This window comes from Salminus brasiliensis, chromosome 9 (assembly GCF_030463535.1).
Source record: "Salminus brasiliensis chromosome 9, fSalBra1.hap2, whole genome shotgun sequence".
NCBI classification, from domain to species: domain Eukaryota; kingdom Metazoa; phylum Chordata; class Actinopteri; order Characiformes; family Bryconidae; genus Salminus; species Salminus brasiliensis.
The window spans coordinates 5,455,371-5,599,549 of record NC_132886.1 but is presented as its reverse complement, the minus strand read 5'-3'; the positions used below and the strand labels follow the sequence as shown (position 1 = coordinate 5,599,549).

Here is a 144,179-nt window from a genome sequence, read left to right as displayed (position 1 = left end):
GGTAGTTGCTCTGCATGGTACCTTTATAGTCTGGAGATTCAGTGATAAGTGCCTTGTGAATTCTCTGCATATCATGCCCCGGATAGTAAACCGGTGGGAGCTCCAGCTTCCCGGGTTTATCTACTTGCAGTCCATAAAAGTCTCTGCCATCAATTCCACATCCAACATCAGCAACAGTATGGAACACATAGAAAACCTGCCGTCCCATTCCCTGTGGCCTACCCCTGGTGAAAGTCCATCAACTTCCAGCCCAGTGAGTCCAGTACAAAGAGTATCAGAACTCAGAAGCGCTAACAAACCAACACTGCTAACCACAAAAACAGGCAGCAAACAGAGCAGACCACATTTTACCACCACCAGAAGTGTAGCAGCAACCGTCGGAAAGCTGAAGGGCTCGATTTTAGCACTATATAAGCAGCTGTGTATTCAGCTGTGAGCTTTCCACTCTGAGCTCCACGGTGCAGCTCTGCATGGGAATCAGAACATTTCAGAAGCCCTGCATGATGACGCATCATCAAGTAACCCCTGGAAGCAGTAATGTGGCATCCAGTCTTGCCCTGCATCGGTATCTGTGATAGGTATCAGCCCTAAAAACATTTACATGTATGGCATTTAGCTGACGCCCTTATCCGGAGTGACTTACATTGTTACTCATATTACACAGGTGGGCCAATGCAGTGTTAGGAGTCTTGCCCAAGGACTCTTATTGGTGTAGCGCACCCAGACTGGGAATCTAACCCCAGTCTCCAAAATAGTATAATAGTGCACTGGCAGCTAGTGGTTTTATCTATTGCGCCACACCAACCAACCACACCAACCAAAAACGATATCTGGCCCACGCTAATTGGCCTTACTATCCACTGAGCCTAAGTTTCCATGGTATTCTCCACAATTGAAGAAGTAAACTGGCCAGATACTGGACATGGTTAAGCTGCAACAAAGTCAAAGACCCACACATTGGTTTGTCACCAATTACTTTGCCAATTTGGCCCAAATTGAGCCACTTAAACCAGTGTTGCTCAAGCCAGCCCTCAGGGAACCTAAGACGGTCCACTTTTTCTCTATATCCCAGCACATAGCAATTGCACAAGACATTCTATGAGCCAAATGAATGGAATGGCAGTTTTGTTGCCTATCCCTTGTTTTCGAAGTCTTGTAAAGTCCAGTGCACAAACTTTCACCTTCCATATTTGAGTCAGTGGTTCTCAAACCGCTCGCAGTGTCCCCCAGATGGTCCAAATTTTTTGCTGCAAAGGAAGTCTTAAAACTCATGATTATAAAAGCACCGCAAGCTACTGGGATTTAGCTAATCTAGTAGTCCCATTACTTGTCTCTGAGTAGTTCCCCAGCAATAGAAGTAAGGGATCGGCCACATGAATAGAAGACCCACAGGAAAAAAAAAGAAACATCCCTTCAGTGGTGTGCGGTGGAGGAGGCTGAGCTTGTTTACAACAGAAATGGACCGAAAGGAGGCAGGGAATCTGGCCATAAAAACAACCCAAGCACACAGCCACCAGTCCAGCACTAGTTACTCATCAGAGTCTACAAATACCGCTCACACTCACATGCACATGGAGATGAGACATGAGGAGAGACCGAACAACTGTCCGCGAAAGGGACGCTATGCCTATGTTACGAACGTTAACAACCCTGTTCAGATGCATAATCGTTACTACACACAAGCAATCACAGACACACACACACACACATACAGACGCATACTTTGGGTATTGCATGACGCATACTCTGAGCCAAATACATGCCAAAAACCATATGCCAAACAACCACACAAGCACACACACCCTGTTCCATCAACAACTCATGGCCACAATTGACCGCATGTTGCCGCCCCATAGCAGGTCCGGTTATCACCACTTCGCCAAAGCGAAGTACAAGAAGACCAAGTCTAGTCATCACCGCAGGATCATCATCATCATCATCATCCCATGGCGATGTCTGATGAGAGCTTCGACATGCAAACACCCATCAAACTGGTATACGGATGTAGAGACAGCAGGAGATATTCCATGGCCAGCAAAGCTTTGAAACAAACCTGGACCATCCACAGGTGCTTTATAGAACCCAAAGATGGTTCTCCTCATGTTATCCTCCAAAGAACCCATTTATTTCTAAGAGAGCAGATGTCTTGGGAAGTCTAAGAGCGCTGAGAGCCACATAAAGCACATGGGCAAAAGTATTGGGACACCTGCCTCATTCATTGTACCTTGTTGGAGTCACTGTCTCTACTGTCCAGGGAAGAAGGCTTTCCACTAGATTGTGGAGAAGCACTGCTGTGAGGATTTGATTGCATTTATCGACATGAGCATTAGTGAGGTCAGGATGTTGGATGATCGCCAACCCACCTCACCTCATTTTTGGACTTTTCAGAAAGTCTAAAGGATGACTCCTTCAAACCTGCGACCTTCCAAATCCAAAAATTTCAAATGCTCTACTGAGCAGATTAGTCAATGACAGGAGTTCGTCATGCTAAGTGTCAGGCCCTCGTTATCGCGCTCTCCCCGGGCGATCCCGAGACGCCGCCCACATGGCCAAAATAAGGACTTCCACCTGGTTTACATTCATGTGTGTTTGGTTCAGTTCATTTGAGTTGATTCATGTTCATTTGTGTTCATGTGTGTTTGGTTCAGTTCATTTGAGTCGATTCATGTTCATTTGTGTTCATGTGTGTTTGGTTCTGTTCACTTCAGTTGATTCGTGTTCAGTTGTAATCGTTCATTGTTTGGCTCATGTGTTACACCTGGGACTGGGGGTACTTAAGGGGCCTCTACACCATCTAGGATGCCCTGAGGTTCCTCGCACATTTCCGGTGTGTTCAGGTCAGCTTCGGTGCGTTACCCACGTTCAGGAGTAGGTCCCCCTGCTACTCACATGACTAGCGAGGCTCGCTTGCTCGCTTCCTGTCCGGATTCTCAGGTTACCCACACCCAAGCTCGCGGTGGCACGCTGCAGTTTCAGGTTAGGTCGGCCTTGCCGTTTTGGTCAAGCAGCTGGTTCCCCAGCTCTCCTCGTTTGTATATTGAGCGCTGCTCTAGTTTCTGTTCACATTAACCCCCTATCGACCAGGCCCTTTTGGTTTCCCCCTCCGTTAGTATTCCTTTTACTCCTGCTTGGCTCCAGACTCCTCCCGGTCTCAGGTTTGTTGTGTTCACCATTTCATTTGTCATGTTTGAGTTTTGTTTACTACTTTTACCCACTAGTTGCTGCTCATTTCGCCTCACTTGCCCCTTTTTATATCCTGGTTTTGTCAATAAAATGGCTTGCTTTGATTCCATCTCTGCGAGTGTTCATCCATCTAACACACCATGACAATAAGATGGACATGTAGAGGCAAAGTTTGCCTCTTAACCCACCAAATACTGTGTGAAGTCATGTAATACATGAGCTTGTCAAAAAAAATTCCAAGGTTTTCAGTTGATTGTACCCAATATACTGTCCCCCACCCGATTGACAATGCAAGAGCACACCCTGATAGAGGAATGAGTCATGCATTGGAAAACACTGCGGAACAGAGAAGGACTTAAAAAAGACTCTCAAAGAGTGCAAAGCTCAGAGTGTGGCAACAGCACTACCACTGCCATCCACGACCATGCCTTTTGCACGGCTGGCTCTGAGAGTGTCAGCAATGTCGCTTCAGCTAGTGCTTAAAAATGGAGAAATCACATGTCACTGTCATACAAAAAACTCATATCTCCAAAACAGGAAGAATTCCTATACAATGTCAGAAAGTGAAAAACAGCACAGTAGAGAAACAAGGTTTTTGCGAGACAGCAGAGTGGTCTCTCTGAAATAGCTACAGCAATGAATGATAAAATGTAGTTAAATAAATGTAAATGTAAGTCTAAATTACTTTAAAGCTACAAAATGTAGCATTTCGGCGTCATAATTATAGTCCACTGACTGTCACAGGGGGAATAGTGTCTCTGTCGTTGCCGCTGTTCTGGGCTTGGCTTGTCGGTTAATGCAGTATGAAGCTCTGGAGGAGCAGCGGCGGCCTACCCAAGCGCCCCCAAAGCCATACTAAATGTACCCAAAAAGGAAATATCACGTAATGGATGAAATACTGTACAACTACACTGTACAACCAGCTTTATAAACTATTAATTTACATCCTTTTTATACATACAGCATCCGTCCCCCACTGGGAACTGGCTGTTTTCCGGCTGAAAGATCCAAACAAGTTGTACAGGGCTGGGATAGTAATGCCAGCTGAGGTAACTTAGCCTTAGCATTTGCCTGTTTACCAAAAGAATGGCTGCCTTTTTCAGTGTAAATTTCAAGTCAGATGTGATCCACTGGGGCTTTCTGTGTCTCCATATGTATATAAATATAAATTAATTTAATGCAGTACAGGCAAAATGCTGAGGAACTGATAACTGTGTTAAAATTTGTACTGGAAATGTATGTAGTGGAAACACTGCTGTTGGTACGTTATGTACTGTTCCTTTAAAAAACACACTATGGCATGTGTGGTCACGTGACTCCGCCCCACCCAGTCTATGAGGAGATTCCAAAAACCGAGCCAATTGAGCAACTCAGCAGCTCATTAATTACTAATCGCTCATTAATTATAATCGAGGTCAAATGTTCGATTTATCGTGATAGTGATTTGAGGTTGTATCGGTCAGCACTACCCCCACAGTCTGCATGCTTCTTTCACTTTGGGGACTTTTCTGTTTCTCTCAGCATGTAAAATGTCAAGTGTGCCGCAAGCAGGGAAGCTGAAATTACTGCAGTGAATTACACCCCCCACCTGTAGGGGGAGCCCGGAAGCAAAAATACCAGTTTTCGAATAGTCCTGCTTTAAAAGAAAGAAAATAGAAGCCAATATTTACACAATTTCCCCCTTACCCCAAATCTAGTCAGCCAAGATGGCACTCGAAATTGGGTTTGCACTTGAGCTATGAGTCCATAGCGGATAACAGCTGTGTGGCCTCCATTACTTGTTAGCTACATTGTGGACCCCACGCGTCTTGGCAGGGGGACTACCTTTGGGGTAAGGAGTTGTGAAATCGAGCGAATCTACTAAACAGATTCGGATTAGATGTACACCCCTCCCACAGAGCCCTCTGGTACTTACATACTCAGGCTCCTGCCTGGAGTCAAAGGAGAAGTTCTGCTTGTCAGAGGGGACCACAGCTGGAGGCTCCTCCTTTTTAAAGCTTTGTCCTCTCCTGGCCTCCTCGCGGTGAATCAGCTCAATCTTGGGGTGGTGGGGTGGTGGATAAGGTGGGGGTTGCTGCTCGTGGGGATCAAAGATGTGTGTGGACTGCTCATGCTCTGTTGGCACCGGGACACTCATGGTGTTGCTGCTGGGGTCTCCCTCAGGAATCCTGGCACCGTGAACTGCACACAGGAGCGAAGGAATGCTGAGAAGGAGTAAACTTGAGATTTGCGCCAACCTGCCTTAAGTCTAGGACGTTCTAGGAAATGAAAAGAACCACACAGTTATTGTTTATGAACATCAGTCTGTTCCAAATAGGACCCCGTGATGGTTCTTATTGTCTCAATTTTGGATCACTAATCAAAATAAAGGGAATGCAAAAGTGCTGCAGATGAGTTCTGCACGCAGAGCGAAAAGGAAAACTTGGACGACAAGACAGGGAAGGGTTGTTGCTCTGGAACACTCCCAAAAACAGGACAAACATGGAGACGTTATACTGCAAAACATTTCTGAGGTCCGTTTCCTCTCAGAGCAAGAGCTGCCTGGAGTTTCAACACGCGCAGTATATTCAAAGAGTCCTGATCAAACATGCCTTTATTTGTCTATTGCGTAGTTATTGGGGCCATCATTCAAAGCCCAGGCGATTTGGAACACTCATGGAAATTCCATACATAAAGCAGAAGCTAAGATCCTAAGAGATCTAAAGGCAGGATCTAAGATCTAAAAGACCTTAAAGGCAGGATCTAAGATCCTAAGAGATCCCAAGGGCAGGAGCTATGGTCTAAGAGACCCTAAAGACATGATCTAAGATCCTAAGAGATCCCAAGGGCAGAAGCTAAGATCTAAGAGACCCTAAATGCAGGGGTTAAGATCCTAAAGGCAGGATCTAAGTTCATAAGAGATCCTAAAGGCAGGAGCTAAGTTCATAATAGATCCTAAAGGCAGGAGCTAAAGTCTAGGATATCCCAAGGGCAGGACCTAAGATCTCATAAGATCCTAAAGGCAGGATCTAAGTTTGTAAGAGATTCTATATGCAGGACCTAAGATCTAAGAGACCCTAAAGGCAGGGCTTAAGATCCTAAAGGCAGGATCTAAGTTCATAAGAGATCCTAAAGGCAGGAGCTAAGTTCATAATAGATCCTAAAGGCAGGAGCTAAAGTCTAGGATATCCCAAGGGCAGGGGCTAAGATCTCATAAGATCCTAAAGGCAGGATCTAAGTTTGTAAGAGATTCTATATGCAGGACCTAAGATCTAAGAGACCCTAAAGGCAGGGCTTAAGATCCTAAAGGCAGGTTCTAAGTTCATAAGAGATCCTAAAGGCAGGAGCTAAGTTCATAATAGATCCTAAAGGCAGGAGCTAAAGTCTAAGAGATCCCAAGGGCAGGGGCTAAGATCTCATAAGACCCTAAAAGCAGGATCTACGTTTGTAAGAGATTCTATATGCAGGACCTAAGATCCTAAGAGATCCTAAAGGCAGAAGCTAAGATCTAAGAGATCCTAAAGGCAGGAGCTAAGATCCTAAGAGATCCCATGAGCAGTAGCTATGGTCTAAGAGACCCCAAAGACATGATCTAAGATCCTAAGAGATCCCAAGGGCAGAAGCTAAGATCTAAGAGACCCTAAATGCAGGAGTTAAGATCCTAAAAGATCCTAAAGGCAGGATCTAAGTTCATAAGGGATCCTAAATGCAGGAGCTAAGGTCTAATAGATCCCAAGGGCAGGGGCTAAGATCCTAAGAGATCCCAAAAGCAGAAACTAAGATCTAAGAGACCCTAAAGGCAGGAGTTAAGATCCTAAAAGATCCTAAATAAAGGATCTAAGTTCATAAGTGATCCTAAAGGCAGGAGCAAAGGTCTAAGAGATCCTAAAGGGTGGGGACTAAGATCTTATAAGATCCTAAAGGCAGGATATAAGTTTGTAAGAGATCCTATAGGCAGGAGATAAGATCCTAAGAGATCCTAAAGGCAGGATCTAAGATCTAAAAGACCCTAAAGGCAGGATCTAAGATCCTAAGAGATCCCAAGAGCAGTAGCCATGATCTAAGAGACCCTAAAGGCAGGAGCTAAGATCCTAAGACATCCCAAGGGCAGAAGCTAAGATCTAAGAGACCCTAAATGCAGGAGTTACGATCCTTAAAGATCCTAAAGACAGGATCTAAGTTCATAAGAAATCCTGAAGGTAACGGGTATCGGCTGATACGCAAAAATGTTCATGTAATGGTATCTGTATCAGAACAGAAAAAGACTCCCTCCAGGTGTGCTAGGTGTGCTAGTCCGCCCTCACTGGTGACAATGGGGGTGAGGGGATTTACGTACAGGTTGGGTAACTGGTAGTTGAAATTCGGGAGAAAGTAATCTGCTCATTTAGCGAGGCTCGCATGGAAAGCACACATGCTCATGCTGTAGTTTGTAAAAATGCACAAAACTACTGTGGAAAAGAAGCGCTCATGTGCTACGTTTAGTGACGCAGGCCTGTGTGGTCCCCCAGAGGCGTCTGACAGCTAGTTGAAGGTCTCTGCATGCTGTTAGTAGTCGTGCCAAAACGTCTGCAAAAGTTGGATACCAAAGTTAATTGATCTTCGCTCGCAGCCAGCGGGTTTCTCTTGATAGGCCTTTAGAGCTGCTTCTCAGTTAGATGCAGTCTTGCTTGTTGTACTGCCAATAGGACTCTCTGGAGCAGATAAGCATGAACCTATTGGCACCATGCTGTCTAATGCCAGGCATGGGCTAGTAGAGGGGTATAAAGCCTCCCAGCATTGAGCTGTGGGGCTCTGGAATGATGGATGGTGGTGCTCCGTCTAGTACTTTCGGGATGAGTTGGGGTGGCGATCATCCAACCTCACTAACGCTCTTGTTGCTGAAAAGTACACTATGTGGACAAAAGTATTGGGACACCTGCTCATTCATTGTTTTTTCTGAAATCAAGGGTCTTAAAAAAAGTCCATTCTGCTTTTGCTGGAGTGACTGTCTCTACTGTCCAGCAAAGGAGGCTTTCTACAAGATTTTGGAGGAGCATTGCTGTGAGGATTTGATTGCATTCAGTGACAGAAATAGAGTTATGAGTTAGTGAGGTCAGGATGGTGGATGATGATTACCACCTCATCAACCCCAACTCCTCAACTCATCCCAAAAGTGTTGGATGGAGCACCAACCTCCATCATTCCAGAGAACACAGTTCCTCCATTGCTCCACAGCTCAATGCTGGGGGGCTTTATACCCCTCTAGCCCACGCCTGGTATTAGGCAGAATGGTGGTGATAGGTTCATGTTTATCTGTTCTATAAAGTCTATTCTATTCGAGTTGATATCTTTTAGTTCTAGATCTTCTTGTTGAAGCACAGACTTGTTCCACTCCAGAATTACATCTGATTGAACTTAATGAAGCCTTGACTAACCAAACTTGGTACTAGATGGTAAGTCTAGAATAAGCCTAGAACAGAGTCCACCACCAAAAATTCACTAATGCATCAAAACTCTTCAGATGAACAGTGTAACGTGATGTCACATATGTTTGTATATTCAGACTAATGCTGTCATTTAGCCCCGCCCATTCACTTTAAATTTAAACAAGCCTAAAGCTAAAGTTTAGCTCCGCCCATTCACTTAAATTAAAATAAGCCTAAATCAGTCATTTAGCTCCACCTATTTTATTCAAATTTGAACAAACACAAAGTGAAGTTTAGCTCCACCCATTCACTTTCAATTTAAACAAGCCTAAAGCTAAAGTTTAGCCCCATCCATTCACTTAAATTTAAATAAGCCTAAATCAGTCGTTTAGCTCCGCCCATTTAATTCAAATTTGAACAAACATAAAGCTGAAGTTTAGCTCTGCCTATTTACTTTACATTTCAAATAGCCTAAAGCAGTTCTTTAGCCCCGCCCATTTATTTAAAATTTGAAAAAGCCTAAAGCAGTTGTTTAACTCCGCCCATTTACTTTAAATTTAAACAACCCTAAAGTAGAAGTTTAGCCCCGCCTATTCACTTTAAATTTAAAGGAGCTTAAACAGTTCTTTAGCTCCGCCCATTTACTTTACATTTAAACACGCCTAGAGCAGAAGCTTAGCTCTGCCCAATTATTTAAAATTTGAAAGAGCCCAAAGCAGTCATTTAGCCCCGCCTATTTACCTTCAATTTAAACAAGCCTAAAGCATAAGTTTAGCCCCGCCCATTCACTATAAATTGAAACAAGCCTAAAGCATAAGTTTAGCCCCGCCCATTCACTTTAAATTTAAAAGAGCACTAAAGCATAAGTTTAGCCCCGCCCATTCACTTTAAATTTAAACAAGCCTAAAGCATAAGTTTAGCCCCGCCCATTCACTTTAAATTTAAACAAGCCTAAAGCATAAGTTTAGCCCCGCCCATTCACTATAAATTTAAAAGAGCACTAAAGCATTTGTTTAGCTCCGCCCATTTACTTTCAATTTAAACAAGCCTAAAGCATAAGTTTAGCCCCGCCCATTCACTATAAATTGAAACAAGCCTAAAGCATAAGTTTAGCCCCGCCCATTCACTTTAAATTTAAAAGAGCACTAAAGCATAAGTTTAGCCCCGCCCATTCACTTTAAATTTAAAAGAGCACTAAAGCATTTGTTTAGCTCCGCCCATTTACTTTAAATTTAAAAGAGCACTAAAGCATAAGTTTAGCCCCGCCCATTCACTTTAAATTTAAAAGAGCACTAAAGCATAAGTTTAGCCCCGCCCATTCACTTTAAATTTAAAAGAGCACTAAAGCATTTGTTTAGCTCCGCCCATTTACTTTCATTTTAAACAAGCCTAAAGCAGAAGTTTAGCTCCGCCCATTCTGTTTAAACATAGAAGAGCCTAAATGAGTTGTTAAGCCCCGCCCATTCACTTTTAATTTATAGGAAGTTTTTAAGTATAGACTGCTTTTTAACTAAGGCACAATTCAGGGGGTCCAATCAGAACAGAGGTCATTAACATACATCAGTCCTAAAAGTGGAGCTCAGTGGAGTAAATATACCATCAGCCACCCTCTAATAACGAACATATTAGTGTAATCAATTAATTAATCAAATTAATCATTAGTAGTTCAATATTAAATATTAATGTAATTATTAAATATTATTAGGGTCTTAGGGGACCGTCAGACCACCCCTTCACTCTGTACTGTTTACACTGTTTACATGAACACCTCATAGTGTCCCTCCTTTGATCGCAAACCCCGCGCGCGCCCTACCTTCCTGGTTGGTTCCCGTGGCCCTCGCGCCTCCTGCGCCCTTGGCCCTCGCCTTCGTTCCGTTCACGCAGACCCCGCGACCCTCCAGCAGCGCGAGCAGGGGTCTCGGCTCGCCCGACTCGTGACGGCACGCGAGCCCCGCGCCGCAGCGGCCCGTGTACACGCCGCAGCGCGCGCCCGCGAGCAGCGCGCACGTGAGGCAGCAGCCGCAGCCGGGCTCGCGCACGCGCTCCGCGCAGTCCAGCGGCACGGGCTTGCAGAGGGTGCGCGCGCCAGCGTCGCACGGCTCGCAGCGGATCACGGGTCCTGCGGCGCGAGACCATGACAAAGACGGAGATGATGACGATGATGATGATGCTGATGAAGATGACGACGACGAGGATAATGATGCTGAGGCGGAGGGAGAGGAAGAAGAGGAAGCCCGCGCGAGCCACGCCAACGCCGTGGCGGCCACGAGGAGGGCGCTGGGCGCGGTTACCATGGAGACGATGGACGACAACAACAACAACAACAACAACAACAACAACAACAAGGAGGAGAAGAACCGAGAGGAGCTGGAGATGAAGAGGTGGTGAAGAAGCTCAGCGCTGTGTGTTTAGAGCCAGTTTAGTGTCAGAGCAGAGCTGAGAGTGTTATATAGTGAGGGACGGGACAGAGGGGGGTGGAGTTACACCCCTTCCAGGGAAAAGTGTCACCAGAGGGGGGTAGAAGCTCCAGTCCTTCAGTTCAGTTGTTCTGTACATTGTGTCAGAAGTTCTTGAAGAATGGACCAATAGAAATGCTCCAAAATGACCTGGAATAAAATCCATTTTGGAGATACACTATATGTCCAAATGTTTGTGGACACCCCTTCTAAGGAATGCACTCAGTCCCTTACAACCCCCCACCCCCCGGACTCTCTGGAGCAGATCTACACCATGAAGCTATTGGCACCATGCTGCCTGATGCCAGGCGTGGGCTAGAGAGGGGTGTAAAGCCCCCCAGCAGCATTGAGCAGTGGAGCAGTGGCAGAGCTGTGTTCTCTGGAGTGATGGATGGTGCTGCTCCATCCAGTACTTTTGGGATGAGTTGGAAAGTTGGGGATGATGAGTTGGGGTGGTGATCATCATCCAACATCCTGACCTTTACTAACGCTCCTCGACGCTCCTCCAAAATCTAGTAGAAAGTCTTCTTCAGTTCTTCAGACAGTTACTCCAACAGCAGGTGTCCCAATACTTTTGTCCATTTAGTGTAGTCCATATTGAGTCTCTTTGGTACTCCTTTTGCCATCTTGCATTCTAAAAATGTATACTATACACACGGATATATACTATATCTGGAACTACACACACTATATGGACAAAAGTATTGGGACACCTGCTCCTTCATTGTTTGTGCTGAAATCAAGGCTATTAAAAAAGAATGTACCCTGCTTTTGTTGGAGTGACTGTCTCTGTACAAGGGGTTCTACTAGATTTTGGAGGAAGACTGCTGTAAAGATTTGATGTGGGAGGATTTGAGGTCAGGATGTTGGATGATGATCACCACCCCACCTCATCATCCCCAACTTATCCTAAAAGTACTGGAGGGAGCACCACCACATCATTCCAGAGAGCACAGTTAGTTCCACTGCTCCACAGCTCAATGCTGGGGGCTTTGTAACCCTCTAGGCCAGGCCCAGCATTAGGCACAGTACCAGAGAGTCCTGTTCTACTCGTGCATCTTAAAGTAGCTGGATGCAATCACTGTTTAAGTTTTAGTTCCCTGGAGTATGTATGTATTGGTGTGGTCTATAGTAGGTGGTCTTGGTTGGTGTGTTGGTCCATCTGGTCCAATCAGTCTGGGCTAACAACCACGCTATGACAGCTATACGCAGTCAGCTTATACATGCATGAACTCTGAGGTGAACCATATGTATACAGTAAGCAAGTATCCTGATAGGTGTGCAAGTGGGCACATGGTGGGAGCATCAATCAGTCAGTCCTTATGTGTTGAGAAGTCTGATGGCTTAGGGGTAGAAGCTGTTGCAAAATCTGGCAGCGATGGCTCGGATGCTCCTTTGCATGATGATCTTCTCAGCTGTCCTCACTATTCGCTGTAGGGTCTTACGGTCAGAGACGTCGCAATTCCCAAGCCAGACAGTGATGCAGCTGCTCAGGATGCTCTCCACAGTCCCTCTGTAGAACATGGTGAGGATTGAAGGAGGACGATGAGCTTTCCTTAGTCTCTTCTGAAGGTAGAGGCACTGCTGGGCTCTCTTGGATATGGAGCTGGTGTTGAGGGACCAGCAGAGGACACAGAGAAATCCATGGACGTCCAGTCATAAGTCTGAGTGAATAGCAGTGGACTGAGCACACAGCCTTGGGGATGAACCAGCGGCAAGGTCATGGGCACCTAAGCCTCACTGATGGAGGCCATGGAGGTCCCACCTCATGACTTACCAGACACCGCAGGACGCCTTCAGAGATCTTGTAGAGTCCATGTCTCGAATGGTCACAAGAGAGGCCTACTCAGTATTAGGCAGGCGGTGCTAATGTTAAGGCTAATCGGTGCCTTTATAAAAGAACCACTAAGGAACCTCTTTTGAAAGGGTGAGCTTCTCAATCTTCTGGGACCGGAAAGTAAGAAGAGACGTCCTGTCTTACAGAAATCACACCCTCAGTTCATCTGAACCAGGAGCATCATATCATTAATCCAGGCCTGTTTTTGCTTCTCAAACACAGACAAAATGATACATCATAAAATAGCAATTATGCATCACGAGTCCAGTTATTATACAAGTCCAGGCATCCATACCTCATACTTGTATATTGCCTCACATTCAGAGACGCGCTCTGACTCTGAGGAACGTCCTCCTTTGAAGCTGAAAGAGTGACCTCTAATAGTGACCTCTGGGAGATCTCAATGGGAGAAGGGAGACCGTGTCGCTGTCTGCTCTGGCTCTTCAGATAATTAGCTCTTCATAAGTGGAATCAGATGTTTCGGGAGAGGGAAAGTGCACACGGCAGGCTTCACGGCAAGTGATGGTACGCTAGTGACGTCTGAATGGGATCTGGAGGTTTTACTACAGGACGCTCATGTGGTTTATCATGACTGGCTATTATCATTATCGTTTCTATGTATTCTGCTCTGTCAGATACACCGAGGATTGAGCTGAGCTAAAGACTGAGCTGAGCTGTTTGACTAGCGACAAATCAAGCGACTTTTTCTGGTGTTACTGGAGAGGTGAACCCACATGTTCTTCAGGTACCGTCCTCAGCAGCGGGTGCTGCCGCTGAGCCCCGTCCCACAACACTCTAAAAACACAGTGCTCGGTCTCACAGTCCGAGCAGACCCTCACCGCTCCACGTCCACCCTGCAAATGAACTGCGCATGCCCAAACTGTCACTGACCCCGCCCACTATTTACAGTAGTGTAAATAGAAATGCGTCTTCGGAGAGACACAAAAATAAATCACTGAATTTAACTAAGTCACGCTGTCTCAGTCACTCACTCACCTCAAAATAAAAAGGGTCTTTTAAGGTCACTTTGTCGGTCCCAAGCCCGGATAAGGGAGGAGGGGCTAAGCGTAGAGGAGCAGTTCCAGCCCACATAACAGTCCTGATTAAATTTAATATGCTAACCCTTAACAACACAGGACAAAATTGATTTATGTAATTAACGTAAAAATGATTTATGTAGTGTGGGTCTAGACAAGGCATTAAAGTCATGATGTTATTTTTTAGGAAGTGACGGCCTGTTTCAAAGGCAAAGAAAAAAGAATCTTTGTAGTTCTGAAATATTCAGGATGTTGTTACTGCCTTTTCTTTATCTCCCACAACGTTATTCCTTTATTCTATATCTTTAAATACATGCAAATTATGGACAATTATGCAAATGACGTCATTTAGCGACTTCTACCGACTTTTAGGACAGCCAATAGTTACTGTCCTTCCCGAGGAGTTGGCAACACTGTTAATAAGCATTAATATTGCCAGTCAGTTCAGCGGTGTCAGTGGTTAGTTATGTGAGGTAGGATGACTTGGGGGGTCTCAGGGGTCTGAGAAGCAGATCTCTAAATCTGAGCATTTTACCAGTTTTCTGGATAAACTGTAGACACTGTACACACACACTGTACACACACACAGTGACAGTAGCTACCTTACAGTCAGCTAGGCTGATCATCCAGCAGTCAGCTAGGCTTCAGGGCCCAACAGTGGCCCACAGTCCTGTCATCAACAGCCCGGCGCTCTAACCGCTGAGCCACCACTGCCTCAGCGCGCACTGTTAAAAAGGAGAGGTGGGGTTCGTGGATTCAGACGGGTGGTCTAAGTGAAAAGACAGGGACAGACTATTGGTGTCGGTCACATGGTCAGGATAGCAGAGCTGAGAACCATATACTACCTTTATTATTTACCTTGTTTACATGATTTAGTGGATTTACTGTACGTACATTAAGGAGGGGGTACTTTTGTACTTGTACCTGAGTAAAAATGGACTGTAAATCATACCTCAGCTTTTATTAAAGGATTTTCTGACTGAAGTATTTGGACATTTACTTAAGGATTTGTGTACTTGCCACCTCTGCTCATTGAAAACAGATCCCTTGTCTACTAAATCATATAGACCACTGCTGCTGTAACAAACCTCATCTCCAAAAACGTCACACGGAAAGGAAACGCTCATATTTTCAAAGTAAAAATGGTGTTTTGGATGTCTCATGTTGGCCCGTTGATCAGGAAAGCTTCAGACATCCGGCTGAAACGAGCAGCTTAGACCAGCATGAATTCCATCTTCATGTAAAATGGTCTAAACTGGTTCTGCTGCTGGGCTGCTGCTGGGCTGCTGCTGGGCTGGTTTGCTGGGCTGCTGCTGGGCTGCTGCTGGGCTGGTTTGCTGGGGTTTGCTGTTTTTTTCTAGCAGGGCCGTATGAAGGGCTGCTGGCTTTTTTAGATTATGTAAGAAAGTAAGAAAGGTCAAAATGGAGGATTTGAGGAAGTTTGATTCTGTCAGTGAGGATTTATCAGATTTAGCTTCCAGGTTATTGTGATTAATGAACTGTTCTTACGAAAACATCACAGAAACAGACCTGCACAGTCGATTAGCACCAGACAGAAAGATTTAGATAACACAGAGTCCTTAGCTAACCGTCCAGTGGTCAGCTAATCGTCCATGGTCAGCTAATTGTCCATGGTCAGCTAGTCGTCCAGTGGTCAGGTAGACTAATCATCCAACAGTCAGATAATAATCCAGCAGTCAGCTAGGCTAATCATCCAGCAGTCAGCTAGGCTAATCATCCAGCAGTCAGCTAGGCTAATCATTCAACAGTCAGCTAGGCTGATCATCCAACAGTCAGCTAGGCTAATCATTCAACAGTCAGCTAGGCTGATCATCCAACAGTCAGCTAGGCTAATCATTCAACAGTCAGCTAGGCTGATCATCCAGCAGTCAGCTAGGCTAATCATCCAGCAGTCAGCTAGGCTAACCATCCAGCAGGCATCTAATAATCCAGCAATCAACTAATAATCTAGTAGTCAGCTAGGCTAATCATTCAACAGTCAGCTAGGCTGATCATCCAACAGTCAGCTAGGCTAATCATTCAACAGTCAGCCAGGCTGATCATCCAACAGTCAGCTAGGCTAATCATTCAACAGTCAGCTAGGCTAATCATTCAACAGTTAGCTAGGCTAATCATCCAGCAGTCAGCTAGGCTGATCATCCAGCAGTCAGCTGGGCTAATCATTCAACAGTCAGCTGGGCTGATCATCCAGCAGTCAGCTGGGCTGATCATCCAGCAGTGCTAGCTTGTCTACATGGATCCAGTGGTGATTTTTTTATAATTGCCTTCAAAGGTTTTTGAAGCTGAGAAAATATTTACTGCTTAAAATGAGGGGAATCTTGAGCCTGCCTTAACGGGCATGATGTAAAGTGCACTTACTAAAGAAAATAACTTTTTAAAAAGGAAAATAATATCTAAAATAATCTAATAAATAAGTTTCAGTTAAAAACTGTATGTCCAGATGTTTGTGGAAACCTTCAGAAAACCTGCCAGAGCTGATGCTTAAGATTTTGTACACTATATGTCCAGCTGTTCCCCTTTCCCCTTAAAGAAGTACTGCCCATAGAATAGGACTCTCTGGAGGAGGTCAACATGAACCTACATGCCTAATGCCAGGTGTGGGCTAGAGGGGGGTTTAAAGCCCCACATCATTGAGCTGTGGAGCAGTGGAAGAACTGTGTTCTCTGGAATGATGGTGATGGTGCTCCGTCCAATACTTTTAGGATGAGTTGGAGAGATGGGGATGATGAGGTGGGGTGGTAATCATCATCCAATCTCTTGTCACTGAATGCAATCAAATCCTCACAGCAATGTACCAAAAGCTAGTAGAAAGGACAGTAGACACAGTTACTCCACCCGAAGCAGGATCCACCCTTTTTAGTCCCCTTGATTGAGCAGGTGCCCCACTGCTTTGGTCCATATAATGCATGTAGGCTAATACTGGTCAGCTGCTGCTGCTGCTGCTGCTAACACAGGTAGTGACTGATCCACTCATGGGAGCTCATTACAAGGAACCATAGGACAGCGAATACGCTCGACTGCTCGAATTTCTTATGCTCACTTCAACTAGCCTACTTCTCGCTGCGCTTCACTTCTTAATAAGGCCTAATCATGGGATCGGGCAGTAATCGGCTAACCGTCGCAGTTCAGGAGGTGTTCTGACGCATCGCCGCCTGAGTCACCACACTTGAATGCTAAAGTTGAGCAGCGAGAGCACATGTGACCAAATTACAGTGCCCATCCGTCCCTGACCGTGTCTTTCTAGCGGCCAGGCTGTGTGTGTGGGCACTGTAGTGGGGGGTCTCTCTCTCTCTCGGTCTGTTTTGCAGAGGCAGCAGAGAAAATAGCCGGCGCATTCCGCACCTAGACGCAGAAGATTCCAAGACATAATTACAAGTACACCTACAGGTCCGCAAGACCACATCTGTAGCGAGCGTCACACAAAAAACAACACCGAGGAGGAAGCAGGCGTACAACTGCAAACACTGGGCCGCCGAAAAAGGGCCAACGCGCGTCTATTATAACACAGGTCCAGTGTTTTCACTGCTTTCACTGACCACCCTGTGCGGTAGGTGAGCTCCCAGTCGAAACCCCCTGCAGCAGTTGGCTCTAATCCACTGCCTTTCATCCAGCAAGAGCGCAGCTCCGTAACCTGGAATCTGAAGAATTCCCTCGTGTGATGAAGCGTCCAACACACTGGTTCCTGCACTGTCACTGTCACTGTTGTGTTTTATAAAGCCTCCAGTAAAGGGACAGTGAGAACTGACTGTCTCTCGCTCTCACTTTCTCTCTCTCTCTCTGACACTTAATTACAGTTGTGTTTTGTAAAGCAATCTGATTTCTATTATTATCTGATTTTATTATGATCTGATTTATATGGTTATTAGATGTTTATTATTAGCCGATTATCCAATATATATTATCAGATTTTTATTATGATCAGATTTTTAATATGATCTGATGATCAGTTTTATATTGTTTCTTGATTTTTATTATCAGATATTTTTTACCCACTTTTTTTGATGATCAGATTCTTATTATGAACCTTTTTCTTTATTATTAGTTGATTTAGATGATTATCAGAAATGTATAATTGTCCGATTTTTATGATTATGAAATATTATTGTATTATTTTCTGGTTATCCAATTTATATGATCAGAGTTTTATTATTATTAGATTTTTATTATTAGCCAATTTTATGATTATCAGATTTGTATTATTATCAGGGTTTTTTTAGTATCCAATTTATATTATTATCCAATTTATATTATTATCAGATTTGTATTATTATTTGATTAACTCAATTTATATAATTCCTCCTTTTTTTTTCTTTTTATTAATATTTTTGGGTCTGACTTTTGCCATGAGATCCTCGTTTTTGCGATATCAACATCATTCCAACTCCAGATTGTTTGGTCTGATTGTGTTACGGGGCTTCTATACATATACATCCACATAGAAATGTATTTGTTTTTTTTCCATAGGAAAATTTCACACAAATACATGGGGTACACCTCACCAACTACATGGGGTACCACAGCAACCACTTGGCAACACCTGAGCATCCATCTGGGGCACCATAGCAACTGCCTAGCAACACCTAGCAACATCCTAGCCACCACTAGACAATATCATGGCTACCTACCTGAAATACTATACCATACCAATCACCTGGGATACAGTAGCAACTAGATAGCAACCCCTTAGCAACTTTATAACAACCACATGGGATACCATATCAGCCACTTAGGAGCAATACAGCAACTTACTTGGATAGCATAGCAAGCACTCAGCAACTTTATAACAACCACCTGGGACACCATAGCAGCCACTTAGCATCACCATAGCAACCATCTAGGAAGCACTTAGCAACAAATGCTTGGAAGAGCATAGCAACCACGCAGCAACAGCCTAGCAACTGCCTTCAAGGTAATGCCTTAGATCTAATAAAACATACACTAAACGGACAAAAGTATTGGGACACCTGCTCATGTGTTGTTTCTTCTGAAATCAAGGATATTAAAAAGAGCTGATCCTGCTTTTGTTGGAGTAATTCTCTCTACTGTCCAGGGAAGAAGCTACCTTTCTACTAAATTTTAGAGGATCACTGTTTGATTGCATTCTGCCACGAGCTTTAGTGTGGCCACCTCACCTCATCCTCAACTCCAGCTCCCCAACTCAAGTATTAGATGGAACAGCATTCATCATTCCAGAGAACAAGAGTTCCACTGCTGCACAGCTCAATGCTGGGGGGCTTTGTAACCCTATACACAGGCTGTGTGTGTGCATTTGCATATCTCTGTCAGCAATGGGTGCAGCTTAAAGTAGCTGAATGCATTCATGACCAGGGGTGTCCATAAACTTTTGGTTTTTAAGGGTACTAACATAAGGCACCGTATCGAGTACTCTTTGTTTTTGCTGTATCCAATATGTACACACACACACACCCACACACACACACACACACACACATGCAAAGGGTTTGTGTTTGGTGTTTGCTCTCTCTCTCTCTCTCTCTCGCTCTCTCGCTCTCTCGCTCTCGCTCCCTCCCTCCACTGTGTTACAGTTCATGAGCCATTAGCCCCCACATACCTTCCTGACAGGACCAACAGCAGCCTGTCAAATTCACATCCAAAGCCATTTCATTACACAGAGTCTTTATTATTGTTCCCTTTTCTCCGTGGTAAAGTCTGCGTGAGCTTCTTCTGCTGTGCTTCACAGAGTGCAGAGACTCCAAAGCTGCAGCCTGGACCTCTATAACACACACTAAACTGGACGATGCACGATGGACATAAGCCTAGCACTAGCAATGCTCCTGACACTCGGAGGGTAAGGACTCTACACACACCTCCTTCCATACACTCACAGCGGCATCGCCAGGCAGCCAACACACTCAGAGGAAAGCGGCGGGACAGAGCGCCATCTACCCCCTCCAGAGAAAATTGCAGCCAGTTGTGCTCTCTCTGACTCCAGCTGCTGATGGCGAAGCGACATGACTCAGGCCATAGTGGAAGCACATTTCCGCTGCCAGGAATTTTGGTTTATAGACTTACACTGGACCCCACAACTCTAATCAAACCACTGCCAAAATACTCAATGCCCCCCTAGATTTTCTCCCCATTCACCCTCAATATAGCGCCCCCGCTGTGCAGTGTTGTGTATTTTTTAATAATTAAACAAATTCAATCAATCAGTCAAAGTAGAGCTTCTCTTAATTACAGAGCTACTAAACAGTAATAGTGCCTAATATCATATTGTCAGCCCCTCGGTATCGTGCCCTCCCCCAGGGCGATTCCGAGCCGCCCACAGACCCAAAAAAATAAGGACTTCCGCCTTGTTTACGTTCATGTGTTTGGTATCGGCTCATGATTCATGTTCATTTGGTTCATGCGTTTGACCTGGGATTGGGGCGTATTTAAGAAGCCTCGGCACCAAATGGGATCGTTTGGGACCTCGAGGTTTCACGAGAGGTTCCTCATACTGTAGAAGTGTGTTGAGAACAGAACAGAACTTCTGCTCAGGGTTCACGTTCAGGATCAGGTCACCCTGCCAATCAAGTCTTCAGCGAGGCGAGGCTCGCTCACGGCCAGGAGTTGCTGGCAACCCACGTCTCAGCTAGGTGACCCTTGCTCACGGCAGCACGCTGCGGTTCCAGGTTTGGTCGGCCTAGCCTTTCTTGCTCAGTAGCTGGTCCCCCTGCTCAACCCCCCCAGTCCCAGGTTTGTTTTTGTTCATGTCTTGCTGTTGTTTGTTTAATAAGATTTAAAACCCCTCAACACTCTAAGGCTTATCACACATCTCCATTTCTTAATACTGTTAAAATCAAGACCACATATCTATACATTCTCACAGCAGTGGTTTCCTCCTCGCTCACCTTCATCAAAATCAGCCCTATTCGTTAGTCTCTTTCTGATGGTAGAAGCTGTACTTTGGCCTCAACTGTAGAAAGAGCCACCTGCTACCATGATGACCTTTTAGGATTGTTGAAAAAGTGTCTTCTTCACTCATCTTGAGGTTCTGCTCTGCTCTTGGGCTGAACTTGCTGGGATGTCCAGACCCTGGTCATGTTGGTCAGCTGTTCCACTTGTAACTGATTTAGTGGTCAGTGGAACAGCGGCTGATTTCTAACTGTTCTGAGATCTTTCTAAACCCCTTCCCAGACTCCTCTGCATCTACAGCCTCGTTTCTGAAGGCCTCAGAGAGCTCTCTGGATCTGGCCATGGTGATCTGATCTGATCTTCACCTCTCACTTCAACTTCAATCAGGAGCAGACCAGACTAAACGTCTGAGGTTTAAATAAGACTCCAGACTCCTCCAGAATAATCCTCTCCAACCATGTTCTGATCATCTGCAGCTGATGTTCTGCTCCTGGCTTTGATTCTACACTTTTGAAATAGTAAGGAAAGGAAAATTAAATTTCTGTTAATTCCATTTTTTTAAATGATGATTGAAGACTGATTGATTTCTTCAGTGGTGTGAGTTTAGTTAGATGACCTTCATCTCTTAGTGTTGATCACATGAAGATCAGCCCTCCAGATGTTTAATTATGTTCAAAAAGACAAAGTTTTTTTCGTGGGGTGTCCTCAGTTTTTCATGCAGTGTGTGTTATGGCTGGAATCATGAACTGTAGTGTTGGAGAGAGAGAGAGAGAGAGAGAGAGAGAGAGAGAGAGAGAGAATGTGGCTGATTGCTATGACAGTATGAAAAAAGCCCAAGAATCCGAAGAGACTGCCAAAGCTCACAATGGGGCCAAAGCCCGGTTTAATCAGATGGGTTACTGCAGAACATGCCTGAGTTTACCTGGAAAGGACACACACACATACACACATACGTACATACACTAGACCTCCAAAGCTCAGACTCTCTCAGACAGGCATTAAATGTGACTACATAAATTATGCCTACACTAGCAATGTCTCTCTCTCTCTGTCTCTCCTTCTCTCTTATGGGCTCTCATTCGTACTAACTCATTTTTCCTGCATTCCTGTTTTATGGCTCAGTGCTCGCTGGCGTACGCCTTTCTGCTGTTGTAACTTACTCCAGCGCAGATGAGTCTGCGGTATGTAGGCTAACGGTTACACCAATATTTAGCAGGTACTGCAGAATGAAGCCCTGTAATGGCCTACATTTAGCTAACATGCTAAAACGTCCTTTTAACATAGTACAGGATGAGCATTTTGCTCAAATGTGACGTTGACATTTGTAAGACATCGTCAAAAACACAAGACTATGCACCCTGGGCTAGGCATCCTCTCAAAACTAACTCTCTCTCTTTTTACCTTCTCAGAGTAAATGGCCACCCAGTCCGACCTGCTGGAAGATTGCCCGCTGAGGTCCCCCCTACCTGCGTCAGACCAGCTGCCACCTACCAATCTGACCATCAGGCCCCCCATCCACCACCACCACCCATACCAGACCAGCTGCACACCCTCCTACCACTGCTACCTGTTTAATGACCATGTTCAAACCTAAATGCACTCGTAACTATCTGCCACTATTAATATCACCACTATTAACTATCTGTTGTATCTGGTTTGGTCATTTTTTTGGCAATAATTTATAAATAGTTCTGATCAGAGGAGGACGGGTCGGGTCTCCCTTGTGAGTCTTGGTTCCTCCCAAGGTTTCTTCCTCCAGCTCTGAGGGAGGTTCTCCTTGCCACTGTCACCATTGGCTGCTCACTGGGGGTAAAGCTGCTTTGTGACGACAACAGTTGTAAAAAGCTATACAAATAAATCTGACTTGACTTGACTTGACCCTGAGCTTTGCTGAACCACTATCTAATACATGCCATTCATCCCAGAAGAGGCTTTGGTACAGCATACATCACCACGGTCACCTTGTGTCAATGTACGCCCTACGATGTTCGACTGGGTTTTGTTTTTTTTGCTGTAGGAACTTGTGCTGGACTACTGGTCGAAGCTTTTCCCTGCAATAGCTGAATAATGAGAGTTCAGTAGACCCTCAATCGCCGCCGTTCCTCTCTTCCTCCTCCCAAACAGAGCTGTAAAACAGGTTAATTCCAAAACCCCCAAACTGTTACATCACAGTCTTGAACTGCTATATTTACACCCTAAAATTTGTAGCAAATGCACGTGTGGCAAGGGCCTTTTTGGCCGTTCCCAAATAGGATTAACATCAGGCCCTGACTGGGGCCTGTATGAGTAGCCCAACTGAAAGCCAGCAAGTCCACATATGAATGCCCATGAGGATCAATAATGGCACCAGGAGGATGTAAACATAGGCCCTCTCTGGGTTGTACACTGCATATGGGGTCTAGGTGGGACCCATGTGAGATTAGGGTGGTCTTTAACGATGGGGCCCATTTGGGAAGCCCAGTAACAACACATGTACAAATCCACTCAGATGCCATGCCTAGCCATGGTTCCACTCACGTGAGCCTCACATGAGCATGTTGGCTGGGATATTTATTGTGGTGCTGTCCGGTGTCGACCAGAGGAGAGCGGGTTCCTCTCGAGGTTTCTTCCTCTCGATATGAGGGAGGTGTTCCTGCCACTGTCGCCATTGGCTTGCTCAAAATAGGGCTCCGGCCCGGTTTGCTGGAAACCGCTTTGTGACAGTTTGTTGTGTTTGTGTGTGGATGGGTGGGTGGGGGTGGGATCAGGAGCTGTTTTGGTAGAGGGCCCCAGATTCTCAGTAACCTCTAGTGGAGTGTCCAGAGTAATGACGCACTGTTGAGGTCAGGCCATTAGTGGGCGAAACTGCACTCATTCCAGGCTTAATTAGAGGGGAGATCACCCATCCCAATCAGGACACAATAGGAGAAGAGAACATGTAAATAGAAAGTTCAGCACGGTTGAAAGAACAACACAGGCTAGCGATTATTTCAGCGCCCCCAACTCTGATACAGAATGCAGTTAGGTCATGTAGTCATATAGGGACACCGGTTCACTTCAGGGGCTGAGTTCCAGGGGCCTGCGGGTGGAGTCCTGCCGCTATGAAGGTAGGAAAGAATCATCATTGGGAAATTTGGCTCCAAACAAACAAGGCAGAGATTAAAAGTAGGACACAATGTCAGCGGTTTGTTGAAAGTTCCAAATGACTGACTTTGAAACTGTAATCCAGAACCTGACCCAGCTTGTTAACCGGACTTTTCTGTCGCCGCATTGTGTAACCCGCCAACACCCTTCATAATCGTAAACTGAACATGCATAGCTAATGTTATATAATCAGGATTCAGTGCGGGATTGCCGTTATCGACCGTAGTGATGTTATTAAATAACTGAATGATGGGAGAAGGAATGTGTCTGAAGCCCCTCCTCCTCCCTCCTCCTCCCAATGTAACATCCTAAAACTCTTCCATATCTCTCAGTCCAAGCTCCACTTATCAGAGGGGGTTTCCTACAGCCGCCTCCCATATAATCGTAAATTCCCATATTACTCACAAATTTGTTTTTTGGAGTCCTCTCAAGTCTTTTTGCATCAATTTTTGCATATCTTTAGACATACGAACCCACCAGTTAGACACGATGAGAACCTCGTAACTCTGGATGCCCATGAGGGTCAATAATGGCACCAGGAGGATATAAACATGGGCCTTCTCTGGGTTGTACACTGCATATGGGGTCTAGGTGGGACCCATGTGATATTAGGGTGGGCTGTAATGATGGGGCCCATTTGGGAAGCCCAGTAACAACACATGTACAAATCCACTCAGATCCCATGCCTAGCCATGGTTCCACTCACGTGAGCCTCACATGAGCATGTTGGCTGGGATATTTATTGTGGTGCTGTCCGGTGTCGACCAGAGGAGTCTTTTTGAGTCACAAATTTGTTTTTTTGGAGTCCTCTGGAGTCTTTTTGCATCAATTTTTGCATATCTTTAGACATACGAATCCACCATGACGAGAACCTCGTAACTCAGGATGTGAATCTTGTACAATCTGGCAATGAGATGCAATGGAAAAGGCGGAGTCTACAGATTCAAAACATTGAGAAACATATAAATACATATAATATTTTGTTACATGACATTACAAAATAGTCTAAGTTGGTGAAGTGAAAGAGAAAAATTATCTGTCAGTATATATATATATATACCTTTTCTGAAAGGCCCCTGAGGCTGCAACGCCTTTAAGCAAGAAGCACCACTAACCTGTCAGCCCCTCGGTATCGCCCCCGGGGCAATTCCGTGCCGACGCCCACAGGCCCAAATAAGGACTTCCGTCTTGTTTTCGTTCATGTGTTTTGTTTATCGTATCGGTTTATGTTCATTTGTGTTCATATGTTTGATTCAGTGTCTCGTTTCATGTTCATTTAGTTCATGAGTTACACCTGGGATTGGGGATATTTCGGTACCCCGAGAGGTTCCCTGTACTGTTAGAGGTGTGTTGAGGCCAGCTTCTGCTCAGTGTTCTCATTCAGGAGCAGGTCACCCTGCTATCCACGTTTTCTGCGAGGCTTGCCCGCTCACGGTCTGGATTCTCTGGCTACCCACGTTCCAGCTAGGCGACCCTCGCTCACGGCAGCTCGCTGTGGTTCCAGGTTTGGTCGGCCTAGCCGTTCTTGCTCAGTAGCTGGTCTCCCAGCTCAACCCCCAGTCCCAGGTTCGTTTTTTGGTTCACCCTCTTGTTTGCCACGTTTGTGTTGTGGTTGTGTTTATACTCCTTAGTTGCTGCATCATTTGCCTCGTTTTACCCTTTTATGTATCCTGGGTTTTTGTTAATAAATCTGCTTGCTTTGAAACCATCTCTGCAAGTGTTCGTCCCATCTTGGTCTGGCCTAGCACGCCATGACATAACCAAACAAACCATGGACCAAGGAGCTCTCCAAACAAGTCAGGGACAAAGTTGTAAAGAAGTACAAGTCAGGGTTGGGTTATAAAAAATATCCAACTTAAGAGGGCATTAGTCAGAGAGGCAGCTCAAAGGTAACCCTAAAGAAGCTGCAGAGTTCCCAAGCAGAGACTGGAGTATCTGTCCATGTGACCACAGTAGGCCGTACTCTACTCCATAGAGCTGGGCTTTGTGGAAGAGTGGCCAGAAAAAAGCCTTTACTTACAGACAAAAATAGGAAGCCTCATTGTGAGTTTGCCAAAAGACATGTGGGACACTGCCCAAATTTACAGAGAAAGGTGCTCTGCTCAAATGAGCCCAAAATTTAACTTTCCGGCCAACAAGGAAAACACGATGTCTGGCGAAAAAATCAACACATCTCATGACCACCGTCCCCACAGTGAAACATGGTGGTGGCAGCATCGTGCTGTGAGGACGTTTTTCAGCAGCTGGGACTGGGAATCGGGTCCGATCTGGTGCTAAATACCCAAAGCATAGTGCTAAGGCAACACTTGAGTGGTTTAACGGGAAATGACAGACTGAAAGCCCAGACCTTAAACCAATTGAGAATCCGTGTTCAAATGGATTGCTGTGTGCTGTTCACCAGCTCTTCACCAGTGGAAACCATCTAACTTGAAGGAGCTGAAGCAGTTTTGCCTTGAGGACTGGGCAAAAATCCCAGTGGCAAGATGTGGCAAGCTCATAGAGACTCCTCCAAAGCGACTTGCAACTGTAATTGCCGCAAAGGTGGCTCTACGAAGTACTGACTTTAGGGGGGTGAATAGTTATGCACCCAGAGGTTTTCTGTTACTTTGTCCTTTTTGTTGTTTAATTCACAATAAAAAAAAATATGAAATGTTCAAAGTCATGTAAATGAAATGATGATGCAAATACTCAAATAATCAGTTTTAATTCCTGGTTGTGAGGTAAGAAAACAGGACAAATGCCAAGAGGGGTGAATACTTTTGCAAGGCACTGTAGCTGTTATGATGAATGATAGCTTAGCGGTCTGAGCTCCAGGCTGTTGATAACAGGGTTGTGGGTTTGATACCCGGGCTCGGCAAGCTGCCACTGTTGGGCCCTTGAGCAAGGCACCCTCTCTGTTGCCAGGGCACTGGAGTTGGCTGCCCACCGCTGTGGGTATGTGTGTGTGCTCACTGCCCCTAGTTCACTAGTGAATGATGGCTAATGGTAATAATAATAATGGTAATAATAATAATAATAATAATAATAATAGCAAATAGTTAAAGTCCATGTAAACTTCAACATAGTGGGCAGCTGGTCTGACGCGGGTAACAGGGGAGCCCAGCGCTCAATCTCCCAACATTTACTCGGAGAAGGTAAAGAGACAGAGTTAGATCTAAATGGATTGATGGAGGGCAGAGAATGTTGAGCAGTATCAGAGTGTGTCTGACCACTCCGGGAGATCTGACTATAACAGCCTAGTTAAAAGGAGAGAGCCAGAAGGTAACACAGACATGGGATCACCTTGAAACACTGACATCCATCCACTGCAACGTCCAAAAACCTGAGTGATTGCATGCAATTGGAGGGATGACAGCACCAGCATCTCAGTTTACCACAATTCTCTGTGTCCATGAACCCCTGGACCTGCAACTTTTATCTGAAGGGAAACATTATTTACCAAAAGCTAAACTAACAGATGAGTTTTCAGCTTAGACTTGAAGATGAAACTGCAGATTTTGGATTTAAGTTGTGTTAACTATGATTATAGTTAAATGATCAAAATATAAAGTATATATATATATATATATATATATATATATATATATGTGTGTGTGTGTGTGTGTGTACATATATATTAATATTTAAAAACAGTAGACAGGGGCTTTATCTAGACAAGAGCCTGCTGTGCAAAGTCTTTAAGATACTTTAAAATACTAAAAAAAAACAATAAACCCTCCCCCCAACATTCTCCCTAATGTAGTCATTCCCAATTTGCCCCCCCACTAGCAAGGACTTCCCCCCTCACACAGTCCTACCAAGCTAGGAAAGTGAAGCCAAACCAGCACTGAAGACACAGTGCTCCCTTTCTCACTCGCTCAGCAGTGCACATCTATAGTAGCTCACTGGGAATGACCCAGTCCTTCCGATGGCCAGTCCATTTCTGTGCTATATATACTGTAAGTAAACAGTATGGGCCAGATTCACAGAATGTGCAGCCTGGTATTTAAGTTCTATTCAAAATGGCACATATAGGCCAGGAGGACCAAACATCTCAGAATTAGAGCCACAGATTCTTATAAAAGAAATGCTGTTTGATTTAATACAGCAACAAATAAGCAAAGGGACAAATTATAATACACTATATGGACAAAAGTATTGGGACACCTGCTTATTATGTTTCTTCTGAAAGCATTAAAAAGGCTATTAAAAATGTTGATCCTGCTTTTGTTGGAATAACTATCTCTACTGTCCAGGGAAGAAGGATTTCTACTAGATTTTGGAGCAGCATTGCTGTGAGGATTTGATTGCATTCAGTGACCAGAGCAGCATTAGTGAGGTCAGGATGTTGAATGATCACCACCCCACCTCATCATCCCCAACTCATCCCAATCCATCATTCCAGAGAACACATTTCTTCTACTGCTCCACAGCTCAATGCTGGGGGACTAATACCCCTCTAGCCCACGCCTGGCATTAGGCAGTGTGCCAATAGGTTCATGTTTATCTGCCCCAGGGGGTCCTATTCTATCGACATCTGGCCCAGTGTGCCAGATATGCATGTAAATGTGTGTGTCCATCAAGCGCTGCTTCTGGCTGTAAGAGAGACCACCAGGAGACCTTCAGGCCTGAATTAATTTCATTGAGAAAGTATAATTTGAACAGTTGACTTGAATGGAGTTTAATTAAGGTATAACTAATTAAATAGGCGTGCTGATCAGGGATCATATTCCTGCCCTCTTCATTCAGATTTTGGCCACAGATTAGGTCCTAGATCAGCACTTCGGCTGTGGGCAGCTTTGTGAGTACTGGCCCAGGTCACAGCCATTCATGCTAGCCACAGACATACAGAGTAGTGGCCAGAGTGAGTGTGGGTGGCTGGTGGCCTCACATACTGAGCCGCTACACCTCACATAAAGTCAAATAAACTGAAATCAGCCATTTTTCTTGAGCTTTAACCTTTAAAACAGGTGGCTGGTGGAAACTGTTTTGACCAGTAATTCAAGCCAATGACTCGTAGCCAAAGTTATTACAAGTAAAGCTCATAAAACATTATGGATATCAACTCTAAAACTGTTATTAGTAATAATCTAGTAACAGATCTATAAAGCCAGACTGACTGGTCAAATTATAAGTCATAATCTCCCCAGATGTAAATTAGTGACCTTGTATGTTTAATTAAGGTGGTAGTAACTTCCGGCTCCTGCAGAGGGTGCTGCATGAGGCTGATCAGGCTATAAATACCTGTGGGGTGAGTGACATTACTAAGACATTGAGAATAGTTCAGTACAGTGCAGTAGGGGTCTTGTGGGATGTGTGAAAATGGGTCACAAAGCAGATGCAGTTAATGATTGGCTAAAAAGAATGACTGCACTTGGGCGTGGCCCAAAACCACAGTGTGAAGGAAGGAGCTGAATCTGCAGGAGTATGGAAGCTTACGGTCATACGGGTCTACCAGCAGTGGCAGAAATCCCAGCCTACAGGAGATTCTCCTCATTCCCGTCATTCTTGAGCAGAAGTGAGCGAAGGCCTCTTGTGTTCCACTCTGCTCTATATGTTGATGGTCTGCAGCTCCCTGAGGAAGGTTCTTTCAGAGGTTGGTGGTGAAGGAACATCTAGGCTTCTAGAAGCAGTTCCTGCCTGGAAGCGAAGTGATTTTTATTTGCAAGCTGTGAAATATGCTTGGACAGTCCCTGTCCCTATTTTTTGTAGGCTGGGATTTCTGCCACTGCTGGTAGACCCGTATGACCGTATGCTTCCATACACCTGCAGATTCAGCTACTTCCTTCACACTGTGGCATTAGGCTTGGTGATCTGTAGCTAACAGAGTTTCCCAGTCTGTTGACAGTGAGTTTCTATAATGGTTATGCACACTGTGTCTGATTCAATGTGTGTCAGAAGCTGAATTATTCATTCATTAGAAGGGCTGTGTGGATACTTTTGGACCCTTTTGCATGTTAGACTTCTTATTAGTGTAACAATTGCTCAGTTCTGTAGACTGTAGGCTGGGATTTCTGCAACTGCTGGTAGACCTGTATGACCGTATGCCTCTATACACCTGCAGATTCAGCTCCTTCCTTCACACTGTGGTCTTTAGCCACGCCCAAATGCAGTCACTTCTTTTAGCCAGTTATTAACTGCATCTGCTTTACAACCCATTTTCCACACATCTAAGAAGATATATGCATATCTGGCCAACAAGGTTTCCTCTGGCCTTCATTTCTTCTACTTCTTCCCTTCCTTACGTTTCAGACCTTCAGCCAGTCCTTCCTCCCTTACATTCTCAATTTTCCTTCTTCGTCTAGTCGTCACCTTTCTTGTTTCTCTTCTTCCCTTTCTTTATTTCATTTGAATTCTGTGACAATGGTGATTATATACGACATCATAATCAATAATCTGTGTTTTTAGTTTGGTCATTTTGTTAATTTCCATCACAGCCTAAATTTTCTCCTCCTGTTGGACTCAAACTCCAGTCCGTCCCTCATTACAGTGACTCGCTGTGCTATTAAACATGTATTTACATTAGAAAGGTTCATGCTTTGGAGCGGTTCTTACTCGAGTACTCTAAACTGTTACTCTGTGGTCAGTCTTGGGTTAATGCCGTCTGTAATTTCCTCTACCTACTATCTGTCTTTGGTCACTCAGCATTATGGGCTGCTATAGAATGCGGGCCGGTTAGTCAGAGAACTTTGTACGTCTTTGCTAAATACCTTCAGCGATGCTTTATGGGCTGTTCTGAAATATACGCCGGTGATTTAGAGCTGGCCTGCACTCGCAGGACTTCTGCCTACTGCCTTTTATGGGGTCCAGAGGAGGGATGATATCACTGAAAGGTGCTCGTGCCTGGCTTTTGGGAAGGACTTTGTTTGAAGAGATAGTATAGAATTAGTGCTATTAGGAATGCAGATCGTAAACAAAACAAAGACTGCGAACGGGGCAGCCGCCCAAACGTGCTGGGCCCGTCCTCAGGCGACCGGATCACGGCCCTTTCTATAAATGGTGGCATATTCACACCACTATGAATCCATTGAGGATGCACTCGGCCAGTCAGCTGACCGACAAAAACTGGAGGCCTCTGCAACAGTGATAGCAGCTCTCTGCCAGAGCAGCATAGCATTCTCTCTCTCTCTCTCTCTCTCTCTCTCTCTCTGTTTCTCTCTCCTTATGCTTTTCCTGCTCATTTCATTCCCAGATTTTTCCACGTAGGCAACAGGCTGCAGTCCACTGGCGCTGTGACAGCGAGTGCAGCGATAGTGATATCTGGTTAAGGCCATTACTCTGGACACCTATGATTAAGCTCAGCACACCTCATCATGCTCAATTTGTGGACCCGCAAAGATTTTGGACCGGACCCTTAATTCCAGACATGTAATTTTCTTGTTTTGACACACAAACAATCCCAAAGTAAGTCCCACAAGCTGACCTGATATAATAATGCAACTCACATCTGATATAATAAAAACTCACATCTTCAGCTGTTTGACCTTATTCCCCTTATTGAATAGAGCGTGTAATGCCGATTATAGCCAGCAGGTGGCAGGTATAAAGGGATTGTAAAGGGATATCATTAACTAAAAGCTGAGCAGGGAAATGTGTATTGGCGTGATGCAGCTCTTCAGATATTTACTTTAAGCTAGGGCAGGGCGATGATAAAAAATACTATGTCACGAAATTTTAACGATACATGATATGTATCAGGATACATGTAACCACAGATGAAATATATCAGTAGTGACAGATTCACTGTTAACACTGTTATGAAACCTGTAGCTGATCAGTGTTCCTAAAGCATTAACAGTCTCCTCCATATGTTTAGAAAAGCATATTGTATATCACAACAACATTTATCACGATACAATAAAATATTGTCATATTGCCCAGCTTTAAGCTTTAAGCTACACATAAGATAGAAAATGGTCAAACTTCATGTTCTACACCCTCACTTCTACAATTATATATTCGATTACTGGCAGAACCATGACAATAAAATATATATCTATATTTCCCAAAAAGTTTGTGACCACTCGGTTGAGTTGCCCAGTTAGGGTATACATAGGGTGTGCTCAGCATGAACACTGCACAGGATCATATAGCCATTTTTTTCAGTCTCGTTTTAGCCTTAGCTTCAGATTGGCAGATATTTAAAGCTGTTTACTTTACATAATAACTTTACATCATAAAAATGAGCTAGTAGTTCTACTATTTCTGCAGTAGCCATCATAGCTGAGCCTCACTAAAGAACACTGCATTAAATAGTTATAGCTAGAGCCTGGGAAGTGGCTGTAAGCATTACATTTTACATGTATATGAGGCTGTAACAAAAGGGAAGGGCATCCACTACTTGTAGAAAAGTATTGGGACACCACTCAGGTGTTTAATTCAGTCTCATTGCCACAGGTGTATGAAATCAAGCCCCTAGCCCTGTAGTCTGCCTCTCTTACACACACTAGTGAAAGAATGGAAGGTTCTGAAGAGCTCACTGAAGTCCAGCATGGTTCTGTATGTAATAGGAGACAGCTCTGCACCAACAACAACAAGTCAGCTGGTGAAATTTTATAATTTCCTCCCTCCTAGATCTTCCTCCAACAGCTGTGAGTGATCAGGGCCGAGTGGGGTCAGGGCCGAGTGCTGAGCTCAGAGCAGAGTGCAGGAAAGCCTCCAAAGCTCTGCTGCCTCAATAACTGTATTGAGCTTAAGTTGATATGTCACTTATATTCTGACACAGGTCTTGTCCAGGTGTGATGAGGTCAGGTGGATGGTGGAGGATGTGGCCTCCTCAGTACAGCAGTTCTGCTTGTAGACATATTGGTGGGTTGATCCAGTCCAAGCTTGGGACCAGTGCAACAGGGTGGTAGTCACTAAAGCATGTAATAGCTCACGTGTGGGATGGCAGCTTTGCCTGGGTTCACCCCTTGCAAGGTTCTCCTCACAGAAAGCACTTTTCTGTGTCACCTGGAGAAGGTGTGATCCTCACTGCTGTGTCACTGTGGTGGAAGAAGTTGTTGAGGGCGTCTGGACCGATGGTTCTACCACTGATGGTTCCTGTAACACAGGAGATCTTGCCGTTACTTATGCTGATGTTGCAGTTGCAGGTTCTGCCCGCCCCGACTGCAGCTTTATCCCCCTGTTCTGATCGTGACCTTGCAGGGACTGGACCTCAGGATTTGCCCAGGTCCTCTTCTGGTTTGGTTGTGAAGACTGACCAAGTCATCGTCCGCACTCCTGCTTATGTAGCCAGCAGCATCCTTGATCAGGCTCCAGTATGGTGGACTGAAGCAGTCCAGAAGAGCCAAACTGCTGCTGGTATGTGGAGATCAGAAGCACTGTGGTATCCCAGGTGATTTGCTAGGATGTTGCTAGGCGTTTGCTTTGGGATTCCACATAGCTGGAAGAGTGTTGCATGTATACTAGCTTCATGAAGGCATATGAGAGGCGCACAAACTTGTAGGCTGAGATAGACGTGTGCTCTCAGAGACCCCTGTGATCTAACACACACTCTCACCTGCATACCACACACACACACACACACAATTTCCTTAGCCAACACAGCTAATACACACTAATATACACCTCCACCAGAACAAACTCTGGAACTCACTCTCACTCTGTTTGAAACACACACACACACACACACACACACACACACACTTTACCTTTCCACTTCTGTGTTCTGTAGCTTGTACAGGCCTGCGGAGGGATTTACGCCATTATTGAACAGGCGTCAGTGTGTAATAACGAAGGCAGGCGTGTGTGTTTGCTCACCTGTCTGTCTCTGTGCTGTGTGTACGTGCTGATGCGCTGGTGTGTGTGTGTGTGTGTGTGTTCAGAAACATACTCACAGTCCCGCACCATTAGTTCACAGAGGTTATTTAGCATTTCCAGTGTTGTGATGATGATCCACGGGAGCATTGCATTTATGACTACATCATTTATAGAGTTACCACATTATGAACCCTTTATAAAGTCTTTATAAACACTTTATTAAGCCTTTATAGGACTTTTATAAAGCCTTTATTAACACATCATAGGGCTTTTATAAACCTTTTTCACAGCCTTTATGATCACTTTATAAAGCCTTTATAAACACTTTATAAAGCTTGTCTAGGGATTGTTTATACCTTTTATTAATCCTTTATGAACAATTTATAGAGCATTTATGAAGCTTTTATAACCCTTTTATAGAGAAATTATAAAGCTTTTATAAACCTTTTATACAGCCGTTACAGGGCTTTTATAAATCTTTTACAAAGCCTTTATAAACACTTTATAAAACCATTATAGGGTTTTTAGTTTCTCTTTTGAATTCTTTATAAACACTATATAGAGCATTTATAAAGTTTTTATAACCATTTTATAAAGCTTTTATATGGCTTTTTTTGTACCTTTTACCTTTTTATAGGCTTTTATAAACACTTTATAGAGCCTTTGTAAACACTTTGTAAAGCCTTTATAGGGCTTGTATATACCTTTTACAAAGCCTTTATAAACACTACATAAAGACTTTATAAGGCTTTTATAAATATTTTAAAGCCTTTATAAAGCCTTTATAGAAACCTTTTGCAGAGCATTTATGGACACTTTATAAAGCCTTTATAAACACTTTATCAAGCCTTTGTAGAGCTTTTATATGTTTTTTTAAATCCTTTCTAAACATTTTACAGAGCCTTTATGAACATTTTATAATGCTTTTATAATCATTCTGAACTGTTAGTAAAGCCTGGTTTCAGCTCTTTTAATTTTTCTATGAGGCACTTTTGAGATACACTGCACATTTATTACTTATAAACTCTGCGGGATTCAACCCTGTCTCTGGGAGGAGGCCACCCAGGTGCTCCTGTCATGTCGAGGCTTGAGAACTCCAGCTCTCTCCAGGCTGGTGTTCCTCTGCATGCCATCGGGCCTTCATCTGATCCAGAATGAGGCAGCACAACTCCTCCTCAGCCTTCACAAGTTCAGCCTCTGCACTCCCTTCTGCTTCTTTGAGTGATGCCATAGAAGAATCTTTTTTTTTTTTACTTCCATAAAGAAGAATGTCTGTAATAGAGATGAAGAATGAAGAACTTTTCCATGCCTGGCTCAGTAGTAATCATGGCCCAGTTCTTGCCCTCACTTACACTGGGCGCCGGAACACAGCCACCCGTCAGATGCATGTGGTCCAGATTTGTAGCATCCTTGGCTGCTACAGCTGGGCCAGTTTTGGCCCAGGGTACACTTGCCAGTACACATTGCCAAACCCTCAGCCAACATGCTCATGTGGAGCTCACATGGGTGGAATGTGGGCTAGGTGGGTTCCAGGTGGGTTCCAGGTGGACATGAGCTCCTAGTGGGTTTGTACAAATGTTCTTACTGGGACCCAGTTAGGATTCCCAAATGGGCCCATCGTTACAGCCCACCTTAATCTCACATGGGTCCCATCTAGGCCTCATATGCAGTGTACAACCCAGATGGGGCCCATGTTTAACCCCTCCTGGTTCCATCATTGTCCCTGGTGGGCATCCATTTGTGGGGCCAATGTAGAACCCAAAGACAAAGGATTGTGGTTCCCAGTTAGGCTACCCATACAGGCCCCACACGGACATGTTAGCTGGGTGTATCTCCAAAATAGTAGCTTTACAGGGGCAGGAAATTAGGAAATCAGCTTCATTCCCGGATATTCTGGAGCATTTCTACTGGTCCATTCATCATGAAATGCAAAACAAATGGAGATACAAGGTTTTTGTGTGACAGTGACGATAACTCTAGATGTTAGAGACTCTAGCCTATTTGTGTTTGCCAAAGATGCCTTCTCTGAATGGACAACAAAGCCGGGTAAGTTGCTCTGGAGAAGAGCCGTGAATGTAAGAGAGCTCTAGCGCCCTCTGCTGCTCACTCTGCTTTAGCACAGTTAGATCAGCACTGAGGTGCAGGTAGCGCAGCCTTGTAGTTTGTGTTGTGAGAGGAATTTAAACCTGAAAAGTCGTATATCTATATGGCCAAAAGTTTGTGGACACCCGCTCACCCAATGTTTCTTATGTTTCTTCCAAAAATAAAGAGTACTAAGAAGGAGTTCACTGTCTCCACTCTTGAATAAATGCCTTTCACTGGATTGTGAAACACAGAGACCACCTTAGCTCATATTGAAAGTTTTGGATGGAGCTCCATCACTCCAGAGAACATGGTTCCACTGCTCCACATCCCAGGCATATGAACATATAGAAAATATGAAAGCTAGTCTCAGCAATGGCAGCACATTGATGCAGCTGAATTCGTGAATAGAGGGTATGAATGGGAGTCACTGTGGCCACGCCCACTGAGTGGCAGAATCAGTGTTCAGTGGGAACGCCGCTGTTCGAGCGACTGTACAAACAGAATCAGCAGAAATTCAGTTTACAGAAGAGCAGCTAACATGCTCATGTGGGCCTCACATGGGTGGAATAGGGCTAGGTGGGTTCCAGCTGGGTTCCAGGTGGGCATGAGCTCTTAGTGGGTTTGCACAAAAAACTATTAGGCAGGAGAAACTAATGTATCGCTGGAGTTCACAGAACCGACTGAATTCCAGGCTCTGAAACGTGTTAGAGCTCCCGGAGTGGTGAAGTCATGCTCTGAAAACAGGTGGGGAAAATAACAAGCCCACTGTAGTTGTGAGTTTAGCGACATGCTAAGTTCAAGTAAAAGGGAAAGCAAGCAAACCTGGATGAGCCAGTCTACTAACTGAGCCTGAAAACAGTGGAAAACACTCCCTCAGAGCATTCCCTCAGATATGAGGCCTTATCCTCTAAACAGGGGTGATCTGAGCCTCAGTTAGACGTTCCTGGCAACACGTTGTTGTCCCGGGACTATTAGTTCTTTAGTAATGTGGCTGGATCGCTGTCGAGTCCAGCTGCCTTTACCTAAGCAGATATTCGATCGTGTTCCCTAATAAACGCTGCAAAAAGAATGTTTTGCCACTCAGTCTGACTAAAGGGAGCATGTCCATCCACCTTATTTTCCATTAAACAATGTGGGAGACTGAGCTACTGAGCAAGAACGGCTAGGCCTACCAAACCTGGAACCGGAGCGAGGGTCGCCCACGTCCCTAGCTGGCGAGCCTCTCTGGATAGCAGGGTGACCTGCTCCTGAATGAGAACACCGAGCAGAAGCTGGCCTCAACACACCTCTAACAGTACAGGCAACCTCAAGGTCCCGAACGATACAATTCCCGGTCTCAAATGGTGGTGTCAAGGCTCCTTAAATATCCCCAGTCCCAGGTGTAACTCATAAACCAAAAAAAGAATACGAACAACCGAACCAAAACACACGTGAACACAAAAGAACTGAACCAAACACACATGGACGTAAATGAACCGGAAGTCCTTATTTGGGCCTGTGGGCAGCGGCTTGAGGTCGCCCTGGGGGAGGTCGCGATAACGAGGGTCTGAAAGTTCTTTGTTTAATGTTGTTTGTCTATGCTGTGCGTATCGACCTAAGGCAGATGGGTTCCTCAGACTGAGTCTTTTCTGAGTCTAAGTCTTTTTCCTTGTCTTTGTCGCTACCACCTCCATTGTGATGCTCCCTCATAAGAGGCGTGGACCTGGTTCTCTGTAAAGCGCTTTGTTACAACATTTGTTGTGAAATAAAAATATTAATAAACTTTGAATTTTATGAAATATTTTAATTTTAATTTTTCTGAAAGGTGCTATATAAATAAGGTTTGATTAATTGATTGATTGATTGATTTGTGTGTTGTGTTTGGAAAGCTGGTTATCTCTGCTCTCAATAGCTTTTTTAGGGTTGCTGCCCATCCCCTAAAATACAGAATCGTCCTTTATCTGGCACCTAAATGTTGCGTCCCGTATTGAACCAGTTTTGTTCCATATTTCCATAAATGTCCAGTACAGATGTGAGTGAGCAGAGACACATCCTTGGCTAGATAGCATCAGTGAAGATGATTACATGGCAAATTATAAACTGGGCAAAGCTTATTTTAGTAGGCTGTTGTGGCTTGATTGATTGTTTAGGATGATGATCATTTATGTAATATTTAGTAGGATCCAATAGGAGCCAATATAAATATTATATACAGCTATTTAAAGAAGAAATCATATTCATCGAATAATAGTTAATACATAAATACATTAGTTAAGAGAAAATGATTATTCTTATATATATATATATATATTTCCTACATTAAAAATGTCTGTAGTCAGGTCCGTGGTGGACGTCCCTTACTTTCATTTCCTGAAAGGTGGCAACCCTGATTAGGCCGCTGGTTGGAATGTTGGGTTAGGTTATGGTCAGTGTCCACAGCAGTAGCCTCCTTCAGACTGCATTCACTTTATATAAGACCACAAACCGTCTGCGCGGACATTTTAACTCAAAGACCACATAAGATGCATAAGAAGAGGTGTCTAAATACTTTTTTCAGAAACTGAGCGCCCCCTGCTGACTTATTATTGACCTCACTAAACTCGAACTAACCTGGACGTGAATCCACTTCATCCCCTCACCAGCTTCAGCTGATTGGAGGATTTCTGTGCAATTTCTGCTGCTGAAGTCGACTCTTCTGTTCACTCCATCCTTTACCCCTACGAGGACTCACGAGGACTCATACAACCAACTGCACTTCAGCTTATAAAGTAATGGAGTGGCCCTTTTCTAAGCCCTGAAATGTGTGAACATTAAGGATGTCCCGATCAGGTTATTTTGCCCCCCGATCAAATCCGAGTCTCTTAATGTTGAGTATCAGCAGATACCGATCCGATCCAACCTGATCTCTGTGTGTATAAATAATTCATGCCCACAGTTTAGATCAGACGAGCTGCTGATTAGTAAAATCCCTTTATTTTCAGTATCAGTTTCTATAATCAGAGATTCTGGACTGATTGATTTAGTTCAGTCGAGACTTTTTTTAAAATCACTGTTTTATAGTGTTTAATATCTGATAATCCAGTCTGATCTCCTGATCTCCAGTCTGACCAACACTGCAGTCTGATCACTTTCTGTGTGTGTGTAGTGGTACATACTCTGGATTGATATCTGTGGTTGGTGGTCTACTGGTATGTAATAACTGGTTTATAGTGAGTGAATGTGATTGGGGTTTCTATAGCGTGTGTGTGTGTTAGCATTAGCCTCCACTTGGTTCTGAATGGGATCTTCAGTGCTTGTTTAAGAACAGAGAAAGGTGAGTGAGTGTTTCTGCGGTTCTCCCGCTGGTAAAACAGAGCGCTTCAGAGAGAGTTTTAAAAAGGGTCAGATATTATGGTTTCTTTTCAGGTTCCACTGTAAAATAGCTCCACACTGCAGAACCTCCTTTATTTACCTTCTGAGAACATCCGCACTGCTGCTACCTTAGCCAGCTGGCCGGGGATAACGTCCGTTAATGGTGCCTTGAGGACAGCGGATGGTGCTCTGAACACTGTGGTTAAAGCAAAGACTCAGAACTGGATTAGGATTAAAATAGCCAATACCCGATCCATTAAAATAGGCCTGGATTGTATCAGGGACATCGCTAGTGGACATTATTGTCTGTCCCAGTTGTCTCCATGGTTTGTATTGGATATACAGCAGAACAAGCACATTTCCATTACAGCTGTGAAGGGCTGGACTGAGAAAGATCAGCTTCAGCATGGTTTTCGCACTACTATCACACACAGATATTAGAGTCAGAATACAAAAACATTCCGATATATTCCTTTATCAATAGTTTGGTTACAAAATAATTCCTAATACAGCATCAAGGTGTCGGACAGAGCAGACAGACGATGGACTCTAAAGCAGAGAAGAGAAATCCAGAGAAAAGGCACGTTTTCGTAATGGTCGGCTCAGTCTCCTCAAACATCTTCTGTGGCACTGTAGCATAAAGTCAGTGAACTGTGGAATATATTATGGTTTACATAGAAAAATACACATTTGACAAGGAAATCAGAAAGCTATAAAAAAGAGAAAGAGATAGTTGTAACAGTCTCTGGCCAAATAGCACAGATTCTTCCTAGGGGTTTCATTGGTCCAGGCCCGGCCTAACAAGAAGCCAGAGATCTTCTTATAAACCTGCACGTCTTAAATCACATTTCAGCATATTTAAGACCTGCGCTGTGCTCTTGACAGAGATCTTGCATAGACAGAACTAAAACCTGAACTAACCTGATACACTCTATATTCCTCATGATTTCTTAAAAAAAAAAAAATAGAAATCTGTAATCCAATCTCTAGACTACCAGCCGCCGCATATACAATACATACATCTATGTGGAGCTTTATCAGATTCACAAGGAGGATTTTTTTGGTGTGGTTGGAAGTTAAGGTATCTGTACAAACAGTCCTTAATAAACCCATAAACACGTACCTTTCTCTAAAAATACGCCTAATCTTAAATCGGCCCGGCTGGGAGTTTGCACGTGATTCATCTATAGGTAGTCAGTAGTAAGAAATCAAATGAAAGCTACAGAATAGCTCAATAGCAATAATAACAACCCCCCCCCCCATATCTCCATATTTAGACAAAGCCATCTGAATTTGACCAGGCCATGTGTTTCCATACTGAACACGTACAGTTTGGTTTACTCGGGGAAGAAAGACTCATCTGGAAAAACAATAATAAATACAGTTTGGTTATACAGAAGTTCACACATTTACAATATACATGACCGCTCCCACTCCCACGCTCCCGTACAGCTCCACTGTGAAGCTGAGAGCGTCCTCCAACACACAGTCCTTCCTTTCTTTCACTGAAGTCTTTTATAGTAGTGGCAGCTCCCAGTCTTTCATATGACATACATTATGATGTCACGGTTTGCGAATCAGAGGAATATTCGGGGGGTATATACACTGTGATGTCATCAGTTCATGGGACGTCGATTGTGATGGCATCACCCAGGTCAAATGAGTAGGACCGTAGCATCGTGATGTCATCTTTTGGGAGTGAGATTTGAATGACATATGCTGTCATGATGTCATTGTGAGTCCAATGAGGGTTCGTAGGACATGCACCGTGATGTCATCTTTTGGGAAGTCGAATCAGAGTTCATGAGACGGATTGTGATGACATTGTTTGAGCATTTGCGTGACGTGTTGTGAGTGCTCATGGGGCAAGCATTCTGAGGTCATGACTAAAGTCAGATAGGTTTGTGGGACATGAATTATGAGGTCATCCTTCGGGAGTCAGAGGAGTGTTCGTAGGACATACATTGTGATGCCATCACCTGGGAGTTCATGGGAAACGTGTATAGTGATGTCATCACCTAGAAGTCAGATGAGGGTTCCTGTATTGTGACGTCATCACTTAGAAGTCAAACGAGAGTTCCTGTTTTGTGATGTCATCACATGAGATTCATCTGGGAGAGTTCATGGGACATGTATTGTGATGTCATCATCTAAGAGTTTGCGGGACATCCATTGTGACGTCATCACCTGGAAGTCATACGAGATTTTCTGTATTGTGATGTCATCACATGAGATTCGTCTGGGACGTGTATTGTGATGTCATCACTTAGACGTCAAATGAGTCGTTCGTGTGATGTCATCCTTTGTTGAGCAGCAGCGGCATGGCTGTTCCGTGGCAGGGCACGCACCAGTCCGTTCGCCTGTGGACTTCATGTGAGAAAAATCAGACGTTTTTCTGGGAGCCAATCATCACCTTGGAGACGAAGTTGACGATGGCGCTGGCCGGCTGCTCGGGGTCGTGCTCAGCAAACAAGTGGCACACATTGTCCATGGCAGTGCCCGTCTTCCTGGCCACGAAGCCGAAGACCCTGCGGAGCAGAGGAACAGGTCAGTAAGCGTGCAGCGCAGTGAGAGCGTGCAGCGGAGCGTTCTCTAAAGGAGCTGACTTACTTGGCTGAAGGATATCCGTCCCTCTTCCATCTGTAAATAAACACAAAATGAATCATTAAATATCCTCTTCCATTACTTCATTGCTTTAAACTAAAAAAAGGAACAAGGTTTGAGGCGCCAGAGAATTTGCATCGCCTGGTCCTTCCCCAGCTAGCCAGCACACTCATGCGTGGCTCATGTGAGTGGAACGTGGCCTAGGTGGGTTCCAGATGGGCTCCAGGTGGGCATGCCTCTGAGTATGTTTGTACATGTGTTGTTACTGGGGCCCAGTTGGGCTTCCTTAATAGACCCCATTGTTACATCCTATCTGTACCACCCAGATGGGGCTCATGTAGGGCTGAACGATATGGTAAAAATACTATATCACGATATTTAAAGACTTAAACACACGATATTCATCACAATACATATAAATCACAGACTATAAACATCAGTAGCAGCAGATTCTTATAAACTACTATTCCGATCCTCTCTGTACTGAATACAGTGATTTATACTCAACATCTGCTGCTTTACATCTAATTAACCCTTCAGTCTAATTACACTGTTAGTAATGAAACCTGCAGCTGATCAGTGTTTATTAAGCACTAACAGTCTCCTCCATATGATTAGAGCCTGACCCTGGTGGGCATCCATCTGTGTGTCCAATTTGGAACCCGTGGCAGAATCTTTCTAGTTTCCTAGTTGGGCTACCCATACAGGCCTCACATGGGTATGCTATCCAGGTCCCTTACAAGCTAATTAAGCTGTCAGGCTTTGGTAAATGTTATCTGAGAGCTCAAGAGTTATCTCTTGGGGTGCCCAAATTTGTTATTACTTTCTTTCAGCTTACACTAGTCTGCCTTTCTGAGATCAGGGGACTAGGGGTGCCAAGAATTTCGCATCCCACTGTACACTTCAGTGAGACTGTCCTAAAGATGTGAATTCTGTTTGCTGGGACTGCTGTAACTGCCGCTGTATCAGTCAGGCATAGTTTAACCACTTACTTCCTGTCCTGAGGGTCCAGAGCGCAGAAGATCACAGTGTTGACAGCATAGTGTCGTCTGAAGAAGAGCCTGTGAGGAAAACATGAGTGAGAGGTGAGGAACAGGATGAAGAACAGTGCTTTATTTTTTTTTTGGGGGGGGGGGGGTTTCGGTGTGCATGTCATAAAGGAGGAGAACCACAACCCAATGTGTGCTACTCTCTGTAGGTTCAGTGTAGGTTCTTCATTTGGGAGAACATCTGGTGTTAATGACAGTGCTATGTCATACTGTCCCAAAGTTTAAGCAGATGTCTGCTGTCTACAGCCGTCCTGCAGTGGTGTGGGTTGTCTCCTCCCTCTCAAATGACGCCTGGATTTCACACAATGAACATCTACCATCGTCTCGTTGGAATATCTATCATTTGTTGTGGTTTTCCTTTGACATGTAGGGTTGCTTTCCCAGACAGGGACGTTCTGGGCTAGACAGCAAGCTGGAGAAGATTCCCCATTGGAAAGGACAAGGTAGTCCAGGACTAGGCTTAATCCCTGTCTGAGAAACGGACCCTTAGTGTATATATGGAGAAAGAATGAGCCCCTCACTTCCTCTGGTTGTCCGTGAGCGTGATGCCCTGCGAGGACACTTTAAAGTGGACAACGGTGGAGGTAGGCGGAGCCTCCAGGCTCAGGATGTCTGAGGTGGCTTTCTGCACGGCCTGGAAACCCGTCAGAGACTCCATCTCCACTGAGCCCAGAAACCACACGTTACACGCTGCAGAGAGAGAGAGAGAGAGAGAGAGAGAGAGAATGACTACAGATACCCTTGGCTGGGTGAAAACGCAGTTCTAGTATTATCCAAATGTACAAGTGTCCAAATATAGACTCTTTCGAAAGAAAGAAAGAATAAGCGGGTGTCCCAAAACTTTTGTCAATTAAGTGTATATTAAGCTAAAAGGCCCTATGTAAATCTATGTATCTGTCTGTCTGTCTGTCTGTCTGTCCATATGTCACCCATAGAACTGCACAGGTAGTTCCTTTACAGATGCTTGGTGCACAGGTACCTGCTCCCTGCTTCAGAAGCTCGGCTGCAGAGTTGGTGATGGACTGCGAGGGCGTCTCCACAGCGTCCTCCAGAGGATCTGCGGGAAGAAGCAGACAGGTGATGAGAGTTCAGCGTGCAGATCTGATAAAGGCCAACAGCTTATTTACTCACCAAGTGTAATTATACTGAACTGAAGCTCCTGTAAGAGCTGTACGGTTTACAGTAGAGGTTATATGAAGCCCCCCCCCTCCATTTATATACCTATAAAATTCTCTCATTCTGAACCCCCCCTCCTCTGGGGGTGGGGGAAGTCTGCGGTGTTGTAAATCCGCATGCGCTGTAATACGCTTTAGTGAGTGTTGAGACAGTGAAAGAGTCGAAATGCTCACCTCTGTCTGGAATGATGAGTTTGCATGGCAGAGCCAGTGGTGTGATGGAGTGCTGGTAGACCAGTGCTGTTAGGCTGCCTGTAGCACACACACACATTCAAAAGTTTGGGTTATATAGGTTTACACACAGCGTAAATATATATTTAATGATGCTTAATGATGGTAAATCAGGTGAGCTGCTGCTGCTGCTGCTGCTGCTGATGGAGTTGAACACATCCTCCACGCTGTGCTGGCTGGAGTGGGGGGCGTCCAGGAGAACCCTGGAGGAACTGAGCTCTGTTCTTCAGACTAGCTCACCGAATGAGAATCTCTTGTTTCTCCTTTTTACTGGATTTATGTTCACCTGCTATATCTGATCTGATGAGATCTGGAGCTTTTTCTGAGAGACATGATATAGAATAATGGGATTTGGTGCTAAAAACATCTGCACAGTACTACACAGCAGCACATGCCCTTTATAATGTGTGAAGATTGTAGGACACGTAGACTAATAAAAATGGTCCAAGATGGAGCTTGAAATAAAACCCTTTATAATGAACTTCATGTATATAATAGTGTTTTTCCTTCTGTAAAAAGATCTTCTGAGAGATAAATGGTTTTGTTCCGACAGCATCGAGAGCAACATAAATATGCACAGCTTTAAATGACCAGAAGAGGGCACTCTTCTTAAGGCGTCCAGTGGTATTTTGTTGTTATGTCCTGAACCTGATCACTGCTAGTACCATGGGATTACTGTAATGGACTAAGCTGTGCTGTGTTATCAAATAGCAAGGCAAAACAGCAAATATGATCCATATGGATGAATGGATGAGGTATCGTACCGAAGTAAGGCTCATTGGGACATCCCTTCAGGCGAACTCCTTTGGATGTACACTCAATGAGGAAATGGCGCACCAGCTCATTGGAGAGGTCCCCTCCTAACAGAGAGACAGACAGATAGATAAAAAAGATAGTTAGACAGGCAGAGAGACAGACAGACAGATATATAGACAGACAGACAGGCAGAGAGACAGACAGACAGACAGAGAGGCAGATAGATAGATAGATAGATAGATAGATAGATAGATAGATAGATAGATAGATAGACAGACAGACAGACAGACAGACAGATAGGCAGGCAGGCAGGCAGACAGACAGACAGACAAACAGACAGACAGATAGATAGATAGATAGATAGGCAGACAGACAGACAGACAGACAGATAGATAGATAGATAGATAGATAGATAGATAGATAGGCAGGCAGACAGACAGACAGATAGATAGATAGATAGAGAGACAGACAGACAGACAGACAGACAGACAGCGGGAGAGAGAAATGTCATTAAAAATGTAAACAATTGGAGATACGTTAAAGATAAAAAAGCTTTTCTTTTTTCCCGCCTTTTTCGTGGCTGTTTTGTTCAGGCAGTGGGTGTAAAGTGTAAAGAGAGAGGAGGGAATTCTCCACAGGGCAGGAGGCAGCGTTCCCGCACTCTTCTCCTCTGAGGCGACTCCAGGAGCACAAAGGCAGCAGCGTTGTGTTTCACTCTCTCAACCTGCCACAAAAGCTCGACTTAGGGGGCTATAGCGCGATGATGTCATCACAGGTGGTCACAAATACTCAAGGCTTGATGGACAGCAGAAGAGTTGCTGTGTGTGTGTGTGCTGTGAGGTGTGTGTGAAGTGTGATTTTCACACACCTGGAGCAACGTCTTGGAACACAGTGTTCACTGTACTCTTATTGGCTGAGCCTGCTCACTGCGAGCCAATGGCAAGAGCTGGATAAGACACCAGTACATATGTGTTCTCCCAACTGTTCGAGGCTAAAGTAGCTGATTTGCTGATACCCCACTGATTTGCATGGTGCTAACAGCGTGCCTACACATCATAACACACGTCCTGGAACTGTGTGGAGGCGTCCGTAGTCTCTGATATGTCACTGTATGACACTGCATACTGGAAGATAATCATACAGCTGGCAGATTACAGAGTGTCATACTGCATCATAAACCACATCAGCGAGTCCGTTAGAGCTCACTTAACCACTCAGTGGGATTTGAGGCAAGCGTGTGATGGTCTATGCACTGAACCCCCTTTAACACACACACATACACACATCAGAACCAGGAGCCAGTGACACGACACTGCAACCCTTCAAAATCTTTTCAAGAAGCCCAGAAGATAGAAAAGCTACTTCTAGTTCAACTGGCGATGTTTCCATCCGATGAAAATAGCCAGGCCAGCTCATCCTGGCTAAGCTGGTTGACCAGCATAGAGTATTTTACCTTTGAGTTTGATGGTTTAGCTGGTCTACCAGTGTGACTAACCTGACCCAAATAGTCAACCACTATGTCGACCAGCATTCCCACACTAGTTGAGCAGCCAGTCCAAACTAGTTAACGAGTATGACCAAGCTTGATGACCAGCTAGTCAATCAAACTCAATGAAAATTGACACTATGCTGGTCAAGGGCTAAGCTGGTCAATCAGTTACCAGTATAGGCCATGCTTTCGCCTGGAGGACCAGCTTTTTTTAACCACTGTGACCATCATAGATTGGCTTAGACCATCTTAAACCAGTTAGCAGCCAATAAACAGCTGGGCTTGAGCCGGATTTTTCAGCAAAGACAGTGACGGTTAGTTAATGGAGGCTTTGAAAAAACGGGCAATTAAAAATGAGGAAAATGGCAAAGTCAAGGAAGTTGCATCATAAATAAAATTAGAGAAACATATGGAACACAATTTCATTTTTGGGCTAAATGGCTTGGAAATAAGCCATATGATGCTAATTGGGTAGAAAGTAGCTACATTAGTCTCGTAGCTCTTGTTAAAAACCTAAGTAAAAGCAAAATCCAGATGAAATCCAGATGTCTTCGCTAATTAACCACATTTAGAGAAGCAGAAAAAACTGTGAATTGGATTTTCTGGCCTAAATACTTCATGTAACACTGTAGTCCACAGATGTGTAGATGTAGGTCCTGCTTGAGCTGACAGTAAACAGTACACGGTTCAGTGCAGGTGAGCCTCCAGGACTGAGGTTTGGAAACACTGCCTTAACATATGATGTTGTGGTGGGCCATAATATATATCTGTGTGACAAATGCTTGTCAAACAAAGGATCTAACCTTCTCCAACACAAACCAAGAGCCAGTGACTCAGCGCTGCAGCCCAACAATAGCTTCTACACAAGCCAGGAAGCTAGAAAAGCAGGAGCGTCGCAAAAAAAAACAAAAAACACACACACAGGAGAAACTGTTGGAAACGACACCTATCAGATTCCCTCTCGGAGCTGTGGCTCAGCCATCCTCGACGCTCAGTGTAACAAAAGGCCTCTTATGTGTTCAGGGGAAGCCTGCCAGGTTCTGGGGTTTGTCCACTACAAGGACACTGAATGGAGATCCTTCACTTCACACACTCACGTCACTCAAACTCCGCCCACCTGCCTGACTAACTGAGCTAACACTCACCCTTCTTACTCTGCTGCAGGACTGAGGGAGGAGGTGTGGCCACCTTCATGGCCAGGCCGTAAGCGCCTCTGAAGGAGTGGCTGTCCCGCACAATGAAGCAGCCAGGTATTTTGTCCTTCAGCACGGCGATGGCTGTGTGGAAACAGGTGGGACAATAAGTACAGGTCAGGTGTGCTTATTATTTTTTACTATGCGTTGAGCCGGGCATCCAAACTCCAAACTAGTGGAGATATGCTTAAGGCGAAGGTTCTAGGTCTAAGTTCATTCATACCTTGATCCCTTGAGATGTCCGGTTTGTACCAGTACTTGGAGGTGTCCTGGACAAACTTCACTGTGACCTGCTTACTTGCAAGTACATCTAAAAAAAAGAGTAAAATCAGACACATGCAGAGTGGATAGGATTCTAGAGAAACTTGCTGAGTCAGAACTGTTCACAGTGGTGGTGAATGGACCCAGACATCTAAAGAACTTATTACACCAATAGGTTTCAAATACACTGCCTGAGAGACGTTCTGGACCCCCTCACTAGTTTCTTCACTGTCAGTTCCCACCCACTAGCCAGGATTGCCATCTCACACAGTGCCACCAGCAACACCCTGTACTCTATTCAATTCACTGATGGTAGAGAAGGCCGGCGGCAGGTTCACTGGTGGGTTCTAAAGGGTAAGTAAAATGGCTATTATTGGTGCTGTAGTAATGGTGACCACTCTGAATGACTTTGTTCACATTTTATTCATTAAATTATGCAGAATTATGGGATAAATAGTAGATTTTTAAAAAAGTATTTAATCATGGCAGGTGTTCCCAGTCTTAAGTCTTTCATTTATTTATTAATTGGCTTGTTAATGAGCCGATTTGCTGGATCAGGTGTGTTGGGAAACACTAAAATGTGCAGGCCAGGGGTCATTCCAGGACCAGGTGTTTGGCCGGTCACAATACTTACCGTACAATAGACATGACCTCAATTATTTTTGCTGATCTTGTTATTTCTAGTTGTGCTTACTGACTGAGGAGAGTCAATTAAGGTGAATAAGCTGGTATGTCGACTTTGTTTAATTAATTTATGTTTTTTCATTCATTTTTATATTCCAATTCCAATGTCTGAATTTTCTTAATAATTAAAAGTGTGTTGCTCTTTGAAAGGGTGTAATTGCATTATTATTCTATAATATTATCATTATATCAGTGGCATTAAATGGTCTAAAAATGGCAAGAGTGGCATTTATTGCAATTATTTGAGGGGGGCAGTCACAGTATTGTAACAGGCCTAATTGTGAACATGGAAAATCTGTAGTTCACCTGGCAGTGGGGATGGAGGGCCAGCACTGGTCCTCCCCTGAAGTTCAGGCAGCACGTTGGGGAACGGTATGCTCAGGGAGCTTCCACTGTGGGGACTGGAGAAGCCGCTGGGTGCGGGGGAGGTAGAGCCTAGTGAGCGCTCGCAGTCTGACGTCCTTCGCTTCTCGGGCAGCGGGGGCTGCTGGAATTGGTAGTTCAGGCCATCGACCTCTGGGGCGAAACCCGAAGGACCTGACGGGGGTGAGAAACCTTCTGGCTCGCTCAGGACTGGGCTGCGGCTCAGGGAGTACTGGGCCGCCCTGGTCCTCTGGCTGCCCCGAGGGGAACTGTGAGCATTGGGGGCCGGGTGTGGGTGTGAGTGGGGATGGTGGGAGGGAGGCGAGTTCTGGCTGAAGTCCACTGTGCCTGTGCGCTGGGTGTTGATGGAGAAGTGACGACTTAATAGCACCCCCTCGGAGCAGGAAGACTGAGATGGGCTGGGGAGATAAATGGGGTTTAATGAACATTCAGGCAGTTTTTAACTCCTCAGCTACTCGCACAAGACAAATTTTAACTACACTTGATACAAAGAGGTCTTCTAGAACCACTAGAACCACTATTGGTTCTAAAAAGAACATCTCTGAAACCAATAGTACCTCCCAATAACGTACTAACTAGTAAGACTAAGTAGTGAAGGTGACACAATGGGCACTATAGTCCCACACTGCAATGCGAAACAGAAAGGGAGGAGCTACTTGTGAGAACTTGCAGTGATGCTTGTTGGCATAGCAACACTTCATCACTTCATCGCCGTAACGTTAGTACGGAAAAGGCTACATTTCTGTGCACTAACCTGCCAAACTCACACTATTAAGGTTAATATATAGTCTATACCTTATGGTATAGTGTGTAGTATGCAACTGGGACGCAGCCCTAAACTAGTTCTTTTAGGGCTTCACTCAAACAAGCCTTTGTAGCCACTACTACTTTCTTATATAATCAACAATGGCTTTTAATCCATGGTTTCTCAAATTCTATGCAACCTGGGACCCTTTTCTGTGTAGAAAATCTATGTTAATAATACCACAGATACCACAGAACTTCTTTAGAGGTCTTGTGGAGTCCATGCCTCGATGGGTCAGATCTATTGTGGTGGCACAAGCGGTACATGCTTAATATTAGGCACTAATGCTACGACAGTGGCCCCAATTTATTTGAGCCATGTATGGTAATGCAGGGTATTATTATATATATTTTTCTTCTGTTTTGGTCCTCTAACTCATGCTGCAATGTTTTGAGATATGGAAACCTAACGACAATCTCTTTTGAAAGGTTGTGCATATATACAGCTTTTGATTTGACACATGGTTTCTGCATAGCGACTCTTTTTTATTTGCTTTTCTCTCATTAAGATGAATGGGGTGGTGGCACCCCTGCTTATAATACCACAGCAAACATCAAGCAACCTCATAGCAACAACCCATTATATTATAGGACCTGCTTAGCAACAACACTTGTTTCCTATGGCTTCAGTCAAAGTTAATATTGGATCCGAAAAACAATCTTGGACCCCTGGTGGGCCCCCCAGATGCCTGGTGGTAACCCAGCAATTTTTTAAGTAGCCTGTTGACTCAGGTGTGAACATGTCGGTAATTTCCCTGCTCAGGCACGCCTACCGAACCTGGTCATTTGAGCTGAGTCAGGTGTCTTTGAGCAGGGAAACCACTGAACAGTGCTGGGGCGTTGCGGATTGGATACATGTGCTTTAACTACTGTAAAAGCAGAGGTACAAATCCGAACAGAGGGGTCATTTTACCTGTCTGTGACGGTGATCATTCCTCCTGTAGTGACGGAGCGGGCGTATGGTCTGTGGGAGCTGTTTGCCATGCTTTCCTCGTGGGCCATGATATCAGCAAAAGCTCTCATATCTGAAACCAGGAACACACACAAACTCTGTATCACAAAAGAAGGATTTCTCATAATAGAGGAAGCAATTAATCAAGCTGTATCCATCAGAAATACACTGCAGGTACGATATACACAGTATATATATGTATATATATATATATATATATATATATATATATATATATATATGTATATATATATATATATATATATATATATATATATATATATATGAATCGTACCTACCTATCTATATATATATATATATATATATATATATATATATGAATCGTACCTATATATATATATATATATATATATATATATACAGTGAGTCCAAGAAGTATTTGATCCCTTGCTGATTTTCTTCGTTGGCCCACTAATAAAGACATGATCATTCTATACTTTTAATGGTAGATGTATTCTTACATGGAGAGACAGAATATTAAAAAGAAAATCCAGAAAATAAATCTAAGGAATATATATTAATTGATTTGTATTTCATGGAGTGAAATAAGTATTTGATCCCTTAGTATTCATTAGCAGTTCTGGCTTTTACAGACCAGTTAGACACTCCCAATCAACTTGTTACCTGACCTGAAGCCACCTGTTCTCACTAATCACTTGTGTGAAAAACACCTGTCCACAGAATCAGACAGATCACACAGATTTCAAGTCTCCAACATGGGTAAAACCAAAGAGCTGTCACAGGACCTCAGAGTCAGAATTGTTGACCTTCACAAAGCTGGAATGGGCTACAAAAAGATTAGTAAGGTGTTGGATGTGAAAGTAACAACTATTGGTGCAATTATCAGAAAGTTTAAAGAGTATAACATGACAATCAACAGACCTCGGCCCGGTGCTCCAAAGAAGATTTCGCCTCGTGGGGTGGCAATGATGCTGAGAACAGTCAGAAATCGTCCTGCAACCACTCGGCAGGAGTTAGCAAATGACCTGAAGGCAGCTGGGACCACAGTTTGCAAGGAAACAATTGGCAACACTTTGCGCAACAATGGATTCACATCCTGCAGTGCCCGAAAGGTACCCCTGCTGAAGAGAGCACATGTGGAGGCGCGCCTCAAGTATGCCAATGATCATTTGAAAGATGAACCAAGTTATTGGGAGAAGGTTTTGTGGTCAGACGAGACCAAAATTGAACTTTTTGGCCTCAACTCCACCCGCCATGTGTGGAGGAAGAAAAATGCTGCCTATGACCCCAAGAACACTGTGCCCACCGTCAAGCATGGAGGTGGAAGCATAATGTTTTGGGGGTGTTTCTCTGCCAAGGGTACAGGGCTACTTCACCGCATCACTGGGAAGATGGATGGAGCCATGTACCGCACAATCCTGAGGGACAACCTCCTCCCCTCTGCCAGGGATCTGAAAATGGGCCGTGGTTGGGTCTTCCAACATGATAACGACCCTAAACATACAGCAAAGGCAACAAAGGATTGGCTCAAGAAAAATCACATTAAGGTCATGGAGTGGCCCAGCCAGTCGCCAGACCTCAATCCGATCGAAAATCTATGGAGGGAGCTGAAGGTCAGAGTTGCCAAGCGACAGCCCACCAACCTTCATGATTTAGAGAGGATCTGCAAAGAAGAGTGGGCCAAAATTCCCCCTGGTGTGTGTGCTAAACTTGTGGTTAACTACAACAAACGTCTCACCGCTGTGCTTGCAAACAAAGGCTTTGCCACTAAGTATTGAGTGTGTTTGGCAAGAGGGATCAAATACTTATTTTCCTCATTGAAATACAAATTAATTAAAATATATTCTTTAAAATTATATTCTGGATTTTTGTCTTGATATTCTGTCTCTCCATGTTAGAATATATCTACCATTAAAAGTGCAGAAGGATAGTGTCTTTATTAGTGGGCAAACAAAGAAAATCAGCAAGGGATCAAATACTTCTTGGACTCACTGTATATATATATTTGGCATGGTAGTTTTGGATTTAATCACTCTGAATATATATAAAATTCACAAATGATTCCTAACTTTTGAACTAACCCAATCCAAAGATCAAAAACCACAAGACGAATGCTCACCCTTTCCTCACCCTCCCTGTGCTACCAGATAATATCTGTCTGGTTGCTCCAGCGCAACTTAGGAGGTCTCCTGCCTTCACTTCACGTGGTAAAACTAGTCACCATGACAACTGAGACTATGGCAACAAAATGCGAGATCACAGCCAAGTGTGGACAGACTAGAAGGTCACTTGCAAACTTTGACTGAAAGAAGGTATTCATTTTGCAGAGCTAGCTCATAAGATACTGAAATATCTTTATGTCCTGAGTAAAGGAAGCTTCCCAAAAAGAGACAAGTGACCTAAAAGAAAAAACTGCAGGTATAATAGAAAACTGCAGGTAAACTACAAGAGACAAAAGTTACAAGTAAATTATTAACCTGAAGGAAAGACACAACTTCTGGGTATTTAAGACAAAAGAGACAACTGCAAGTGAATGGAAAGGATGGCAACGGACAAGGCAAACGAGAGACAACTGAAAGTAACACACAACTGCAAGAAAGTCAAACAAAAGAGACAATCACAAGTTACCCAAGAAAGTAGCACAAATACAAGAAAAAACCCAAGTAAATGTAACAAATGAAAGAAACTGCAAATAAGCCAAATGAAAAAAACAGCCGCTAGTGAGCAAAATGAAGGATACAACCGGGCATAAGTCAAACTAAAGAAACAGCCACAAGTAAGCAAAATGAAAGAACAACTGCAAGGAAGTCAAACGAAAGAAACAGCCAAAAATAAGTCAAACGAAAGAAGCAAACGGACGTAAGTCACACAAAAGACCGCTAAAAGTAAGTCAAATAAAAGAAACAACCGCAAGGACGTCAAACAAAAGAAACAACCGCAAGGAAGTCAAATGAAAGAAACAACCGCAAGGAAGTCAAACGAAAGAAACAACCACAAGGAAGTCAAACGAAAGAAACAACCGCAAGGAAGACAAACGAAAGAAACAACCGCAAGGAAGTCAAACGAAAGAAACAACCGCAAGGAAGTCAAATAAAAGAAACAACCGCAAGGAAGTCAAACAAAAGAAACAACCGCAAGGAAGTCAAACGAAAGAAACAACCGCAAGGAAGTCAAACGAAAGAAACAACCGCAAGGAAGACAAACGAAAGAAACAACCGCAAGGAAGACAAACAACCGCAAGGAAACAACCGCAAGGAAGTCAAACGAAAGAAACAACCGCAAGGAAGTCAAACGAAAGAAACAACCGCAAGGAAGTCAAACGAAAGAAACAACCGCAAGGAAGTCAAATGAAAGAAACAACCGCAAGGAAGTCAAATGAAAGAAACAACCGCAAGGAAGACAAATGAAAGAAACAACCGCAAGGAAGACAAATGAAAGAAACAACCGCAAGGAAGTCAAATGAAAGAAACAACCGCAAGGAAGTCAAATGAAAGAAACAACCACAAGGAAGTCAAATGAAAGAAACAACCGCAAGGAAGTCAAATGAAAGAAACAACCGCAAGGACGACAAATAAAAGAAACAACCGCAAGGAAGTCAAATGAAAGAAACAACCACAAGGAAGTCAAACGAAAGAAACAACCGCAAGGAAGACAAATGAAAGAAACAACCGCAAGGAAGTCAAACAAAAGAAACAACCGCAAGGAAGTCAAACGAAAGAAACAACCGCAAGGAAGTCAAACGAAAGAAACAACCGCAAGGAAGTCAAACGAAAGAAACAACCGCAAGGAAGTCAAACGAAAGAAACAACTGCAAGGAAGTCAAATGAAAGAAACAACCGCAAGGAAGACAAATGAAAGAAACAACCGCAAGGACGTCAAACGAAAGAAACAACCGCAAGGAAGACAAACAACCGCAAGGAAACAACCGCAAGGAAGTCAAACGAAAGAAACAACCGCAAGGAAGACAAACAACCGCAAGGAAACAACCGCAAGGAAGTCAAACGAAAGAAACAACCGCAAGGAAGTCAAACGAAAGAAACAACCGCAAGGAAGTCAAATAAAAGAAACAACCACAAGGAAGTCAAACAAAAGAAACAACCGCAAGGAAGTCAAACGAAAGAAACAACCGCAAGGAAGTCAAACGAAAGAAACAACCGCAAGGAAGTCAAATGAAAGAAACAACTGCAAGGAAGTCAAATGAAAGAAACAACCGCAAGGAAGACAAATGAAAGAAACAACCGCAAGGAAGTCAAACGAAAGAAACAACCGCAAGGAAGTCAAATGAAAGAAACAACTGCAAGGAAGACAAATGAAAGAAACAACCGCAAGGAAGTCAAACGAAAGAAACAACCGCAAGGAAGTCAAACGAAAGAAACAACCGCAAGGAAGTCAAACGAAAGAAACAACCGCAAGGAAGTCAAATGAAAGAAACAACCGCAAGGAAGACAAATGAAAGAAACAACCGCAAGGAAGTCAAATGAAAGAAACAACCGCAAGGAAGTCAAATGAAAGAAACAACCGCAAGGAAGTCAAACGAAAGAAACAACCGCAAGGAAGTCAAACGAAAGAAACAACCGCAAGGAAGTCAAACGAAAGAAACAACCGCAAGGAAGTCAAACGAAAGAAACAACTGCAAGGAAGTCAAATGAAAGAAACAACCGCAAGAGTCAAACGAAAGAAACAGCTAAAAGTAAGTCAAACAAAAGAAACAACCGCAAGAGTCAAACGAAAGAAACAACCGCAAGGAAGACAAATGAAAGAAACAACCGCAAGGAAGTCAAACGAAAGAAACAACCGCAAGGAAGTCAAACGAAAGAAACAACCGCAAGGAAGACAAATGAAAGAAACAACCGCAAGGAAGTCAAACGAAAGAAACAACCGCAAGGAAGTCAAACGAAAGAAACAACCGCAAGAGTCAAACGAAAGAAACAGCTAAAAGTAAGTCAAACAAAAGAAACAACCGCAAGAGTCAAACGAAAGAAACAACCGCAAGAGTCAAACGAAAGAAACAGCTAAAAGTAAGTCAAACAAAAGAAACAACCGCAAGAGTCAAACGAAAGAAACAACCGCAAGAGTCAAACGAAAGAAACAACCGCAAGTAAGTCAAACGAAATAAATAACCGCAAGGAAGCAAAACTAAAGAAACAACCAAAAGAAACCCAGATAAACAAATACAAGAAACCGCAAGCCCAAACAAAAGAAACACCTGATATTTAAACACAATAAAAGCAAAAAACTCAAACGAAAGAATCATCTGCAAGTAACAAAACAAAAACAACTAAAAGAAACCTAAACAAAAGAGACAACCGAAAGTAACCCAAATAAACAAATACAAGAAACCGCAAGTAGCCCAAACAAAATAACCACAATAAACACAAACAAAAGAAACAACCGCAACCCAAAGAAAAGCTGGGAAATTGAAAGAGATAGAGAAATGAAGGCACTTTCCAGGTTAAGTTGCATTCTCACATTTCCCATTAGTTTACTGATCAGTTCTACCGTGTTAAATATCCTCCAACTCATTACTGTCAGTCCTGCTATCGGAACTTGCTGTCGGAAATCTCATATTTCACATCCTCAAGACTGCTGTTGAAAGATGGAGAACAGGTGTCTCCATCCAAACACCTGGACACTTTTAACTGCACAACATACACCTGGTCCAGATGCTTCCAAAGGGGGACTGGCTGTGCTGGAGTAGGTCTGGAATCATGAAAACACACACATTTGCTGCTCCTCAGGGATTTAGGTCTCCAGGAGCAGGGGAGGGTCTACCAGCTTTAGAGCATTCTCACGGCTGAGCAAACACAACAACACAGCCCATATCAAAGCAGCATGGACGAGCCATGTGTGAGTGCAGGTCTTCTGCTGTTCAGGCCCCTGGTCTATTGTTGCGTGAGGCTGTTTCCTCCCATTTCGAGGCCTTTTGTCAGAGGTCAGCACCCATGTTCAGCGCTCTGTGTACAAAGGCTTGACATTTCAATACAGCCACTCCTCCACAGACTGCTGCTGTCTGGACTGCAGAAAGGAAAAGCCATGTTCTTGCCCTTAAGAGTCGGCCTAATCGTGTCGTTAAGGTTTTACTGAGCTATTTAAAGACAGAAATGAACAACGGACTGAAAGTAGCTCGGATTAGTCAAGGTTATATATTTATTTGAGGTTTATCTCAGTCCTTATTCCTACACACGTACTGAGAATGCTCTATACTACTCACCATGCTCTGTCCTATAGGTCCCGAACACTGGCATGCTGGGAGTTGGAGTTTGCGCGAAATGCGACAACTCTGGCATGTTCTTCACTGTGGAGAGAGGGATGAAGAGGAGCATGGTTGGTATCTCGAACACACAAACTGAGCTGTACTTGTGAAACTGGGTGGAAGGAGCTTATATAATACGAAGAGGGGAGGCTACGAACATGTCGGTGCGAGTGTGTAACAACCGAACCACAACACTGCCTACACGTTACAGCTCTGCATTGGGCACGGCATTCACTTTTGGGAAAGGGCGAGGCTGTTTTGATCTCATCACTATCATAACAGTAAATCATGTGGTCATGTTAATGATATAGGGGTTGCTTCAGCTTCTGGGCTTATTCTGGGATAATAATATTTATTTATCTATAATAATCATAATTAATGTTAAGTTGTGCTAAATATGATGCATGGCATTTCTCAGCATACAGACCAATCAGTGAATCCCAACCTGTCACAGTTGCACAACTGAGTATTCTTCATATTACGGTGAACTGTCATCACGCGTTGGCAGTTACGGACAGTGCTGAGTTAAACAGCTCGTCTAGCTGACTTCCGTCTGAGCTGGTACACAAACACCTAATGCGAGAATCTCCGCCCACGAGTTTATATCTTACCATAAGGCGTGGGGGGCGAGATGGGGAAGGCAGGTGTTTGGGGAGCAACCTCGCTGCCCGTGTCCATTCCAGCGTCCAGCCCAGCACCAGGGCCTCGGTACTCCACACTGTCCGCTCTGTACAGAGGAGGACGCTACAACACAAAACAACAAAAAGATGGAAAAGCGCTGATTAATGTGAGTGCTTAGGAAATCATCTTACTTATGGTTTCTACAATTAATTCAAGAAAAATATTCAATAATAATTTATAATTAATAATTAATATAATTAATATATAATATAATTAATAATACATGGTGGCAAAATACCAGAAAGCTGCTCTTTAGAAACCGAGAAACCCGGCCGTCAAGCTTTGATTATAAAATCTGAAGTACGAAACCTGGGTGTAGTTTTAGACTCTAGACTCTCACATATCATCACTGTCACACAAACACCTTGTATCTCCATTTTTGCCGTTTTGTCATAATATAAATATATGTCATAATATAAATCTGGCAGTTTCTGATTGAAATGCTCCACTGACATTCTCTTCTCCAGATACAACCCAGATACAATGCCCATATGGGACATGCACAACTGGAAACCAACAGGTTCCACACTGGCTACACATATGGATGCCCACCAGGCTCAGTGATGGAACCATGAGGGGTTTAACATGGGCCCTATCTGGACTGTGCACTCCAGTGAAAGTTATGAAGTTTTTTTTTTTCATTTTCCTGTACAGTTGATATTTTTAGAGACATGAGGTTTTTTAGTGACAGTTACGATATATATCCCACATATCAGCACAATCACTAAAGTAGCTTTTTATTATTTGAGAAATCTTAAAAAATCAAATCCTTTTTGTCCCAGAGCTCTTTTAAAGCAACGTTACGTAACAGTTCTATTTTAAATCAGCAGCTTCAGGATCATGCCGATGCTCCACCGACTGGAACAGGGAGAACGGCGTCTCCGTCATTCCCACTCCGGGCCGGAACACAGCTGCAGCACTATGGAGCTTTGGTGGTGGAGCTGCAGGAGGGGAACCTCTCTCCAGAACTGTGTAACATTTATTTCTATATATTCCTCATCTCTTATTGCCTTATTTCTTTATTTTTTTATTTTTTTATTTATTTTTTGTCATTGTCATATTTTATGTCTATATGTGGGTTTTGGGTAAATGGACTAGCTGTACTGTGTATGATTATGTAAATGTATGCAAATTTGATTAGATTTCATAGTTAGGGGGCTAATATCTCCTTTCTGGTCTAGGTGTGTGTGTGTGTGTGTTACCTGTGTTGGAGTCATGCTGTGAGTATACGTCAGTCTTTCCCCAAACTCCTGCTCCACCTCCCAGGCTGGTCGTCCGCTCAGTGCCAGGTGGTCAATCGGTTCACTGCCCTGTTGGTTCAGAGAGCGCAAACTCTCCCCTGTAGGTTTTACAGCTGATCAAAACACACACACACACACACACACACACACACACAGAGGACATTAATACACTGTAATTAACATTATTCATTTAAACTTAGTTATACTGTACCTGAAATTAGAAAATACACAATATCACACCTGATGCTGATAACACAGTACTTCAATATGTGACATTATTTTATTATTAATCATTTATTTATTATTTATTATTTATTTATTAACTTTTAATAGAAGATCAAAAATAAATGTCATGTTGGAGCATTTCTATTGGTCCATTCATCATGAAATTCTGACACAATGTCAAAAAAACAGCAAAAAATGGAGATATAAGTTATTTACGCAACAATAAACTGGATATGCTCGTCAATTTATAAACTAAAAGAAAAACCATTTCAATTTTAATAGATATTCTTTAAATAAAGGGGCTACAGACGGCTCTTTGAGCAATGCTATGGTAGAACCACTTTGTAGACTAGTGTGAGCGTGAAGAACCGGATCTTAACCGGTTCTAAAGGGTTCTTACCAGTTTAAAGACTCTTCACACTCAAATTTTGTACAAAAATATCTCTTAATGGGACCACAAGTGTTTCTTCTGTGGTATTACTTAAAGAACCCATTGTAGCACCGTGATTTTTACAGTGTGTCGTTAGTCATTGGAAATTAGGTACTAATGATATTTTGAGGAATTCAAGAAGCACAAATATTAATAATATATATGTAAAAGTTCTTGGCTGGACTGAACCGTAGCTGTTCAGCTCTCATGCGGTAAAGATGGAGCACACTGAGGAAGGAGGAAAAGAAACCAAGAGAACCAAACTGTAACAAACTGTGATTAGAGAACAGCTTGGTGGTGGGATACGTTCATGATCAGCTGAGGTGAAAAAGTGAAGAGCCAAAAGCATGTGAAGAAACCATGCAGGCCATGCAAACTCATGCAAAACATGAAAAACCAGGACTTTGTCATCATTTGTTCACCAATTCTCCTCTGAACATCACCATGAAAATGATCTACACTGATCAGCCATAACATTAAAACTACTGACAGGTGAAGGGAATAGCACTGCAATCTGTCAAGGGGTGGGCTCTTCAATTAGGCAGCAGGTAAACAGTCAGTTCTTGAAAGTAAATGGTCAATCAGACGACATCAGAACATCTCCAAAACATCAGACAGGTATCGTGGGGTGCTCCTGGTATGGAGTGGTCAGTGAAGCAGCGGTGAAGCAGCTTGCTGATGCTCCTGGACCTATGGACCCCACCTCCCAACTTACTGGACTTAAAGGATCTGCTGCTGACGTTAGTCTTGGTGCCAGAGACCACAGCAGGACGCCTTCAGAGGTCTTGCGGAGTCCATGCCTTTTAACGGTCTGAGCTATTTTGATGGCCACGGGGGAGCTACACAATACATTAGACATGTGGTTTTAATGTTATGGCTGATTAGTGTATCCAATTTGCAATTAATGTCAACCTCGCCTAACATACTTTCTTCAGCTTCTTGCGATTTCCGCTTTCATTTTGCACGTGGATGATAATTCCACATCACACGAATGTGTCAGGAAAGGAAGCCACTGCTCTGCTGCCAGAAAAGCTAATCCCGCCTCCAGAGACTGAGCAAACAGTGGCCGTCTGACCTGAGTGTGAAGTGTCGGTTAGTGTGGACGTGTTAATCTGAGCTGTTCACAGAAGAGTCCTGCTATTTCTGCCTCTGGAATGTTAATATGGGGGGGAGTTGGGGGGAGTTGTGATGTGGGGCAAGATGGGGCAATCATCAACATCTCAGGACTTAACTGTGTGTGTGGATTAGAGAACAGCTCATTGAAAGCAATTTGAATGGCTCGCCCCATTATCATCTCATAGAAGAAAGGTAATGAGTCTCACCTCCTAACGCCCCTTTCTCTCAGCACAGAGCTCCACTGAGGCCCCAAGTGCTTTCTATTCAGTTTTAAACCACAGGGCATCAGGAGAAGCAGGACATCACTGATGAACTGAGCCAATACAAGCTCTTACTGAGTGTTTTCAGAAAGAAAAAAAACTGTGTATAACAGAATAAAGTAATAAATGTAATAAAATGTGTAATTATATAAACCTCAAATTCTTGGGGAACTTTATTACATCCTAAAATCTAATATTCAGTAATGACATGGAAAACGCTACAAATTAAGATATTTAACCATAAGAAGTTACATTGCTATTAATAATATACCATAATTATTATTAGGACCACATATTTACAAGATAAACTAACTGCTTCACAACACACTCATCTTACAACTATAAAGCATTTAGAAGGCCACTAATTAAAAACAGGAGAAATGAAAAAGGCCATTATATAGTCATTTTTATTGACGTTATAGAATGTATTTAATGCATTAGATTTGATTTAGAAGTAACTATTTTAGATTACAATTTCTAAAAAAAAAATTGTAAAAAAAAACAACTGTATTTTTTTACAACTGTACATTTTATAAGTAAAACGTAAAAGCAAACTCTACTTTTTGATTTAAATGATATTTTACTTCAAAAAAGTATCATCATAATAGGTTGCATTACTTTTCAGATACTAAACTATAATATATTAAATCTGCATATAAGATAAACAAACTGCTTTATGACAAATATCTATAATGCATTTTAAACACCATTAAATTACTTTCATTTCAACATAAAAAAATGTCTATGTAGTATCATTAGCCATTCTGGCTAATCAAATTCACCTAATCAAATATATTAGTAATTCTTTTAGTATTCTACTAAAACAATATAAGTTTTCTGAAAAGTTAATCATAATGAGTTTCCTTATTATTAATACATTACATTATAATATATTAAACCATTGTATTGTCAAGATAAACCAACTGCTTTACAATGCACATTCATACAGCAGCTAGAAGGTCATTAATTAATGTGACTTTATGTGGCAACAAAGCAAATTAACCAGTTTTATCCATCTGAAATATTTCTGAGCAAATTAGTGGTAATTAAACGTATCACAGAGTAAATGCTTATAATAATACAACAAAGTTTTCTTAGTTTACATTTTGAAACTTCAACAATACAAAGAAATGTAGCAAATTTTTAGAACTAATTGGTGAATATATTCAGAAAAGGTGATGCTATCATTTCTCAGCATTTAAAATTGAAAGTTTACAGTGTAGAAAGAGGGGAGATGACTTGAATTATTATACATAATTCTAAGAGCTGTATATGGACAGTTATGTAATGAAAAGTCAGTGAGGTTTACTGGATTCAATCCTCAGTTCATTCGGTTGTGTAATGTACTGAATCGACTGCGCTCTGAATCATATTAACCAATAAAAGGGAGTAGTCTGACTCAATCATGATGACGACTCATTTCACAAACCTCCAAAGAGACCACTTTGTGAATCAGACTTGGTTTATATAATGCTGTTGTGGTCTAGCTCCTACACAGCTGCCCCCCCATAGACAAACCTGGATCATCCTGTGATTTGAGACAGTTCGTCCTGCCGACTTTAAAAGTGTTGGAAATTTGCTGGCATGTTTGGGCTGCACATGGTGGGTGTGTATTTTCTGTGTCCTCCGGGCATTTTGCTGTCTGTTGGCAGGTGAAGAATGCTAAGCCCAAGGCTACTTCTGTTCCTCTCCTGGAAATTCCAGTCTTCCACTGCTGCCTTCCCTCCCAACCAGCCATTCAGGCTCCACCGTCAGAATCCCGCCATTATACCGAGAATGAGTCAACACTTGTTTGACTAAATGTGTAAGCCATAAATCATCCAGCGCTGGCTTCAATTTCAATCCCCTGCCACTGGAATCACCCTACAGCTTCATTCATGCAGTCAGATCTGATTTACTGTCTGATCTTTTAGCCGGAGTCTAAACTGCAGTCTGACCAGACCTGTTCCATCAGGATTTGAGTCCGACTGCTGATGAAATGATGTCAGCCATTGGTCACGTACTGGTAGTGCACATATATCCATGAGTCGGTTCAGACAGAGACTCAATCCAAATCTTAATCTTTCGTGCAGTTGTGGCACTTTGTTTATATAAGACAAATGTGTAGCTTTGACTCTGTTCGTACAAGGAAGGATTGAACTAATGCTAAATGCTAGTCTGGCTTATTATATAAATGCATTTATAGAGTGAACTCTTCCTGCAGACAGTCATGGACTCAAATCAAGCAAGATACACAATATATACAAATATATATATACACACACACACACACACACACACACATATATATATATATATATATATATATACACACATACATACATGTATGTATCTTGCTTAATTTGGGTGTCCATGACTGTCTGCAGGAAGAGTTCACTCTATAAATGCATTTATATAATAAAGCATTGTTTTTAAATGTGCAGTTTTGACACTTTGTTTATATATGAAAGCTTTTACTCTTAATTAGCACAAGATCTACGGGTTTGACTGATTGTTTATTAAAAAATATATATCTTTATCTCAACTACCATTAGCACCAAAATGAACAGTTTTGACTCACTTTCTGTGTATATAAGAAATAATTTGACTATAATGCTGAAATGTCCATTCTTGCCTTAGCCTTACATAATACCAATATTTTTGTCTTAGCAAAATAGTTCTTGTCTAGCATTACTGCTATTATATGCAGTCGTAATTCAGTCTTTCAACTAGGGCTAAAACATTTAGCCTTGCTTTATATAAAAACAGATTTTGCTAAGATGTGCATTCTTGATATAGCCTTGTGTAATAACTGCCACCAAAATGCCTCAGTGTCTTAGTATCTTAATTAGCATTATTACTAATATGTGCAGCCTTGATTTAGTCTAAAAAAGTTTTTTTAAGGTCTGAGCTTTGTTTATATAAGAAAGCATTTTCTTTCTACTAACATATTCTGCCTGGCTTTAGATAAAACAGAATTTCCTATTAACCGGCACTAAAAAGTACAGTTTTGATTCTCTATTTATATAAAAAAGCTTTTACTCTACACAACATGTACAGTCTTGGCTCATTTTTTGCTTCTACAAAAATTTAATTAAATTTAGGACTTAATTATAGTGCTAAATGTGCATTCTTGCCTTGGCCTTACATAATAAAACCAGCACTAACATTCCTCAGTGTCCTTTCTATTCATTTATGTCTTTATATCTGCAGTATTTTTCTTTCAAGTATGGCTAAATATTAAAACTTGCTTTATATAAAAAGAGATTTTCCTCTTAACTAGCTCTAAAATGTGCAGCTGATGCATTGTTTGTATAAAAAAAGTAATAAAATGTGCAGTTCTGACTCATTTTTTCTGTAAAAAAGCATTTTATCTTAACTAGCGTGAGCACCAAAATGCACAGTTTTGACTTATTTTTTGCTTATACAAGAAAGGATTTAATATGTGCTAAAATGTGCAGTCTTGTCTTAGTCTTACATAAGAAAACAAGCTAACTAGTCTTTTAAAAAATTTTTTTTTTGTCGAGATTAGCATTAGTGGTAACATGTGCAGTCTTTCTTCAATCTTTGTTTATATAAGAAATCATTTTTCTAGGCCTAAAATGCAGCCTTGCTTTAGATAAAAACAGAGTTTTATATAACTTGTTTAACTTTGTTTATATAAGAAAGCCTTTTGATCTTAACTAGCACTGGGGCTAAAATGTGTAGCTTTACCTCACTCAGTTTATACAAGAAATTATTTAACTAATGCTAATTGCTAGCAAAGTGCTAGAATTTTGCTCTAATTCTAAGTCTTGTTTGGTCTTACATGAGTAAACTAACACAAAAATATGTGCAGTCTTGTCTCAGTCTTACATAAGAAAAAACTAGCGCTGTAATGTAATGCCCCAGTGCTAGTCTTTATACTTATATTTTTGTGATTAGCATTAGTGCTGATGTGTGCAGTCTTGATTCAGTCTATATTTATACAATAAAGCATTTTTTTCAGCTAGGCCTAAAAGATAAATATAATATAAAAACACAACAGATTTTCCAGTCTCTCTTCGCACTATTTGCTTCAAGTTACACCACATTTAGCTAATATGTGATCAGATACACCCACCAGGGACTAGCTGTCCTTTGCATGGACTACTGCCTTCATCTACTTGGTCTGGCTCCTTCAAACCCAGCCCTGTTCCTCACAATCACTTGAGAATCAGGCTAAGCTGGAACAGCCAAGGATGGGGTGAAAGGTCAAAAGATGAAAGCTTCTTCAGCCTGGAAGCATGAAAAGTGTGAGATATGAGATTAATCTTTATTAGTTAGGGCCGTATTTGTCCCAGACTGGCTGCGTCGTTTATGGGTGGACAATCCGATTAGAGTACCCCCCCCCGTCTCTTACTGTCCAAGGACAAGAACATTCCTCAGATTCCAAGACAAGACTAGCTGTAAGGCATATCGGCAGCCCTAGAGAAGAGTCACGCGGTGCTTTAGGTCCCAGCCAGCTGTATAAACAGGTAGTATTCAAAGAATCCATTTGGTAAACACACTACCTGATAATCGACTGACCAGCATGGTGTGCTAATACAAAGGGAGCGTTTAGCGTTTTATCAGTATCACCAGACCCCCTCCTTAAAAGTTCCCTCTGGATTCTCTTCTACCTCGTTTTTCTTTGTTTCTTGTTGTCTCTCTCTCTTTCTCTCTCTCTCTCTTTCTCTCTAAAGGCCTTTGGTGTACAAAAGAATCTCATCTTTTCCCTTCAAAAGAATTCCCAGGACATTTGCTCTGCCATGTCGTCTCCTGTATGATCTCCCCGAATCTCCCCAAGAGATTAGATCTGACTCGTTGCTCTGAATTTGATCCAAGCAACAAAGCGCCTCCATAGCGTTTCTGCATAACGTGTCTGCTCACGGGACGCTGACTGGCTTTACACTCTTACAGACTTTCATGAAAGGCCTCAAGTTCTGTGTTTAATCGATCCCAAATAAATCCGGGATTAAGCTGTTTCCCACAGCTGTCAAGCTCAAACTCATATACAAGGCGAGGGATACACCCTCAAGTTAAAATGCAGTGCTGTTTTGGGCCTGGCGTGAACACCAGTACGGAGTACGGAGTAAAGAGGACGTGGGCTCTTGAAGATTACCCTGCATAAGATGTGCTGCACTGATCTGAGAAGCAAATACCTGAGCAAGTACAAGCCTGAACGCCTCCCAAACCCCGCTAAAATACCTGAGGTCCTGGCAGAAGCTCTGCCTCTCCATTCGTGTGTACCCAGGTGAAAACACTGCCGGCCTCAAATCCTGAAATTCCTTTGCTAACTTAGCAACACTGTTTGTCAGGCATTGCACAATGGTGTCAAACCTCATCTGTCAAGCTGGAATCCATGGCTACAGAGGTCCTTTACGCTTCTCAGTGTCTTCATTCCATGTCCCGCCTTGCTTTTCAGCGAAGGTTCACATTTTTAATGGCATTAAACCCCCACCAGGAATCACGTCTTACCGACAGGCAAGCTGGTGCAGCATTCAGGGTTTTTTAAATGTCTGAATGGCTTCTTTCAAGCCTGCGTTTTCTTTTCAGGAAGAATTCACATGCTTGTATATGTTTGAGGTAACGTACAAAACCAAGAAATTATCTACGACAGTAGGTGTACCTGTGGCCACGCAACCAGCGATGACATACTCAAGGGTCATCGCATAGTTCCTGGGCAATCTCAGACCTTCTCCTACTATTTACAAAAGGTAAAAAGTTCCAGGTAATCTTCTTCCCACCTTTAGAACCAGTAGTGAACCATTAGAACCATCACCAAACCCACCACCAGAAAGAGCGAACCACCTGGGGCATCCTCTCCAGAAGCTGTCTTACAGAATTTGGACTTTTAGGTCATGCTGTGATGTTCAACCTACTTCCTACCCACTTTGGGGAGCGAGGGCATACCTTCAGAAGTCAAAATCTTATCAGACAGCTTTTGCAAATTTGCCCCCAAAGGCTCTTCCCCATCTTACCTGGCTGCTGGTTCCTGCTGTTTTCATTGAGCCTGAGGGTCAAGCCATTGTTGTTACGGGCTGTGGTTGCTGGGCCTCCATTTTTCTTGACCGAGCTTGTCCGGGTTGGGATGGGCACGAAAGTAGGGTCCAGGTCCAGGATGAGCTGGTTGAGCTGGTCAATGGAGTTGTCAATGTCCACTGTGAGCAGGTTAAACTCCTCATCACGACTTTTCTCGCTGTCTTGATCGGGAGATGCCTTCAGATCCGAAGTGCCGCTGCTAGTCACTGCCTGATCGTTGTTGGTCATTTTGGGCAGGATCTCCTGCTTGTCCCCATTGAAGCTCTCTTCTTCCACCCCAACTTCCTCAGGCAGGTAGGAGTAATGAGGGGCTGCTACCATCTGCTGCTGACGGACCCAGGTCTGGGTCGAGTAGCTTCCTTGCCGGAACTGCTGACCCCTGGATCCTGAGTTCGAGGTAGCGGTGACTGGAAGGGACACGGTTCTCTTGGCAAGGCAGTTCCTCCGTGCCTCAGCGTAGGCTCGCTCGTATTCTTCCATGGCCACCGGGGCATGATTTGGGGTGTCCTCAACGGCCCCGGGGCTGTAGAAACCATCTGACAGGAGCGAGTTTTGGCTGCTCTTGTGATACGATGACGAAAGAGTCCCCAGACTGTCCACACTGCGCAAGTCGTGACCCGATATCAGGACTTCATCGTCTAGAATGTCTGTTTCCCGATCTTTGGGCCTGACATTGCCGTTTGCATGCGCTACCGGGTGGTGAAGCACTCCCTGAGAGGTCGAGCTCGGCTCCATACCATTGTCCGTTGGTGGCTCATCTAGCCCGAAGCCGCTGAGCAGACGATTCAACTCGGCCTTCTCCTGCCGGCTCGGCCCTGCGGACCTGCCACCGGACGCTGGGCCGCGTTCCGTCCACAGGGAGGCACTGGAAAGGCCTGAGTCGCTGCTGGCCGACAGGCCGTGGTCACTGTGCTCGGGACTGGAAGTGACAGAGGTGGTGCGGGCGGATCTGCCGAGGGTGACACTGCCGCCCTGGCTGCGTTTAGGGGAGAATTTGTCCAGGGTTGTTACCTGGGGCTGCAAGGGTGGAGCTGAGGGAGAAAAGAGATGGAGTGCTTCAAGAGGTCAGTTGGATCACACTTACACATACTCAGAGACTTAGAGACAGACAAAACAAAGGAAGCCTTTCACCAATACAAGGCGGGTGTAGTAGTAGGACAACTAGTGATATGGACGTCTTCTTGAAGTTTAGAAGAATGCAAATTATTAGACACCGTACACACTACCTGCATTACTATGTTACATCTGCTACATGACCATTAAGGCAACTCCATTCACTCTCAGCCCTTAGACAAGCCTCAGAGTTCGGACACATGGTGTGTGCAAAGCAGTTGGTTAATCAAAGACCACAGCTTGTCCACATTTGACCTAAGCATTCCACAAAGTCTTGTGATTTACACAACGCCCCTGCCCCTCTGAATTACGCCTTCTTCGACTTCAGCAGCCACACAAAACACCAACAGGGTCAAGAGACATAACAAGATCAGCAAAAAACGCCCAGGTCAGCTACTAGGAAAGAGTCTGGGTACGTTACCCTTGGTGGTCCAGCCATTCAATCTGTGGGACAGAAGCATTGTTGAGTGCCTGTGTGCTGCTGGTTGATGTGAAGAAAGCCCAAATGAAGAGACGGGCACACTGCATGGTGCTCCAAATACCTGACACGCATGATAAAGACCGCCTGTTCACACTCCTGCTCGTTCACACTTTCACCACCAACCCCCACACAGAGATAGACATACTTACATACAATCACACACACACACACACACACACACACACACACACTTCCGTCCTTCTGTCCCGGGGTCAGGCCTAGCTCTCCTCAAACCACCACCTTAACCCCCGCACCTTTCACTTTTCCCCTATCTCTCTTTCTCACTCTCTCTCTCCCCTTCCTACCTACCCCTGCTCTGTTCCTCGGCCTCACCGCCCCCTAAAAAGGGGAAAAACCCCTTGTTCCTTACCTCCTCCTCCTCCTCCTCTTCCTCCTCCTTCCTCAGCTCAGCTTGTGGCTTCACAAAACTGCACTCCACTAATCTCTGAGAGCTACAGCACGGGTCATTCAGTACCTATGCAGGTAACGCTCTGTGAGCGCAGAGCTGCTGAACATGCTGACCCTCTTTTCTGCTTTAACTTGGGCAAGTGCTTGAGTGTGTAAGAGAGAGAGAGAGAGAGAGTGTTTGCACACAGCACAAGGACGAGGGGCATGGGGAGGTTGCCAAATATGGAGAGAGGAATGTAAACATGGGGGTGGGGCTTATGGAGAGGGGGTGGGAACTGTAAAAGTGTCATACAATACTTCAAATCTTCAGTCCCAGAGGAAAAGGTAAAAAGGTGAGCGAGAGAGAGAGGGATGGAGAGGGAGAGAGAGGGATGGAAGAAAGGGATGGATGGAAATACATACATGGATAACATGGACATCCATCTCTCCACAGATGAAACCAGCATTCCTCTCAGCAGCCAAACAGCTCTCACAGTTAACTGAGCTTTTTAATTAGAGCCACAGTGCCTTCTAGTTGGGCTCCTTTTATACGATACCAAGCCCTCAGCTCCAGCATTACCAAATTACACGCCTGCTGCTGTCAACACACTGAACACTGTCATGGAACCAGATGTGCTCTGGTCCTAAATTGCCGGGTTTCGTAATCGTCTCAGACATGTTTGACCCGATAAATACGACCAGGAGTCTTCAGGCAAATCTGACCAACGCCAGTGCGCCACCGTCCGGTCGGCCTCAAATTTACTTCGATAAAAAAATACATATCATAACTAAGAATGATTTCAGGTGACTGGATATGGTGCGATATTACTGTTCCTTTTTATTACTTTTCTTCTAACAGCGATATTAAAATCTGGAGTATCTGATACTGAAACAGATACAATAGTTTTTCTTTTTAACAAATAGTGACTTTTAAAATGGTAAAGATGTCATTTAAATATTAGTAATTTAATTAAATATAACGTTTCATTTAATTAAACATATGATTACTTATTTAAATTAAATTACTACTACTACTACTGCCACTACTACTGCTACCATTACTACTACCACTACTACTACTACTGCTACTACCACTACTACTACTACCACATCACTACTACTACAACCACCATCACTACTACTACCACTACTACTACTACTGCTACCACTACTGCTACCACTACTGCTACCACTACTACTACTACTACTACTACTACTACCACTACTGCTACTACCACTACTACTACTACTACTACTACTACCACTACTGCTACTACCACTACTGCTACCATCACTACTACTACTACTGCTACTACTACTACTACTACTAATGCTGCTACTACCACTACTGCTACTACTACTACTGCTACTACCACTACTACTACTACTACTACTGCTACCACAACCATCACTACTACCACTACTGCTACTACTACTACTACTACTGCTACTACCACTACTACTACTGCTACTACTACTGCTACTACTACTACTACTACTGCTACTACTACTACTGCTACTACCACTACTACTACTACCACAACCATCACTACTACCACTACTGCTACTACTACTACTACTACTGCTACTACTGCCACTACTACTGCTACTACCACTACTACTACTACTACTACTGCTACTACTACTAATGCTACTACCACTACTACTACTACCACAACCATCACTACTACCACTACTGCTACTACTACTACTACTGATACTACTACTACTACTGCTACTACTACTACTACTACTACTACTTCTACTACCACCATCACTACTACCACTACTACTTCTACCACCACCATCACTACTACTGCTACTACTACTACTACTACTGATACTACTACTGCAACACCACCATCACTACTATTATTACTACTACTACTACTACCACCACCACCATCATCACTACTATTATTACTACTACTACTACTACTACTACCACCACCACCACAGGGCAGTGGTGGCTCAGCGGTTAGAGCACCGGGATATTGATAACAGGGTTGTGGGTTCGATTCCCGGGCTCGGCAAGCTGCCACTGTTGGCCCTTGAGCAAGGCCCGTTACCCTCTCTGCTCCCCGGGCGCTGGAGTTGGCTGCCCACCGCTCTGGCTCTGCCTCTAACACATGTGTGTGTGTGTGTGAGTGTGTGTTCACTACCAGATGGGTTAAATGTGGAGGACACATTTCGCTGTACAGTGACAAATACGTGTACCTTTACCATCACTACTACTACTACTACTACCACCATCACTACAACTACTACTACTACCACCACCATCACTACTACTGCTACCACTACTGCTAGTACTACTACTGCTACTGCTAATACTACTACTACCACCACCATCACTACTACTACTACTTCTACCACCACCATCACTACTACTACCACTACTACTACCACTATCATACTACTACTACTACTATTACTACTGCTGCTACTACTGCTACTACTACTACTACTACCACCATCACTACTACTACTACTACTACTACTACTACCACCATCACTACTACTACTACTACTACCACCATCACTACTACTACTACTACTACTGCTACTATCACTACTACCACTACTACTACCACTATCATACTACTGCTACTACTACTATTACTACTGCTGCTGCTACTACTGCTGCTACTACTACTACTACCACCATCACTACTACTACTACTGCTACTATCACTACTATCACTACTACCACTACTACTACTACTACTACTACCACCATCACTACTACTACTACTACTGCTACTATCACTACTATCACTACTACTACTACTACTGCTACTATCACTACTACCACTACTGCTACCACTACTACTGCTACTACTACTACTGCTACTATTACTTACAACACATCAGTGCTACTACTAAAGTAACGGCAGGTGGCCAGCAGATTCTTGTGAACTGGAAAGTTCTGACTGAGGTTTATGGCTTTTCATGGTTGCAGAGGAGGATTGTGTGTGTGTGTGTGTGTGTGTGTGTGTGTGTCTGAGAGAGAGAGCGAGAAGGAGTGTGTGGTTTTTCCTGACATTGACGGGCAGCTGAAATTAGCCTGCATGGACTGTAATTATAATTCCAATCCCAGCCTCCTTCCACAGCTTGCGGAAACATCTCCATTTGGGAAGCAAACAGCTGCCCAGGAAAAGACATTCCACACTAATCCCAGTACAACTCACAACTACACACATGAGCTGAATGAGGCAGTGATCTCTGCAACCTGAACATTATTGGGCCCTCAAGAGCCAAAAAGAGATTCAAGCGCTCAGTTCAAGGAAAAATCAACGGACAGAATTTGATCCTTGATCCTAAATGTAGCTGATCAGTTCAGACATGCTTGGGTCTGAGGTCTGAAGCTGTTGTTCAGTTAGACTGTTGGAGTTACGAGTAGCTCAGGCGTAATGGAAGATTACAAGGTCATTCTCCATCAATTAGCATGATGCTAACTGCATGCCTATATCCCACACATACACACACCTCAAACTGTGTCAGGGTTTTGAGTTTGCTTATGGAGTTTCTGACACTGTAGACCTGACACCAGATTAGCTATATATACTTGATTATTTTCCATTAGCCTACTTGTTAGCTACAGCATTGTAGCTCCAGCACCAAATTAATCAAAAATCAAACATGTCCAGGTAGAAAAATAATATTTACAGACTTAAAATGTTTCCTTCATTTACAAAATCATTCCTTCAGATTACAAATCAACTCAACTCAATTAAAATATTTCCTCAGATTAAAAAACAACATTCTCAATTAATTAAATCATTATTATTATACACATTATACACAATTATTTGATGGGATTAAAAATCAACTCCCTCAATTAATAATTTTTTTAATTAAATTATTTTTTAGATTAAAAATAAACTCAAGTAATTAAACCATTCCATCAGATTAAAAATAAACTCCCTCAATTTTTATTAAATAATTTCTTCAGATACAAAAAATCAACTCCCTCAATTATTTAAAACATTCCCTCAGATTAAAAAACATTTTCAATTAATTAAATCATTCTCTTAGATAAAAAATTAACTATCTCAGATTAATTAAATCATCCAATCAACTCCCTCAATTAATCATTTTATTTATTTAATAATTTCTTTAGATTAAAAATCAACTCAATTAATTAAACCATTCCCTCAGATTAAAAATCAACTCCCTAAATTAATTAAACCATTCCCTCAGATTACAAATGAACTCCCTCAATTAATTAAACCATTCCTTCAGATAAAAAATCAACTCCCTCAATTTATTTAAGAATTTCTTCAGATGAAAAATCAACTCCCTCAATTATTTAAAACCTTCGTTCATACGAAAAATCAACTCCCTCAATTATTTAAAACCTTCGTTCATATGAAAAATCAACTCCCTCAATTATTTAAAACCTTCGTTCATATGAAAAATCAACTCCCTCAATTATTTAAAACCTTCGTTCATATGAAAAATCAACTCCCTCAATTATTTAAATAATTTCTTCAGAATAAAAATCAACTCCCTCGATTTAATCAATTGTTCTCTCAGTTTAAATAAAGTGTCCCTTTATTAAATTATTAAATATCTGTAGGGGGCTCTGTAGTTCGAGTTATGAGGCATATGTAGCTAAAACGCTATGTGTATTACCCTATGTGTTAGCCACATTAGCACTGTAGCTCCAGCGCCAAACTGAAAAGGCAAAGAGGGCTTGAGAAAAGGGCTGGAGAGAGAGACAGACAGTGCTAACAGTCCCGAGTGCCTGAATTCTCCCGGCATTCTCAAACCTTGTGTTTACGTGTGAAAACAGCAGCTCAGAAATGCCACAGGAATGCTTCTTCATCAAAGAGCCGCGGCAGAAGGCCCCAGCCCATGTTTATTTCCTCGCGTTTTATGAAACCCCCCGTTTTATTAACGGTGCCGCCCTTCTTTTACGGCCCAACTGAAATGAGTTTCACTTTCAGCGTGGTCCACGCTGCCTTCAGGGAGTCTGAGAGGAGGGCCGAGGGACGCCCACGGCACCATGTTTTGGAAGCCGCTCCGTATATATTTGTCTATTTTCGGTGGGTTGTGAATTCCATGGTTTGCTGGTGAGGTTTGCCGTAGCGGCCGCTGAAGGGAAAAAATACCCCGGAGTGTCGAGCTCCTGACCCCTGCGGTGTGGCGAGTGTGTGGGTGGGGGTATGTCTGGTAAGTGTGTGTAAGGGTGTGTTTAGCATACAGGCATGCACTGCAGAGAGAGTAATGGGTGAGGGAAGTAGGAGTGAGAGAGTCTGTGAGTTATGGGTTTGTTTTCTAAATGAGTTTTTAAATAAAAGCACAACAACACAACATCTCCAGAGAAGCAAGTGTTCGTCTCCCTCCCAGTGGTGAACCATAGCGCCTGGCTTCATTCTGTATCCAAGCCTGGCGTACACTGCCCAGCTCTACTCCAGCAGACCCCGATCTAACACGTTACTCCAGCTAGCACCTATCACTTTACTCTATCACTGTACACTCGCTAACACCGATCCTTACCACAGCTAACACTGATCTACTGTAACTAACACTGATCTACACTGATCTACTCCAGCTAACACTGATCTACTGTAACTAACACTGATCTACATTGATCTACTCCAGCTAACACTGATCTACTGTAACTAACACTGATCTACATTGATCTACTCCAGCTAACACTGATCTACTGTAACTAACACTGATCTACATTGATCTACTCCAGCTAACACTGATCTACTGTAACTAACACTGATCTACACTGATCTACTGCAACTAACACTGATCTACACTGATCTACTCCAGCTAACACTGATCTACTGTAACTAACACTGATCTACACTGATCTACTGCAACTAACACTGATCTACACTGATCTACTGCAACTAACACTGATCTACACTGATCTACTCCAGCTAACACTGATCTACTGTAACTAACACTGATCTACACTGATCTACTCCAGCTAACACTGATCTTTTCGAGCTAACACTGATCTACTGTAACTAAAACTGATCTACTGTAACCAATCTACACTGATCTATTCCAGCTAACACTGATCTACTGTAACTAAAACTGATCTACTGTAACCGATCTACACTGATCTATTCCAGCTAACACTGATCTACTGCAGCTAACACTGATCTACTCCAGCTAACACTGATCTACTGTAACTTAAACTGATCTACTGTAACCGATCTACACTGATCTACTGTAACTAACACTGATCTACTGTAACTAACACTGATCTACTGCAGCTAACACTGATCTACTGCAGCTAACACTAAACTACTCCAGCTAATATTGATCTACTCCAGCTAACACTGATCTACTGTAACTTAAAAACTGATCTACTGTAACCGATCTACACTGATCTACTCCAGCTAACACTGATCTACTGTAACTAACACTGATCTGCTCCAGCTAACACTGATCTACACTGATCTACTGCAGCTCACACTGGTCTACTCCAGCTAGCATCTAACACTTTACTCCAGCTAACAGTGATCCTTACCACAACTAACACTGATCTATTGCAGCTTACACTGATCTGCTCCAGCTAACACTGATCTGCTCCAGCTAACACTGATCTATTCCAGCTAACACTGATCTACTCCAGCTAACACTGATCTGCTCCAGCTAACACTGATCTACTCCAGCTAACACTGATCTGCTCCAGCTAACACTGATCTATTCCAGCTAACACTGATCTACTGTAACTAAAACTGATCTACTGTAACCGATATACACTGATCTATTCCAGCTAACACTGATCTACTGTAACTAAAACTGATCTACTGTAACCGATCTACACTGATCTATTCCAGCTAATACTGATCTACTGTAACTAACACTGATCTACTGTAACTTAAACTGATCTACTGTAACCGATCTACACTGATCTATTCCAGCTAACACTGATCTACTGTAACTAACACTGATCTACTGCAGCTAACACTAAACTACTCCAGCTAATATTGATCTACTCCAGCTAACACTGATCTACTGTAACTTAAAAACTGATCTACTGTAACCGATCTACACTGATCTACTCCAGCTAACACTGATCTACTCTAACTAACATTGATCTACTGCAACTAACACTGATCTGCTCCAGCTAACACTGATCTACTGCAGCTAACACTGATCTACTCCAGCTAACACTGATCTACTCCAGCTAACACTGATCTACTCTAACTAACACTGATCTACTCCAGCTAACACTGATCTACTCTAACTAACACTGATCTACTGCAGCTCACACTGATCTGCTCCAGCTAACACTGATCTACTGCAGCTCACACTGGTCTACTCCAGCTAACACTGATCTGCTCCAGCTAACACTGATCTATTCCAGCTAACACTGATCTACTCCAGCTAACACTGATCTGCTCCAGCTAACACTGATCTGCTCCAGCTAACACTGATCTATTCCAGCTAACACTGATCTACTGTAACTAACACTGATCTACTGTAACTAACACTGATCTACTGCAGCTAACACTGATCTACTGCAGCTAACACTGATCTACTCCAGCTAACACTGATCTACTCCAGCTAACACTGATCTGCTCCAGCTAACACTGATCTACTCGAGCTAACACTGATCTGCTCCAGCTAACACTGATCTACTGCAGCTAACATCTAACACTTTACTGTAGCTAACACTGATCTATTTCAGCTAACACTGATCTATTTCAGCTAACACTGATTTACTGTAACTAACACTGATCTACTGTAACTAACACTGATCTACACTGATCTATTCCAGCTAACACTGATCTACTCCAGCTAACACTGATCTGCTCCAGCTAACATCTAACACTTTATTGTAGCTAACACTGATATAACGCTTTACCCCAGCTAACCCTGCTGAAACATTCAGCTCAAGACCAGTTGGTTTTGGATGGTCTAAGCTGGTCTTTGATGGTCAAGGTGGTTGAAAAGCTGCTCATCCAGGCAAAAACATACCCTATGCCAGTAAGCTAGGTGGTAAAGTGGCTCTTGACCTGCGTACTGTATGTTTCGTTTGATTCTGGCAGAGCTGGTTGACCAGCTTGTTAATGTACATGTGGAATATACACACCCTGGGCTGTAGGGAGTCTGCAGCCCTGTGTCGGCAGTGTATAATCGTGTGTTATGAATGTTCATGTTCATAATGACTAATCCAGGCCATCTCTCCTGGTAGCCATCAGCTGCTGTCTCCACTTAAACTGCACTATGGGAAATGCCATATTTCACTCAACACTTAAGGGACACATTCCAACAGCGTGTGTGTGTGTGTGTGTGTGTGTGTGTTTTGGTGCATGAAGAGATGCTAATATCATCAAGTGGATTTCCCTTAGTGTGATGGGTAAGATTTATTAAAATGGCCCAGAGTCACATTTTTCTTTATATCCGCAGCATCTCTACCGTAACTCCTGAACTTCCAAAGCTTTAAGCAACTCACATCAGCACATCTCGATACAGCCAGAATAAGTGCAGATCAACCACATTACTCAAGCTAATGCTAATCTAACACTTTACTTCAGCTAACACTAACACTGATCTACTGCAGCTAACTCTGATCTACTGCAGCTAACACTGATCTACTGCAGCTAACTCTGATCTACTGCAGCTAACAATGATCTACTGCAGCTAACTCTGATCTACTGCAGCTAACTCTGATCTACTGCAGCTAACACTGATCTACTGCAGCTAACACTGATCTACTGCAGCTAACACTGATCTACTGCAGCTAACTCTGATCTACTGCAGCTAACACTGATCTACTGCAGCTAACACTGATCTACTGCAGCTAACACTGATCTACTGCAGCTAACTCTGATCTACTGCAGCTAACAATGATCTACTGCAGCTAACTCTGATCTACTGCAGCTAACACTGATCTCCTGCAGCTAACTCTGATCTACTGCAGCTAACACTGATCTACTCCAGCTAGCATCTAACACTTTACTCCAACTAATACCGATCTACTTCAGCTAACACCACCACTATGTGACTAGTATTTGATTGTATTTTAGCCACATGCATTTACACAGGGTAGTCTCAGACCCCCTCCTGAAGTGGTCTGAGTGATCAGACTTGTATCTGGTGTAAACGCGTCTTGGATGTGCTAGTCTACACATGAGCCCAGAGTTAACACAGCAACCTGTTTAATGCACTGTTCCATAGGTGAGCATAGCAAATCCTTCACACGAGGCCGTACCTCTCATTTCTGCCCACTGGCACAGAGGATCAGACAGGGTCAAGACACTCTCCTGCCATGCCAATCACGCGTCAGCATTTCCATGTATAGCAGGGTATATATGCTTACGAGCTTTCTGATGGCTTCATCTCACCTCCTCGGTTGGAAGCTCAGGCTGGTTGAAGCCGTGCTTTATCATGCGGTGCAACTTGTCAGTCAGAGAAAGGTGAGTGTATACAGGTTTTAAAAGCCTTCTTGAACGTTACCTTCACCATTGCACAGGTCCTGGTATGAATCCCATCTGGTGAGGGAGTCCGTGGAGCTGTAGTCTACAGAGACATCTGCACCGTTCTGCCAGTGTTCAGCCCCTGAGAGATAGAGAGCAAGAGAGGGAGATTAGGTGTATATATATATATACTAATTTAAGTTGCACCAATTGCTGACATAGATGTGCAAATGCACACACAGCTTGTCTAGTCCCTATTGAGAAGTACTGCCAATAGAATAGGACTCCCTGGAGCAGATAAACATTAACCTATTGGCACCATGCTGCCTAATGCCAGGCGTGGGTTTGAGGGGTATAAAGCCCCCCCTAGCATTGAGGAGCTGTGGAGCAGTGGAAGAATTGTGTTCTCTGGAATAAGATAAGATAAGATAGTCCTTTATTAGTCCCGCAGTGGGGACATTCTCAGTGTCACAGCAGAAAGGGATAGCAAGACACTCAGTTACAAAAATTTAGATAAATAATTTACACTATAAACACAATATAAATAAGAATTTAAAAAGCAATAACAATATTATTTACAGCAAATGACTCTTAATTGTATGATGGAATTGAATGATGGATGGTGGAGCTCCATCCAGTACTTTTGGGATGAGTTGGGGAGTTGAGGATGATGAGTTGTTGGGGTGGTGATCATCATCCAACATCCTGCTCTCACTAATGTTCTTGTCGCTAAATGCCATCAAATCCTCACAGCAATGCTCCAGCTCCAAAATCTAGTAGAAAGCTAGCTAGCTTCTTCTCTGGACAGTAGAGACAGTTACTCCAACAAAAGCAGGGGAAACTCGAAGAAACAACGAAAGCAGGTGTCCCAATACTTTTTGTCCGTACAGGTTGAGTTGAGTGTAAAAATGTGAGATCTCTCTCTCTCTCTCTCTCTCTCTCTCACACACACACTCACACACACACACACACACACACATACACACACACAGAAATTAATTACAAAAGACATTTTCAGCTCAGCAGACTCCCTGTGTAGACTTTCTACACACACACACACACACATTTTCCCTCTTATTTCTTTCTTTTTCTCTACTCTCTCTCTCTCTCTCTCTCTCTCTCTCTCTCTCTCTCTCTCCTGCTGGGTGTCTCTTGTTGGAGCAATTTTCTGTGAAGTGTGTGCTGACAGGGCAGCAAAAGAGCACAGCAGGTCCCAGCACAGCTAACACTAGGGCAGTGTGTGTGTGTGTGTGTGTGTGTGTGCATGGGGAAAAGCTGGAGGCAAGGAAGAAGGAAGTAGTGGCACAAAGAGGACTCACTATTTCCAGTGTTTATTCTTTGTTTATAACACTTTTATAACTGATGACACAATAATAATCTCATAGTGTCGATCCAATATAGTGTTTAATTGTCAATAGAAAGAGCGGATAGGGTAAGATAGAGTCATCTAATACAGCCTATAAGAAAGAAGGAGCAACAGAGGACAAGGAGGAAGGACAGTTGGATAAAGAATACCTTGTATCCGTTCTGGGCCCTCAGAGAAGACCAGCTCCACTTTCCCATAATCTGGAAATCTGGGATCTAAAAGACAAACAGACAGATTGTCAGTGAGAGTTCAGGACTACAGACAGATCCAGCTGTTCTCTATTGGCTCTCTATTTCACCGCTCAGCCATAACATTAACACCCACTGTCCATGATATCAGCTCCACTGACCCTATAGGAGCACTGTGTAGGTCTGTAACTCCAGCCGGTCTCCATCTGTTTCTCTGCAGACTGTTATCAGCCTCCTTTCACCCTGTTTATTCTTCAAGGGTCAGGACCCCACAGGACTGACCACCACGGAGCAGACTGTAGTATCTGGGTGGTGGGTCAATCATTCTCAGCACTGCAGTGACACTGACTGACAGGATGGTGGCGAGTGAGTGTGTTAGTAGTGTAAGTGTTGGGCTGGTGGTTCGAGTGGATCAGATGCAGCAGTGCTGCTGGAGTGCTTAAACACTGTGTCTGTCCACTCACTGTCCACTCTCTATTATTAGACACTCTTATCTAGTTGGTCCAGCTTGTAGATGTAAAGTCAGAGACAGAAGCTCTCAGATTGGTCAGTCTCTAGTCCTTCATCAGTGCCCACAGGGTGCTGTTGGCCGGATATTTCTGGTTGGTGGACGCCTGTCAGTCCAGCAGTGAGTCTCAGGTGTTTAAGCACTCCAGCAGCACTGCTGTGTCTGATCCACTCAAACCACCAGCACAACACTTACACCGCCATGTCACTCAGTGTCACTGCAGTGCTGAGAATGAGTGACCCACCACCCAAATACTACAGTCTGCTCTCTGGTGGTCAGTCCTGTGGAGGCCCTGAGCACTAAAGAATAAACAAGGTGAAAGGAGGCTGATAACAGAGTCTGCAGAGAAATAGATGGAGACAGTCTGGAGTTATAGACCTACACAGTGCTCCTGTGTGGTCAGTGGAGCTGATATTATGGACAGTGAGTGAAGAAAAACAAGGAGAGGGTGTTAATGTTATGGCTGCTTGGTACAATAATAAGACTTATACCATAAATACAATCAACAGTCATAACCCATTATAATATATGCAAATAATCTTAAAATCTTAGTTGTATTAAACACTACTATTCAGCCACTGCACTTATTCTTAACGTATAGAAGTGAGTAATAGATCTTTGGACCAGAGACATTCTTATTTATAGACTGGTCACTTCCTGTCCTTTTGAGGTGTTAGATGTGATGCCCACTTTAACCAATCAGTTTTGAGAAAAGGTTTAATTAACCTAGCCTGCTTGTAGGCCCATACTTCAATACCTCACCCTTAAACGACTATTAAATAATAATAACTAAAAAAGTTGACTAATGACTAAAAAGTTGATTTTTTTTTAGATCCTGCGGAAAAGGAGTTTCTGATTTTTACCCAGATACCCCAATTTAGATTGCCAAGTACCCAACCCTACATATTCTCCGACATGTGCCACACCTCTTTTTCTAACTGCCGCCCATGCAACATCTGTGATGTGGGGCAAGAGCGCCATCTACCCACCCTACAGAGAGCAAGGCCAATTGTGCTCTTTGGGGTTCCGGCTGCCGATGGCTAGCAGCGTGAACGGGATTCGAACCAGCGATCCTCTGATCACAGGGATTTTGCTTTTTTAGATATTTGCCTGGCACAGATACTTCGAGTGGTTTGAGTCTGTGGCAAACCTTGGCCAAATCCAGAGGCGTTGGGCTTCTGGTAGCTTTAGGCAAGTCATTGTGTAGCGAAGCTGTGTTATAAACACTGTAGCTGCTAATTGTTACGCTAAGATTTCATTATTACTATAAGTGGGTTATAAGATCTTGGGTTATCGTCACATCATACTTCAGGACCTTACGCTCAAACGACATTGTGTACTAGTTTTATAGCAGGTGTCGAATAAATTATAGTAGCAATTAAAAATGTTTAAATGACAATTTTTTTAAAGACTTTTTAAGTGGTGACTACCAGTGATTCCTTTTGAGGGATAGACTGGATCACCCCTGGACGTCTCTGAGCTCCAGCTTTAAAGGAATAACACTAATGCCGTAAACAAAGCGAGCAGATCTGAACTATTTTGAGAGAAATTGATTTGTTTAACTTTTGTTTTGCTAAAATACTGAAAGTGAAGCTCAGTTTCCGGGTTTTCACAGGCATCTTTCCTGAGAATGAGAACAGAGCTGACTAACGCGGTTAAGGGACCTGAGATATCATCTGTTTTGGACAGTGTGATTGTCTGTTTGTTTATAAATACCTTTGTTGGCGTGTTCCATGTCCTCCTTCTCGAACATGAGGCTGTAGTCCTGCACAGCGCCAGTGTGGAACTGCAGTCTGAAGACCGTCTCCCGCTGAGATGGGCTGCTTTTATGGAAACACTTCACCTGCAGACGAAGCACAAATGATCTCCCCTAAACTACTGTTCAGTTATTGGGCTCATTCTATTGGAAAATGAGGTTCAGAAGTGGAGCAGAGTTAGAGCTGGTGCTGAAAACGGCTTCTTACGTCTTCCTCCACGGCTTGAAGGTTTGGGTGTAACAGTAGAGATGCTATCAAAAACTACATCCAGACTTCTTGGGAAAGGAGGATTTCTTCATGTTAAACTGTCAGCATTGAAAATGAGGACTAAAGTACAGTACATAGATCTGGCTTTCTGAAATTCTTAGCCACATTAGGCTGAGGATTTAGGCCCAAGGATTTCGGTTTGTTAGGTATTTGCATGGCACGGAGACCTCAGGAGGTTTGAGTCTGTGACAAACCGTGGCCAAATCCAGAGGCGTAGGGCTTCTGGCAGCTTTAGGTAAGTAATTGTGTAGCGTAGCCCTGTTATGAACACTGTAGGTGCTAATTTCCAAGCCAAAATGTGATTATTAATTTAAGTGGGTTGTCATTTATGCCAATTTAGATGCCAATATTAATACCTAAAAGTGGTACAACCTAAACCCAAAACCTAAACCTAATCTTAACCTCAATCCAAAAATGTAATCCTAACCCTCATCCTGGCCCTACTTCTAACCCAAAACTCAACCCAAAACCTAAACCTAACCTTAACCTTAACCTCAATCCAAAACCTAAACCTAATCTTAACCTCAATCCAAAAATCTGATCCTAACCTTAACCTCAATCCAAAACTTAATTCTAACCCTCATCCTGGCCCTAATTCTAACCCAATACTCAACCCAAGACCTAATCCTAACCCTCATCTTGTCCCTAATCCTGACCCTAACCTCAATCCAAAAATCTAATCCTAACCTTAACCTCAATCCAAGACCTAATCCTAACCCTCATCCTGTCCATAATCCTGACCCTAACCTCAATCCAAAAATCTAATTCTAACCTTAACCTCAACCCAAAATCTAGTCCTAACCCTCATCCTGGCCCTAATTCTAACCCAGAACTCAACCCAAAATTTAATCCTAACCCTCATCCTGGCCCCAATTCTAACCCAGAACTCAACCAAAACCTAATCCTAACCCTCATCCTGGCCCTAACCCTAACCTCAAGCCAAAACCTATTCCTCACTCTGGCAGTGCTACTGAGAATCTGATGAGTGTTTATTCCATCTAAATAGTGTCCATATTCAAATGCATATTTATGTATCTATGTAAGACCACTGTCTTCACTAAAGAACCTGAAGAACCCCTGGTCTGCGAGTGTAGAGATGTGGAGGACAGATACCTCAGCTCTAGAAGAATAGCAAAAACACCAGAAACAAACCAAGCAGTTCTTAACCATTCTGACCAGTGATGTGAAATGGGCTGTTTCATTAAGACACTGATAAAAATCTCAGTTTCTGATGAAGTTTCCTAACACTGCATTCAGAGGAGTTTGAGAAGGAGATGATTAGCAGGGTCGAGAGACCAGGGATATCATCTGTTTTGGACTGTGCAGAATTGTTTGTTTACAAATACTTTCTAATCATGCTTTTCTAGCTGTGTTCTTCTAACTGTGCTCTTCTACCAGTGCTTTTCTCATTGGGTTCTTCTAACTGTGTTCTACATGTGCTCTTCTAACTTTTCTCATTGGGATCTTCTAATTAGGTTCTTCTAACTGTGTTCTATATGTGCTCTTCTAACTGGGTTCTAACTGGGTTCTGCATGTGCTCTTCTAACTTTTCTCATTGGGATCTTCTAATTAGGTTCTTCTAACTGTGTTCTAACTGTGTTCTATCTTTGTTCTAACTGTGGTCTAACTGTGGTCTAACTGCTCTTCTAACCATGCTCTTCTAACTGTGTTCTACTAACTGTGCTCTTCTAATTGTTTGGTGTTTTTTCTAACAGTGATGTTCTAACTGTGTTCTTCTAACTGTGCACTTCTACCTGTGCTTTTCTCATTGGGTTCTTCTAACTGTGTTCTAACTCTGTTCTTCTAACTGTTCTGTGGTCTTCTAACTGTGTTCTAACTCTGTTCTTCTAACTGTGCTCTTCTAACTGTTCTGTGGTCTTCGAACATTGATGTTCTAACTATGTTCTTCAAACTGTGCTTTTCTTATTGAATTCTTCTCACTGTGCTCTTCTAACTGTGTTGTTCTTGATAAATCAGTGTTTAGTGATGTTAAAATAGGTGAGCTGGTGATGGAATTGGACCCATTTTGGTGATGTATAGAACCATATTTAAAGGTTATTTAAAGCCCCATTCAACTTCAACTTTGCAATACTTATCAGAGTTTTATACAGGACCATTATCTTTACTAAAGAACTTTTGAAGACCCCCTTTTTAAGAGTGCAGAATTACGGCAGAAAAAAATCAGGCTGAAAAAGCCAGAGTGTCCCTTTAACATTTACTGAATTAGCTTAATAATTGTACCATTATATCTCCCTTCAGCAGCTGCGCCGGCTCCAAGACGAAGCAGACCTTGTGCCGGTGGCCAGGTCCGATTTGACTGCATACACACAAAGAGAAAAGCCAGTTAAGCACCTCCATCAAGCAACAGCAAAGGTCAGTTAAAGGTTTCAGGACTGTTCTCCAAAAATAGCACTGTACAAGTATTATAGATGTATATCAGCGCCAGGTCCAACAACGGCCCGACAGAGATGACATACAGAAGCAGTGAAGTCACTGGTTAATAATTCAGTGAAGGAAAGGAAAATAGAGAGAAACTCACTAGACTCCTGAATAATACACGGTCTGCATCGCCTGGTACACCTTTATGTAGGGTCGGCACACTGCAACACATGGAGAAACATCACATAATTACTGCTGATCTTAGACAAACCTTTTTAAAACCTTTTTAAAAGCAACATTGCTACAAATGAGAATCCAGCATCCTTCTAGCTGTGTTCTAACTGTGTTCTACATGTGCTCGTCATGTGTTCTTCTAACTGCTTTCTAACCATGCTCTTCTAGCTGTGTTCTTCTAACTGTGCTCTTCTACTAGTGCTTTTCTCATTGGGTTCTTCTAACTGTGTTGTAAGTGTGCTCTTCTAACTGTGTTCTACATGTGCTCTTCTAACTGCTTTCTAACCATGCTCTTCTAGCTGTGTTCTTCTAACTGTGCTCTTCTACTAGTGCTTTTCTCATTGGGTTCTTCTAACTGTGTTGTAAGTGTGCTCTTCTAACTGTGTTCTAACTGCTTTCTAACCATGCTCTTCTAGCTGTGTTCTTTTAGCTGTGTTCTTCTAACTAGGTCCATCAAACTGTGTTTTGCTAATTGTGCTCTTCTCAATGGGCTCTTCAAACTGTTCTCTTCTAATTGGGTTCTTCTAAATATACTCTTTTAATTGTGATGTAACTGTGCTTTTCTAACTGGGTTCATGTAACTGTGTGTTTTTCTAACTGTGCTTGTCTAACTGTTCTTCTAAATGTGCTCTTGGAACCAATGTCTTATAACTGTGTTAGTCTACATGTGTTCTTATAACCGTGATTTAACTGTGCTCTTCTAAATGTGCTCTTCTAACTGTGTACTAACTGGGTTCTTCTAACTGTGATCTTCTAACTCTGTCCTAACTGTGTCATTCTAACTGTTCTTTTAACTGTGTTCTTCAAACTGGGTCCATCAAACTGTGTTTTTCTAATTGTGCTTTTCTCAATGGGCTCTTCTCACGTTTTTCTTCAAACTGGGTTCTTCTAACTGGACCCTTCTAACTGTGTTCTTCTAAATATACTCTTCTAATTGTGATCTAACTGTGCTCTTTTAACTGTGCTGGCCTAACTGGGTTCTTCTAACTGTGATTTTCTAAATGATCTCTCCTGATTGTGTTCTAATAGCTGGATGGTTCTAACTGTGCTCTTGGAACCGAGCTCTTGTAACTGTGTTTGTTCACATGTGTTCTTATTACTGTGATTTAACTGTGCTCTTCTAATTGTGCTCTTTAATCTTGGTTCATTTAACGGTGTGTTATTCTAATTGTGCTTGTCTAACTGCTCTTCTAAATGTGCTCTTCTAACTGTGTACTAATTGGATACGTCTAACTACGGTCTTCTAACTGTGTTTTAACTGTGTCATTCTAATTGTTCTTCTAACTGTTTTCTTCTAATTGGGTTCTTCTAACTATACTCTTCTAAATATACTCTTCTACTCTTTTAAATAAACTCTTGTGATCTAACTGTGCTCTTTTAACTGTGCTGGCCTAACTGTGCTCTTTTAACATTTATCTTCTAATGGTGCTTTTCTAACTTTGTATTAACTATGCTCCTCTACCTGTTCTCTTCTAACTGGGTTCTTTTCACTATGCTCTTAACTGTGTTCTTCTTGGTAAATCAGGGCTTAATGATGGTAAATCAGGTGAGCTGCTGCTGTTGCTGCTGCTGATGGAGTTGAACACTTCCTCCACACTGTGCTGGCTGGACTGGGGGGCGTCCAGGAGAACCCTGGAAAACCTGGAGGAACCGAGCTCTGTTCTTCAGACTAGCTCACCAACAAGATCTCACTACTTTCTCATATTATCTCATATGTCTAATAGAAAGCCACATATACTGTAACCTCCTAATCGACTAGTGCTTCCTTTTTTCTTGGGACGAGTATTAGCACAGGCATTCAAACAGACCTTTCCACATGACTGCATTTCCACACTGCGTCCAATCAACACATGTACTGCAGAAAACACACTGCAGCCGTTCACAAGCACTTCAAATCATCAGCCTTTCACAACCCTGTGGGATTGTGGGAAACCCGATCTGTGGTCTTTTGTGATTTAGAGTACAAACTGTGTCAGTCTCACGTGAAAGAAGTGTGTATCATGTGTGTGTGTTTGTGTGTGTGTGTGTGCCCTAGTCTCATGTTACTGTGGTTAGTCACATGAACTTCTGTGGATCAGATACTGATTTACAGTAAATCTCACCTCCCACACTCTTCCAGTCCAAACCAGTGTGTGTGTGAGTGTGTGTGTGTGAGAGAGTGTGAGCTAGTACCTGCATGTACATCTTTTTCGGTACATCAATAATATCCTAATTTGCATCTGTCTATGTTCTGATTCCAGGCACCTTGCCTGAACGTCAAAATGTCATGATGAATGGACCAATAGAAATGCTGCAAAATGACTTCCATTGGCTTCCATTGAAAGAAGACATCATGCAATCTTTAATTTAATCATTCATTAAATGGAATTAATAGAAATGTAACTGTCCTGTGAGGAAAAGGTTCACCCCCCGCCCCCTCCACATTTATCACTACTTCAAATGTCCATAATCAGAACCAGGTGCAGAACATCAGCTGCAGATGATCAGAACATGGTTGGAGAGGATTATTCTGGAGAAGCCTGGAGTCTTATTTAAACCTCAGACGTTTAGTCTGGTCTGCTCTTGATTGATGGTTGAAGTAAGGGGTGAAGAAGATCACCATGGCAAGATCCAGAGAGCTCTCTGAGGCCTTCAGGAAGAAGGGTGGAGATGCAGAGGAGTCTGGGAAGGGGTTTAGAAAGATCTCAGAACAGTTAAAAATCAGCCGCTGTTCCACTGACCACTGAAATCAGTTACAAGTGGAACAGCTGACAAACATGACCAGGGTCAGGACATCCCAGCAAGTTCAGCCCAAGAGCAGAGCAGAACCTCAAGATGAGTGAAGAAGACTCCAACAATCCTAAAAGGTCATCATGGTAGCAGGTGGCTCTTTCTACAGTTGAGGCCAAAGTACAGCTTCTACCATCAGAAAGAGACTAACGAACAGGGCTGATTTTGATGGAGGTGAGCGAGGAGGAAACCACTGCTGTCAAAAACATTTCGTTTGAGAATTATAGCCAATATTTAATTACATTTTGACTTTAATTACATTTAATTACATAATTTAAAGGGTTGGTTTGGGGGTTTCTCCAGAATCCGAACTGAGGAACCTTTGATATATGCATATTTAATACCATTAAAGCTCACAGTAGTGAAATCAAGAGCAGGCACAAACCTCCAGAGTTGTCGAAGTTGGGAATTCCATGGAGGATGATGCAGTGGAGGAACAGCGGAGAAGCGTTCATCTTCATGGAGCCACTCAGGAGACTGTTCAGAATCCACACGTATCTGAGAAACATTGGCAGAGAGTTGAACAGAGCATGTCAGGCAGTCTGCTGTAACTTCATCAGCATCAGCATCAGATGACAGAATCCAACACGCAGTTCTCTTATTATACACTCCTAAAAATAAAGGCCCAACACAAGGCCAAAGCTATATAAAATGGGGTTAACTGATTCCGAAATCTGTTTACACTGTTCACTAAACACCTCAGACCACTACACACACGCTTTACGACACTGCACATCCATCAAACACTTCTGCCAACTTGTCTTGTAGGCAAAACCTAAACCAGGAAGACAGCAGAGAACAAACCAAAAGACACTATTCTCACAAACCGGGAAACAAAGGCAAGCATCACAATGAATCAATGGGAAGGTCTCTCACAGAACATGTAGAAATGTAAGAAATACCAGCATTAGGTAAACAAAACAAACTCATGAACACATCAAATGATGGACAGCACTTAACTACTGTTTACATCAGTGACTTCATCAGCTCCCATCAATAGAGTACCTACACACCACTAACACACCCAGCATAAAGCTAGAACCATTCTGCTTAGCTCACCTCTACCTGAATGCTCTTATACGCACACACACACACACACACACACACACACACCCCACACACACACACACCCACACACACACACACACACTTTCTTTTGAATATTATCATTTATTTATTTTCCCATTTAAAATCAAATGTACTTGTCGATTTATATATATATATATATACACTATACTATACTATATACTAACAGATACAATAATATATATATATATATATATATATATATATATATATATATATTTATATTTTATATATATATAATATATTTATATTTATATTTTTATTTTTTTTATTTTTTTGTGATCCTCCCTTTGCACTAAATAAATAAATAAATAAATAAATAAATAAAGGGCTCTTTTGACTATATCCTAGAAGAACCACTTGCAGATCCACAAATATCTATATTTGAGTCCTTCACACATCTCCAAGTTCTTCAATGGCACCACTCAAAGAACCTTTTGCAGCACCTTTACTATCTTTCCACATCTCTACCAATCACTACTTCTAATGTGTAGAATCAGAAGCAGGAGCAGAACATCAGCTGCAGATGATCAGAACATGGTTGGAGAGGATTATTCTGGAGGAGTCTGGAGTCTTATTTAAACCTCAGACGTTTAGTCTGGTCTGCTCCTGATTGATGGTTAAAGTGAGGGGTGAAGAAGATCACCATGGCCAGATCCAGAGAGCTCTCTGAGGCCTTCAGGAAGAAGGCTGTAGATGCAGAGGAGTCTGTGAATGGGTTTAGAAAGACCTCAGAACAGTTAGAAATCAGCCGCTGTTCCACTGTCCACTAAATCAGTTACAAGTGGAACAGCTGACCAACATGACCAGGGTCAGGACGTCTTAGCAAGTTCAGCCCACGAGCAGAGCAGAACCTCAAGATGAGTGGAGAAGACACTTCTTCAAGAATCCTAGGACCTTTTTATCCTAGCACCTTTATTATTAAGACCACCTAGCCACCACCACCAGCCATCCCTGTGGTGCTCAACCCATCCTGACTGCTGGCCTAGCCACTGATTTATAGACTATAGCGGGTCTATGGGAACCCCTGACAGACCTAGAGAGGTTTTCATGGTTCATGAAGAACCATATTACCAGACAAAGAACCACTTAGGAATCATTAAGTGTCTGTTGTCTCTCGGACTGTCTTTAGGACACAGTAATGAATCTACACAGTGACTTCAAGGCTAAACCGAACTGGTGTTGTCATTCTGTGGGTCTGTTTCCTGTATGCGATGCTATGTGTCACTGTGCCATAGACAGGACGCAGACACACCGGGGGTCTGCTGTGGACATCAGACGCTTGTGGAGAATGATTCTTCAGAGTAGGGGTGAGGGAGTGAGTCAGAACAACAAGAGGGTATTGGGTTACTTTTTTTTCCAGCTCTCCTGGAATCTCTCCTCTATCCTCAAGTCAGTCTGGAGACCCAATCCTCCACACACTCTACACTCGGCACACTAAGTGCTCTCAGAAGAGGAGGGTCTTCAGTCTGGGTTTGAGGACAGCGAGCGTTGGACTCTGCTGTTCGGACACCCAGGGGAAGTTCGTCCCACCACTTCGGTGCAGGACAGAAAAAAGTCTGGACGCTCGTCTTACGTGGATCTTAAAGGATGGCGGGTCGAGCCGAGCCGTACTTGAAGCTAGAAGGGCTCTTGTTGTGTCTCTTTCACTATGACTTTCCGGGAACCTCAGGTTTCTCCACACTCGGTGGCTTCAGCTGTTAGGCCCTGAGAGCCCGAAGAGCTCATACGTGGGCTTCCTGTCAATTTCTCAGCAGATTTCTCCTGTACAACATCCGGAGAATTCGACCCTTCCTCTCTAGAGAGTCGCCCAGGTGCTCGTTCAGTCTCTCGTCACTTCAAGACTTCTGGCTGGTCTCCCTCTGCGCACCATCAGACCCCCGCAACTTATCCAGAATGCAGCATCACGGGTCGTCTTCAAAGTTTCTAAGTTCAGCCATGTTCAGCTTCTCCTCGACTGGGTTCTCTCTTCACTGGCTTCCTGTAGACCTGTAACCCTGACGCTGGCCTACAAAGCCAAGACTGGACCAGCCAGCCCCTCCGTACTTGATCTCAATGGTCAAAAATGGTCCGATCTGCACCAAGAGCCCTTCCAGTTTCAAGTACAGCTCGGCTCGACCTGCCATCCCTCAAAATCCACGGAAGACGAGCATCCAGACTTTTTTCTGTCCTGCACCGAAGTGGTGGAACGAACTTCCCCTGGGTGTCCGAACAGCAGAGTCCAACACTCGCTGTCCTCAAACCCAGACTGAAGACCCTCCTCCTCTTCTGAGAGGAGAGTGTAGAGTGTAGAGTGTGTGGAGGACTGTGTCTCCAGACTGACGTCTGTATTTAGTAGAGTCTAAGATTAGAGGATCTTCTGGATTCTAGCCGAAACAAACTGCTGTTGATTAACTTACAAGGAACTTTCTGGCCCAGCATTCTGGCCCAGAGTGGCAATGACAGAGACGCCGTTCTCCCTGTTCCAGTCAGTGGAAGCTGCCCAGCCTGAAAGATCTAGCCATCCTCTCTTGAAGAGAACCCTCTTTCAGTAACATAGAACCCCTTATCGCTCAGAGTGTAACACTCTGCAGCAACAGGGGTTTTATATTATTGCAAACAGAGCAACATACTTCAACATGCACTATTTGGTCAAATGTTTGTGGACACCCCTTCTAATGAATGCATTCAGCTGCTTTAAGCTGCACTTTTTGCTGACATAGATGTGCAAATGCACTCACATTCACACACACACACACACACACAGCTTGTCTCGTCCCTGTAGAGAAGAGCTGCCAATAGAATAGGACTCCCTGGAGCAGAAAAATAAACATGAACCTATTGGTACCATGCTGCCTAATGCCAGATTTAGGCTAGAGGGGTATAAAGTGTGGGGTATAAGAGGGGGTATAAACCTGTGCTCTCTGGAATGATGGATTTTTAGTCAGGATGAGTTGAGGTGGTTATCATCCAACATCCTGATCTCACTAACACTCTTGTCGCTGAATGCAATCAAATCCTCACAGCAATGCTACTGCAAAATGTAGAAGAAAGCCTTTTTTCCTGGTCAGTAGAGACAGTTACTCCAACAAAAGCAGGAGAAACTCTTTTAATCCTCTTACTTTCAGAAGAAGCAATGAATGAGCAAGTGTCCAAATACTTTTATGAAATGATATTACTCTAAATACAGAGCTTAATTACATTTGAAAGGTGCAGCAAATGGACAGTGACTCTCTCTGCTTCTAAGGGTGAGAAGGTGATGGATTCGGCCTTGAGGTGCTTTTACCTTTTCTGAGAGGGGGTCATCAGAGCAGAGACTTTATCATCGTAGAACTTTCTCATGGCAAAGCGGTCCAGCGCCTGGTCCGCACTGTAACACACACAACACAACCAGACAAAGGAAGTGAATCACATGTAGGAACACACACACACACACACACACACACACACACACACACACACACACAGAATGTATCCAGTGAGAGCAGGGATTTCAGTGTGGAAGAGCACAATGCCCTGGTTAAGTAAACACTGGGGAAGGGGAGACAGCAGAGTGTGTGTGTGTGTGTGTATGTGTGTGTGTGTGTGTGTGTATACACAACCCTATCCCAACACCACTAAGCCAACACACACTGTACGCTTTTCAACACAGGCCTTTCTCTTTTCACTATAACACACACACACTCACACACACACACTCTCTCTCTCACACACACACACACACTGTATAATCGCCCAGTGTGTTGTGGATGAAGGAGGAAGTCACTCACACACCACAGCAGGAGTCTGTGTGCAGAGCAGATCAGCATAAATGCATGTGATAATCACCACTTCAACCAAATGAGTGACCACAGCTGCGGACTGCCCATCACCTGCTGCCTCAGCTGATCCAGCACATCTCTCTTAGTGCTGTTTGTGAGCAGTGTTTTTACACCCATCACTCTGAGTATCACAGTATTACAGTATTACAGTAATACAGTAAAGTAAGCCTCCTAAAGAAGAGATTACACACATGCACACTGTGACAGTTTCACTAATCCTGTAGTCTAGAAGATGATCTGTAACAAACACCAGCAGTCAACACAACAGAGACCCAGTGAAGAGATTAACCAATAGAATTACATGTATTTACACACACACACACAGTATATACACTGTATACACTACGGTAAGCTGTACGTTCTGTATTGAGTAAAAGGGAAAGTAAATTTGCAAACCTGTGTACATTTATATTTATACTGTCATACATTTTATAGTGTTACACACATTTATATTTATACACACTTATGCAGTTACATACTTCCTATACTGTTAGATACTCCTGGCCTGTTGCATAATTTAATACTGTTGCACACTTTTATACATTTACAAAAAGAACTACAGTTTTATTATTTTTATTACTAATTACTATTTTTACATGATTACATACTTTTGCATATTTTTACTGTTACACATATTTTTTACACTTTTATACTGGTTACATACATTTTTTTATGTTTACACTGTTGCACACATATTCTTTACACTTTTATACTGTTACACATATATATGTTTTAATTTTATACTGGTTACATACTTTTACATTTTTAAAACGTTTTATGTTTTCCACACTTTTATACTGTTACACACACACACACACACACACACATATATATAATTTATTAATGATATATTTAATTTTATACTGGTTACATACTTTTACATTTTTTATAGATTTATATATTTTTATATTTTTATACTGTTACAGATATTTTCTATACTTTTGCAATGTTACACACATTTTTTATACTTTCATACTGTTACATACCTTTACATTTTTATAGTTGAATTCTGTTACATCATTTCAATATTGTACCTGTTTCATGTTATACTGTGACAATTTTTTTATATAATTTTATCACATTTACTGTAACTGTACTTTTATACTATTGTACACTATTAGACTGCTATACTGTCACTCACTTTCATTTATGTACACAGCCTTTTATACAGCTTTACACATCTCATACAGCTGTGATACTATACATTAACCACTACTGTGATATTGCCCAAATTGGCACTGAAACGCACTCATACATCATTATAATGTAATGTAACAATTTTAAAAGTTTAAAATGATGTGTACTTCATTACATTTTTACATGTATATTAATATTCTTTTTTTACACTGCAAATTTTATTATTATTACTATTACTATATTATTAAAATTACTATTTTTACATAATTACATACTTTTACATATTTTTACAGTTACACATATTTTTAACACTAATACTTGTTACATACATATATAATGGAGTTTAAAATGATGTTTACTTCTATACGTTTTTACATGTATATTAATATTCTTTTCTTTTACACTGCAAATAATATACAAAGGCTTCTTTAAAGCTTTTTGCATTGAGATTTGTTCACTGTAGTAATATGAGTCATTGTGGATGCTATTTTATTATAATAAGGACAGGTACTGTCACTGCTGTCGTTATGTAACGCAGTACAGTTTAGAAAAGATTTCTAGCTCAAGGATAAATGTTTTAGTAATTATACAACAATTCACAAAACTGCAATGAGACCGGAGGTGGTGGTTAGTACCTGGCAGAGATATCCGTAAAATGGACAAATGAAGAGATGACCACACCGATCCTCCCCTTTCCTCCCTGGAAAAATCAGACAAGACATGTTTTGTAGGAGTATAGAGATCAGACTTAAGTCCAATATGATTTGTGGTTTTATGATTCTGTTCATATTTTAATATGGTAATATTTTTATTAGCATACAGAAAATTCAACAGCATAAAACAGCAAAGATTAAAAAAAGACTACATGCTAATATGTCAGGACCAAGCTCCAAAACACAGCATATACCAGCAGATCTGGTCCCAGTATAGACCAGTATAGACCAGCATTGAATTCATCCTAGTCTAACATGCTAACATGCTAACTTCCAAACACTGACTCTAAAAGTAATGAGGAGACTGACCCCAGTCAAGGATAGCTATGGTACCCTCCACTAACTGTCCACTGTGAGCTGTGTGTGGAGTCTCACCCTGCAGTGAATGACCACCACATGCAGCGGGTCAGCGTTGAGCCAGTTCTCCATGGCCTTGCAGATGGTGCAGATCTTGTCCAGCGGAGGAGCGTGTAGGTCTGGCCAGCCTGTGTCCAGCGTCTGAGAGAAGATCAAAGGCAAGCAAACAGATCAGTGAAATCCAACAACCCAATAACTCAGAGAACCTCAGAACTGACTCCCTCACAGTCCAGGATTTCCCTTTTTATTAAGAAGGTATTAAGTAAAAGTCAAATTATCAATGAAACGAATCGAATATAAATTCTAATCACATACTGAACATCAAATAAAACGCTGTAATGTTCAGTATGGTAATATTTTTAAATCAATGATCAATTACCTTATATTCTGTCTTATACACTACAACTAGCAGTGAAATGCGTAGACGACTGTCTAGACATGTGGAAGCTTGATTAAAAATATAGATACAAATATTAAGAAATATATAGAGATAAGAGATATAGATAAAAATAAAATACATAGAATATAGGATATAGATTTAGGAGGGGTGTAGTAGTGAGTTTAGCAGCTAAGCTAACTTATTAGATTACCTAATTAAATATGATTCGATATGGTTTTATATGATGATATATATTATATGTTCATATTATATTTATATGAGTTATATGATTAAAAAAAATAAGCTAATACTTCATGGCATGGGTTCATGGGTTCGCACTACAAACTTTTAGCCTCAATTTTAGTTTTATTTGAAAATTTGGTGAAAGGTTGCGAATTCGTGACCCCCGTGTCGCCGTTCAGGCTGTTCAGATTCCCGGTTATAAGACAATGGGTTGTGTAGCGTGAGGGTTCATAAACAACACTGTCGCGCAGAACAATACCACATGGGTGAATATTTGTAATATATTTATTAGCATACAGAACATTCAACAGCATAAAACAACAAGGCTTAAAAAGCTGCTCTTTAAATTGACGACATGCTAATGTGTCAGGACCAAGCTCCTCCTAAACACTGCATATACCAGCAGATCTGGTCCCAGCAAACCAGCACAAACCTATATAGACCAGTATATACCAGCACTGAATTCATTGTAACATGCTATCCACAAGCTAACATGCTAACATCCTTATGTCTTTCAAAGGTAATTCTGCTTAAACAACAGCTGAGATGTGTACATATAATATAATATAATATAATATAATATAAATATATATATATATATATATATATATATATATATATATATATATATATATATATATATATTATAATCAGGAATCTGAACAGTGACACAGGGGTCACAAATTACACGATCCTTTCCCAGGAGGAACCTGACTGTAAACTGCTTATGAGACACTAATAATAATAATTGATTTAATTATATTTTCTATAGTTTAAAAAGTTGATTGTACACACACTCAGCTGATGACTCAACACGTGTCTAAAAGCTCATTCTTTTCCCCCCAATTTGATACTGCCACTTCACCCGCTCGTTCATAGCTCCCCCTGGCACTGGCAGTGCTCCTGACACCAGGAGGGTAAGGACTTAACACATGTCTCCACGTCTGATACATGCCACGCCAGCCACCACCCCTTTTTTTTCAAACTGCTGCCGTTGCGGCATCACCGGTCAGAGGAAAGCACTGGGTCCCCAGCTCCACCACACCAGCTAACAGAGCACCATCTACCCATCCAGAGAGAGCTCGGACAGCTGTGCCCTCTCTGACTCCGGCTGCTGATGGCAAAGCGGCGCGGCTCGGGATTCGACCAGAGTAAAATCTGATTAGATTTGGATGCTTGTTAAAAATGAGCTCATTAACATGTGGACTATGATTGGCTGTTACTGAGGTCATATGTTAAAAAAAGGTAATATTTTTTTAAACAAATTTACATTTAAGATTCTACAGCTTTACCTTGGGGTTCATCTTGGTCAGGTCATGTCTCTTTTCTGACAGGTTGATCACCTGAAAGGAAAACACAGCACTGAGGAGTTTTCACAGGCTGGAACAGTAAAGCACGGCTGGCTGTGGTCTGATACTTAATACCAGCAATGCCTCAACAGAGCATCTTCAGGATCTTTAGCTCAACCTTAATCAACTACAAAGAACCACTCCAGATGACGTTTTACCAGAGATTTCTTTGGAAGGCCCACAAACACCTTAGAAAGTGTCCCCAGTTTTCCAACCCTGCTACCCACCCTCCCCCTACCATATGTAGTGATCCCGACACTGGGAGGGTGAGGAGTGATGCACACATGCACAACCAGCCACCACCTCTTTTCCAACTGCCGCCAATGCAACGAAAATCACCAGGCGACCAACGGGCTGCCAGCTAGCAGATGGCAGTGCCAGCCAGCATCCCCACTGGAGTGATGTGGGGGGAGAAAGAAAGAAAGAGAGAGAGGCCAATTGTGCTCTCTCAGGCTCTGGCTGCTGATGGCAGGCAGCATGACCCTGCGATCCTTAGTCTGCAGGACCACTCGGATCCCTTTGACAATGTAATGCTGACAGTGTTACTCCCACGCCTTCTACTACTAACAATTCCCAGAAGAGTGGAGGCTGTTATGTGGGGTCAGCTCCATACTAATACCCAGGGTCTTGGAATGGCCAGGCGTCCACATACATATTTCATAAAATCTATGACGCTGTAAACGCAAAACATCCGCACTACCACAACACCGCCCAAATGAGTAAATTACTGTTGTTTTTTACAAGCCAGACTGTGAAAAGACCGTTTTGCATAGAAGCCGTTGCGTAACGGCAACACGAGACAAGCCGAAACTCATTCCTTTAGGGCCTGTATTTCTGAGGAGCTTCTCTCCAGCAGACGGTGCGTAAACACACGGGCGTGTCTTACCAAATAGTTATCAGCGTGTTTGGACTTGAGCATGCGCGTGACATCCTTGAGGTTGTGCAGGTAGGTCTCCTCCGAGCAGCTCTGGGGGAAGGATACGGCGATGATGCGCTCCGTCACATAGGTCAGGTCAAGTTCGTATCCCTCCTCCATCTGAACACAAAGAGAACATGGACAGGTTTAGGCTGAGACTGTGAGAAGGTCCTGTCTTTCTTTAAATTTAGTAGTCAGTCCGATAAGACACTCTACTTGTCCAAATGTTTGCGGACACCCCTAGTAATGAATGCCTTCAGCTAATTTAAGTTGCACCCATTGCTGATGCAGATGTGCAAATGCACATACACAGATACACAGCTTGTCTAGTCCCTGTAGAGAAGTACTGCCAATAGAATAGGACTCCCAGGAGCAGATACACATGAACCCATTGGCACCATGCCAGCTAAGGCCAGACGTGGGCTAGAGGGGCTAGTATAAAGCTCCCCAGCATTGAGCTGTGGAGCAGTGGAAGAACTGTGTTCTCTGGAATGATGGATGGTGGAGCTCCATCCAATACATTTGGGATGAGTTGGGGATGATAGGGTGGGGTGGTGATCATCGTCCAACATCCGGACCTCACTAACATTTTAGCGGCGGGATGCAAACACATCCTCAGAACAAATCTAGCAGAAAGCTAGCTAGCTTCTTTCCTGGACAGTAGAGACAGTTACTCCAACAAAAGCAGGATCAACTCTTTTTAATACCCCTGATGTCATAACAGATAAAGAATGAGTGTCCCAATACTTTTGTGCATTCAGTGTATATCTCATGTCTCAGTTTGTTTCATTAGTTTTGCGCTGAAACTTTGAAGCTAATGTAGCAAACAAGCAATAGAAGCTCACAAAATTAGCCTGGCGCTAACAGCATGGAGTTGTTATCCAGAAACATGGACTGAATTCAGGATTAATTCAGGAGACATGGAAAAATAAAAATAATACCAAAACTATGCATATTTTTATTGTTTTACTTTACTGTGAATATGAGCTGCAACCTCGCCACAATTCAGTCAGGCTTTGGAAAACAGCGGCAGGAGCTTTGTGCCAGGGGTTTTTCATAATATTGTCATTATTAAACAGCAACATACAGCAACATATAATGGTTTTAGCTGGGTCCAAAACCGTGCCCTATTCACTATGTAGTGCACTACTTTAGGGTTCCGCCATTTTGTAGTGGTGTCAGATGTTTTAGTGCACAGTAACAATCTTATAATGCACTACTATACCCCATAATGCACTACCACAATATGTAGTGTGCAAGCGATGTATGCTAAAAGGACATGGATTACCCAGATTCCAATGCGTTGTTGGTTCGCAGATTTGCGCGAAGCTTCTCTGAAGAAGGCCGAAGTTCGGATTGCTTATGCGACGTGCCCTGCTGTTGCACATAGTGAGGTGTCCAGAATCGTTCAACACCTTGCCGAATTCCGCTCCCTATAATAGAGCTCTACATAGTTGTCAGCCCCTCGGTATTGCGCCCTCCACCCGGGGCGATTCCGAGCCGCCGGTTTTGATTCATGGATTCGGTTCTTGTTCATTTACGTTCATGTATGTTCGGTTGATTCATGTTCATGTGTTTGATTCAGGTTTATCATGTCTTGTTTAGTTGATGTGTTTCACCTGAGGGGGTACTTAAGGAGCTCAGCTACAGAGCTCCTCGCCGAGAATTGTAGGTTCAGAGCCTTGAGGTAGCCCAAGAGGTTCGATACACTGACCACGGTTTGTTTAGGCCAGTTTGGTTCACAGTTCAGATCCACTAGCGGACCTTGCTTCTAGCATTGAGTTTTGCAAGATATATCCAGGTTTTGCTCGCTCGCTCCAGCTAGGCGACCTTCTTCTACTTCGCATCTCCAGGTTTGGTCAGCCTAGCCATTTATGGTTCAGCGGCTGGTTCCCCAGCTCTCTCCCCACAGTTTGTGTAATCTCTGGTGGGAGGTTCATGCTTGTCCTTAGTTTCCCCTGTAATCTCCCCAGGCATGGCCTGGTAGGTTGTTTTGTGTTGTTACTAGTTCTCCCTCACCAGCTTACCCAGCTCAGCTCCGAATGCCCCCTGGGTCTCAGGTGTGCTTTTGTGTTCACCTGTTTTAGTTGTCAACTTTAGTTGCTGCATTGGTTGCTTTCGTTTACCCTCTGGCCTAACCAGCCATGACAATAGCGATCAGGGGATAGTGAATAGGGCACGGTTTTGGACACAGCTCACGTCTGTTGCAAGCTTCAAACTCAAAAATCTCATTTTTTGGCTCTTTATTTTTTACTTTTTGATACAATGCTAATCTGATAGCTGGTCTTTTTTATATTGTGTCAATTTCATGATGGATGGAAATGCTCCAAACACTTTTCACATTGACGTCCATTGAAGGTTAAGAAGGTTTATTTCCTTCTTCTGTAAAGTTGCCAGGTTTCTGCACCATAGCAATGACTACAAATGCTAAAAAAAAAAAAACGTCTGAAAAAATGCTCCAGTACATCGCCATGCTCCATTAGCTTTGTGCTAATACAGTACTAAAATCCAGTAGGAGGGCTAACAGAATTAGCAATTGTTTTTGTGAATTTTTGCGAAAGTGGACATTTGTGACCTGCATCTGTTAGCAAAGAATAGCCTCAAGTCCATTTAGCTACTGAGTGAAACACCTTAGTGTGTAATAAGCCTTTCTGTGTTAAGGGGTTAAAGGCCTAGCTCTACTAGTCTTAGTTCCTATTAAGGTTTAGGCATCAAACCACTCTTCACTACACCGTCGTCTGCATTTCAATGCGATGTCCAGCTAAGATTCATTATCTGTAGCAAAATATTGACCTTCCTCTGCATGTGCCTGCAAGTTCCTGGATCTGAGGGCTGAGCTAACTATCCTGTCTTTCATTCTCAATGTGTTTTCCATGCTAATTTAATGTGAGTCATGCTGGCTCGAGGTTTGCAGTCTAAACTAGACCGACCAAACAAATGTAATGATTAAGCCGTCCAACTCAAACCCATGATTTGACCGTTTCCAGTCGGAAAGGCTATAAACGCACTCAGACCCCCCATGTGGAAACAGTTGCTGTCTTTCAAAACAAGTCATTGTGCTTGCTGGCATATGGCTTCCATAACAAGGCCAGTCCTGTGACATGTGGAGTTTTGCGGTGAGCTGCAGAGAGCAAAGCACTTCCTGTGTTTCTAGAGCCAAGCTTCCCCTTACGTGGCTTATCTGGGGAGCATCTCAGATTCTCCTGCTTATCACAACACAGCAGTATCAACAGCCAGAGGAGATAATGCCCCGAGAAGGAGCTTTTAGACCCACAGAGCTGTGGTTCCTGATTTCAATCAGGGGGGCCTGCTGGCCTGAGCTGCTCCGTCAACTCTGATTCAGCTCATGAGGCCCCTGGGAAGCCAATCATGAGTTCAGTCAGTCGCAGTGGCGCAGCACTTAGCATTCTGTCGGCAGAGGCAACAAATAAAAGGACAGTAGAGACAGTCACTCCTACAAAAGCGGGACAGACTCTTTTTAATACTCCTGATTTCAGAAGAAACACGGGTATTGAAATTGCGGGTGTCCCAATACTTCTGTCTAAACATCTAGTGTAGAGTTGTTGACCAAGACAGAACACATATTCATTTGCATACTGCATTACACAAATACACCTTTATTTTAAAGAGTGTATAGAAACTTTGACCTTTTCTAAATTCAGTTTCTCTGATGTCACAAGAACCAATGTATTTGCATGGCTCCGCCCATTCAGCCAACCACAGTTTAGCCCTGCCTGTTCACACTGCAGTTTTTAGGAATGTTTCAGTGCACAATTCCTAAAACATGAATGTAGAGATTATTAACCCCCCAAAAAGCCTTGGTTTATTATCCTGTTATAAACTCTAATGCAGAAACTATTGCGAGTATTATTTGATAACTGTTTGGTTTGACATATCTTGTTGGAGTACCACAGGGTTCAGTTTTAGGGCCCATGAAATTTTGACAGTACTGTAGATATGAAAGTAAAGATGTATGGGCTTATGGACAGGGTTTAAGGGGTTAAAAGCTTTAATAGAGGTGATATTAGAGCTTTATCAAGTGTCCTTTAGAGAGGGTCTTGAGTTGACCTTTGAAGACAGCAAGTGATTCTGCTGTTCGGACCCTCAGGGGGAGTTCATTCCACCACAAGGACTGAGAAAAGTCTGAAAGCTTGTCTTACATGTGTCTTGAGAAATGGTGGGGCGAGATAGGCCATACTTGAAGCACAGTGGGCCATCAGGTAGGGAGGATATGGGCCATTTTTAGCTTTGTAGGCCGTAAAGGTAGGGAGCAACATGCCTGAACTTCGGAAGACTAATTTTATGGCATCATGTGTTTTTTTAAACCTCTGATCTCTTGTTCACACTGCAGTTTTTAGGAATGTTTCAGCAGTGACTGCTATTGGCATGAGGCACAGTACAGGAACATAGCTAATTTATCTTATACCAGCCCAGGCACAGTAACAGAAACAGCCTGTTTAATTTTAGGGAATAAGAGAAGGGGGGGGGGCTGTCATTAAAACCACTCAAACATCATAAATCACAAGGAAAACGTTTAGGATATGGATGAAATGAGACAGGCTTCAAACCATCAATTCTAAAATACTTTCAAACCTGACCCTTAAAACCACTTAAAAACTTGTAGTGTAAAAACCTTTTTCCTAACCACAGTCATCATTTATGCAGTGAACAGATACATGCACACCAACTGAGCACACATGCCCAGAGCAGTTGGCAAGGCAGCTTAGCAAACCCGAGTATTTAACCCACAACCCTGTAATCAATAACCCAGTGCTCTAACCACTGAGCCACCACTTCCCAAGTATTTGTTCAGTTATTTATAACTGATCAGCACAGTGATTTATCAGTCTTCTCAGGCTTTAGTAGAGCTCCTGAACTCCGAGATAAATAACTGATTAGCACAGTTATTTATCAGTCTTCTCAGGCTTTAGGAGAGCTCAGTAACACTGAGATAAATAACTGATCAGCACAGTGATCAGTTACTCAGGCTTTAGTAGAGCTCAGTAACACTGAGATAAATAAGTGATCAGCACAGTGATTTATCAGTCTACTCAGGCTTTAGTAGAGCTCCTGAACTCCAAGATAAATAACTGATCAGCACACTGATTTATCAGTCTACTCAGTAGATAGTTGGTAGGTGGCTTGTTCAAGGGCACCTCACTTCTCAAGCCTTTAGGTCATGGTTGCCCAGACAAGCACCGATAAGTCTGCAATATTCTTTCCAGGGATTTTACAAAGTATGGCAACCATCTTTGTAACCATCTAATCCTCTATGGTCTGCTAGTCATGTGAAATGTCTGCCACGAACAAAACACTGGGGAAAACACTAACGGAGGGGCTGCCGTGGTGGTGAAACCCGCCTGGGTCTCTGAGGGTCTTTTGAGGACTTGTTTGTTGTTGTAACAATTTACTGCTTGAATGTGTCACTTAATGAAGTCTGAATTGACTCCAAACCCCCAACACACACACACACACACACACACACACTCTGACAGACATACACACATTATGTGAAGTGAGTCGTAAATTGAAAAAGGTGGTCAGGGACTGTGTGTGTGTGTGTGGGGGGGGTTAAAACAGACCCTGTGGGCAAAATGATGAAAGAACGACTGTGTGAAGGAGGTCATCGCTAGGGGAACGAAGGGGAGAGGTCTATCGACCAAAGCACCGGTCAACAGCAGTCCCACATAGGTTCTCAGGAGAACTAGGGTCATAATCCACTACTTAATGAGATATTAATGGACCAATGCAAGGGCTAGCAAACTGTAGTGTGTGAGCCGGTGTTTGTGTGCTTCTGCTGTGGGAATGGGAAACATTAAGAGAGGGTAATACTGAACGGCTAATTTACGGAAATAATTAACGCTTCTAAAAAAAAGAACAAAGTCAAGGACATCTAGCAGCATTTTCTGTGACCCGGGCAGACTGACCATTACATTAACATTCATGGCATTTAGTAGATTGCAACTTACAAAAGTGCTGAGTCATTCATTCAGAATACCCAAAGCTGATGTTGATGGACCCTGAATTCAAAGTACTTTTGAGCTCAGTCACTGCCAGAAATGCTCCACACAATACCTACAAACAATTTACAAGCAATGCACAATTACTAAAACCTGAATGTAGAGATTATTAACCCCCAAAAAAGCCTGGGTTTATTATCCAGTCATAAATCCTAATGCAGAAACTATTGTGAGTATTATTTGATAACTGTTTGGTTTGGCATATCTTGTTGGAGTACCACAGGGTTCAGTTTTAGGGCCCATGAAATTTTGACAGTACTGTAGATCTGAAAGTGAAGATGTATGGGCTTACGGACCGGGTTTAAGGGGTTAACCTATGCAAATTCCTGTGGAGAAGAAATTCCTATTCAAGAAAGAATAAGTGCAATACGTGCAACAAGTGGTGTAAATGCAGTAAAAGCTTCAATAGGTGTGATATTAGAGCTTTATCAAGTGCTCTTTAGAGAGGGTTTTGAGTTGACCTTTGAAGACAGCAAGTGATTCTGATGTTCGGACCCTCAGGGGGAGTTCATTCCACCACAAGGACTGAGAAAAGTCTTAAAGCTTGTCTTACATGCGTCTTGAGAAATGGTGGGGCGAGATAGGCCATACTTGAAGCACAGTGGGCCATCAGGTAGGGAGGATATGGGCCATTTTTAGCTTTGTAGGCCATAAAGCTAGGGAGCAACATGCTGGACTGTCGGAAGAATGTAATTTTATGGCATCATGTGTTTTTTAACCCCCTAATATCTTGGTTTATCATTCATTAACTGCTAAAATAACAATACATAGTCATTAATATGTACCATAGTCAATATATAGTATATATATAGTCATTAATAGGTAGCATGAATCTAATATCTAAGTTCCAACTGGACCTATACACGGCTCAAACGCTGAAGGAAGAACCAACTTTCTACAGTGCTGGACCACCACAAGGCACTAGAACAGCTTCACATCAGTCCAAACTCTCATATAGTTGCTGTTGGATTGAATTTTGCTAATTGTAAAGGTCACTTGGTGACATTTACATTGGAGAACATGGTGAAGGACTAGGTCTCCTGTTGCTTCTACTCTGTAGAGCAATGCCTGTGGTTCTTACACCAATCAACTCCCAAATGGTCTTTCATCAAGGGGATTGATCATTAATTGGCTACTCATCCCTAAACTGTAACTCACTAGTGGATCGCGACCCACAGTGAAAAACACTGCTACAGAAGTCCCTCTGGACAAACTTACGGTCAAGGCTGCTCAAGGCTGCAATGGTAATGACCTTTGGCTGTAGTCAAGCATCTGTCCACCCCCCCCCACCCCCCACATAAAGTTCTGATTGGTCTCCTTAAAACCATTTATAATACAAAGTCTATTTTCTACACCTTTAAAATGGGTTCTTCAAGGGTTCTTTTGTAAACTGGCCCAACTCAGGCTCAAATTGCTCATCTATTTGATGGGAAATCTGTTGATTTCAAAAGCCTCTTAGGTCCAAAGAACCTAGATCCAGATCTGTAGTAAATCTGACCACTGGTCAATTTTGGAATGAGGTCGGTTCTCAAAAAACCTTTTAAGACTGGCTCTGCTCAGCAACCAAAAAGTGTCCCACTTTCGTTACAAAGCATGGAGAACCCTTCAGTCCTATAAAGAACCTGTTCTGCTAAGAGTGCACAACAGTGTTCTGTACAGTGTCCTGGATTGTCCACTGTCGGGAACAGTGATGAGGGCAGCCAGTTTTGAAATGTGTGAGCGCACTGACATGGCTGTTATTGCATCAGTGCGCTTTCGCGCCTTAGCGTACTATTACCATCACAGGCTCCATTAAGGCAAGTAGAACGTGCTGCCACAGGCCTGCCGAGGGGGACGCGTGCCTGGGACAGAGGTGTGTTTGCACCCCCACCCTTCCAGCCCGCTCTGCTGAGCCTGCTCCAGCCCCAGAGGCATGAGGCTGAGGCCTGCAGAATTGGGCCTGCTGCCACCGACACCAGGACTTGTTCTCACAGGCTCTTTCAAACGTAACTCCAACTCAAGGCTTCACCTAAGACGAGGCAGCAAAATGCTGGCCAGGACAGAGACACACCACTACAGTACTGAACAACGGCCTGCTTCCCCTGTTCTAGACTCTACCTTTAAAAATAAAGGTGGAGTTACAGTTCTCCAAGGTACCTTTGACATTTACATTTACATTTAAGGCATTTAGCAGACGCTCTCCTCCAGAGTGACTTACAAAAGTGCTTTGCTATTTACTCAAGAAAAACCTCAGCTAGTTAGAATAGACTAATAATTCAAAGATATCTCTAAGCTTTAGACATTACTAAGCACAAGTCAGTAAGGTGATCACTCTGCTATTCACCCAAGTATTCTCAGAAGAGGAGGGTCTTCAGTCTGGGTTTGAAGACAGTGAGTGTTGGACTCTGCCGTTCGGATACCCAGGGGAAGCTTCGGTGCAGGCCAGAAAAAAGCCTGGACGCTCGTCTTCCATGGATTTTGAGGGATGGCGGGTCGAGTCGAGCTGTACTTGAAGCTCAAAGGGCTTTAAGGCCTACACAGCTCATTTACAAGAATGGGGTTGTAAAGGGCATGACATTTTCTTGCATTTCCTTTTTCTTCCTTGACGTCCACTTATGACGTCCGAGTGGCTTCACAGGTTTCCGTTTCCATTTATACACGACTGTTTTTCAAAATCTCTTTATCCGTTACAATTAAAACAGACTGCTGTTGTTTACTGTTAAATAAAAAAAGGGCTGTTTGCCATTGCCATTGGGTTTGTTCTTGAGAAACGTCCTAACAGAGGATTTGTAATGTTTAAAACCTCAGGCTTGTTCACAGCTCTGCTCTTACAATCATGGATCCTATTGTCCTACTAAACTGAACAAATCCCAGATAATGTAAACACTGGAGAATGCCAGAGTCTTTGTGAAAACTGCATAGGTAGGTTTTAAGAAGAACAGTTACTGAATAAGGCCCCACGTTGGTAAAACTGTTAAAAGGACAAGATCCTTGACAGCCTTTTGGAGATTCATTCATTTGAAACTGTGGAGGAATGTCTTAAGGTGCTTAGGGAACCTTCAAGAAAAGCTTCTTGCAGGAACCCAATTCGGCAAAGACCTAAAAAAAGATCCTCCTAAAGATCCTCTAGGAACCCTAATTAAAATGGGTTCTTCAAGGGCCAGATTCTCCAAAAGCATTGTGCAATGTTTGGGTTCTTGGAGGAGCCTCTAGGTTCTTGATATACCCTAGAGCTTCTTCACGGAACTACTCTACCTCTTGCGATTCTTGTTGGACTTTTGAAGGTTCTTTCATTTGAACCTGTGGAGGAACCTCTTAGGGTGCTTTAAGGAACCTTCAAGAAATCATTTTCCTCTACAGTTTCAAATTAAAGAACCTCCAAAAGGTGTCTTCAAGGATCTTGTACTTTAATAGTGTAGACATGTATAGTGTAATAGTGTAGAGTGTGAAGAAGCTTTAAGAGGTTTGAAGAACTTCCATTCCCAGAGCTGGATTGAGACAGTCCTGGAAAGGTGGACGTCTAACCATATGATTTTATAAACAGGTTCAATGGTCAATGGCCTGCTGTGTATAGAACTGTTGCCTTTACTAAAGAACCCTTGAAGAACCCATTTTTGAGGACATTTGAGATGGATGCTTTGCTCTGTATTTCACTCTCAAAAATAAATGTGTCAGGAAAAGAGAATCTTAGAATACCAGCATGGGGTTCCTTAAAATACATTCAGTGGATGGTTCTGAAAGCGGTCCTCAGAGATCCACATTTGGACCACCTGGGGGTCCCTGCAGACTGGTTTGAGAACCACTGCTTTGGAGAAACATTCTTCTACATGGGATGTGTGAGCATGAAGATCCTTTCGAAAGTTAATAACATAACATGTTATTATGTAAAGAACCTTGTAATTGGAGGAGAACATTTGCATAGTTTTTTATGGGACCCAAAGTGATTCCTCTGTGGTAGTGATAGATGCACCATATTTTGGATGTATGTACTAAAATCTCTCTCTTTTTTTTTTTTTAGAAAATTTGGTTTCCTTTCAGGTGTGTTGAAGCAGGAAGCACATACAGCAGCATTCCTGTTGCCCTCCAGGGCTGGATTAGTGTGTCCTGGAAGGTGGAAATCAGACCACTTCATTTTTTATAACAAGCTCTTGAAGTTGTCATGGTTCTACTATACATAGAACCATTGCCTTTACCCTTGAGGGACCCTTGAAGAACCCATTTTTTAAGAAAGTATAAATATTTTGATCTCTACTTCACTTATAAAGGACCATCTGGGGTTCCCTCTAGACTGGTTTGAAAACCACTTCTTCTTCTTCTACATAGGATGTGTGAGTGTGGAGAACCTTTTAAAGTTTAAAGAACCTTTACATAATGTAAATATGTAGAAATTGGAAGAGAACATTTGTATTATTTGAAGGGTCTTTAAATCTTTAAAATGTTCTAGACAGTTTATTTTTCAAATATGGTTCAATGGGACCAAAAGTGGTTCTTCTATTGCATCACTCAAATACCTCGTTGGGGCACCCCTGAGGAATGCTTTTTTAAGGAAGTGTGTATATTTTTGCTTTGTACTCTAAAAATAAAGGTGCAGAGAAAAAGTAATTGGACGACCTGCAAGTGGTTCCTTAAAAAGCATTCAGTGAATGGTTCTGAAAGCGGTCCTCAGAGATCCAAATTTGGACCATCTGGGGTTCCCTGTAGACTGGTTTAAAAACCACTGCTTTTCAGAAGCATTCTTCAACATGGGATGTGTGAGTATGGAAAACCTTTTAAAGTTGAAATAACCTTCACATAATGGAAATATTTGAGAAAGAACCTTTAAGAGGTTGAAGGGAATCATCATATTATTTGAGGGTTCTTTAAATCTTTGAAAGGTTCTAGACGTTTTCTTTTTCAAATATGGTTCAATGGGACCAAAAGTGGTTCTTCTATTGTGTTGGGGAACCTGTGAGGAATGCTTTTTTAAGGAAGTATGGATATTTTTGCTTTGTACTCTCAAAAATGAAGGTTCCTTAAAAGACATTCAGTGGATGGTTCTGAAAGCGGTCCTCAGATGGTCCAGGGGTCCTTGTGGACTGGTCTGAGAACCACTGCTTTGGAGAAACATTCTTCGACATGCGATGTGTGAGTATGAAGAACCTTTTAAAGTTTAAAGAACCTTCCTATAAAATACATATTTTGAAAAGGGAAGAGAATATTTGTATTATTTTAAGGTTCTTTAAATCTTTAACATGTTCTAGACATTTTTAAAAAAATATATGTTTCAATGGGACTTTTATTGTGTGGGGAACCCGTGAGGAATGCTTTTTTAAGGAAGTATGGATATTTTTGCTTTGTACTCTCAAAAATGAAGGTTTCTTAAAAGACATTCAGTGGATGGTTCTGAAAGCGGTCCTCAGATTGTCCAGGGGTCCCTGTGGACTGGTCTGAGAACCAGTTTAAAGAACCTTGACTTAGTGTAAATGTTTGAGGAAGAAGCTTTGCATCAACACAAATGTATCTTGGGACTAAAAGTGGTTCTGCTATGACATAACTCAAGAACCTCAAGAGGCCTGATCTTGAGTCAGTGTGGCTCATTCAGCACACACCGATTCACTCAGAGAGAACCGTACTGACTCCAGATCGGTTATGGATCTGGGGGGCCGCACCTTTTACTTGCCGCGGCAGACAGGAATCTGCCACCCTGAGGGCAGAGAGGGAAAGCCCTGGGAGAAATCAGACAGCCTACTAATCTGCTAAACATCTGCTAATCCAGGGCGAGTCCTCAAAAGCGCTGCAGTCTTTTGAGGTGTAGGGGGTAGAGAGGCTCCTGAAGTAGCATGTAGAAGTTGGCAGGCATTTTTGCTTAGCCTGTTCGTGAAGATACGTCGGAAAATCCAGAAAAGAAAGGGAAGATATGGGTGGAAATCTGATTCTGTGACAGGGCTGATCTCAATCAGGGATTTTCTCAGTTGATGGAAAGACCTGGATTTGGGTAAATAGTTAAACACGTCCGATAGCAAGAGCAAGACGCTCATATTTGCTTGCCTTTCACAAATGAGAGATGAATTTTGATGCTGGATCACCAGGGCGAGACCCAGTTTTGACCCGAGCAGCCCTCTTCATTATTCCTGAAATGAATTGTGTGGATGTTTTTCAGGAAAGCTACTGGAAACGCAACACTACCACGATTTTGAGACCGGGTATGACGAGACATATGCCTACTTAGCATATCGCACAGGTCACCGGAGGCCTAAAAAAAACATGCATAGCTGCCAAGGCTCACAGTTTAGTTCAGAACTAACTATATGCAGCATATCGCATAGCTTTTTTAGACAACATGGCCACATTATGTTCCCATTAAAGCAACACTATGTAACAATTTCAGCTTCAGGATCATGCTGATGCTCCACTGACTGGAACAGGGAGAACGGCATCTCCGTCATTCCCACTCTGGAACGCTGCTACTGCTGAACTGTGGAACTTTGTTGGAGTTGCATAATGAGACCTCTCTCCAGAACTGCTGAGTAACGCTGCGTGACCCGAGTCATATTAGTGTAAAATCCTGTAGTATTACTCTACCGCCTCAGTCCACATGCTTCTGGAGTTCTTAGCTCATCCAGAAATGCATGTGTGCAGCATTCATGAGCAGCCACTCAATGCATGACTTGCATTTACAGCAGTGGAGTAAAAGTAAATTACACCCCACAGCAGTAGAGGGAGCCCAGGAGCAAAAATACAGATTCTCACATATTGCTGCTTTAATCAGGCCATGAAAAACAATTTGCCTGCATTGAGAACTTGCAGTGATAAGCAACTGCATGGGCTGCATAGCGATGGGCCTTCCAACTCTTTACAGCGGTGTAGATCAGTCAGCTCAGCTCACAGATAAGAGTCGACTCTTTCATCTCCCAAATGACTCTTCGTTAGCCAGATCTGGCAGTATTTCACACCCCAGATTGGCCAAGTTAGTGAAATGATCTATTATTTTATCAGTAAAGCCTCTAATTAAAACAGAGAAATGCATTACACATTTAAAAATAAAGGTGCTATAAAGAGCCATAGAAAAAGCACTTTGCCTTTAACTTCTTTAAAGCTTTAAAAGGCCTTTAGAAGGCCCTCAGACGTCCCAACGGGCAAAACCTGAAAACGCTACTATCATTTTATATGACTGTATTAATGTAACCTAAATTTAAACTGTATAAATAAGCCATTTGGTACACTGCATGTCCAAATGTTTGGAGACACCCTTTCTAATGAATGCATTCAGCTACTTTAAGTTGCACCAATTGCTGTCACAGATGTGCAAATGTACACACACATACACAGCTCTATAGTCTAGTCCCCGTAAAGAAGTACTACCAATAGAATAGGACTAAAATGAACCTGTTGGCACCATGCTGCCTAATACCAGGCGTGGGCTAGAGGTATTGGTATTAAGCCCCCCAGTATTGAGCTGTGGAGCAGTGGAAGAACTGTGTTCTCTAGAATGATGGATGGTGGAGCTCCATCCAGTACTTTTAGGATGAGTTGGAGAGTTAAGGTGAGGCATGATGAGGTGGGGTGATGATGATCATCATCCAACACCCTGACCTCACTAACGCTTTTGCCACTGAATTCGATCAAATCCTCACAGCAATGCTCAAGCTCCAAAATCTAGTCAAAATCTTTGACACTGAGATAGTTACTCCAACAAAAGAAGGATCCACTCTGTTTTAATACTTTTGATTTCAGAAAAAACTGTGAAAATGAGCTGGCGTCCCAATACTTTTGTCCATATTGTGTATTTCTCACGCAACAGAAAGGTCAGCTGGCATTTTCAAACAGTATAAAAAAATGATGTAACTGCAGTTAATCTGCTGGTAAATCCCTGTCCTCCGGAGTCCCTGTGAACACTTCCAGTAAGCACTCCAGATTTTTCTGGAACCCAGGAAGCGTCAGAGTCACGCAGATATATGATCCGTTATCACCCACGCACAGCTGCTCCACCACTGAGGGTGGGTCGGAGAAGCCCTTTGTACAGTGCTCAGGCATGACTGGGGCTGGGAGCTGATGTTAATACAGTATAGGTGGTCGAGCCGAGTGTCCTGTTTGAGTAGGGTTTCCATAGCAGCTAAGGCCAACTTCATTCTGTGTTTGTTTTCAAGCCGACGAGCTGGGGGCTTTGTCTGCTCCGCAGCAGCCAGTGTGGAGCACCTGGAGCGCCTTCGGAAGTCATTAATGTAGAACAACCTCTGACACTGATCTGATTTTTACATTACATTTTAACTTTGAGATAAATAAACACAACCGTAGTTGATGATACATGTATATAACAATGCTGATAGCTCTGGAAAAATTAACAGACCACTTCATTTTTCTTAAATCTGCATCTCTACGTGTCTGGCAGCCGTTTTATTCCAGACATTTCATCAAACAGAGCTGAATTAGCTGAATTTGCAGACTATGAATGGCATTAAGTCCCAACAGCAATGTGAAACCCTAGTGGAGAGCTGTGATTGGCAGTCAAGGTTATTTCACCATAGTGATTTCTGAATGCTCTCAGAGTTCAGATATTATCTATTATTTTATCAGTCAAGCCTCTAATAAAAAAAAACAGAGAAATGCATTACGCATTTAAAAACAAAGGTGCTATAAAGGGTTTTGTAAGTGATGCCATAGAAAAAGCACTTTTGTAAAAGACCTTTAACTTAAACTTAAAAGGTTCTTCACACATAACTCTTGAATCTAGAAAAATCCAAAAAACCTAGAAAAAATGGTTCTTCCGTGGAATCACTCACAGAAGCCTTTGTAGAAACTTTATTTTTAAGAATGTGTAAAAAAGTGCATGTAAACAGAAGGCCTCGCCTCCCAAGCCATAGCAATAGCTGTATCTGCCACTGAGAAAATGGATTGGACAATTTTACATTTAGCTTTTTATACATTTAACCCTTTTATTGACACCAAAATGAACAATGAATTAGGACCAGTAGTGCAATACCTACAGACTATAAGAGAAGCATTAATCTAGTGAATACACATTAACTAAAAGTAGAGATATGAATCACTTAAATGAACAGAAATCATCATCACCTTAGACGTCCCAACGGGCAAAACCTGAAAACACATTAATGTAACCATACTGTCATTTTATATGACTGTTTTAGTGTAACCTAAATTTAAACTGTAACATAGATAAGCCATTTGGTACACTGAATTTCTGAATGCTCTCAAAGTTCAGATATTAGCACTGTGTTTAAATCTGAATAATAACTTATATATAATTATTATAATCATTTCTCTGCATTATTTGAGCAGTTTTTGAGCAGTTGTCATTTCTGCAAATTAATAAATGCTCTAAATAGCAATATTTGTATTTGGAATTTAGGGGAAATGTTGTCCATGGTTTATGAAATATAACACAAATGTTCATGTTGAACACACTGCCTTTATTTATCTAAATTTTTGTAACTGAGTGTCTTGCTATCCTTTTCTGCTGTCACACTGTGAATTTCCCCACTGCGGGACTAATAAAGGACTATCTTATCTTATAAACAGTAAAACCAGAAAAACTGAGAATGTAGTGTAGTGTCTTTATTTTTTTCGTCGCTGTATATTGTTTTTTTTTATTATGTAATACTGATATATGTTGTATCTAATATAGAAATTCTAACACCCTAGCACTGTGTAAGAGGCTGTGAGTAATTAGTAGAGTGAATAAAAATAAATAATATATTGCATCTATCCAGAAAACGAAGAGCTGTACATGACTTTAAATAGACTGAGAAATCTGTAGAGCATCAAGAATAAACATCTAAGAAAATTAATATTCAAAATATTGTAATATATTTCATATATTACAAGTGGAGATCAAATATTAAAGCAGATAATAAACAAGTATATATATATATATATATATATATATATATATATATATATATGGTCACAACCCTTTCAGCTGCTCCCATCTGGCAGAACTATGTCCACTAAGACTGTCAGACACAAGAACAGTTTCTACCCTCAGATCATCACCATCATCAACAGCTGATCACCATCATCAGCTACAGGCCAGATATTACTGATACACTATTATTATCACTCTTATCCTACAGTCACTGCATTACTGCACCATTACTCATTTCATGTTTACACTGCTGTGGTTATACAATAATACATTAATAAAACAATTATACATTAACCTGTATATTATTGCTATTCTGTAAAGCACACTGTACAGAAATGTCCTCGTAAAGTCTATGTATACTGTGTATACTGTTGTTGTTCTCTGTATATTTTGCGTATTGTCTGTAAATTATATGTAGCGAAGCTGCATATTGTTAATACTAGAAATACACTAACAGCCGGAAACTAATCCCTTGTGTGTGTCCACATACTTGGCCAATAAATCTGATTCTGATTCTGATATATATTCTTTTTCCTCTTCCAGAATCATCTTATTATCAGAAACTTCTTATTTTTAAAAAGTTTAAAAGTTTTTTAAAAGTTATTGCACATAAAATAACAGAAATATTGGCAAATAATTCTAGATTTTAGGAGAATTCTAGGCTTCACAGCTCCAGTGCAAAACTAAAGAAGAAAACCTCAAACCCCAGACATGTCGTTGTTGAACAAGCACACGTTGGCTAAACGCAAAATCGTGCATATTTGATTTTTGCCTACACTGTCGCTTTAATCAGTGTGTGATGTGATGTCCTCCTGTCCTCATACCTCACTCAACTACTCCAGCACTGCTGACTAAAAGTGAAGAAGAATTTGGTCAAGGTTATTATTATTATTATTATTATTATTATTGATAATAAATAACTCCAGTAGATCAACAGAGATTTGGCATTTGCTGTGGCTACCTCCTTTCACCTGTACCTCACTTCCCTCAGCTGATGTCCTCGCTGGGATTCTCTGGAATCTGGTGATTTACGCGAACCATTGCAATTTTTGGAGATCGTACTGTTTTGGTTGGCTGCTGCTAGTATGTAGACCTGGCCAGACCCCTTTTTTGGGGGTCTTAGTGGTCACAGATCTGCAAATCTTCCAAGGATCCGGGTGCAGCTTCCCAGCGCAAGGAATAAAAATAAACATCTCTAGATTAATAAATAACATTCCAAGGACTCTTGAGCTCGTGAGATAATCAAACCCTGACGCCAAAATCTGCAGGGCCGGCAGCCGGGAGTCAACAGGAAGAGGGAGCGCACGCTGAGAAGCCACTGTAATTAATAATTACCCTCTCCAAGCTGTTCATCACAGAGACGAAAGGTAGCACCAACACACAAATCCCTCCAGCAACCCCCTCAAGGCAGCAGCTAGCAGATAGCCTGGCTGGCGGGAAGCTCCGAGAGAAGGTTGGAGGATCTCCAGCCATGGGGGGGCATTCGGTGTCAACATTCGGCCAAACAGCCCGGCCTGATTAATGTTCCTTCAACCTCCAGCGACAGCAGGAATACCATAAAACGCAGCAGGAAGTGTAGGCCTGGCGACGGGAAAGGCCGTTAGCCAGGAATGTGACCTGGCCTGTGGAGGTGGTGGGGAGCCTCCTGTGATGACCACCGTCCAGAAACAGAGAAAAGGAGGGAGAAGGCTTCCAGACCGAGAGAAACCAGAGGAGGCCGCTTAATCATAACCAGTGATAACGTTAAGGCAGTCACGGCAGTCATGGCTTATGAGTGGGTGTTGAATGGCCAGATTGGGCCGAGACGCTCTAGATAGTTGGATTAAGATTTAAGGGGTTAATTGGTTCTGATTCTCTCACTCGTTCTCAGCTCTTCAGCTCTTCCAGCGCTGAAGGGAGTTATTTGAGAGAGATATGACGATCTCAGATAGGATCTAGAGTGTTTGGAGAGTAAATGCAGGGGTCTAATAGGGGTCTAAATCTCAAATTTCACCACAATTTCATTTGGTGCAAATATTTTGGCGCTGTTCAAACAGATATACTCAATATTTGCTGTCACTGTCACTGTTTAGGGCAGTTAATAGCCCTGTCAGCATTATTAATTGATCACCTGATCTCAATTATATGAGCTATTGCACGGTTCTGCAGTAGCTTTGTCCCACAAGCAGTCAGACTTTTTAACAACAGAGAGTGAACTAAACACCCCCACACCCACAACCTGTCTGCATCCTATTTATTTATTTATATATTCCACACTTTATTACCTCAGTACTGCAGTGTTTCATTTCTATGCACCTTATTATTAATAGTCGTATTTAATTATTGTATTTATTGTACTGTCTTGCATGTTGCTGTATTGTTTTTGTTCTCGTTTTGTTCCCTGTCTTACATTTACACTCTTCTCCAGAGTGACTTACAAAAGTGCTTTGCTATTTACTCAAGAAAAACCTCAGCTAGTTTAAATAGACTAATAATTCAAAGATCCTCTAATTTTAGACTCTACTAAACACAAGTCAATAAGGTGACCATAGTACTCTTCTCTTCACCTGAGTACTTTCAGAAGAGGAGGGTCTTCAGTCTGGGTTTGAAGACAGCGAGTGTTGGACTCTGCTGTTCGGACACCCAGGGGAAGCTCGTTCCACCACTTCGGTGCAGGACAGTAAAAAGCCTGGACGCTCGTCTTCCTTGGATCTTAAAGGATGGCGGGTCGAGCCGAGCCGTACATGAAGCTGGAAGGGCTCTTAGTGCAGATCGGCTTTTGACCATCGCCATCAAGTACGGAGGGGCTGGCTGGTCCAGTCTTGGCTTTGTAGGCCAGAGTCAGGGGTTTGAATCTGATGACCTGGGCAGCAGCTACAGGAAGCCAGTGAAGAGAGAGAACGCAGCAGAGGAGGAGCTGAACATGGCTGAATTTAGAAACGTTGAAGACGACCCGTGCCGCTGCATCCTGGATAAGTTGCAGGGGCCTGATGGTGCGCAGAGGGAGACCAGCCAGAAGAGAGCTGCAGTCCTTGTCTTGTCCTTTGTCCTGTCCCTGTCCCCTCTTGACTCTTGACTACTTGCTAATATTAAGCTGGTCGTGATTATTTCCCACACTCACTCACACTCATACCGTGACGCATATGTTTATCTGATTCTTCTAACTTGGCGCTTTAATATATTGAGAATTTGTCACTTTTTTGACATAATGTAAATCCACGTGGCGAGTAGGATGAAACTGTTTTTGCTAGGTGGTTGCTATGGGGTTGCTAGGTGGTTATGTGACAAAAAATTAGTATATAGATATAAAATATTGTCTTTTATTTGATTCACTTCCTGTTCTCATAATAAGAAACTGTTACTATGGCAAAGTGATTCCAAACCTTTTAATGCTCATATACACTATATGGACAAACGTATTGGGACACCTGCTCATTTGTTGCATCTTCCAAAATCTGGGGTGTTAAAGAGAGCTGATCCTGCTTTTGTTAAAGTTACTGTCTCTACTGTCCGGGGAAGAAGGCTTTCTACTAGATTTTGGAGGAACGCTGCTGTGAGGATTTGATTGCATCCAGTGACAAGAGCGTTAGAGAGGTAAGGATGTTGAATGATGATGATCACCACCCCACCTCATCATCCCCAACCTGACATTACATTGTGTCAAACTTTCCTGATGAATGGACCAATAGAAATGCTCTAAAATAAAATCGACTTTGAAAGCTCAGAAGTTTTTTTATTTCTCTTTTGATGTTGCCATTTTGCAGATACAAGATTTTTGCAACATTTTTTTTTTCATAGCTATATAGCTAATGCTAATGTTACTACTGTGTATTCCTGTAGGTATTTCAATGTCTGCTTGTGCACATTATGTACTATGTTGTATATTTTTGCATTAAAAGCTAGCATTAGCGAAAGAAAGCCAGGAAGCGAGATATCCAATCAGCAAATTAGCTTTTACACAGTCTGTGCTACAACTATCAGCTAAAAATAAAAACATTTTCTGCAGTTTTACCTTAAAATAACAACTTCAGAGTCATGCTATTGCTCCACTGACAGTAACAGGGAGAACGGAGTCATATTAGTGTAAAACCCTGTAGTATTACTCTACCGCCTCAGCCCACATGCTTCCTTCACTTCAGCTTGTCAACAAACGCATACAAATACTAAATAAATATCTTTCCATAAGGGGGCGCTCAAAGCTTGATTTGCATTTACTGCAGTGGCACAGTGATCACAGAATTGCTCTGCCCAACTGTAGGGGGAGCCCAGGAGCTTCAAATTGTAGCTATACACAATACAGGACCATTAATTGTAAGCTAAAACTGCATGATTGTGACAGAGTGGCCATTAACACACTTTCCTAGTTTGACCCTTTGACCTATCTGCAGTAGTGCAGGCTGGAGCCCAGCTGCTCCCAAGCCGTGTGTCGCTCTGAAGGAATCCATGATTGCAGCTCTCCTCGTTCAAACCTGGCTTGTCAATGGTTTTAAAGCAAAACCTTCAGGAATACTCTGGACCAGGGGATACCAGCTTCCCCACCCTGCCACTGTACCAAGAATCCACGAACTGTATGAGGCTACAATTGCTGAGAAGCTGAGGAGTCTGTTCAGGGTCTAATTTGAGCAAATGACCATGCAATAATTCATAGACTGTGCAAAAAAATGCAATAAATAGTGAATAACTACAAAAAAATCAATGCAATTAATCACAATTTTTGTCAAACTTTAGACAGCCGGCTTTTTAGAAAACAGGAAATAGCCTGAGATCAAAAACGTCAGCAGATACTTGATTAAATATTATTTTAAATGCTTTTATGTTACATCATTGCTGCAGTTAAATACCCCCCAGCATCACCTTTAAGACTCCCATTTCCAACGTTTCCAAGTTCTGAACACTGGATACTGCAATGCTCTCAAAGCAACCATGTGACAGATTGCCCCTGAACTACAGCAGGTCAAGTGGGCTTCAGTCCGCCTGAGAAAAGCCTCCAGTATCTCCTTCCTTCCTGTTGCTCAGGACTATTTCTGCTAGCGCTGCATTTAAAGGACCCCCCCACACACTAAACAACACCGAGGAGTCTGGGAGATGGAGTGCAGGGAGGGGTGAGGAGCTATTTTAGCCATGTTTGTTTAGCTCTGCTGGAACTTTAACGTGTATTTGTCTCGCCCCTACACGGGACGTTATGGAAAAGGGGGAAAACACACATCCGGAAACAACATGCACCACTCCGGCTAGCCAGCGGATCCTGCGGGCTGTGTAACAGCTCCTAAAGCGACTCCAAATTACGGCCTCTGATACACCAGGCCAGAAGGAATGCGTTCCAGAAAGAGTCTGTTCTCTTCGTTCGGTCTTTCTGGTTGTTTCTGGTTCTTGCTCTCTGTCCCTTCGTCCCTCTTAAGCTCTACCTTGCTTTTCCTCTGTATTCCGGATAGCTCTGCTCTCTCTTATGGAGAAAAGCAGACTCCATCCCTTTGCCTTCAGCGTTTTAGAAGGAACTCCAGGCTCAGGAGCGCCACTTTGTTGTTGAGAAATCCCTGTTGGTGCCTGTAATGGATCACACATGTCAGCGATATGGCTGCTCTCCACACTGAGGACACGCTACAAAGGCTCTGCAAAGACCCCCAGTCTGTGGATGACTCTCAGCCACGGCTTTGTTGTCTCCAGTCTCTCCACCTGTGTGTTACGGGACCGCAGAAAGAGTGTGTCCTCTGAACAGAGGCAGGAGGCAGAGGCATGTGCTGCACTCGCCTGTCGCTGAATGCTCCTCCGTGACCTCCTGGCTGGCAGTGATAGACACAGTACAGACAGTTCCCAAAAGCAGCATGAAAGAGCCACAAGTCTGAGGATTTCTGGTGGGGGTACATTTCTTCTGATGTGCCCCCCGTTTCAGACTGTTTCAGCATCTTAGCTTGTCTACATGCAAAAACACCACCAAGCCAGTGATTACTGTGAAGACTGTGTATCATATTAAACAACATCAGCAGCTCTGGTAAAGATGTGTCAGACAAGCAGGTATGAGTTATGCAAGGTTTTTGTGTGAGAGGGACAAAAATGATGGTGATACTTTCTCCTACAGAGACTATTGCTATTCTAGTTTTCTCTAGTTCTAGTAGAGGTATGCCAAAATGTCCAGAAATTTGGAAATTGTAGAAATTTTGGAAATTTGATGATTAATGTGCCCAAATTTAATACCCTAAAATTGACAGATTTTCTCAAATTCTGACTTATTTGACTTAAATGACTTCTTAAATGTAGCTTTAATATTCTAGAAAAAAAAAATTTCCTCAAAATTAATCATTCATTTATTTCTTAAAAATATTAACTTATAACTAAACAAATTATATTTCTCAATGTTTTGACTTAATTTCCAAATCATGGCGAATTTTCTTAACAATTTAACTTTTAGTGTCCTAAAAAGAAATATTTATTTTCTTAAAAATCTGACTTAACTCCAAATGATAAATTATCATATTTTTAAACTTTTTTCAAATGTATTACTTTTTCTCATTGAATTATAACTTTTTAAATTTTTAACTCAGTATCCTAACAAAATACATATTTTCTCAATATTTCTCATGAAATGTTTACAAAAAATGTAACCTAAAAAATGTTTGCCTTAAAATGTAGTTATTTTCTCAAATTATTGACCCAGTATCCTACAAAGTTAACAATCCATAACAAATATTCTCAATATTTTGACTTAATCTCAAAATCATGATGTATTCACTCAACCTTTAACTTAGTGTCCTAAAAAGAAATGTTATTTTCAAAATCAAAATCCTAAATTATTTACTGAAATTTTCTCTTTAGTATTCTGAAATATTCTCTAACCTCTTTGATGTAATCTCAAAATGATTATTTATTTTCCTCACCATTTTGCCTTAGCAGTCAAGTCAAGTCACATTTATTTGTAAACCTTTTTTTGTTGTCTGTTGTCGTCACAAGGCAGCTTTACATAATTAGCAATTAGTAAAAGTATCCCAAAAGTATCTTTAAATTCTCCAAAGACGAACTCAACCTCAAAAGCATGATTTATTTCTTCAATTTCAACTAAATCTGAAATTCATTCATCGTTGTCTCAAATTATCAGACTATTTATTATAATTTAATTATTTATATAATTTTATGTTCCACTTATCTCAAAATCATTTCCACTTATTTTCTCAAAATAGTGATTCAGCATCATCGAAATCGTCAGATTTCTGACTGGAGTGGCTACAATTAAAACACACTGCTGTCAGAAACAGAGATGGAGGACAAATACAGGTGAGTTCTCCCCCTCTACCTGGCGGGAGTGGGCTGGGGTGACGGTTTAGGTACGTTAGACCTCCTGGTCTTCAGCATTAGCAAATAACAGCAAGTTACTTTAAATTAAGGGAGAGAGAGAGAGAGAGAGAGAGAGAGAGAGAGAGAGAGGCCTTGCCCTATTGTACACTTGTGAAAAAAGTCCAGCCTTTAGGGCACGAAATACTTCCCTCTTCTTCTTTCAAACTCCGCAGGAGCCTCATAGAGAGTCACTGGGGGTGACTCTCTCTCTCTCTCTCTCTCTCTCTCTCTCTCTCTCTCTCTTTCTTTTATCACCAAACAAACCAAAAAAAAAAAAAGGCAGGATTTCGGCATCTGGCTGTGAGGGAACCAGGTTAGCATATGCTTCATATTAGCATCAGTTACCTTAACAAGAAATGGTGCAAAATGCTAATGCTACATGCTAGCGTTCATTCACTCCCAGTCTGAATGAGCTCTCTCTCTCTCAGACTCGTCCAACCCCCCTTTCCCTACCCACACACACACATACACACACACACACACACACACACACACATAACACACACACACTCATTTGGAATCCCTCCTGCTTTGAAACCCTGCAGCAGTGTGGAGGTGGAAGACGAACACCACTCGTAGACCAGTTTGTTGTTGGTGACCAGTAGAAGTGAACGACGGACCAAAGAGGTGAAACCCAGAGTTTAGAGTTGACTGAGCTGCTGGATCGACCCAAACACACCTTACCTTTGATCTCAGGCGGCCCTTCTCGTTCTTCAGCACCTGGAAGTCCCAAAATTACTGAGAGGAACAGGAGAGATGATCCAGGATCAGTTCCAGGAGGACCGCAGACATCCCCTTACTCCGGAGTGGACAGAGCTGTGGCCATGGCAGGTCAGCTTGAACTCCACTGCAGGTTCAGACGAGGGAGGTGGTTCCGTCTGAGCTTCAGGTTCTCCCTGCAGGTTCTAACTTCAGTCCAAGTTTGTGCCGCGTTGTTCTGGGCTGTATGTCCTTCATACGTCCAGCAACTCTGAGTCGACTCAGCCCTCTCAAAACTCTCAGAGAGAGAGAGAGAGAGAGAGAGAGAGAGAGAGAGAGAGAGACGCCACAAGCCCTAGCATGAGTCCTCCCCCTCTGATCCCTCCCTTTCGCTCTCTCTCTCTCCCTCTCCATCTGTCTGTCTCTCTCCCTCTCTCTCTCTCTCTCTTTCTCGCCCCCCTCTTCCCTCCCTTTCGGCCCCCCTGTCTGTGGCGGCTCTCGGGGTCGAGGCTGGGGATTTGGGGGAAGGGGGTTTAATACACTGCAGGGCGGCTCATGCCTTCACACCCAGAATTTTATCAACGTTAAATGGATTTTCATTCTTTAAGGGAAACAAAGGAGCGAAAACAAAGGATCCGGCTTCTTCCCAGAAGCGCTACTTTCAGCTTTGGAGAAAAGCTGCTCGAGCAACTGCAGAAAATTGTTGTCTGTAGTGTAGTCAACATAGCTAATAAATCTCAGGCTGAGATTGTTGGATAAATATGATACATGATTATTTAATTTCTAGAGTTTTTTGTTGTAAGTCACTGTGTGTAGAGGAATTGTCTGAGGTGCACTTACTTTTGCACATTTTGCTCAGTTTGCACTTTATACCTCCACCTCATATACCTCATTCTAGACCTTTCTCTATATTCCCATTCCTGTATTTCTGCATTTTCTATCTATTATTTTCTATCTATTATTCTTATTTCTATCTGTTATTATTATCTATTCATTTTTCTCTCTCTCCCCCCTTTCTCTATCTCTCACTATATATATATATATATATATATATATATATATATATATATATATATATATATATTTCTATCTAACTGGTTAGATATGGATTTCTTTGCATATATATATATATATATATATATATATATATATATATAGTCGCTGTCCATTGAAGAACACCATTTGCCTTTACAGAAAAAGGCAAAAATGTGAATTAAAGTAAAATAAGAGTTTCTGTTTTTAAATTAAAGTTTTTATTAACTGTATTTATTTAGAGCATTTCTATTGGTCTATTCATCCAGAACTATTTACACAGTTTACAGAGCAGCTACAGGATTCAAACCATGGAAAAATGGACAAAGGTATAGATACATGGTATCTTGGTGTATATATATATATATATATATATATATATATATATATATATATATATAGAGAGAGAGAGAGAGAGAGATAGATAGATAGATAGATATATTGACATTGTGACACAAATCTATCTATCTATCTATCTATACATATATATATATATTTTTTTTTTTTTCTTTTTTTTTTTTTTTTACATGTCTCCTGTGATGGCCAACATTGCTTAATAGTGATGAAGAGAGACCACAGCCAGTCATGCTCTCTCGGGTCTCCGGCTGCTGATTGCAAAGCGGCATGACTCGGGATTCGACCCCTGGGCCAAAGTGACAGAGCAATAGACTGCTGAGCCACCTGGAGCTCCTATATGCTTCTTTTTAAATGTTATATATATTTTTTTTACATTTTAACATTAAATGTTTTTTACACCACCGTTTAAGAACTTCACTGCACAGTAAGCTGGAAGATTTAAGACTATGTGTTTAATTTTAAACCCAAACACATAAAGTGACAGAATCACCACACAAAAGCTTTCAAAATGACGGATTTTACTCATTACCACTGTTTTTATCATTTACTCCTAGCTGGGTTTACTGCAGACACACAGTCAGAACGCAACTCACTTTTCTTTCTGACTACAGTGACTAACCGTTCTTTTCATGTTCACGCTGGGTTGAGTCATGTTGTTTACAAAAAACGCTGACGGTCGCCGGACCTCTGGACGGCTGCCTTGAAGTCTCTCAAATTCAGCACACAGAGGAATGCAGAGTTACATAACAGGGCTTTGTGTAGGACAGTGTCTGATTGCTGAAGGAGTGTCTGGCTTAATGATTTACCGTAGCCAAAGGCTGCCTCCCCTGTTTTCCTGCCATTGACACCAGTGATATTATCAGTACTTATAGGCTTGAGTGTTAAAATCCCAATCAGGGGGCTTTTGAAGAGCTACACCACCTGTAAGCCAGGTTTCAGCACAGTGCTGAACTGGTGTGGAAGAATGGAAGGTCATCTAGATATATGATCAGCCCAAAGATGCACAGCGTAATTGGAATCATCTCAGTGTTCACAGATTTTGGGATTAGATTTGATTGATACCTTGAGGGTGGTCTTAGAATATATGGTTTGGGACAACAGCAATAAAATACCTGTGTTTATTCATTTTTACAGGATTTAGAATTCTACAGAAATATATATCAGAATTTGTCATGATGCTGATCCAGAAGCTGTCCTTATTTATTAACATTATCAATCAGAATCTACAGATACTCTTAAAAAGCAATGTGCTACAAAGGTTATTTGAGAAGTACCACTTTTGGTTCCCTGAAGAACTATTACTGTTCTGTTACTAATAAACTTATAAGTGTGAAGAACCTTTAAACCTTTAAAGGACCTTTATATAAAGTTCTTTAAGCCTTAAGCCCAGACCTTCTCGACAGACACTAGGAGGGTAAGGACTTAAGGCCAACACGGCATCACCAGGTAGCCGACAAGCTCAGAGGAAAGCACCGGGTCCCCAGCTCCACCACACCAGACACCTGGGCCTGAGAGAGCGCCATCTACCCACCCGGAGAAAGCACTGCCAATTGTGCTCTCTCTGACTCTGGCTGCTGATGACAAAGTGGCCTGGTTCAGGACTCAAACTCACAAACCCGGGGTCCTCGAGTCACTCAGAGCCACCTTTTTAGATATCATATTAGATGTTCTTGTTGAAGCTTTGTGACCCACAGTTTGCCAGACCCTAACTAACCCATTGGTTCACTACTGGGTTGGTGACTGGATATTATGCATGTGTAAAAATTAAGCACTGGCCCTTTTAGCTTTTCATGAGGTTCTTCTGAGCACGAATCAATGGCTGGGCAAGCGGTGAAGACATGCAGTTCAGAACGTTCAGGTTTTCAGTTCAAAGGATGTTCTTTAATCAGTGCTGTTTGTTGACTGTTTGCTTCATTGCTTATTTGCTCAAAGCAGGAGAGCTTGTTTGGATGGATCTTTTATCTAGAGAAAAGAGCACCCTCTGTAGGTGATCTTTCACTCTGCATCATGGTCATTTGGATGACTTGTGGAGATCCTGTTGCTAAGCCTTTGACTTTAGCTGTAGTTGATTACAATGGCTTTTTTACATTTTTACATTTTACATTTTTTTTTTTTTTTTTTGGAGAATTTACACCCGAAATGTCATTCCTGAGATTAATCATCAATAGCTCTCAGACTAGAAGGTCTACATTGATAATGATAGTTCTATGAATGAGTAACACCTAGGAGAATATATACACTATATACACCCTTTGTAATAAACAAATTCACTATATTCGGTATGAGGAGCGGTGGAGTGGTGGAACTGTGTTCTCTGGAACGATGGATGGTTCTCCATCCAATACTTTTGGGATCAGTTGATCACAGCAATGCTCCTCCACAATCTAGTAGAAAGCCTTCTTTCCTGGAAAGTGGAGACAGTTACACCAACAACTTTTTAAATACCCAAGATATTGGAAGAAATAATGAATGAGAGGTGGTCCCAAAACTTTTGTCCATATTGTGTAGATCTGCAGCTACAAGGACTATATTCATAAACTTGGAGGTCTATGGATAGGTAGATTAATGTAGATTAATGGTCACTTCCTTAAATGTATTAGCGGGTCAGAGTAGGTAAAGCACAGCAACCACTAAAAATCGTACTTCCGTCTAAAGGAAAATTTGTATAAATATTTGCAGATTGACGACACCTTCTGGACTGGACATCTACCAAGTTAGATGATAAGACAAAGTGCAAAAATTCTATTTAGGGCCCAATAACATGAAATCGATCTATAAAATGTCCATTAGAGTGGATATTATAACCCTGTGTCCTATGTGTCCTCTGCTGGCAGCTAGTGGAATAGGTGTGGCTAGCTGATGATTAGGGCATTAGGGGATGCACCTGGGGTACATTGGGACATGCTGGTTTGTAAGGGACTTGAGACCAGCAGTGGTGTGCTCGCTCAGATCCAGGGTAGACTCCAATGAGAGATGGTAGATGTTGGCTCCCAGGGTATAGTTGTATAGCTTGGATAGTTGTAATATTGACCTTGATCTGACCACCTTCATTCTAATCTCTCTAGGACAGGCAGTTTTCTCTCTTCTGTTGCAGAACCTGACAACCTCAGATGACCTCGGATCAGGAGTGGTGATCCTTATTCGTTCTAGACATCTGACTTTTAAAATGATAGGCCTCAATAAAGCAAATTCTATGTATGTCTCTATATCTCTTTTATACGTTGCGGTCTTCTATGGGCCAGCCGTAACTGTGGACTATGTATACACTCTGGAGTCTTTGCATATGACTTACAGAGCTGGATCAGTATATTAATGGGACTGGGCATGGGGTTTCAACTGGCTAAAAGTCCATACTGGCCTAAAACTAATAGATAAATAGAACATATACATACATAGAGTACACTATGTTGATAGATATGACAGATATATGGTCATTTCTCAAAGGATGTACGATGGATAAAGCCTGCCAGTTGCTTGACCCTTCCCTCCTGACCCTATGACAACCCTGTTAATAAATCTTTACCTTCCATTACTTTATTATATCATGGACTTTGTTCACAGTGGTGTACTGTGTGTTGAATAGAGTTCAAATAAATTTCATTTATTTATACCAAAAGGATACACACCATGTAACCCATGATTCAACAGAAAGGCCACGTGGATGTGTGTTGGTGCGTCATCACACTGTTGTTTGAAGTCAGTGTTGTACTTTGACCTTTACAGGGCATCTACCTCCCTTATCAGATGTGTGTTTAGTCTTGTGGTTCGAGGTTTCTCCATATGTCCAGGCTGTCTGTAGAGCAGACACTGACCTGCTTATGAATGTGAATGTGTTTCCCCAAGCCCAGTTCAGACAGGCAACCAGGAATGGCAGCCCAGAACTTTTCCGGACATTACCCATACTGGAGCGGTTGTAACAGACATTACCCTGGACTTCATCATGCCATCAGCCTCTTAGTACAAAGTCCAGGTAATGTCCGATGTGTGAATAGATCAGGTCATTTTCCAGAGAATTCAAGCATACCTTTTGCATCATGCCATGCCTCCTGCACATGCTACACGGGCACTGCCTCTTCCTAAACCATGCAGAAATCTCTGGCTGTATGAGGGACCTGATGATGGGACCTGATTCTCCAGACATTGTCTGGAGTTGATATGTGAGGCAGGCAAAGATTTTAGACTGAGACAGGAAGGAAGGTCCCTGAAAACTGAACCTGGTGTATGGTGTAAATGCTAGACAGTTAGTGTTACAGTAGCATTTAAGCATTGAGAATGTTCTGGCCACTGTTTTTCCATGTCATAACTAACATTGCTCCCGTCCAGAAGGTCAAAATGTGCCTCGAGTCTCAAGACCGGGCACGTCATAAGCTTGCATTGAACAGCAATGGTGCCATTGACTTCCTCAAGGCTGCACTGTTTTGTGGTAGAGGTAGTGGTGTTGGAGGTCATTTCGATGGTCTCCAATGTAATGGTGGAGGTAACTGAGCCTTGCGACATGGAGCTGGAGCTGTTTACACAAACAAGCTGTCCTATATCCAGAGAGCTCAAGCTCAGACCTTTGACAGGTTCAGGACCGGCGCAAGAAACTTGGCTCAAGTCCTCCATGGCGTTGCTACTGTAACTCAGCCACTCAACAAGGTACTGCAGAGCACAGTCGCAGTGCCAGGGGTTTCCGTGGAGCTGCACCAAACCCTGGTAGTCTAAGGGGTCAAAAAAGCCGTACGGCACGCTCTGCAGACTGTTCCCGGATAGATAAAGCTGCGACATCATTTCCTGGTCTTTGAATAGGTCGCCCTCTAGGGAGCGCAGCTTGTTCTTCTGCAGACGAATGACTTTGATTAGGAGGAGGCCTCTGAAGATGGTAGTAGGAATCTCTACAAGATGGTTCTCGGACAAGTCAAGATGCTGTAAGGAGGTTAGGTTCTGGAAGAGTTCTGCAGGGAGATAGGATAACTTGTTCTGGGACAAGTCCAGATGGACGAGGCACTGAAGACTGTCAAATGTGGTTGAGAAGAGATGGGTCAAGGCGTTCCCACTCAGGTGGAGTGTCTTGAGACAGGAAGGGAATACTCCAGAACTCAGCTCTGCTATCTTGTTGTCCCTAAGATTCAGTTCCTCCAAGTTGTTTAACTGGGCAAAGATTCCCAGAGGGAGGTGGATGATCTTGTTGCCCCGCAGTGAAAGTGTCCTTAGCTGAGAGTTAGCAATAAATGAATCGGGAGGCAGAGACGAAATCTGGTTCAAGTCCAAATTCAACACCTTCAGCCGGCTCAAGCCACTCAGGTGGTCTGCGTCTATTGAAGAAAGGTGGTTGAAGGACAGGTGAAGCTGTTGCAGGCTGGAGAGCTTGCTGAACAGAGGACCATTTAGGAACGTGAGAGCATTTCCTTTCAGCTCCAGCATCTCCAGCTTCTGCAGAAAGTCGAATATGCCTGGAACTAAATTCCTTAGTTTGTTGTTGTTCAGAAGAAGCTTGGTAAGGTTGGCCTGCTTGTCAAAAGTCCCGGCCTCTATGCTCATGAAAGGGCTCCCGCTAACCTCCAGTTCCTCTAGGCCAACCATTCCCGCAAAGGCACTTGTGTTAATTGTGCGCACTGGGTTGTTGAGGAACACAAGCTTGGTCAATCTGGGAGTTTGTCTGAAGGCTATTGTATTCATACCAGAGGACACAACAATCAGAGTTTGGACCTGTGAGGGGATGTCATTAGGTAAAGCCAACATCAGATCATCTGAGCAAATCATGGTTGTCCCAGAGAAACACTGGCATGGTGCAGGACAGCAGGTATCTGCATGGATCAAGGAACTCTGGTAGAAGAGCTGAATCAGGAGAACAACGGTAACCATGCGTTGACTGACCATTTTCCCCTGAAAAGTTAAATCACAGATGACACTGATTAGCATTATTCTGAGCTTCATTAAGCCTGGACAAGCCTTGACAATCACATTGCAACAACAACAAATGGCTTATTTATGTTATTTATCACATTTATTAACCCCTTAACGCTCCAAGGCTTATTACTTATAGGCTTATAACACTAAGGCCTATTACTCAGTAAATACAGGGACTTCTGTTCAAACTGATGGGGCTATTCCTTACATTTACATTTAAGGCATTTAGCAGACACAAGACAATATGGAGACCATAATACTCTACTCTTCACCCAAGTACTCTCAGAAGAGCACTAAAACACAGCATGCTGGATATTTAAATAGTAAATATCTAACTGTGTATCAATTTTTTTTTTTTTATTATATAATAAACACTGCACTCTGCATGGTGTTTTTCATGACTCAGCAAACTGCACTGAGATCTGTTGATTGAGTCATGCTGCTCCTTTCTCTGCAATGTTTCTATGACACAAGACTAATTTGCACAAGACTGTACCCGAGCAGCTCTAAATGAGGAGATGGCAACCAGCTACTGGTTGAAATATGAATGGGAGTTCTCAAAATGCTCAACATGGCGTCTGTTTACGTCTGTAAGTTGGCGTCTGAAAGACCCACCCCTCAACAAAAAGAACCAATCAGGGTGAATCAAGTTGTTGGAGTCTGGAGAGCTTGCTGAACAGAGGGCCATTTAGGAATGTTGGGAATACACGTCCTTGATGTGGAGATCTGCATAAGCAAAGTAAGCTAATATCTGAACTCTGAGAGCATTCAGAAATCACTATGGTGAAATAATAACCTCGACTGACCAATCACAGCTCTCAGGTCTCTGCCGGCTCTCCACTAGTCTTTCACATTGCTGTTGGGACTTTATGCCATTCATAGTCTGCAGATTCAGCAAACTCAGCTTTGTTTGATGAAATGCCTGGAATAAAACGGCTGCCAAACACGTAGAGATGCAGATTTAAGATATATTATTTTATATAAAATTATTAGAGGATATCCTGGCGCTAGTGGGGAAACCTTGTGCTTGATGTGGAGATCTGCATAAGCACAATAGCCAGAAAAAGCTGGAGAATCCGTTTTATTGAGCATTACTGAACGCTACCGAGCACTACCAACAACTCATGAGGGCTTTGTCAGATATTTTCAGCGATAACGACAATCTGACCTTCAGTTTTTATTATTTGGGTCTCTCCTCATTCATTAAAACGAGAGCCTGGTCTTGTGTGACTGGAAATAACTGCCCGGTGTCCTTACAAAGATGGCCACTGAGTGAACAGACTGGCCCATACTGATAACAGGGTTGTGGGTTCGAGACCCGGGCTCGGCAAGCTGCCACTGTTGGGCCCTTGAGCAAGGACCTTCACCCTCTCTGCTCCCCGGGCACTGGAGTGTAGCGGCTGCCCACCGCTCTGGGTGTGTGTGTACTCACTGCCCCTAGTTCACTAGTGTGTGTGTGTGTGACCACTACCACAGATGTGTTAAATGTGGAGGACACATTTCGCTGTACAGTGTACACTTTACCTTTACCTTTACATAAGAACTTGCTGTACTCTGTTGGGTGTCATCCCTCTAAAAACCCATCTAATCACTTTCCAAAAAAACACAAACGACCCATGCCCTTTCTTTTTTATTAAGGTGGTGACCGCTATGCGTAGCTAGAGCGATATTACAGATACGGTCATATTTTTTTTATATATCTTGAATAAAATACTTGAACATATTGATATTTACAATAGATCGCCCAACCCTAATACCACACTTTTTGACTGTATTAAGCAGAGCCAAGCAGATTACCCTCTTATTAAAATGTAATTCATTATGTAAATATGGTTCCACTTGACCTGATTTTTATTTATTGTGCAGTTCAGATTAAACAGGTTTAGAGAAATGTGTTCGTTTCTTACTTGCCTGTAATGGATTCACCGCAGGTAGAAATCAGTGACCCTGAAGCGTCGAGGTTTCCCTGCTGCCTGACAAACAAAGCTGTGTTCTCGCTTGCGCTGCAAAAGTAACATGTTTACTATTGGTCATCGGCTCCCTGACATCATGCTGGTTGACGGTAAGAAGTTACAAAATAGTTTGCTCAGTTCAGCCAGATGCAGAAGGAAACTGTCTGCAAACAGCCAGTTTAGTTATTAGGAAGGTTTAGTAGTGTTGTGGTGAGGGAGGGATTCCTGTTGTGGAGAGCTGGAGCTGTGTTATTACACTCTACACCCACATACCACTGACACCTCACTGTAATACAGACACCTAGCTTATGGGTCCACCTTGCTGGGGCAAGTTCTGGGGCATCTTTTGTTGTAAACAGTTCAGTGCTGGTCAGTTTTTGAACATGGACCTGGTACTGGACCACCAGATGCTGGAACAGATTCCTGAAGACATCTGGCTGGCTGGCTTCATGCCTGGCCAACCTTAGACCCAGTACCAATCCTATATTACTTGTCCTACTGCTCTAAGTGCACATCCACTATGTGTCCAAATGTTTGTGGACACCCCTTCTAATGAGTGCATTTAGCTTTGCATTTAGGTTGCACCCATTGCTAAGTCATGTTTGCAAATGCACACACACACACAAACAGCTTGTCTAGTCCCTGTAGAGAAGTACTGCCAATAGAATAGGACTCTCTGGATCAGAATATATACACAGCACAGGAAAAAAAGCAAATGAAGAGACCACCCTACATGATCAGGTTCTCTAATTTTGCTATTTATAGGCAGTGTGTTTAAGGGAAATGAACATTAGTGTTGTATTTCATAAACCATGGACAACATTTCCTCTAAATAAAAATTAAATATTGACTATTTAGAGCATTTATTTATTTACAGAAATGACAACTGCTCAAAAACAGCTGCTCAAATAATGTAAATAAATTATTATAATAATTATAATGTAAAGAAGTTATTATTCAGATTTAAACACAGTACTAATATCTGAACTCTGAGAGCATTCAGAAATCACCATAGTGAAATAATAACCTCGACAGCCAATCACAGCTCTCATGTCTCGGCCGGCTCTCCACTAGTCTTTCACATTGCTGTTGGGACTTTATGCCAGTCAAAGTCTGCAGATTCAGCTAACTCAGCTCTGCCTGGAATAAAACCATTGCCAGACAAGTAGAGATACAGATTCTTTATGTATAAAATATGAAATAATTATATTAAATCATTAATTAATAATAACTTATACATTAATAATTTATTATCAGTAGAGATTATTACTTATTAAGATATATATTTAAGAAGATATACAAACATTTTTGCTATTTGTATTTATTTATTTATTTATTATGTTAAAAAATATGTTTTTGTGATGCATGCATTTTTTCACCTCACCTGGCCGGCTCTACAATTATAGTAAGTGCCACTCAGAAAATGACCACAAGGAGGAGGTAGAACTCAATCCTTCCATTGCATCTTTGGTTTGAAGGTGTGGTTGGGGAAGGCCCTTCCTCCCCAGAGGTAAGAGGATGCTCAAGCAAAGTGCCAGACACTTGGCAGCTATTCAGACAGCCACACCTCTTCTTCAGGTCCACCGAGTATCTAACAGAGCCTTCACCTTTCTTCATTTCTTCTCTTGTCTGGGAGTCTTCCTTCTAACTACAGACCAAATGGCCAGCGTAGGGCTTCAGCTTTTGGGATTTACCTTGGCCTTTTTAGGATTTGTAGGCTTAATAATCTCCACCACCATGACCGAGTGGAAGATGTCTTCTTATGCCGGGGACAACATCATCACAGCCCAGGCTATGTACGAAGGACTGTGGCAGTCGTGCGTGTACCAAAGCACCGGTCAGCTGCAGTGTAAAATCTACGACTCTTTGCTCCAGCTGCCAGGTGAGGAGTTCTTGAGTGTTATTATTATTATTATAAGGATCAGACTAAGATTGTACAGTGTAAAATCTTAATGTACAGGTACACTATAGGTCATCTAGCTTATCTAACAGCCTGTTCTAGCTGGATTCTGCTTTCAGTAGATCTGACCTTATACATATTTTCTCATATTTTGACAGTTATAGATATTTTAATCTAAAGGTTTAAAAGTTTAAAGGTGCACGTATTTGTCACTGTACAGTGTGGACTGTACAGTGAAATGTGTCCGCCGCATTTAACCCATCTGGTAGTGAACACACACTCACACACACACTAATCTGGCCTGCACGGCGGTTTTAATCTGGGTAGTCTTATAAAAGGCACATAATAATGCACTAACTGTAACCTATGTAGTAAAATAACTTCGTATGAGTAACATGAGCTCCTCCCGTGTCTTTTCCCACCCAAAACCACCTCAGAAGAGGTCAACCCCCTCTCTGCTTTCTCACTTGAGAGTTCTCTGAGCAGGCTGAGGCAAGTCCTGCCAATGTTTCGAATTCCTCAGAATATTTAACTGGTTATGGGAAGTGTGTACAGGTGGCAAATCTACCTGCAGAACACTAAAAAGCTGTGAGCTGTAGAACTGCCTTTCAGGTAGCTCCGTTAGTCTGGAGGCCTACAGAAGAAACAGCACTATGACGAATCAGACAAAGACAACAAGCTGATGTTTAAAGGCCAGTTTTGACTGACTGGTCAAAACAGCAACACTGTGACCAACTCTGAGCTCACTGGAGCGCTTTGTAAGTGGGTTTACTGTAGCGATTCGGGTGGGGGTGGGGTGGGGGTGGGGGGTATTATTTGGAGCTGTCTGTGGTTGCAGTGGTGCAAAAGAGGCTTAGCAGGTACAGCAGTTCCAGACTGAAGCTGTTATCTGTCAGTTCAGGTAAAATGTAGTTCAGTGTAAAGCTTAAACTGGAAGGAAGTGACGTCACGTGTCCTGGATTGACTGATTGATTAATTGATTGATTGATTGATTGATTAACTGAAATTATTTTACCCTTTATTTAAAATATTTTTCTTGTAATGAAATATGTCCCATCAAAACTGATTTTAATGATGAATGGACCAATAAAAATGCTCAAAAATGACTTAGAATAACAATAATAATAATAATAATAATAATAATAATAATAATAATATTTAATGATTATGAATATACAAGGTTTTAAATATATATATATATATATATATATATATATATATATTTAAAACCTTGTATATTCATATATATATATATATATATATGTCCAAATGTTTGTAGACACCCCTTTTACCGAATTTATTTAAATGTATATTATTAATGTATATTTATATTTATTGAATTATATGTCCAAATGTTTGTAGACACCCCTTTTAATGAATGCATTCAGCTTTTCTGCACAGCTTGCCTAGTCCCCGTGGAGTACTGCCAATAGAATAGGACTCTCTGGGCAGATAAACACCATGAGCCTATTGGCACCATGCTGCCTAATGCCAGGCGTGGGTTAGTAGAGGGATGTAAAGCCCCCCAGCATTGAGCTGTGGAGCAGTGGAAGAACTGTGTTCTCTGGAATGATGGAGTTGGGGATGATAAGGTGGTGTGGTGGTGACGCTCTTGTTGCTAAATGCAATCAAATCCTCACAGCAATGCTTTAAAATAAGGACTGCATTATTGAAAATATGAGAATTCTGAGCAGATGCTGGTATCTGATATTTCTGATGTATATATTTGCCAAAGCCGAGACATAAGCGGTCATACAAAGCAGAAACTGGCCCATCTCTCCTGTATAAATATATCAATACAACGCCTTTCCTTTCAATCATATGATACATGAAAGCACACGGTCAGGTGAAACACTCGTTTCTCTGTCTCTTCTCCAGTGGAGGTGCAGTCAGCTCGAGGCTTCATGGTGACTGGCATCCTGCTGTGTGCCGTCGCCATCATGGTGGCAACAGTGGGCATGCAGTGCACTACCTGCCTGGCTGATAACATGGAGGTCAAAAACAAGGTAGCTGTGGCCGGAGGGGTGGTCTTCATCATTGCAGGTGGGTGTAGATGAGTGCAAAATCCTTCCCTAACTCTGGAGCAGTAGGTTTGTGGTGAGAATTTAATCAGACCTCGATCTGACCCAACTATTAGGTGTTTTGTTTAGTTGTATCTCATTTTGTCTTGTTTTTGTCTCATTTGATCTTGTCTCTTGTTTCTGTCTTGTCATTGTCTACTTTTGGTGTTTTTGTCTCATTTTTGCCTTGTTTTGTTTCATTTTTTTGTTTAGTTTTATCTCATTTCTGTCTTGTTTTTATCTCATTATATCTTGGTTTGTCTTGTTTCTTTCTTGTATTGCCTTGTTTTTGTTTAGCTTTCTTTAGTTTTGTCCAGTTTGTGTCTTGTCTTATCTGGGCCAGCCTTGTTTTTTTTTACTGCATTGAGTTACTGATTGGAATACGTTAAATATAGTTTACCAAAATGTAGAATATTTGTTTAGTAGTCTTCAATAAGGTTGTAGCAGTGCTACATGTGATGTTATGCATTGTAATTAATTTTGTTATTTATTCGTTCGATATGCATTTAGTTGTAACAGCTGGTTAGTTACTTTTAAAGTTAAAGTTCCCACAAGTTAATATTAACCAGAATGATCATGATTCAGAACATTATCAGGAATTTTGCCATAATTAATCAGCCCTACTATATTTTATTATTTTCCACTTTCTTCACTCTCACACTTTCTTCTTACTTATTGAGAAACTAAAGCAAGTATTTTAGACCTCTAGCTTTTAGTTAAGCAGTAAAACTATGTTATGATAAACAGTTCAGTGAATATGTTCATTCACCCATAAAGCCAAAAATAACCCAAGCATGTGATCTAGTTGCTGGTCTGCTAGTGGTTGTACAGAACGGTTCACCCCAGTTCTGTGGCCAGTGGAAGCTTATCTGAATATCTGATGATGTTTGTGGAAACTGATGCATAATCTGGATTGTGTGTCTTTCTGCAGGTGCCTGTGCCTTTATTGCCACTATCTGGTATGGAGACAACATTAGACGGCAGTTCTTCAACCCTTTCACCCCAACCAATTCCAAGTGAGTAGCTTGAGAAGACTTCGAATGTCTACCATTGTTTCATTGTTTTCAGTGAACACAGGCCTTCAGTTCTTAAGAAGACAAGTCTGAGGTTTAACAACACACCATGAATCTGAACTAGACCTTCTGTAAGGATGTTTCTCCTGTAGCTTCTTAAGAAGATATGAATATCATGTTTGCTCTGTAAGTCATATAAGCCTCGTTTTAGTTTAGCTTTAATGGAACCTTAAATCTAACGGGTCTTCACCTCAAGCTAAACAGCTTCACCTCAAACCTGTAACTGCTAATCAATGGTTGATTCATTATACGCTATATGGACAAAAGTATTGGGACACCTGCTCATTCATTGTTCAAGAGTATTAAAAAGAGCTTATCCTGCTTTTGGTGGAGTATCTATCTCTACTGTCCAGGGAGGAAGACTTTCTACTAGATTTTGGAGGAAAATTGCTGTGAGAATTTTATTGCATTTGACAAAAAGAGCATTTAAGTGATCCAGAGGTTTTTTCTAGAATAATACACACTACACTATCAGTCAAATCATCTATGTTAAATCTAATCCATCGGTGTTAAATGCACACCTGCAGACCCCAACTGAGACCACCCAAGTTTCAAGAAGGGTCATGTGCACTCTAGATCTGTACATTTGCTCCGTGGTGTACAGGCCCCTTGATGTACAGAAATACAGAAATATCCAGTGAATGTGATCGAGATGTTGCTGCTGCTCTTTGCTTCCAGGTATGAGTTCGGAAAGGCGCTGTACATTGGCTGGGGAGCGTCGGCACTGACCGTTATCGGTGGCAGTCTGCTGTGCTGTAACTGTGGAGGTAAAGGTTCTGCCGATGCAGCAGGACCACGTTACCCAGCTGCCCGTCCCGGACCGCCCACCCAGCCCGGCTACGTCTAACGCTCAGGGAAGAAACGTGTTTGTCCTCAGGAACAGCGCTGCAGGGAAAATGAGTTTAGCACGACCAGGGTTTCGAGAAGCACGGTGGTTTCTTTAATGTGATATCTGAGGATTGCGTCTTTACATATCCTCAGATTCCTTATTTTTATGAATTTATTAAATGCACTGTGTTCCTATTATTTTGAATATGTTAATGTTCACTACTGCTGTCTAATTTTTGACTAGTTTCCGGTACACTGGTCTTACAAGTATTTCACTTAGCAGTAGTTAGTTTAGTTAGTATGCTGATATTTCATGTGGCATTACACTAAGGCCTTGGGACCACTTTGCTTTTAGGGGACCAGGAACTAGTGGGCAATGTTTGGACACTAAATACCAAACCCACAACTATCAATAATGATTTCAGTCATGCAAAGCTAACCTTAACTCTGAACCTTAACTACACACACACACACACACACACACACACACACACACACTCTTATACTGTGCATTTCTTTTTCTTAGCATACTTTGCAGTCACTTCCCGCTCTGTACCTTGAGATACAACCTCAGGACCTCAAGATATTTTGTCCTATCTGTAAAGTTGCCATTTTAGGGAAACCTGCTTATGTTTCAACAGTATATATATATAAAAACAAGATGGACAAAAGTATTGGGACACTGCTCATTCATTGTTTCTTATGAAATCTAAAAGAGTATTGAGAGTTGATCCTGCTTTTGTTGAAGTAACTGTCTCTACTGTCCAGAAAAGAAGTTGGCTTTCTACTAGGGTTTGGAGGAGCATTGCTGTGAGCAGTTTGATCTTTAGTGAGGTCAGGATGTTGGATGATCACCCCAAACACATCCCAAAAGTATTGGATGGAGCTCCACCTATGCCTGTTCCAATTGGCTGGAATTCGGTAGAAATTGAGAAATTCAGTAATCAGTTCAGAGTTGTAATTGAAGGGCAATGGATCTACAGGGGAAGCAGTGTCCTGCTATAGTGTTTCTGTCATATTTGTTTATTATTTTTTTGTTGCATTTGTTGGTTTAATTGTCTGTATGATGTTTTTTTTAAGGGTTTACAGTTCGTTTCTTTGTAACCTGGTGTTTCAGTTCTTTACTGAATGCTGGAAATGTTGTATTTCTCTGAAATGAAAAATAAACATAGCTTTCGTAAGATCAATGCAGCTGCATGGCTGATAATGACCTGTACCACTGATTACCTACGACTGTGATTCATTCATTCATTCATTTACTTACTCATAGTCACAATAACAGGTTTACTGTTATGCCATCATAGACGGTGATCCCCCCCCTCTACAGCTTCTGGGTGTGTTTTGTATTTTACTATACTACACAGCCCCCTCTCTGGAATGGAGCTAGAGGGAGGTAGACGTGTGGAGACATGCTCCTGAGATTAGAAGATAGGCTTGGGAGAGGCACTCTCAGGCCTTAGCGTGAGAGGGGAGCTGTGATTTGCGATAGGTAGGGTTAAAGAAACGAGCTGAGCTCTGTGATCACATCATTTCCACAGGAATAGAAACTATTACATCAGACAGAATCACGTGTATAACTACACTACCATTCAGAAACTGGGAACCAGTTCCTACAGTAATCAGTGTATATTTAAATACTTTTTGAGTTAAACCAAAAGAATACTGTATGGACTAAAGTATTGGGACACATGCTCAATTATTGTCTCTTCTGAAATCAGGGGTTTAAATAGAGTTTATCCTGCTTTTGTTGGAGTAACTGTCTCTACTGTCCAGGGCTTTCTACTAGATTTTGGAGGAGCACTGCTGTGAGCACTATGATATTTAGTGTGGTCAGGATGTTGGATGATGATCACCACCCCACCTCATCAACCCCAACTCCCCATCTCATCCCAAAAGTACTGGATGGAGCTCCACCATCCATCATTCCAGAGAACACAGTTCTTCCACTGCTCCACAGCTCAATGCTGGGGGGCTTTATAACCCTCTAGCCCACGCCTGGCATTAGGCAGCGTGGTGCCAATAGGTTCATATATGTTTATCTGCTCCAGAGAGTCCTATTGAGTTCTATTGGCAAGACTTCTCTATAGGGACTAGACAAGCTCTGTGTCAGCAATGGGTGCAAATTGGAAGTAGCTGACAGTGTATAGTGTGTATAATAGTGTGAAAAACTTTAAAAAGTATCGTAACACTGCTTATGATTATGGAAGACCACCGCCAAAAGCACCAACTGTGGACACATGAGTGTTGGAACTTGACTTCCTCACCTCACTAACGCCGCTCCTGACGCTTAATGCAATTAAATCCTCACAGCAATGTTCCTCCAAAATCTAGTAGAAAGCTAGCTAGCTTCTTCTCTGGACAGTAGAGACAGTTACTCCAATAAAAACAGGATCAGGATCTTTTTAATACCCTTGATTTCAGAAGAAACTATGAACGAGTAGGTGTCCCAATACTTTTGTCCATTTAGTGTACATTTTTACTTCTAAAAGTTCTGGATTGAATTAGAGAGAAACTGAATCATTGTGTTATGGACTGCACCATAAAGAGAAGAGGCAAAGGCTTGGCGCACAGATGATGAACGGAAAGCTTCTGATTGGCTAGAAGAATTACAGTATGGTACTTTTTTTTAAGCTCCAAACACTTCACAGAAACAAAGGACGTTCGAGTAGAAGAAGTGAAACTGAGAACTGTGACATGGCATCAAAAGTATTCTTTGTCAAATCGCCACTTTGGTCTGACCTACTGGTAGGAGTGCTTAGTTCTGGTCGTCTGACCGCTCAGACTGCCTACTACAAACATCGCCTGTTAGCTGTTGTATCAAAGCTGGGGAGCTGTGCTGCAACAGCTGCAGCTCGAAAAGAGGCCTTCTAGTGTTCTTCTAAGCCCACGCCTAGTATTAGACAGCATGGTGCCAATAGGTTCATATTTGTTTATCTGCTCCAGAGAGTCCTATTCTATTGGCAGTATTTTTCTACAGACACTAGACAAGCTGTGTGTGTGCATTTGCACATCTGTGTCAGCAAATGGTGCAACTTGAATTAGCTGACATAGTGTATAATAGTGTAAAGCCGCTTATGATTATGGGAGAAATAATTTTCGACTGAGTGCAGCGCCACCTGTTGCACAGCCGCAAACCAGCCATAGTGCCCATGCTGACCCCTGTCCACCGCTGGACATGTGAGTGTTGGAACTGGACTTTATGGCAGGCTTTTGGGATGAGTTGGGGATGATGAGGTGGGATGCTGATCATTTAACATCCTGACCTCACTAACAGTCTTGTTTCTGAATGCAATCAAATCCTCACAGCAGTGCTCATCCAAAATATAGTAGAAAGCCTTCTTCCATGGACAGAAGAGACAGTTACTCCAACAAAAACAGGATCAGCTATTTTTAATATCCTTCAAACTAATCAAATATATATGGCAGATCACATGGCTCTAAATTCATCTACATCATCACAGTCCAGTCACTTTGTATGGGTACATAGAAACTGACACTACACCCAATCCCTGTGGATGACTCAAGGGCAGTTGCCGGGGCATGTTTACCACCATGACCACAGCAGAGCCTGTGCAGACATGTTCTCCATGTCAGGAACCAGAAGAATATCAAACAGATAGAAACAAGAAAAAGATGCAGACCTATTTAAGCTCAGCTAAGCTTGAATTTCCACAATATCAGCCATTAATCTTACTGACAAAAAAAGTCCATCAACCGCTCTGCAGAATACATCATACTATATGTACAGTATATGTCCTCAGGGGTTGTGTGAGGTAGGCTGGGTTAGTGCTGGGTGTGGTGCTTTAGAAGGTTCTGTACCTAAAGACTCTTGAACGTAGCCTAAAGATGAGTTTTTTTGTCCTGACTGGTTGTGTTGAGACCAGAGCCTGTTTACGTACACAACACCACAAGTACAGTGGCTGAGAAGAGAAAAAATAAATTACAAAAATAAAAACACAAGCTTTGAAACACCATTACCAGCACAAAACACTTTTACAAGCCTGAAACACTTTTACAAACAGAAAAAAACTGTTTTACCAATGGCCAAAACACTTTTACCAGCCCAAAACACTTTTACCAGCCCAAAACACTTTTACAAACAGCCAAAACACTTTTGACAGCCCAAAACACTTTTACCAGCCCAAAACACTTTTACAAACAGCCAAAACACTTTTACCAGCACAAAACACTTTTACCAGCCTGAAACACTTTTACCAGCCAAAACACTTTTACAAACAGCCAAAACACTTTTACAAACAGTCGAAACACTTTTACCAGCCCAAAACACTTTTACAAACAGCCAAAACACTTTTACAAACAGTCGAAACACTTTTACCAGCCTGAAACACTTTTATAAACAGCCAAAACACCTGTACCAGCACAAAGCACTTTTACCAGCCTGAAACACTTTTACCAGCCAAAACACTTTTACAAACAGCCAAAACACTTTTACAAACAGTCGAAACACTTTTACCAGCACAAAACACTTTTACCAGCCTGAAACACTTTTACCAGCCAAAACACTTTTACAAACAGCCAAAACACTTTTACAAACAGTCGAAACACTTTTACCAGCACAAAACACTTTTACCAGCCCAAAACACTTTTACCAGCCTGAAACACTTTTACCAGCCTGAAACACTTTTATAAACAGCCAAAACACTTGTACCAGCACAAAACACTTTTACCAGCCCAAAACACTTTTACCAGCCTGAAACACTTTTACCAGCCCAAAACACTTTTACAAACAGCCAAAACACTTTTACCAGCCTGAAACACTTTTACCAGCCCAAAACACTTTTACAAACAGCCAAAACACTTTTACCAGCCCAAAATACTTTTACCAGCCTGAAACACTTTTACCAGCCCAAAACACTTTTACCAGCCCAAAACACTTTTACCAGCCTGAAACACTTTTACCAGCCTGAAACACTTTTATAAACAGCCAAAACACCTGTACCAGCACAAAACACTTTTACCAGCCTGAAACACTTTTACCAGCCTGAAACACTTTTATAAACAGCCAACACACTTTTACAAACAGCCAAAACACTTTTACAAACAGTCGAAACACTTTTACCAGCACAAAACACTTTTACCAGCCTGAAACACTTTTACCAGCCAAAACACTTTTACAAACAGCCAAAACACTTTTACAAACAGTCGAAACACTTTTACCAGCACAAAACACTTTTACCAGCCCAAAACACTTTTACCAGCCTGAAACACTTTTACCAGCCCGAAACACTTTTATAAACAGCCAAAACACTTTTACCAGCCCAAAACACTTTTACCAGCCCAAAACACTTTTACCAGCCCGAAACACTTTTATAAACAGCCAAAACACTTTTACCAGCCCAAAACACTTTTACCAGCCCAAAACTCTTTTACCAGCCTGAAACACTTTTACCAGCCCAAAACACTTTTACCAGCCTGAAACACTTTTACCAGCCCGAAACACTTTTATAAACAGCCAAAACACTTTTACCAGCCCGAAACACTTTTATAAACAGCCAAAACACTTTTACCAGCCCAAAACTCTTTTACCAGCCTGAAACACTTTTACCAGCCCAAAACACTTTTATAAACAGCCAAAACACTTTTACCAGCCTGAAACACTTTTATAAACAGCCAAAACACTTTTATCAGCCTGAAACACTTTTATAAACAGCCAAAACAGTCAGCTAAACATCACATTTACATCATATGGTGTCCACAAATGAGCCAGAATATTATGACCATCTGCCTAATTTGCTGTTGGTCCTCCTTATACCAGCAACACATATAAAGCTGTTAGTATTTTCAGCTCCTCTTGCTTCTACTAAAGGCCTGTTCATGTAGTTTGGAGCATAATATCTGAACACAGCAAAATTAGCATAATGTACAAACTTTCACCCATTTGCAGTAAACCAATCAAACAAGACCCATCTAAATATCTCAGCACAGCTAATAGAACAAGTACTTGAGTGCCACAAGAGCACAAAATGAGTCATTCAACCTCTTCATGATAAGCATCTTTAGTGCTTAGTAGAAACCCCTATTGCTATTATGACCTGCTGCAAACGTGATGCATAGCCAGAAATCAGGTTCTGGAAGCATTCCTGAGGAATTCCTCATGGATGGTGGCCTCCAGTACACTAATATGCTTGGGTTTGCTGCTGCCCACCAAAAATGTTCGATGAGGTTCAAGTCAGGTGGCTGTGATGGCCACTCCAGAATCTTCCAAGGCTTCTTCTCAAACCAAGCCTTGGTGGACTTTGAGGCATGTTTGGGATATTTGTCCTGTTAAAAGGTCAAATGATGCCTAAGCTTCAGCTTCCTCACAGATAGCTGAATAATATTTTCTCCTAGAATTTCCTGATACTTGATTGAATTCATCTTGCTGCAGGTTTCCAGGGGCAAAGAAAGCAAAGCAGCCCCAGAGTATTACTGAGCCACCTCCATGCTTCACTATGTGAAGGGTGTTCTTTTTAGCATAGACAGTTTTATCACTTCACAGAACAGAAACCAAAAAGTATTTGGGGTATGTTTTGATCTTCATTGAATTCAAAGTTTAAAAAAATGTAACAATAATAAACCTAATTAGGAATTGGGGTTGAATATATTGGAACTGCAATTGGGATGGTACACTCTTTAAAAGGAGGGAATTCTTGGTGTGGTGGAGTCACAAATAGGGAAATTATGCAGTGGTTGTTTACAGAATAATTGTATTAGTGTTAAGAACCTCCACATAATGTTAATGTTAGTCACAGATCAAGGATCTTGAGATCTACATTCGGTATCGCCTTATTGTAAAATCAGAGGGCAGGAAAGAGGCCAGTGTGGGATCATATCTTAGTTAAGAAAACTAACACAACCTAAGCCAGTGATTCCCAACTAAATCACTGTAATGGGCCTAGATCCCTGCTAATTCACCTGATTCCGTTCTGGAAGGACTGGACCATTAGCGAACTGCAGTTGGGAAACACTGATTTAACAAGCCTGTATGTCGTTGATTTGAATATGAGAACTGAATCATAACTGAATTGTGTAAGAACCTCCACCACACTGAAAGTCTATGATACTACATGCCAGGTGGCGTGATGTTGAAATGGGTAGGATCAGATGTCCTTGGGATAAAAACGATTTTACAGAGCAACCCTCTGAGCACCCTTGATTGCATCTTGACAAGACTCTTCAAGGCACTGGGAGAAGGTTGTTATTGGTGGAGGCTTGATAAGGTCCTTGGTAAATCCGCAAAGGTCCACAGCCAACAAACATTGGGACACCAGTAGGAGTTGTCAACTTTGTAATGGAAATGGGAAGGCACCTAAGGAAAGAGCAGCCACCAAGATCCTGCTTTCCAAATTACACCAAGCATCCGATTCGGTGTTGCCTGTTAACCTCAAGATGAAAACTTGTCTTTCCGGATGAAGTAGCACCAACCCCACTCCGACCAGAAATGGTCCTCCTATCTAAAAGCAGAATGTCCAGACTGGCCGGGTCTTGCCAGGACAGGCCAGAATTTTCACACCCCAGTTGAGGAAGCACTACTACAAGCACTACTCCAT

The 144,179-nt window shown here is 42.4% G+C and overlaps 4 protein-coding genes across 5 annotated transcripts in view; 1 reads left to right on the top strand and 3 right to left on the bottom strand.

Moving 5' to 3' along the window:
- The window catches only part of LOC140561952 (insulin-like growth factor-binding protein 3), a 16,153-nt gene extending 5,181 nt beyond the window's left edge, over positions 1-10,972 (bottom strand). The window contains exons 1-2 of the mRNA XM_072687240.1: positions 10,381-10,972; positions 5,099-5,364 (exon numbers count right to left, since the gene is read on the bottom strand). Coding sequence (XP_072543341.1) covers positions 5,099-5,364; positions 10,381-10,861 — 747 coding nt within the window. The 5' untranslated portion in view covers positions 10,862-10,972. The remainder of the gene's footprint in view (positions 1-5,098; positions 5,365-10,380) is intronic.
- Positions 10,973-39,514: 28,542 nt separating this feature from the next.
- Positions 39,515-121,844, bottom strand: LOC140561951 (tensin-3-like). 2 transcript variants are annotated; one of them, XM_072687239.1, is made up of 27 exons: positions 121,524-121,844; positions 97,644-97,793; positions 96,701-96,751; positions 94,805-94,927; positions 94,352-94,416; positions 92,045-92,128; positions 88,079-88,191; positions 84,851-84,911; positions 84,553-84,628; positions 82,004-82,130; positions 79,741-79,806; positions 78,266-78,367; positions 66,786-67,877; positions 58,756-58,907; positions 57,484-57,616; positions 56,831-56,914; positions 50,599-50,710; positions 48,804-49,279; positions 47,776-47,862; positions 47,505-47,636; positions 44,879-44,974; positions 44,058-44,135; positions 43,688-43,765; positions 43,230-43,398; positions 42,652-42,720; positions 41,666-41,695; positions 39,515-41,583 (listed from the first exon to the last, which is right to left on the bottom strand). In XM_072687239.1, the coding sequence occupies exons 2-27, from the start codon at positions 97,791-97,793 to the stop codon at positions 41,439-41,441; spliced, it is 3,951 nt and encodes a 1,316-aa protein (XP_072543340.1). In that variant the 5' UTR covers positions 121,524-121,844; the 3' UTR covers positions 39,515-41,438. The 2 variants fall into 2 exon arrangements, with proteins under 2 accessions (XP_072543340.1, XP_072543339.1); XM_072687238.1 differs by having other exon boundaries at positions 92,045-92,141; positions 94,353-94,416.
- Positions 121,845-127,160: 5,316 nt separating this feature from the next.
- On the bottom strand, positions 127,161-128,786 carry LOC140562226 (uncharacterized). Its single transcript, XM_072687692.1, has one exon. It carries the CDS (start codon positions 128,784-128,786, stop codon positions 127,161-127,163), a length of 1,626 nt encoding a protein of 541 aa, XP_072543793.1.
- A 3,641-nt stretch (positions 128,787-132,427) lies between these two features.
- Positions 132,428-136,682, top strand: cldn1 (claudin 1). Its single transcript, XM_072688703.1, has 4 exons — positions 132,428-132,650; positions 134,547-134,711; positions 135,660-135,744; positions 136,480-136,682. The coding sequence occupies exons 1-4, from the start codon at positions 132,428-132,430 to the stop codon at positions 136,646-136,648; spliced, it is 642 nt and encodes a 213-aa protein (XP_072544804.1). The 3' UTR covers positions 136,649-136,682.
- Positions 136,683-144,179: the final 7,497 nt, after the last annotated feature.

Coding starts and splice junctions, on each gene's coding strand:
- LOC140561951 (XM_072687238.1), bottom strand. CDS start 97,793: ATGGAGGAGGGATACGAACTTGACCTGACCTATGTGACGGAGCGCATC. Junction 42,721..43,229: donor CTCACGGACAACCAGAGGAA/GTGAGGGGCTCA, acceptor TTTTCCTCACAG/GCTCTTCTTCAGACGACACT. Junction 41,584..41,665: donor GACGGATATCCTTCAGCCAA/GTAAGTCAGCTC, acceptor TCTGCTCCGCAG/GGTCTTCGGCTTCGTGGCCA.
- LOC140562226 (XM_072687692.1), bottom strand. CDS start 128,786: ATGGTCAGTCAACGCATGGTTACCGTTGTTCTCCTGATTCAGCTCTTC.
- cldn1 (XM_072688703.1), top strand. CDS start 132,428: ATGGCCAGCGTAGGGCTTCAGCTTTTGGGATTTACCTTGGCCTTTTTA. Junction 132,651..134,546: donor CTCTTTGCTCCAGCTGCCAG/GTGAGGAGTTCT, acceptor TCTCTTCTCCAG/TGGAGGTGCAGTCAGCTCGA. Junction 135,745..136,479: donor TTCACCCCAACCAATTCCAA/GTGAGTAGCTTG, acceptor CTTTGCTTCCAG/GTATGAGTTCGGAAAGGCGC.